The sequence below is a fragment of the Dromiciops gliroides genome, chromosome 3 (genome assembly GCF_019393635.1).
Source record: "Dromiciops gliroides isolate mDroGli1 chromosome 3, mDroGli1.pri, whole genome shotgun sequence".
Classification (NCBI taxonomy): Eukaryota; Metazoa; Chordata; class Mammalia; order Microbiotheria; family Microbiotheriidae; genus Dromiciops; species Dromiciops gliroides.
The window spans coordinates 320,115,219-320,259,397 of NC_057863.1; the positions used below are offsets into that span (position 1 = coordinate 320,115,219).

The window sequence follows — 144,179 nt, forward strand, 5'->3', positions numbered from 1 at the left end:
GTCTGTATTACATGTAATTAGGATTTTTGTAAATAAAACTTTGTGCTCTCTCCCTAAAAAGTATGTTTATGGGTCAGTCAATCAATAAACAATTATTAATCACTTACTAAATGCCAGGTACTGTGCTAAGCCACAGCCACAAATAAAAAGAAAGACATTCCCTACCTTCAAGTAGTTTACAATCCATTGGGGGTAAAGCAATGCAAAAAAGGAAGCTGAAAGGGTAGGGTGGGGTGGGGCAAGAAAGTACCTGTCAAGAAAGCATTATAGGGGCGGCTAGGTGGCGCAGTGGATTAGGAGTTCCTGAGTTCAAGTCTGGCCTCAGACACTTGACACTTACTGGCTGTGTGACCCTGGGCAAGTCACTTAACCCCATTGCCCTGTAAAAAAAAAAAAAGCATTATAAAGAAGTCCAAGAAATCCTAAAGCAGTGTAGCTGGTGGGAAATGAGGAGCTGATAGTCCTGGCTCCCCTCCTTAAATGGAGGTTAGGAAGCTCATGGCTCTGATCTCCAGAGGTGCATAGGGTACAGATGAGGTATCAGTGCCAAGGCTGATGAAATTCCCCAATGGTGAGGTTCCTGAGCATGATGACATGATGAAGTCTAAAAGCAGTGTAGCATTTAGGAAATGAATAACACGAATAGATAGATAGATGGATAGATAGATAGATGGATAGATAGATGGATGGATAGATAGATAGATGGATGGATGGATAGATAGATAGATAGATAGATAGATAGATAGATAGATAGATAGATAGATAGATAGATAGATAGATAGATAGATAGATAGATAGATAGATAGATAGATAGATAGATAGTTATGGTAGGTAGATGCTGCTTTGAAAGTTCTATGACTGGATTCCTTGTCTGTTTTTTTATATATTTTGACCACTTATTAGTATGGTCAACTGTTTGGCTTTCTTTTTCATATCTCAAAATACTCCTGTCAGTTTTCTAATTATTGTTGAGTATGAAAATTAAGGGAAAATGTGGAATTTTTTTCAAATTCCAATCCAAATCCTTGCTCTGTCCTAGATATTGACTGAAATCCATCAAAATTTTGATCAATATCTTCTTTTAGGTTAATGAAAGCAAGCCTTTACTTTTCCCAGACCCTTAAGAAAAATGTTTCTTTTCACCATTAAGCTATTTCATCTCAAAGTTGATTAATTTGTGTTTCTCATGACCATACAAAAAAGAGATTTCCATTTTTCCATGTACTTTGGGTAGTTTATTTCCACCCCCACCTTTAATAGAAACCATGTAAAGAATATGTTATTCAGAATTTAGATGAACTCCAAAGGCAGAGTTCCCTCACAAATTGTGATGGGAAAGAGTTCATGCCAAGTTGTGGTTTCATCGATCAGGAGTTTCTGAGTCAGAATCTTGAATAATCCTTTCCATTTTACATGTGGGTAAATTTAATCTTTGTAGCCCCAATAACTAGTTCAATGGCTGATACATGGTAGATACTAAAAAACTACTTGTTGGTTGACTGAAGTTACCAGAAATATAGGTTGGTCAAGAAAAGCAGGTTCTGTAGAGGATGATGACTGAGAATCCAAGAAACAACCATTGAAAGGAAATTGCCAAGATGAGTGGGAGAGAAACGCATGTAATTACACATCCCACCCATGATGGTAGCTCTCTGAGAATTGGGATGCCTTCATACCAGTGATCTAAACCACAGAAACTCAGAGTTGGAATGAACCCCTAAGACTGAGCTTTTGTAATTCTGTGATTTATATTACTGGAACCTAAATCAGGATCTAAATACTCCTTTCTACATGGTAGCTACTATTCATGGTAGTGAATCTAGCATGGCTGATATATGGAGATGATAGCTGTTGAGTCATGAATGAATGCAATGCAAAGTATAGTTGATACTGATGTATCTCCCTTGGAACCTACCAACTAAAATCTAGGTCTAGGGAAGAATCATAATCTCTGTGTTCCTGAGAGAAAACATCCTACTATGTAGGGACTCTGTTAGTCTAATTGTGAGTAATGGGAAGAAATCACATAATTGTCCAGAGGCAGTTAGGTGATACTGTGAATAGAGTTCTGGGCAAGGAAGAGCTGAATTCACAACCAGTTTCAGATAGTACTAACTATGAACCTAAGCAAGTCATTTAACCGTTGTTTGCCTCAGTTTCCCCAACTGTAAAATAAGGATAATTATGGCACCTAACTATATTTTTAAATGCAGCACAGCACCTGGCAGAGTAAGCATGTAATAAATGCTTGTTTCCTTCCTTCTCTTCTACTCTCTCTTCCTTCCTGTATCAGTCAGTCACATTAATATTGGAAACTGACTCCTGATTGCCTCAAGTGGATCCGTGTCTGACAGACTTACAATCTTCATTCCTCAAGTACAACCCAGGGAAGAAAACTGCCCTCAGCAAACCCCGGATTCAAATTAAGTTTAGTTATTTTAACATGCATTTTTTTTTTCATTTTTAAAGGGGGACAGTGATGTGAATCACTTTGCTGAAACTGCTATACCCTACCTTTTCCTGTACTGTACAGTTGAAAAAGCACTTACTCTGCAGAGTGGGATTTAAATCACACCCCTGCACGCTATGTGACTTTGGTTAAATCTTTTCATATCCCTGGGCCTCAGTTTCCTCACCTGCAATATGAAGGGGTTAGACTAGATGGTCTCTCTGGTCCCTTCCAGCTCTCTATCTAGAAGCCTATTAAAACATTGGGCTGCAGCTCAAGAGTGTCCCCTAGTGATCGCATACTTAAATTGCTGGGTCAGATTGTTAGGTTTTGATTTTGTTTTCGGGGCAAATAAATCCCTCAAAAGCAGCCGTGATCTCTGGAAAGAGATTTGGAACCACAAGAGCTGGGTCAGAAGCTCATCTCAGCCATTTAACATTTTTAATCACTGGTAAAATATAGACGATGATTCCTAAAACACGTTACCCATGGGGTGGTTGGGAAGGTCAAATGAATCATACCTTTAAAACATTTCATAAGCGAGGCAGCTAGGTGGCGCAGTGGATAAAGCACCGGCCCTGGATTCAGGAGGACCCGAGTTCAAAGCCGACCTCAGACATTTGACACTTACTAGCTGTGTGACCCTGGGCAAGTCACTTAACCCTCATTGCCCCGCCAAAAAAAAAAAAAAAAACATTTCATAAGCTATAAAGCTATGTAAATGTGGGTTGTCCAGTAATTTACAAAGTTGAAATTAGCAAATGTCAAGCAGATGGTTCTCATAAAGCCCTAAGTGTCTGAATATAGAATGGTCTGGCTGTGGATAGAGCAAAGGTATGGGATCCCCTTAAGGGGAATGGAAGTACCTCTGTTGACCTCTTCCCTGATCCATCCCTCCATTGCTAGACATACGATTAGAGACTCAGAGCACATTCCAGCACAGGAGCCTGTGGACTTAAGTTGAAATTCACTCTCCTCAGTAAGTGCTACTTCACATAAACACACTAGGCCAGGACCCACTTCTGAATCACTTCAGCCTAGCACAGATATACATAGACAAGTAAACTGCAGCTGCAGAAGGGCTCATCTATTCTGTGGAAATGGAGCATATGGCACATCTTCCCTGGAGCAGAATCCAAGGTGCTGATCTAGAAGGAAGCACAGACTTACAACACAAGGAAAAAGTGGCCCAAGAACTAGATGCTGAATAGTAAAAATGGATCCAAACACGTTTCCCTTATACTTTATCTCTTGAAGACAGAGTTCTGAAATAACTCTCTTGTCCTCCAGAAATGAACCAGATTTGTTCTAAGCTACACAAAGGAATACCTTATGCTGATTCTCATATTTGCACTCTACAAGTTGTGAATAAGTTATGGTATATTAATGTGATGGAATATTATTGACTGTGAGAAATGAAGAAGCAGATTATTTCAGAGACATCATCATGATAGCTAATATTTACACAGCACCAGCTATGTTTCATGTACTGTGCTAAGTGCTTTATAATTATTATCTCATTTGATTGCTACAACAACCCTGCTATTATTATCCCCATTTTTTAACACAAAGTTTTAAAAATCAATGTGAAAATTTCTTAATACATGTAAATTGGGGGAAATTCTAAATAAAGAATTTGGCATTTGCAAAAACAAATTTAAAATGTTTTTAAATAAAATTAAGAAAATATTATCCCCATTTTACAGAAACAAGGGCAAACAGAGGTTAAGTGACTTGCCTAGGGTTCGAACAGCTAATGTAAGTGTCTGACTCCAAGTCTGGTGCGCCATCCACTGCATCACCCAAATGCTTCTAGAAAAACTTGTATGAACTTATGCCAAGTAAAGTGAACAGAACCAGAAAATATACCATATACAATAGCATCAATATTATTAAAATAATTGTGAAGACATAAAATAATAAAGATAAGCTGTTAGAACTATGATTAGTATGGTGACCATCCATAATTCCAGGAAATCAATGATAAACATACCATCCCCCTCCTGATAGGCAGGTGATAGATTTAGGGCTCAGAATGAGACGTCTATTTTTGTATACAGCCAATGAGAAAATTTGTTTTGCTTCACTGTGCATATTTGCCATAAGGAACAAGTTTTTTCTTTTTTCCTTATGGGGTGGAGGGAAGAAAAATGGATTATTTTAATTTTAAAAATTAAAAAAGAGATGTCCATGGAGCTACAGATATAGAATGTTCTGTGTACTTCAAATGAGGTCACAGTATTGTTAGTTTGGCTTGATTGTCTTACTTTGTTATAAGAAACCTTTCATTGCACAAGGTGATCTGAAAATGTGATTTAAATGAATAAAACATTTTTTTCAAAGGAAAGCAGCTTCATTGTTGCACAGACACAATTGTGGACATGGCCCCTGTGTATAACACAAGTCCCACAATCACAGAAAGGCTATCCAAATCCAGCTAATCCAACCACTTCATTTTAGAACTGAGGAAAGTGAGACCCCAAAGAGTTAACTGATTTACAAAAAATATACTTTTAGGCAGTGGCAGCTTAGGGACTCAAACTCAGATCTTCAAACTCTACACGTAGTGCCCTAGCTAATACATTGAATGGCCTAAGTTCTATAATTACTCCTGGTCACAAGAATATTTTCAGCAGTTTTGTGAATATTGCCCAAAGATTTAATAGCCCCAACTCTCTATCAGGTGATGATAACCCTACATTCTTACTTTAATTCAAAACTCATAGGGATGTTACAGATCTTTTGTAGAGTAACCCAAAGCCCTGGACCAGAACTTGTTTTCCAATTTTACATGAAATCATGAAAATAATTTAGTCAAACTGCTCAGAGTAAAACACATTTTCAAAAGGGATATATTTTAAGGGGAGAAAGTGTTGCCCTTGTAAAAACATCTGGTGTTTTTTAAAAAATCTTTGCAATAAAGTTAAAATACATTAACACAAGCAAATATAGTTTCTCTTTTCACTCAATCAATAAACATTTATTAATTTTCTACTATTTATCACTGGCGATAGCAGGTGGCTCAGTGGATAGAACACTGAACCTAGAGTCAGAAAGAACTGAATTCAAATCCAGCCTGACACTTTCTAGCTATGTGAACTTGGGTAAGTCACTTAACCATGTTTGCCTCAGTTTTCTCATCTGTAAAATGAGCTGCAGAAGGAAATGGCCAACCACTCCAATATCTGCCAAGAAAACCCCAAATGGGTTCATGAAGAGTTGGACGTGACTAAAACAATTGAACAACAGCAAGTTCCTTCTCTCTGGTTGTCTCTATGCCCAAGTAAATGACAGGGAGACCCCTTATGGAGTGCTTGATCCCTGGATCCAAATGGAATGAGTACCCTTTTTTCTGTTCTAGTCAACACTTTTATCAATGACCTGGTTGAAAAAAAATAGCATGTTTATCAAATTTATCACAACAAAGCTTGGAAAGAGAGCTTTAAAAAAATTTAAATATTCAGGAGCCAAATAGAATTCAACAGGCCAAATCCAATAAGATGAAATTTAATAGAAGGTAAGTGTAATATCTTAATCCCAAATTTTAAAAAAATGTACTGTCTAAACACAAGATAGGGGATGAATGGGCAAATAATAGTTCATCTAGGAATTTCAGTGGATTAGGAGTTCAATGTGAAGCAGTAGCATAACTTGATAACTGAAAAAAGTTAATTTGATCTCAGTCTGTGCTAACAGAATCATACTGTATAGGACTAGGGAGGTGATAGTACCACTGTACTCTGCCCTGGTTATACCATATTTGTAATATCACATTCAATTCTGTGCACCATATTTTGGGAATGACATTGGCAAACTGGGGAGTATCCAGAGAAGGGTAACAAGGCTGATGAAGGACCTTGAAGTCATGCTATACAATAAGCTGTTAAAAGAAGTAAGGGTGTTCATTTAGGAGAGAAAACTGAAGCAGTATATGAGAGTGTCTTGAAGCTCTTAAAGGACTATTTTTGTGGGGAAAGGATTAGATACATTTTACTTAGCTCCAGAGGGAAGTCCTAGAAGTAGATAGAGAGAATTGTCAAAAGTGGAATAGGCTGTGATGAAAAGTGGTCACTAGAGATCTTTTAAATAAAGCCTTGGGGCAGCTAGGTGGCACAGTGGATAGAGCACTGGCCCTGGAGTCAGGAGTACCTGAGTTCAAATCTGGCCTCAGACACTTAACACTTACTAGCTATGTGACCCTGGGCAAGTAACTTAACCCTCATTGACCCAGCCAAAAAAAAAGAAAGAAAAAGAAAAGGAAAAAAAAAGAAAGCTTTAATGATCGCTTATTAGGGATATTCAAGAAGAGATTTCTGTTCAGGTAGAAGCCTTGATGGCCTTAACAATTTCTATATGGTTCAGCCCTGAGGTTTCTTCCAGTTCTGAGATACTGGAGTTTTTAATCATATTATCATGGTCAGTTTTGTAAAGCTGATAAATGTAGTATGTACAAATTTCTTCATAGCAGATGTCTGAGATCAGGCAGCACATGTGATATTTTCTGAAACTGGAAAGTAATAATACTACTCTGCTTCTTTTTTTTTTTTTAATTTGAGGCAGAGTTAAGTGACTTACCCAGGGTCACACAGTAGTGTCTGAGGTCTGATTTGAACTCAAATACTTCTGACTGTAGGATCAGTGCTCTATCCACTGCACCACCTCTCTGCCCCTCTCTGCTTCATTTAAGCTGAAGAAATCATAGGATTCAGAACTGGAAAAAACCCTCAGAGATCACCTAATTCAAAGCAATTAGAGGCAGTGTATTACAATGGAAAGAGTACTAGATTTGGAGTCCAGACACCTGGATTCAAATCCAAACTCTGCCACTTAACAGTCGTGTGACCTCTGGTAAGTCACTTAGCCTCTGTGGACCTCAGTTTCCTCATCTGTAAAATGAGTGGGTTATACTAATAGGTGATCTATCTCTAAAGCCCCTTATGGCTCTAAGTTTATGACCATAGCATTGTACAGATGAGGAAACTGAGCCCCAGAGTAGGGAAATGACTTACCCAAGTGAAGTAAGTAATGAGTAGCAGAGCATAGAACCATGCAAAGTAAAGAGTGTTGTATTTGGGGACAAAGGACCTGGGTTTGGATCCCTACTATACCACTTACTTCTGTGTGACTTGGGGTAAGTCACTTCACCTTCATGGGCCTCAGTTTCCTCATCTGTAAAATGAGGTGAATGTACTAAATCAGTGCTTCTTAAACTTTTTCCACTTGTGACCCCTTTTCTTCTCTGGAGAAAGTTTTACACGAACCCGGGTCTATAGGTATATAAAATAGGTATACATAACCTTTTACTGTTGCCAAATTTTTCATGACTCCCACATTTAGCCCATATCAAGTCGTTGTTGTTGTTGTTGATTTGTTTGTTTTGGTGAGGCAATTGGGGTTAAGTGACTTGCCCAGGGTCACACAGCTAGTAAGTGTTAAGTGTCTGAGGTCAGATTTGAATTCAGATCCTCCTGACTCCAGGGCGGGTGCTTTATCCACTGTGCTACCTAGCTGCTCCCAAGAGACCCACAGTTTAAGGAGCTAGGTACTAGGTGATTGACAAGTTCCCTTACAGATATATATCTAGGGTCATATGAATCTGTCACTCCAAATCTAGATGTTTTCCCCCATCCCAAGTTGATCCATAGAGATGAGTAGGATTTTCAAAGGTCTTTGAAGAAAGTAAAAGTAGCAAATGTATTGAAATGGTAGGCAAGGACATTCTGTATCTATGGGAATGTACCAAGCAAAGAGTTCCCATTTCTCAGAAGATCTGAGGCATCAGAGAGGGGAAAAGTGCCCAGATAGGTCATTGTGAAGCTAGGTAGTTCAGTGGATAGAGTGCCAGAGTGGAGTCAGGAAGATTCATCTTCATGAGCTCAAATCTGGCCTCAGACACTTACTAGCTATGTGATCCTGGGCAAGTTACTTTTAACCCTGTTTGCCTCAGTTTCTTCATCTGTAAAATGAGCTGGAGAAGGAAATGGCAAACCACTCCAGAATCCTTGCCAAGAAAACCCCAAATCGGGTCACAAAGAGTTGAACACAATTGAAAAAACGGCTGAACAACAAAAATAGGTCATTGAATGGAATTTATTCTGCAATTGTAGTGTGCCTATCATACCAGAAGGTGGCCTACTGACATCTTAAATCAGGCCTTTCTCAAGCTACAGTTGAACAGAATCTTTTTTTTCTCCCTAGGATTTTAATTTTCTGTTGTTTGGAACTTGACCATATTAAAAAAATACAAATAGTTCCATATGCAAAAAGAAGAGAAAGAGAAGATTACATTTGAAATTTTTAATCTCTAATACATACATCTTGTGGTTATTGCCATATTAAGTATAAAAGGAATCCAACACAGTTTCAAAGCTGTCATACTTATCTCTTTTTCCCCTTTGTTCTCTTTGGTACATTAAAAAAAAATGTTTCATCGATACTCTTCATTTTGTCTCCTTTTCTTTTTCCTTCTCTTTCTACATTTTTCTTCTTCCTCCTCCTCTATCACTAGCCCCTCTCTCCTTGTCACAAACTCTTCCTAGTAAAAGACAGCCCTCCCTTGAAAGAAATATGTATGGGGGCAGCTAGGTGGAGCAGTGGTTAAAAACCGGCCCTGGATTTAGGAGGACCTGAGTTCAAATCTGACCTCAGACACTTGACACTTACTGGCTGTGTGACCCTGGGCAAGTCACTTAACCCTGATTGTCCCGCAAAAAGAAAGAAAGAGAGAAACAAAGTAAGAAATATGTATAGTGAAGCCAAATAAATTCACACATTGGCCATGTCTAGAAGTCTATATCTCATTATTCATCTCTAGTCTTCCACCTCTGTGTCAAGAGGTGGGGACCATTCTTCATCAATGGTGCTCTGGAGTTGTGGTTGGTCATTGCATTGGTCAGAGTTCTTATGTCCTTCAAAGTTGTTTTTCTTTTTTTTTTCTTTTTTTTTTTCTTTTTTTTTTTTTTGCAGGGCAATGAGGGTTAAGTGACTTGCCCAGGGTCACACAGCTAGTAAGTGTCAAGTGTCTGAGGCCGGACCTGAACTCAGGTACTCCTGAATCCAGGGCCGGTGCTTTACCACTGAGCCACCTAGCTGCCCCCAGTTGTTTTTCTTTTTGATGTTGTAGTCATTGTATACATTGTCCTTCTGGTTCCAAAGCAATTGAATCATCAGTTGCAATGAAAAATTTGAGAATAACATGAAAAAATGCAAGCAAATTGAACTATTATCACGCAAAAAATAAATTTCACGTTCAAATGAATACATGGATGAATATAAGTAAGCACTTGTGAGCTCTATTCAGTACAAAAAAAAAAAACTAACTATAAAAATTATCAAAAAAATAATCCTGTCCAGGAAACAAATTTCAATGTGTACCCTAGCTAGCTTGTGCTCTACCAATATACAATCCCAGATCACTGATAACCAATACTTTTTTCCCCTGGGCCAATGAGGATTAAGTGACTTGCCCAGGGGCACACAGGTATTAAGTGTCAAGTGTTTGAGGCCAGATTTGAACTCAGGTCCTCCTGAATCCAGGGCTGGTGCTTTTTCCACTTTACCACATAGCTGCCCCTAACCCATACTTTTTTAATACCCTAGTATATTTTCACTTTTTTTGGGGGGGGGTATTTCAAAGATATATAGATATAGACATAGACAATAGACTTAGACAATACACATGCATGCATACACATACATGTAAGTGTGTACATACATATGCATGTGTATATGTATACACAGACATGTATATGTACATGTGTGTATACATGCAGACATACCACAGAACTGCATATTCTTTTTTAAATGGAAGAGAAGTATCACCAAATCAAGCAAATGATAGACATTTATAAAAGGACAACTCTAAATACTTTCTCTTAGAGAGGGAGCCAAGCTGTTTACTCTGCTTCTCATTAATTCATTTTGAATGATGGTGAGAATACACATCCATTTGCCCCATATTGGAACTGACAATTGTGCTCATTGTCTCCTTTACTATTATAGGTCACTTAACCTTCTTGGGCCTTTCTTTCCTTATCTATAAAATGCCAGAATTGGAATAAATGACTTCTAAGTTCTCTTCTGGGTCTAGATCTATGATTCCTTACTCCTGTGACCAAGTGTGAAAAAGAGTGACTTCTTGCTCAACTACCTATGTGGTCCATTGGGGTCTTAATTTACATTTATTAAAATCCTTCCTCACAGACTTGGTCTCTAATATGGCTTTTATATCCTTTCTTCAAGGGGGCAGGCAGGTGGTGCAATGGATAAAGTATTGGCCCTGGATTCAGGAGGACCTGAGTTCAAATCCGGCCTCAGACACTTGACACTTATTAGCTGTGTGACCTTGGGCAAATCGCTTAACCCTCATTGCCCCACGAAATAGATGAGAGAGAGAGAGAGAAATGAGTAAGTAAATAAATGAATGAATGAATGAATGAATGAATGAATGAATGAATGGATAAATGAATAATGAATGAAATATACTTTCTTGAAACAGCCATTAGAAAAGCTATCAGATGTGGCTCCTCAACTATTGTATGGATTAAGTGATTTGTAATGAGTTTCTAAATTTTAGACTCCCTAGAATGTTTCCTCTGATGAAGTGATTCAGTATCATTAATTCTATTTTACAGAAAGTCAATGACCAGCTTGTGTAGCAGCTTCTGTCAAAGCACGGCTTACAAGAATAAAAATGAAAACACTGGTTAGCATCTAGGCCTTGCTTCAAAAATGGCAGTCCATAGCATGTCAATTGTTAATGGTCAATACTGGATGGTCTATAGAAAGAAAGATACACTATTGGCAGGTTGTGAATTGTTCCGATAATTCTGAAAAAGCTGTTTTAAATTATGCTGACTGAATATTTGTGCCCTTTCACCTACAGATCCCCCTACAGGGTATATAATCCAAGAAGGCCAAAGACAAAAGAAAAGGTCCCACTTACACCAAAATATTCACAGTAACACATTTTGTGACAGCAAAGAACTGGAAACAAGGTAGGTACCCATAGACCAGGGAATGACTAAATAAATTGTGGTGCATGAATGTACTGGAATATTACTGAACCATAAGACAGCATGAATATGAAGAATTCAGAGTCTCATATGAAGTTGTATAAGAACTGACACAGGGTAAAGCAAGCAGTACTAGGAAAGCAATATCCATAATGAGAACAATATTAAACAAAAAGAACAATAAAATAAAACTGACATGAGACTGAATACTGTGGACTCACGATGATCGGATGGCTTGGCTCTAGAAAAGAATTGAGAAAATGAGCCTTTCTCCCTTCATTGAAGAGGTGGGAGACTATGGGTGTGGAATATTGCATATACTCTCAAATATCATTTCTATGTTAGTTGGCTTTGCTAAACTACTTATTTTATTCTCTGTCTTTGCAAATCATTACAAGCAATATTTCACTGGCAAGAAGACAAAAGAGATACATATTCAGAAATGTATTGATATTCTAAAAAGGCACCAAAAATCAAAGTAAAAAGTAAAATAGCAATCTTATTAATGTCTCCTTGTTTCCAGACTATATATCACAATATACTATCTTTAAAAATCTATTGTGACTTACAATGTTATTTTTGTGCTTGAAAATTTACCCATCATTTCCCACTGAAGGTCTATGCAGTTATGTGGCATTCTTTTAATATTCTGGTTTTAAGTACATCATCTATGGAAAAAACAAAAAGCCCTCTATGCATTTAGATGAAAGGGACTATGTAAGAAGTGATCATTCCAGATGCTGGTCCAGACACAAGGTCCACAAGGAAAAGTAAATTTTAATTTTCATCCACAATATACCAGAATTTTTCTCTCCTATTGAGAAATATTCAATATGGACAAAAAGGGCAGATTCTGCATTTCAATTTGTGTGAACATAATTTAAGATCATAATAACATACTGGGCCAGCCCAATGCTTCTCTCAGTCTAACAGCTGTTTCTAAAGTCCAAAGGGATGTTTTGTGAGAGAGAGCAATTGTCCTTGACAGTGTTTACCTCAGAAGGTCATCAGACAAGGGCTAATCTGGAGGAAAAATGAACTCAGCTTGTCCACACTACAATGCTATATGTTTCTCTTCTATTTAACCACTTCTTGCCATGGACTTGTCAATGCAACTCATTTTTTAACAGACATTTATTTATTAAGTGCTTCCAGTTTGCTAGTTAGGATTGGGGAGAGATTGAAAGTCAAAGAAGCCCATCCCTGTTGTCATTACTTAGAATCTATTGGGAGGAGGGACAAGGAAACAAGTATGGAGTAAACATTTACTCTATATGCTAAATATGGTGCCAAGTGTGGGGAATACAAAACAGGAAAGAAAAAAAAAAAGAACAGTTTCTATCCTTTGGGACAGACAAAAAGGAGCTGAAAGATCAGGGACAGGGGAAACATTAGCCATGTAGGGGCATGTTGTCAAAGTTGGGAAAGTCAGAAGCAGAGCTATGAGGGGATGAAGCATGCCTTCCTTGTGAAGGCCCATGGCAGGAGAACACTAATGGGAGAAGGAGACCAACTTGACAAAAGTATGTATCAGGGTGCAACAGCTCCAGGTTCTCAGAGATGGTTCAGGGTGAAAGATGGCCCTGAGAGCATGAGAGCAAAGCCTGGCAAGTCAAAAGCAGGGCCTAGAGAAGAATGAAGAGGAATAAGACAAATGAATAGGCTACAAGACAGAATGAGACAAAAAGGTCTGGCCCTTTCACAGTAATCTAGCATTCGCAAAGTGCTATAAATTGTCTCCTGGATTTGTAAAATCCAGAGATAAACCTCAAATTCCACATTCACAAATAATTTCAAACTTCTTCTCTACCAATATTTGATCAAAATTGCTGACAAGTTCAAAGCAACCAACCCTAAATCATATATAGCCCCTTTCTGTACCTACAGTTGCAGGAAAGGGAGCAGTAGGTGTTAAGTATCAAACAGTTCTTAGACTCTAAAGGAATTGTAACAGTCTGTTCTCTTCAATGGGTAATCTTTGTCCAACAGCCAATAAGTTGACACACCACTGGACAAGTGGAAATTTTCCTAACATGCTGCCAGATGGGGACAGTGCCATGTGGTTCCCATTTGGAAGCCAGGAAAACTGGTTTGCAAATCTTTCTCACTTATAACAATGATAGCTGACATTTACAAAGCACTCTTGCAAAGTTTTGTTTGTTTTTTGTGTTTTTTTAGTGAGGCAATTGGGGTTAAGTGACTTGCCCAGGGTCACACAGCTAGTAAGTGTTAAGTGTCTGAGGTTGGATTTGAACTCAGGTACTCCTGACTCCAGGGCTGGTGCTCTATCCACTGCACCACCTAGCTGCCCCACAAAGTTTTACATAAGGTAAACCACTGTGATACAGTAACTCTCTGAGAGAGATATTGTTATTATTTTCACTTTGCAAATCAGGAAACTGCTCCTCAGGGAAGTTAAGTGGGTCATGTAGCTAGTTTCTGAGATGGAATATGAGCACTGATCAGCCCCAACTCTAAATATAATACTGTATCCTACACTGAGCTGCCTGACCTACTGAAGCATCTCAGTATAGCCAACTTGCCAAATGCCTGTTTCTCATTTTCTTCCCCAATAAAATGAGGGGATTGAACTAGATCATTTCCCAGATCCCATCTAATTAATCCTAATGTTTTATGCTATTTTTTGAAGAGAAAAGAAAAATAGGCCTCTTTTCCCTATCACAAGAAGACCCATGACAACAGGAAAGATAGTTATCCCCTGAATGATTAAGAAGAGAATTTAAATGCAATCTGCTATCTGATAGTGCCATTGTTAAGGGAATTCGTGGAAACATTGGCTCCTCCATTTTTTTTTCTTTTAGATAGATCTAAGATTGGGAATAGGAAGAAAGGAAAATATTACATCTGCAGAGGCTTATATCTACCTCAGCCTGAGGACTTCAGCTTGAGTTTATAAACAGCAATGTGCTTGAGCCTATAAATTCTGTTCTTTTCTTCAAAGACTTTCTCAGAAAAAGGAGAAAACAAGAGGGAATAAATAAGATTCACAGAAGTGAATATTTAACTGCAGAATTTAAACTGCAACACAAGGTGGTTTTACCCTTTAAGAAACTTTCATGCTCTATAAGATTTGAAGATTTATTGAATAAAACATGGAAAAGTTTGACTTCTTAGGAAACCAAGAAAGGATACATTTCAAAGGCCAATCCTATAAGAATTTTCCTCTTTGAGTGATTTTTTTTCCTCTAGGGGCAAGAATGTATGTGTTGGAGCCAATTCATATAGGCTCATGAGATTTGATGGTTAAATTTTCAGTGTAAATATTCACACATCAGAAATTAGCAAGTGCTACAAATTAGGGCTTGATTTATTGTTCTGTTGATTATCTAGACTTAAGAAAGTGATAGAGAAAATATTAACAATGCAGATTAAATTTTAAATCATGACAAAGATCCATGTATTAAACATTAATACCACCCTGCTGTTTAGAGGGAGAAAAAATAACATTTTTCTAACTCATATATTAAGGTGTGTATACCTAAGAACAATAATCCAAGGACAGCTATCCAAAGAGGGCTGCCCTCTTATCGAAATAGTAAACCTCTGTTTCCACAAGGATGAATGTCATTTAGAATTCAATTACCTTATCTGACCTTTTTACATTTTACCTTCATTCTTCTTGCCAACAAGGCCATAACCCTGAGGATATAGGGCAAGGTTAAATAGTACTCTGTGCCATATTTTAGGATCATGGATTGAGAGTTGTAAGGAACCTTCAAGATCACCTAGTCCAACCACTTCAGGTTATAATTCAGGAAGCTGGGAACAAAAAAATTTTTTACCCAGGGTCATGGTGGTAGTCAGTAGGAGAATCAAAATTTGAACACGAGAAGTCCTTTGACTACAGAGCCAGTGTTCTTTTCCCCTTAACTTTTTTTTTAAATAAGTGAAATAGGTAAAAATGAACTGTTTAAAACAAATGATTAAGGTTGGATATGAAGGATAAAAGAAGGGGAGGTGTCACAAAAGAGCAAAATATAGCCAAAAAATGGGGGGGAGGGGTGCCTTGGGGGAGTAGGAATGAGGAGCACTGTTACCTAGCAGCCAGCATTACCTTGGTGATGGGATGGGTTATGTGCTAATTATTTGTCTATGAGCACCTCATTTCTTTTGTTTTGAAGTGTCAACTGGTGGTGTCACCTCCTCCACCCAACTGCTGCTCCCTGAGTCACTGAAAAGCTCCAGCTTACTGATTCTAGAAGCATTGGTCTGGAGGTTGTGAATGGCATTGTCAGGACTCTACTTTTTTGAGACTTACCAATGAGCAAGTGAATTCAAAAGTGACATTTCTATAGAAGCACCATGCTTATTCTTGATGAAAAGAGATACTTTTATTGAACAGAGAACATTGAATAAGGAAACCTAACTTTTGTGGCTGGGGAGGTCTGGAGTTTGTGTTAGATTCCAAGCTGAGCTGTCCTCTATGTCAAAGCTTCTTAAACTGTGGGTAGCGACTTCTTGTGTAACTGAATGTGAGGTTCGGGAAAATTTTGACAACAGTAAAAGGTTATATATACCTATTTTATATACCTATATACCTGGGGTCAGGTAAAACTTTCTCCAGAGAAAAGGGATCATGAGTGGGAAAAGTTTAAGAAGCCCTGATCTATGTTAAGATTAGTCCCAGGGGCCACTCATCTGTGTGACTTTAGGCAAGCCCTCTCTGGGCCTCAGTTTCCAAATCTGTAAAATGAGGGGTTTGGACTAGTTTATCTCTAAATCCCTTTCTAGCTCTAAATTCTATTATTTTACTGTATAATCCTTGGACTTCCATTTCACCTGCAAAATGGATGTGTAATAATACTTTATTCTACATACCCCACAGAATTGTTGTGAAGTTCCTTGGTCTAGAGCTACACAGGACCTTAGAAGTCATGTACTTCGATCTCTTAATTTTTCAGATGGGTAAACTAAAGCGTTTAATGTTTTGCCCAAGGTCACACCGGTAATACTATTATTAATGGCAGACCTGGGACATTCGAATTCATCTAGCAAATTCAGGTTCAGCACTCCAAATTGAGTGTTCTTTCCACTGTAAACACACAAATGAGGTAATGTGCTTGAAATCACTCTTGACATCTGTAAAGCTCGATACCTATGTAAAGAATTGTTATTTCCCTCGTCGGTAAAATAGAGACAAAATCATTCAACCTCTGCTCCGTACTGTGATTGCGAACCTTAATTTGTCAACAGGTTGCAGAATTCCAAACCATCCTTACTGTCGGTACTAATATCCAGGGAAACGTGACTCTCGTAACCCCCTTCCCCAGTTCGCGTAAAATACCAGATTCACTTCCGTGTATGATCTCTCTTTGCTGTGAAAGCAGCGCGGTAATGTGTAAAATACTCAGATACTGAAATACTCCTGAGCATATTGAGCATTTAACTGCTGACAGCACGTAACACCAAGAGGAAGAAGCTTTGGGTATGAAATAGCAAGTAAACAGCCTCTTAGTTTGGCTTTTTGCAGCAACTGCTGTTCTGCGGAGAGGGAAAAGCAAGGGGAGTGAGGGAGGAGCCAGCAACTGAAGTGACAGACAGCCCTGGAGGAAGCCAGCCAATCGCAGCTCCCTTTGGCATGGACCAATCGCTGTCTGACTTGCCATGCAAATCTGCCCTGCAGTGAAGCAGGCAGAAAATGGGGCTGGGCGTAGTAGGGGAGGGGCTTCTGGGGAATTGGTTTGCAGTCTATGACACTCCTGGATGCCTTTCAGGAAGCTGCAGCACCAGGGGGGATTCTTCACTGAGTAGCTGTGGGAATGATTTGCGTGCAGGGAGAGCAGATGTAGTAACCATCTAGTGGCACATTAACAAGTATAGATTAGCCTGCATATGGTGCCCGCACACCCGGGTATACAGATTATGCGTATGCTGCCTGTGCACCTGTCCTGTGCGTGTCTCTGGGCGAAGGTGCTTCTTGGGCATTTATTTGCTCAGGCCTACCTTCCCCTGCTCCTGAGGGCATGTAAGAAGTTTAACCAAGCTGGCAGAGCTGAGGAGATTAAGTGCCTGGAGCGGCTGGGCTAGACTAGAAAGGACAGGGGATTTCCGGGCTAGAGTGCTGAAAGCACAGATTCCCACCTCCCTAGTTCTATAGAGCCAGAAGGGCATTTTTTGGAAGGCTGGGATGACAAAGAAGAGTGACCCTGACATGACTACAAAGCTTGGGGCGATGCTCACTGAGTGAGTGACTGAGGGGTGAGAACGGACGGTTTGTTGATGACAGGAATGCTAGCATTTAGGAAAGCGAGGAAGAAACTCAGGATGGGGACCATATGCTCCCCCAACTCAGGAGGGACAAAGACCGTGGACGTCTGCAATGCCGACTGGATGGGCTCACTCCCCCCTCGTCTCAGCACATTGCCCCTTTCCAATCTGGCTATCCCAGGTATTCTTCTGTTTTCCTACTTATTCCTAGGATGTATTTGTGCCTTCACAGTATTAGGGGTTTTGGTTATTTTTTTTTCTATCATGTAAGGAAAAAAAACACAATTTAATTGCCTGAAATTAACCATGTTTTTTAAAGCCCAAAATTAACAGTGGAATAGTTCTTTTTGGAGAGAGATTTGTGATTACATTGCAGAAGAGACAGATGGGGGGGGGGGACAACTTGTTTTCTGTTGGTTTGACACTATACTTTTAAGACTCATTTATCCTTGTGCAATTGGAGGTGATAGTTGAGAGGGGGAAGGGGTCTGCTTACCTGTCTCTTTAAAAGAAAAAGGGTGTCTGTTGAGCATCTCATTTGAAAACTCCAGAACTATGTTAAGTCTGGTACTGAGAAATGTTTCCTTTTTAATTGGTTGTCTGACCTTGTTTCTTTGACAAGCAAAAAATAAATAGCTCAGCATCTGAGAACAGATGCAGAGTTGAGAACTTATATAGAGCACATCTGTTTCGCTTGTTGGGAAAGACAGAAATAGAGAATGTAAGCACTCATCACAAGCAGACACAAGCAGTCATCAGGTGTGATGAGCTAGTCTTATTTCAGGCACTGTCTCTAACCCGGAATTCTGGGGAATCTTGAACTGGGCCCTTCAAGATTTTTGTTCTAGCCACTGTCACTGTGCTGAGAGACCTTGTACTTTGACTTCAGTCTCATCCAGAGTGTTCATAAAAGGGGCCTCCTATTTTTCTTACCCACAAACCAGTGAGGGTATTCATTCTGGAGTGGGGCTACTTAGAATCGGATGAACTTACACAAAATAGAGCTGGGCAAATTCCCATGATGCCCTTCCACTGAACATTGTTTCTAAGGTTGGGGACTAGGGCCCCACTATTCTTTTTTTAAAATTTGAAAAAATAAAAACAACTACTATAGGCTACACACACACACACACACACACACACACACACACACACACATATGCCATCATGTAAATGTCCAACTGTCCTTGGGGTAGGCTGACCTCCTTACCAACTAAACTGAGGGTCCTTAGTCAATATCTTTGAATACCTTCCTTTGCTCTTCAAGGGTAAGGAATAGAGCTACCTTCATCTCCTCCCCTGCCTCTCCTGTCACAGGATTTACTTTAAAATGAGGCCACCACCTCTCCTACTCTTGGATGAGATGAGTAATGTTGTATTGTCTGGTTAGACAATTTTTTTATAGTTATGTGTTCTTATAATTTACAAGCTATTGGCTTTGAATACTTGGAAAATGCCTGATGATCATACTTAAGAATTGTTTTAAAATGTTGGCCTGAAAAGAGTGGGGAATTTGATTTAAAGAAAACCTAGGTCTGATCCTTGCTATAACACTAATTAGCCCATGTGTGATCATGGGCTTTACTTGTCTGAGCCTCAGATTCCTCATCTGTATAATGGCCTAGTAATGGTACCTATCACATAGGCTTCCAGTATAGAACCCTAGACTCAGAATAAAGAAGACCTGAGTTCAAATCCTACCTCAGACATTTAATATCTGTGTGACCTTGTGCAAATCCCTTAACTTCTTTCAGCCTCAGTTTCCTCATCTGCAAAATGGGGAAATAATAGCAACAACCTCAGAGGATTGCTGTGAGGATCAAATGAAATAATATATGTAAAGCACTTTCTAAACCTTAAAGTGATGTATAAATGCTAGTTCTTATTCTTATAATGTATTGGCAGTGCTTTCTAGAGCTTAAAGTGCTTTATATGAATGTTGGTTATTATTACAATTGTTATTATATTTAATTACAATTTACAGAGTCAACACAAGATTATCTCTGTCACATCCAGCATTAGTCATTACCCCAGAAAGCTTTAATGTAGTAGAGTTGCTACATGGTTTGGTATGGCTAGCAGATGATTGTCATTTAGAAAGGAATCTTAGGCAGGGCCTGTATAGCTCTACCATTCAAGGTATGTAAACAGGTTGTTGTTTCTTCCTGTCTTATTATATTTTGATCTGAGATCAGCACCCTAACTGTTGGTATGGCCCCACGGCTCAGTAGCCAAAGCAGTCTGGCCAAGCTACATTAGAGGGCATTCAAGCATTTGCAATGAATCTTTCTGGGTAATTTCATTTTTGCCCTTTACTAGAAAGGAAGGAGAGTGACTTGCTGCCACTGGTAATTCTGTCTCACGTCCTTTGCATCACAGACATTTACCCATCTTGTCTTGTGGAGATAAGGAAATCCTGTAAAGAAGTCAGGCAATGGGTAACCCCATTTCTAAGATCTTGTTCATCACAGCCTCTGTATGGTCATAAATGAAGTCACTGACCTGCGAGATTATTTTCCTAATGATGAACCAATAAAAGGGATTCAAGTTGATCGATCATCCCAGAGAGGCAAGAGGGCTCCTAGGAGAGCTTGTTATTTTCTTTCTATTCCTCCAAAATACCCAGAGAATACAGTGCCCCCTAGAAAGGGCTAGGTAGTAATGTCCCTGTTCTATTAAAATTCTTTCAGAAATTTCAGCTTAGTAGCTAATTTCTGAAACAAAGACCTCCAGAGGACATAGAGTAAAGGAACCTTGAAAGAGTTAGCACTGTCCCAGGGAAATGGCATGGAGGCAGTGAGAAGAATCTCTACCTGAAACCTCTTATCATAAATTTTATTATCTAAGTGAGAGAGATTTTTTATGAAGGGGAAGGGAGAAAGGAAATAAAGGAAGGGAAGGGATGGGGGAGGAAAGGAAGGGAATGAATAAAAATAAAGGAGAGAGAAGAAGAAAAGAAATAGAGAGGAGGGAAAATTAGTCTGTAATTTTAACCTAAGTGATTGGATCTCATGTTTTTTCCATGCTAATCTGTCAGTCAGAATTGGGCTGGCATCTGCAGAGAAGGATCAGATCTGTCAGGCCAAGGGAAGCAAGGGAGGAGGATTCAAGGGGTTCAGACCGTCACAGTTAGGTTGAGATGGACTATATCTAGTTTGAAGTTTGGGTGCACCTGCTATATCTGCCTAAGACCATGATGTGTGTGGACACATGTGCATGTATCCTCTTCACATAGCCTAGTCATGTTATGCCACTTCTGCAACTGTTGAAAACACCTGTTAATGACGAGTATCACTATAAGGCATGGAAATGCTTAACAAAAACATCTCTTTGGTATTATACAACTGCACAGAATCCTATTGTGAGGCCTTAAGCTGAAAAGAATCATAGGTAACAAAAATTAGATTTTTTTAAATTAAGACACACAAAAAGTGCTTTTAAAACTTTTAGGAATTATTTTAGCTAACAAGAGAGAAAAATGTGATGGGTTTTTTGTTCCACCACAGGTTTGTGAAAGGGCTTTTTTAATATAACATATAATGCTTTTCACCTGCCCCTTCAATAGTGAATTCTTTTTTTAAAAAAACAGTGTGTTCTTTAGTGTCTCCCTTCTTTGCTAATTTGCTAAACTGTGCTTTCTTCTTTCATTAGAAGGTAAAATCTGACAGTGGACTAAGTCAGACCCCTTAGTTTTTAATCCTAGCTCTGCCTCCAATTAACTACCATGACTATGAATTTCACTTCACCCTGAGTATTAGTTTCCTCATTTTGAGTCAAAAATTTAATGCAAAAAATTTTGTTTTCCTATGACTATGGTGTGCAAGGTGTTGTTCAGTCATTTTTTTTCAGTTGTGTCCAATTTTTTGTAATCCCATTTGGGATTTTCTTGACAAAGATACTGGAATGGTTTACCATTTCCTTCTACAGTGGTGAGCAAAGATGCCAAGCAACAATAAGAACAAACAAAAAAAAAGTCCCTGACCTCAAGGGACTTGCACTCTAACATTCTACTGGTAGGAAATAACAGACATATAAGTCAATGCAAGATAATTTGAGGAGAAGAAGGATACTAGCAGCTGGAAGGAGTTGGAAAAACCTCTCATAGGAGGTGGCATCTTAGCTGAGTCTCTAAGGAAGTTAAGGATTCTAACAGAAGGCAATGAAGAGGGAGTGCATGTCAGGTATGGGGAGTGAGTCTGTGCAAAGTGAGAGAGAACAAGTATTCTGAGTTCAGGGAAGAACAAGAAAGACCAATTTGGCCAGACCACAGAGTGCACAAAGAGACAGGATAGCATAAGCAGTAGATCACTAAATCTGGAGTCAGGATGAACTGGGTTTGAATCCCTCCTAAGACAATAGAGCACATCACTTACTCTCTCTCATCCTCAGCTTCCTTACCTGCAAATATGATAGCACCTCCTTCCCAAGGTTTGTGGGGAAAGTCTATTGAAAAAAAATTGTGTAAAGTGTTCTGAAAACCCTAAAGCATAAAATCTATGTTGTGGTGGTGATGATGATGGCAATGTGAAATTAATTTAAAAAGGTAAATTTGAAGCAGATTATGATGGGCTTTAAGTACCAAGTTGGGCAGTATGTATTTTATTCTAGAGGCAATAGAGGGTCACTGACATTTTTTAAGCAGAGGGGTGATGGTTATTGGAAGATTATTTTGTCAGCTGTTTGGACTATGGATTAGAAAGGAGAGAGAATGAAAACAGGTGGACTAACTAGGAGATAAACACACTATCCCAGGCAAGAGGGATAAACTGAATAAGGATTATATGCTGAGAGAAATTTCTATTTTACTATTATATTAATAACCAATTGTTAAAGTGGTATCCAAGCTTTTCTCCTCTGCTTCTTCAATGAGACCCAGCTCCTGTGGAAGATCATCTTCTGAAGGACATGATTGATTGAGATAACCCCTACCTTTCAGGGAACATGTTATTTGATCTTGAACTGGACCCTACCCACTAGGAGACCTGATTTCTATTCAAAATGTAAAGGGAATCCAGGCTAGTCAAGTTCTTTCCCCTAAGAAAAAGGGCCTATCAAAAAAAAAAAATTTTAATAATTAAAAAAAAAAGAGGGTGGCTAGGTGGTGCAGTGGATAAAGCACCAGCCCTGGATTTAGGAGTACCTGGGTTCAAATCCAGTCTCAGACACTTGACACTTACTAGCTGTGTGACCCTGGGCAAGTCACTTAGCCCCCATTGCCCCACCAAAAAAAAAAAAAGAAAAAAAAAAGAAAAAGGGCCCCTGTCCTTGTACCCCTCCATTAGAGTTTAGGTTGACCCATCTCCGAAGGAGAAAACTAATCAGGGTGGTCTAGATAGAGATGAATTTCCATGTACAGATTGCTGGAGGTGGTTGAGTCTCATGATCAAGTCACATTCTCCTTAGGAGGAGCTGAAGAGTCCTAACCTACCTCTTCATTAAATGTCCACCCATCAGGGGCAGCTAGGTGGCACAGTGGATAAAGCACCAGCCCTGGATTCAGGAGGACCTGAGTTCAAATCCAATCTCAGACACTTGACACTTACCAGAAGCATGACCCTGGGCAAGTCAGTTAACCCTCATTGCCACCCCCCTAAAAAATGTTCACCCATCAAAGTTGATTTTCACTTGTCAAGGGAATTGCCTTTCAAGCATTATTTAAAGCTTTTAGGTTCTCCATGTCTTTTGGTTTTGGTTGACAAGAGTAACAACTGATCATCAATTTATTGGTTCTTTGCTTGTCTAATTAATAAATTGATTACTCAGAAACTCTGTCTATTAGAGTTTTTCATTCATCACAGTGCATAGTAGAGAAAACAGAAGAAATACAAGAGATGCTATAGAAAAGATATACCTGTGATGATGTGGTGGCAAAGACAATATGGTACAGTGGAAAGATCTATTGATTTGGAATCAGAGAAGCCAACTTCAAATTCTAGCTCTGCTATTTTCTACCTACATGACGGTGGGCAAGTCACTGATCTCTCTAGACCTAATTCTTTTCATCTCTAAAATGAAGGGATTTGACTAGATGGTCTCTGAATTCTTTTCTTACCTTAAATCTATGATGCTATGATTGGATATGAAGTATGAGGGAGAGTAAAGAATGAGGATGACTCCCGGGTTGTGAACTTGGAACCATTTTTAAAATGAACTAGATAAGCTTGATGGCCCCTGCCAGATCTAATATTCATTATATAACCTGCATTTAAAATGTTTTTAGGGGTGAGGATGGAAGGATGAATCAGACGAGAGATGTGCTGGTAAATATTTAACAATCAGCTTTTGGTTAAGGAGGAAATGTACACATAACACAACTTTAAATTTAATCTGCATTATTAAGATTTTTCTAGTACTTTATTGAGTCTAAGCAATCAATTAGAAAATAACAAACACTGATTTGTAGCTTTTTGTAAATAAATGCTCGCACTGACAATTTAACAATGGACTTTCATGAGGCAGGACAAGCGAGCTCTAGCATAATCTTGAATAGTATTATTTTCTGACTTTAAGTAATTTCTTAATTTTCTCTTGCAAATAAGAAATTTTGTAAGAGGAAGTACAATGCAATGGGAAAAAAATGCTGCATTTGTAACCTGAGCTTTAATAATGGACTTTAATACTGACTTTGCCACTTGTGTCACTTGGGTGACCATGGGAAAGTCATTTAATATCTCTGTACCTGTTTCCTCACCTGTGAAATGAAAGGTATGGACTAGATGCTAGATAATAATAATAATAGCTAGCATTTGTATAATGCTTTAAGGTTTTCAAAGAACTCTATGACTCTTACCTCATTTGATCCTTGTGATCATTCTTGGTGCTATTTAAAGATGAGGAAACCAAGGCAGGCAGGAATCAAGTGACTTGCCCAGGGTAATATAGCTAGTAAATGTCTGAGGTCAACTTTGAATTCAGTAGGTGTTCCAGCCTCCAAGTCTCCTCTTCTATCTATTGTTCCACGGAGTAGCCAGATCTAAATCTTCTTCACTGTTTCACTAATTATAACCAGAGACCAGAAATAGAGTCATATTCCTATATGAACTGAGGTTTTTAAGGTCACCCACGTGATTCATTTATCCTGTAACCAATCAATTTGCCTATAGTCATCATTGTCTACTATAACAAGATCTTTGTTGTTGTTGTTGTTGAGTCATGTCCAACTCTTCCTGACCCCATTTGGGGTTTTCTTGACAAAGACACTGGAGTGGTTTGCCATTCCCTTCTCTACCTAGCTCATTTTATAGATGCAGAAACTAAGGAAAATAGGGTTAAGTGACCTGCTCAGTGTCACACAGCTAGAAAGTGTCTAAGGCCTTATTTGAAGATGATGAGTCTTCCTGACTCCAAGCCCAGCACTCTATCCACTCTGCCACCTAGCTGCCCAAACAGAGGTATGCTCAGTAAATATATCATTCCTTTCTTCTCTCTTCACTCACTGCATACAACTACAAGTTTTAGTCAAGCCAACGAATGTTTATGTTCCTTATTTATTCAACACATACTAGTACCTCCATCATTATGTTAGACTTATCATACTAGCCATTGGATCGATGAGGACACTGAGTCACCAAGTATCACAATATCAAAAATAAACTGGTGTTTACTAGACATGTATAAGAGACAGAAATAACCAGGACTGCTAGTGCCACTTTCTTTTTTAACACTAATCCCTTTTCAAATCTGGCTCCATCCTTCACTCCTCACATTTGAATTTCTCATCTTCCCTGTCAGGTTACTGTCTTACCCAGCTCTCCTTTCATCTTACCCTTGCCTCATCCACTGCCTTTGCTAGTAATCTAACCCATCCCTTTACACAACTGCCTTTCCTCCCAGGCCCTTCCACAAAGCCTTCTCAATCTCACAGCATTTTATTTTATCCTTTGGCAGGAGGTGACTCCATTTTGTTCATTCCTATCTTTCTGATATCTTTGTCTTTCTCTATGAAACACTTTCTTATTACCAAAGGAATTAAAAAAAACAGTGACAACCACAACTATAAACAACACAACAGCAATAATAATAACAACAGCTTATATTGACATAGCCCTTTACCATTTTCAAAGTCTTTTCATATATATTATTCATCTTATCTACAGTCTCATGTAGCAGATAAAGAAATGGTGGCTCAGAGATAGCAATAAATAGTAGTAACAATAGATAGTAACAAATTTGTCCAAGTTAACAAAGTAAGTTAATGACCACAATAAAATTAGAATCCAGCTTCCCTGACACCTTATCTGATATCCTTCCCACTCTTATATCTTCCCTCTTCCCTCTGTATTCTGCTTCTCTTCTAACTTGTATGGCACAGACACAAAGTAAAAATGGCAGAAGGAGTAGAGGTCTATGGGAATGAAGCCCTGACAGAATTCTACTTAGATGTAGAGCTGGAAGGGACCTTAGAAGTTGTATAGTCAGGGGCAGCTAGGTGGCGCAGTGGATAAAGCACAGGCCCTGGATTCAGGAGGACCTGAGTTCAAATCTGGCCTCAGACACTTTGACACTTACCAGCTGTGTGACCCTGGGCAAGTCACTTAACCCCCATTGCCCCACAAAAAAACCCCAACAAAACAAAAGCAAGAAAAAGAAGTTGTATAGTCAAAATCCTTCATTTTACTACTGAGGAAACCAAGGCCTAGAGTGATTTGCCCAGGCTCACACAGCGAGTTAGTGAGCAATGAAGGATTCAATTCCAGGTCTCACAGATTCCAAGTCCAGAGTTCTGTACACTACACTACAGCTGACTCTTGAGCCAACTGAGGTAGAAAGTATTGGTTCTAGTTTGGTTCTATCCCAAAACACTGTGTTAAGGGTTAAAATTCTAGCTAAACTGTCTAAAATATTTAATGAGTGGTCGCCAATAAATTATAAGCTTTAGCAAGAGTTAGACTTTTAAGCATTTATTAAGGAGAATAAGAATTTGGTAAAGAGAGAGAGAAAGGCCTAGATTCCTATCTATTAAAGGGAGAGCACATTTCTAGCTCCCCTCTCCACTAGCGTCCTCCAGAAAGAGCCCGAGACTGAGCGCCAGTCTCTTCCTTCCTCCTCCCACTACTCCGCGTCACTTCCTCCCGCCAAAGAAAAGACTCCTGGTCTTGCCCTCAAAGACCTTCGCTTCATGGGCAGAACTCTTCTACAGTAAGTATCCAGCAGGTGGCGTCATTCCAATCGTTACAACTGTATGGTCTCTGGACTAAACTGACAACAACAGTAATTCCATTAAGTCTTCCTTTAGAATACAAATGCTTGTTTTTAGAACTGAATTACTGAGTAATGCTAAAAACTGGTACAATACCTTGACTATTATTGACTTGGTCATACTCACACATTGAACACATTAAATTCCAGAAATGAGGTTTGATAAAGAAATATTCAAGGAGGGCCCTAAAATAACAAGACCTGTCAGGGACCTCAAAACTGTCAAAGTGATCTTCCTAAAACACAAATCTGACCATGTCACCCTAATATCCAATCAATTCTGGTAGTTCCCTATCACCCTCAGGATCAAATACAAAACCTTCGGTTTTGCATTCAAAGTCCTTCATAATCTACCCCTATACCTTTCTAGTTGTTTTATACCTTCCCACTGCCCAGACCCCCATATACACAGTGTCCCTGAGCTCCTTGCTGTTCCACAAACAGGACACTCCATCTCTCAGCTCCAGACATTTTCCCTAGATGTCCCCCATACCTAGAATAGTCTTCAGCCTCATCGCCACCTCCTGATTTCCCAAGATTCCTTTAAGTCCCAACTAAAATCAGTCTTTCTACAGGAAGTCTTTCTCACTCCTGAATTCTAGTACCTTCCCTTCCATGGACAATTTCCGATTTATCTTAGTTGTTTGTGTGAGATCTCCCCATTAGATTGTGAGCTCTTTAAGGCCAGGGACTAATTTTTGCCTTTCTTTGTATCTTTAGCACTCATCACAGTTCCTGGCACACTAGTAAGTGCTTAATAAATGCTTATAGATTTATTTGCCCAAGGTTGCACATATAAGTGCCAGATGAATGATGGTTCTCTGAGTCTAAATACAACTTTTTTCCTATGGTATCATGCTGCTTCTCTCAAGGTCAGTAGGGTGGGTGAACTGTTCCTCAACACATTAGCTCAATTATCAACAGAAAAGGAATGAGTAGAATTAGAAGCTCAAATGGTTGCAGGGAGAAATAAGCAGAGAAGCTTTCAGCTGCAATGCTGGAGAAAGGAGATAAGAAATACGTAACAATTTTTTCCCTTACCTCAGTGTGTGCTGTGAGGAGAGAATAGGGGAAGATAGAAGACTGGACATGAATCCAGGAAGGTTAGCTAGACTTTGTCTGAGCTTATAAAATGTCTGACAGCCTTACCACTCACTGTTTCACAGGCAAAGAATATATTTTAAATTTATTTTATTTGTAATTTATGGAATAAAACAAGCATTTCCATAGCATAGTCCAATAAAAAAGATGATTGCACATGCAATGGCAAATCTACTCTACACAACTTGCTATTCCTTTCAAATATACAACACAATTATAGTGTAAATTTATTTTCTTTCCTTTTTTCTCTCCCTTCCCCCTCTACCTGAGCTCAATGATCTTAGAAAAACATGGGAAGACTTGCAAAGAGAATTTTTAAAGCTTTTGGTTTCAGCTTTTGTTCTTGTTAGATATTAAGTCCATGCATGTCTAAGCATGCAGACAAACGTGTATGCCAGCCTTCTGTTTAAGTCTACATAGCCAGTAGTGTTAGGCATTAATTTGGACTGAAAAGTACTGTTTCTCTATGAAGCTGCCAAGTATAAAACACTGTGAGGGAAAACTCTTTTCCAGATTCTGACTAGGCATGGGGGGAGACAAAGAGGAATAAAGGCTAGAGTTGAAACCTTAAGTAAGAAAAGTTTCAAAAATACAGAATTTTTAAATGGTAATCCCAAATTCTTTGAAGTTGGCAATTAAACTTAATAAAACCATATCTTATAAAGCTTTAGCTGACATTTCCCTCCAGCCAGCATAGGGCAATAAATGTTAAGTACAAAAGCAATTGTGAAGGGCCTCATGAATTTGGTATAGCTGTGTCTGTACATAAGAATAAGTTGGTCTAGATGAAGAGCTTTTCCCTGCACAGTGAAGCCAAGGCCATCAGAATTATGATTTCAGTTGAAAGGATAACTTGGTAAAAGTCACTGCAGTCATCATTTTAAAAACTCTGGATTTGGTGCGAGTTATAAGAGAATGGAAAAAAAGATTTGCCAACTATTAATGACTACAAGAAAACATGCATCTAACCAGTAATAAGAGGAATGACATAGGGGCAGCTAGGTGGCACAGTGGATAGAGAACTGGCCCTGGATTCAGGAGGACCTGACTTCAAATCCAGTCTTAGACACTTAACACTTACTAGCTGTGTGACTCTGGGCAAGTCACTTAACCCCAATTGCCTCACAAAAAAAAAAAAAAAAAGAAGAAGAATGAAATAGATGATATAATACAGTAATAGTGAATGTTGGTGGGGCTGAGGGAAGGTGAATTTGTCCAACTATTATAGAAAATAGTTTGGAATTGTGTGAAAATATTATGTCCAGAAATGAATCTAATGTAAAAATAAAAGGCATCAGCACCTTATTTAAAAAAAATAATTATGGGGGGCAGCTAGATGGCACAGTGGATAAAGCACCGGCCCTGGATTCAGGAGGATCTGAGTTCAAATCCGGCCTCAGACACTTGACACTTACTAGCTGTGTGACCCTGGGCAAGTCACTTAACCTTCATTGCCCCAAAAACAACAACAACAACAAAAACCAAAAACCAAATAATTATATTGGAATAGAAACTAGGTTTTCATATGATTCTAATTAGAGCTATTTCATAATTGCTTGGGAATTCAGATTTATATTTGCATATATTCACTCACATATTGAATGGATTATCATTGATAGGAATTGGAGTCACATCTGTTTAAGGACAGCATACTTTAAATTTCATGTTCTTCTCCATGGTGGGTTACTGAATGCATCTACCATGGACTGCAAAATTGCAAAATAATGACATTTCGTGTGAATGATTTGCATAATAATCATGCTTTTTATTATCGGGTGCTTTAAGGCTTACAAAACATTATGCATATATATTTATATATATACACACATACCCATGTGTGCATAAATGTATGTATATATAAATATATACATAAATATATTTTTATATAAATACAAGTATAGGTATATATGTATATGTGTATATGTATGTGTATATGTATGTGTATATGTATATATATATACACACACACATATGTATATATATATATATATATATATATATAATTTGACCCTCATAACATCCCAGTGAGGTAGGTGCTAGTATTATTCCTATTTCACAGATGAGGAAAAAGGCTGAGAGAAAATTTGCCTAGGATCAGATACCTAGTAAGAGTCTGAGATAGAATTCAAATTCAGATCTTCCTCACTCCAGGTCCAGTGTTCTTTCCACTATGTCCTACTTCATCCAGACTACAATAAAACTGCAGATGGGATATATTTATTCTGAGCCAGATCATATAGAAGAGTGCAACTATACTTTTCAATCTTTCTGTTTGGGTTGTAGGACCTCACTTAAATTCTTGTTTTGGTGCCTGCTAGCTGTGTGACCACAGGAAAGTCATTTTGCCTGCCTAGGTTCTTACTTTTCTGTAAATTGTTCATAATATAGCCTATAGTGTTTATTGCTCAGAGTTCTCATATATACATATGTGTGTGTGTGTGTGTGTGTATATATATATATATATGTATGTATATATATGTATATATGTGTGTGTGTATATATACACATATACACACATATATGTGTATATATATAAATGAAATCTATATACATGTATGTATAGCTTTCATTTATAGAATACTTTAAGATTTATATAATTCTTTTTAATATACATGTAAAGTTGCATTTTAGTTCTTCAAGTATAGGGATTGTTTATAATTGTAAATCCAGTGTCTAGCACAGTCCCTGGCATGTAGTAGGTGCTTAATAAATGTTTTTTGATGTATAATAGTTGCCTTATCAATGGGTGGGTGAGGGGCTGGAGGTGGGAGAGAATTTGGAACTCAAAATTTTTGAAAAGGAATGTTAAATATAATTTAATTTAAAAACAAATAAATGCTTGGTGATGAATTGGTTTGCAACCCTGTGAAGTAGACAATTCAAGTATTATTGTTCCCATTTCACAAACGAGGAAACTGAGTCTCTGAGAGGTTAGTTTACATAGTAAATACCTGCAGTAGGATTTGAACTTGGGTCTTAACTCCAAATCCATTTCCTGGCACTACACTGCCTTTCTCCTGCCCCCCCCCCAACCAAAGTGTTTTATAAAAGTGTTTTGTAAACACTTTGTAAAATGTTTTCTATATTGACACATTATTTCAAGAACAGCTTTTGTAATTATTCTAATTTTTCTTTCTCTTGCTTGAATGACTGTATCTGTAATTTGTATTGTGTTGAAAGTCACATGTTAAGATAAGGCTAGGGGATCTTCCAGCTGTCTGAGTGAATGGAACATTTGAGCAGTCATAAGCCAAGGGTGCCACGAGGTCCTAGTATGGTAGGCATAGAAACTTTCACTCACCCCCTGCTGCAATTTCTTCATCAAGGAGAACCACTCCTGCTACCTCCTGGCAAGTTGACTAGGGTTTTCCATGGCCCAGTGTCCACCACTGAAGGCCTTAAACAATTTTGTTCTCAAAAAATCAGCATTCCTTCTCTCATCTCTGGAAATCATTGTCTGCAAACGCACCCCTTTTAGGATCCTTAGCTTGCTTTGAGGCTCCACTCAGGTGCCACATCCTATGGGGAGCCTTCCCTGATCTCCCTTGTTTCCTCCCTCCTCAAATTAGTTTGTATCTTTGTCCATGTTATATCCACTCCATTCCCACCCCCCACCAATAGACTGTAAGTTCTTTCCTCAAAGGTAGAGAATATTGTCCTTTCTAATGTTGGATCCCCAGCCCCAAGCAGGGTTGCCTGGATATAACAGATGTTTAACCAATGTTTGGTGAATTGAATCCAATTTATTTTTCTCCATGGGTGGCATGGAAGATTACCTCCAATCAGAGCACATTAGTCACATGTTCTGTGGATGTCACAACTCCTATTTAAAAGAAGGAGGCTTCCTTCAAAGGTGGAAGAGGTTAATGAAATAATGCTTTAATTGTCTATTATTGGTCCCCGTCTGCATGGCATGATGGGTACCCTCCCTCCTGGGACAGTCTTTCAGTTGAACAGTTAAGCTTCTTATGGGTATTCAGCCCAATCATGTCTAAATGATGAGGAAACAGGTAAGAAAGGCATGGAGGGAGTGAAGATGTTGTTTCTTTGAACATGTTTTTTAAAACTAGATTTTACGGGGCAGCTAGATGGCGCAGTGGATAGAGCACCGGCCCTGGAGTCAGGAGTACCTGAGTTCGAATCCGGCCTCAGACACTTAACACTTACTAGCTGTGTGGCCCTGGGCAAGTCACTTAACCCCAATTGCCTCACTAAAAAAAAAAAAAAGAAAGAAAGAAAACTAGATTTTACGAGTGTAGGGAACTACTAGAGAAAAATCTCCTCTACCACCAATGCAGAGTAACATTTTTTCCTTGCAACTTTGTCTCAGAGAGTTGCCTAAAGCATTGAAGAGTGACTTGCTCAGTCATGTTAAGGGCTAAAATTCTAGCTAGTCTGTCTAAAATATCTAATGAGTGGTCGCCAATAAATTATAAGCTTTAGCAAGAGTTAGACTTTTAAGCATTTATTAAGGAGAATAAGAATTTGGTAAAGAGAGAGAAAGGCCTAGATTCCTATCTATTAAAGGGAGAGCACATTTCTAGCTCCCTTCTCTGCCAGCGTCCCCAGGAAAGAGCGCCGAGACTGAGCGCCAGTCTCTTCCTTCCTCCTCCCACTAGTCCGCGTCACTTCCTGACTCCTGAAGAAAAGACTCCTGGTCTTGCCCTCAAAGACCTTCCCTTCATGGGCAGAACTCTTCTACAGTAAGTATCCAGCAGGTGGCGTTATTCCAATCGTTACAGTCACATGGCCATAACGTGTCAGAAGCAGGACTTGAGTCCAGGTTTTCTTGCTTGCACAACTAGCATTCTATCCATGGTTATTTATTGTTGTTCAGTCACGTCCAACTCTGTAACCCCATTTGGGGTTTTCTTAGCAAAAATACTAGAGTGGTTTGCCATTTCCTTCTCCAGCTCACTTTACAGATGAGGAAACTGAGGCAAAGAAGGTTAAGTGACTTGCCCAGAGTCACACAGCTGGTATCTGAGGCCAGATTTAAACTCAGTCTTCCTGACTCCAAGCTCAACACTCTATCCACTGCATCACCTGGCTGCCCATCTTCTATGTTATACTGCCTCTCGATCATTCAGACAATATCTTTGCCTACTTCCTCAAATGAGAATGAGAACTAGAACTTGGTGGCATCCCTTTGGAGATCCCTGCTTTCTCCAGGGAGTGATCTAACATTAGGACTGAATGTCTCAGACAATAGACCAAGACACTTTAAATTATGGTATGTTGCTACACAAAGAATGTGGAACTACTACCCCCATCTGGGTAATGTATACAGAGTATGAGTAGGTGTGGCCCAGGGAATGGGTCATCAACTGGAGAAAAGTCATTAACCCCCAGAATAGTCCAGGCCTGCCTCAGGCTGCTCTGGAAGTTTAGCTTCAAGATTGGAATTAAAGGAGACATTCAAAGAAAATCTAACAGTTAACAAAAAGGAGGTTGACGGGGGCCAGCTAGGTAGCACAGTGGATAAAGCACTGGCCCTGGATTCAGGAAGACCTGAGTTCAAATCCTGCCTCAGACACTTGACACTTACTAGCTGTGTGACCCTGGGCAAGTCACTTAACCCCCATTGCCCTGCAAAAAAAGAAAAAAAAGGAGGTTGACTTAGTCTTATAAGGGAAAAGATACTTAACAAAGATGTAACATTGATTCACTTGAATGTAGCTTCTCTCCTGCATTGTCTATACTGGTTAGAAGTCCAAGGAAGGAATTGCTCACTCTTCTTACACAAGCTTTTGAACTTAGACCACCAGGAAATTATGTCAATGGCCTGAGCCTTACTTAGTCCACGGAGCCAATTATGTCTCAATTACAGTTTCAACATCTTTCAAAGGAAAAACTAGCCTAGCCTAAGGCCTGAGTTCAAATCCTATCTCAGATACTAACTATATGTGTGACCCTAGATAAATCACTTACCTTTCATTTGCCTCAGTTTCTTCATCTGTAAATTAAAACAATAGGAGCCAGGATTGTTCTGAGGATAAAATGAGATGATATTTGTATCTTCAAACCTTAAAGAGCTATATAAATGCTAGCTATAGATATTGCTCCTATCACAACCCAAGTGATAGGGAAGAGATGAATTATGCAAGATGTAGGAGATATTCACGTTTGAGTGGCAGGAAAGAAATTCTTCTATATAACTCCCCACATGGCAAGCAGATCATAGGGATGTTGGGGAAAAAACACTTGAGATTTTCTGAAACAACCTAGAAAATTAGCAGGACATTTGGGTAGCAAATCTACAATTCTCTACTCTGGTTCATTGATGAGGTTATGGTCTGTCTTTTGAACTATGAAAACAGCTTTCAGGTAAAAGTTCCAATTTGGCACTTGACTTGACAAAGGCTCACACTTAAGATTAAGAAAACTGAATTGTGAAAGCTAGAAGGAAATACAACCAGGGATAAGGGAAGAATCCTCTAAGCATTTGAGAATTGGGAAACTGAGAATGTCATTTGGAATGGAGCCAGGCCACAGAATATTCAGGCAGCCTGGCTAGCTGAGGCCCTCATGGTTACCTCAGCAAGGGTGGCCTCTTATGCCACAGGGTGAACTAAGCAAGATGGAGAATATAATAAGCACCTGATAACAATATAGCTCACATTTATAACAGCATTTTACATTTTGCAGAAAGCTTTGCATATGTTTTTTTTTTTATTCTCACAACAGTCTTGTGAAGTAGATGCTCTTCCTATGCCCATCTTATAAAATGAGGAAACCAGGTCTGAAGGATGTTAAGTGACTTGTCCAAGGTAACATAACAAGTAAATGTCTAAATCAGGTTTCAAACTACCTACCTAGCTTCCTACTGGGCTAAGGAGTTAGCAAAGCAGCTCCTACAAGGATTGGGGGCAGTGCCACATCATCCAGGTGAATATCCTGGAGTTTTTCTGAGCATTAGACAAAGATCTGATGTTCTGTGAGTTGTTCTCCTTCCTCCTCTAAGATGTGGAGGAAACCTAGTATTAAACATGATTTAATGGTCACCCTAATGCTAGATGCTAGGACCTGTCTTTAGTCCAGGAAAGGAAGAGGCACCAGTTGCCATAGTGTTGGGAGCAAGAAGAAGTGACCATCAATTGCACCTGTATAGATAGTCCAGAGGAAGAAAGACTCATCTTAGATTCAGTTCAGACTCTACCTCTGACATGACCTCTGTGACCTTGGGCTTCCTTAAGCCTCATTTCCTTTTTTTTTTTTTTTTGGCAATTGGGGTTGTGACTTGCCCGGGGTCATAACGCTAGTACGTATTAAGTGTCTGAGGCTGGATTTGAACTCAGGTCCTCCTGAATCCACTGCACCACCTAGCTGCCCCCTCATTTCCTTTTCTATAAAATAAGGGGGTTTGACAAGATGTCCCCTGGTATCCCTTCCCATTCTTCATCTGTGTTCCTATGCTACCTGGGGGAAAGGTTCTCATGATGGTAGCTGAGTCCCAGTGTCCATGGGTATTCCTCCAATGGCACCAATAGATGGGTGTAGCCTAAAAAAGGAACAAGACCAGGTATAAGAGAAAGCTTCTCCAAGCACATCTATGTTTCAGATATGAGTCTGGCTGGCCTTTCTGTCGCCACTGCTCTCTCTATCATCACATCATTAAAGGCTAATACATGCCTTATACCTCCTATGAAGAACTGTTTTAGGCCTTTAGGACAACAAGAATCTACGTGGTCAGTTGTGTAGCACTAATCAAGGGTTCCTAACCTGGGGTCCATAAACTTGTTTTTAAAAATATGTTGATAACTGAATTTCAACATAACTGGTTTCCTTTGTAATCTGTAAAATACTTTATTTTATTCATTAAAAAAACATTATTCTGAGGAGTTTGTAGGCTTCATCAGGGATCCATAGCACCAAAAAAAAAAAAGAAAGAAAGAAAGAAAGAAAAGGTTCAGAACCCTTGCTATCTAGGAAATAAAGGCAATGACATGGCTTAAGGGGGCTAAGAACAAACTCAGAATGCCTAAGATTTGTATCAGGGACATATTTCCAGGCTACCTCTACCTGCCAGTTATCTGGGGCAACATAGTCAGCCTCTAGCCATGCAGAGGATCTGGCTAACATGAACCACATAGGTCCCAAGGCCTTGCTTTTCACAAATTGCCTGTTTTAAAGACTCAACACACTCCCATTCATAGGCCTCCATCTGGACAATTCCTGGAATCGCTTCTTTCTTGGGCTTGCCTCCAATATCTGGCAGAGATAAGACCCCTCACCCTTAGGCAAATGGTGTTTGATGCAATGCCCTGCCCAGCCATAGGGACCAGAGGCTATCATTTTGCACCCTGGCTAGTTCGTAGAGAGCATGACTGCAAGGAGCCTTCTCTTGTTTGAGAGAGAGCATTGGATAATTCTAAAGTGCTTGCCTGTGAATGAGATAATGAGATAATATTTGTAATGAGCTTAGTGAAGTGCTTGACACATAACAAGCTCTTAGTAAATGTTTGTTACCTCGAACTTATTGAAGCACTCTGTCATGCTTTCTTCAGAACTAAACCAAGCTGATTGGGTCAGTACTCTTTTGCTGTCTCTCCTGTGCCATCTCTCAAACAAGAGCAAGCTCTTGCAAACATGCCAGCCAGGGTACAGAATTATAACCCATGAGGCCCATGGCTGGATAGTCTAGGATCAGGGGTGGAGGATCCGAGACATTATACTTGGAATACTTGCTGTTGTTGTTCAGCTATGTCCTACTCTTCGTAACTTCATTTGGGTTTTTCTTGGCAGAGATACTAGTGTGTTTTGATATTTCCTTCTCCAGCTCATTTTACAGATGAGGAAATTGAGGCAGACAGCAGTTAAATGACTTGCCCAGGATCAAACAGCTAGTAAGTATCTGAGTACAGATTTGAATTCAGGTCTTTCTGAACCCAGTATTATAACTACTGTGGTAAGACTTAGATGTTGTTGTTGTTGTTGTTATTAATAGTTAACTAAATCTCATATTCTTATTCCCAATAAATTAGGGTGACCAGAACTTTGACTTTTCCAGACATCCTGAGGCTTTGGAAAACACGTTTTCTCTGGGATTGCAATTATTGTCTCTTGGTTGCCTCTTGAACTTCTCTGTGTTTAGTCTCATTGCTCCTTCATCTCCATCATTTAACCTTCTATCCCTGCTACTCAGGGCCTACCTCAGAGGCTTGAGGAAATAAAAGATGTCTCCACTGAAACAAATCTTTACTACATTTTAAAAGTGCCCCGCCCCACCCCCAGCACCAGAGGTAGCTCCACATACTTAGCCTATACTAATAACCACACCATGGACAAACCCATGTCTAATGCCACAGGAAATACACCCCTGATCAATTATTTCAGGTTTCAGGATTTTTGAAGGTCACATTTGTAGTTCACTAGTGCTTTTCTCATATTACCTTGTGAAGTGAGTAGTAATAATACCATTATTTCCATTTACAGTTGGTCAAACTAAATGTTGAGGAGGTCAAGTAGGTTCACGCAATGACTAAATAGAAGAATTGGGTTTTCTAAGTACCAGGCCACTGTTCTTTATCCTATGCCCTGCTGCTTTCTCACGAGAGGGTTACGTTTATTTTATATGTTATTTATGTTGATTTTTTAAAAAAATCATCTCTTAAATATTTCTTTTCTTTTCTTTTCTTTTTTTTTGCAGGGCAATGAGGGTTAAGTGACTTGCCCAGGGTCACACAGCTAGTTAAGTGTCAAGTGTCTGAGGCTGGACTTGAACTCAGGTCCTCCTGAATCCAAGGCCAGTGCTCCATCCACTGCGCCACCTAGCTGCCCCCTCTGAACTATTTCTTTCAAAGCTCCCATTGTCGTGGGGCCTTGCAGAGTGGAGGAATGGATTTTCAACATATACCCAGACCTGGCTTATACTGAGTTATGGATGGCCATCTTCAAGTCTGGCCTGTTCCATTATAATAAACCTGTCAGTGTCAGAGGTCAGACATATTAACAGTGACATTCGTGAAATACCTGAAGTGATTGTACTTTTGCTCTTCTGGAAAAAAAACCTCATGACTTTTTGTAGATGCTGACTAAAGCCTTAAACCAGGCCTGCAGAGGAGGGAGTATTTTTACCTAGTTTAATAAATAAGTGGGGGGGCAACTAGGTGGCACAGTAGATAGATCACTGCCCCTGGATTCAGGAGGACCTGAGTTCAAATTCGGCTTCAGACACTTGACACTTACTAGCTGTGTGACCCTGGGCAAGTCACTTAACCCCAATTGCCTCACCAAAAAAAAAAGTGGGTGTGTATGAAAAGTATCTGTGTCAATAATAAGTTAAATTTAGATTGAGGAAAGCTATGACAAAAATGGTTTGAATATTTGCATGCTTAATTGGGCAGGCAAGCTTCTGTTTGCCAATTTGGAAGGTGCAATACCTATGGGAATTTACTATAGACATTTGCTGAAGATCCATAGAGACTGAGTACCACCTGGGACTCCATTAGAAAACCTCTCAATGACAATGTGAGGAAAGAGTTTTGTGTTACTGAGACCTGCAGCACTGATCTATCTAAAGTTGTAGAGTTTCTTTTCTTTCTTTTTTTTCTTTTTTTTTCTTTTGCGGGGCAATGAGGGTTAAGTGACTTGCCCAGGGTCACACAGCTAGTGTCAAGTGTCTGAGGTCATATTTGAACTCAGGTCCTCCTGAATCCAGAGCTGGTGCTTTATCCACTGCGCCACCTAGCTGCCCAACTATTATAATTTTCGAGGGAAAACAAAAGGCATTTGTTTATCCCCTTTTTAGTTTAGAATGAATGCCTGCATAGCATTCATTCGCCTTGCCTTCTCCCCCATCTTCCCACCCAATATTCTGTTAGTTCTAAAGTATACAGATTAAGGATTATTCTTTGAAGAGATTTGATGGGTTGGAGGCAGGGAAGGAGGCAAAGCGCTCGGTACACACCACAGTGAAGTTTAGAATAGCAAACCTCTCCCAGCTTCCATTACACAGAAGGGAATATGTTGAGATTTTATCATATGCAATATGAGAGTTTATACAGAGACTGATAATAATTTAAATCACTAACCAGTGATGATGAGCAAGACAAGTAGAACAGTCTTCTGGAGCCTGGGAAACGAACTGCCCTCTTCAGGAAACTCACTTCGCCCTCCTTTTGGGAGGGGGTGGAGCTTGCCTAACAACTCAGTCCTCTTGGGAGGCTTTGCTTTGCTTTAGGTGTTCTGCCTTCTAGGGGAAACATAGCTTTCTACCTCACTCTTATGCTTGCTTTGGGCTGTACTGCTAGCATTTAGTAGGAGGGTTTTTTTTTTTCTAGAGATTGGGGGGCTGGTGGACAGAGAGTCAGAGACAGAGACACAAAGATACATGGAGGAAGAAAGAGAGACAGAGAGAAAAAGAGAGACGGGGAGAGAGAGATACACAGAGAGAAAGAGACAGAGAACAAATTAGAGATATTCAGAGAGAGAGAGAGATATCCAGAGAGATCTAGAGAGATCTAGAGAGATCTAGATCCCTTTTCAGGGCATTCATTAGAACAACTTAATTTCTGTTTTCTCCCCTCGGAGAGATAAAACCCCTTAGCCAGGGTCAACACAGGTCAGTAAGTATAGGGCAGGATTTAAATCCAGGGGCTCCTGGCTCTGAGTCCTGCATTCTATCCACTATCCCACAGTGCCCTCATGATGTATTTAGCACTTCCAGTATACCTAATGCAATCTCTCTTCTTTTATCCCTCCCCTCTCTCCAAATGCCTTCCCTTAGGATGTCAGCAAAACAGTCCTGATAATTATCTCTATTGAATATGTGGTTCTCCAACTTCTAGTTCAAGTTAGTTCAAATCACTAGTACTCTGGCTTTTCTGCCCCCAGGTCGAGTACAAGGGCACTAGAGTTTAGGAAGTACTAGAAAAAAAGTTCTCTGGCAGCAGGAAGATGCTAGACTCCTCCCCATAGCACTCTATGGACAATTCTTTGTGGATGGAACCCCAAAAGAAAACTACAGCAGTATTTTAAAGGTGCATATTAAAAAAAAAAAAACTGAATCGATCTGGGAGAGGACAGTTCTCTTCTCCTTCATGCCTGGCCTTGTATTCTAGTGAAGCCTATCTGGAATCTCATAGACATCATAAACAACACAGTGTCAGGGTATTGAGCTGGACATAGAAATAAATTCTTAGTTCATTACTTTTGCTTCTTTTTGGTTTTTGAGTATGTATAAAGAAAGAATATTGGCTTTCCCAGGAACATGGAATTAAGCCATGATGAAAAGAAGCTCTTGGGCAGTTAGATGGTGCAGTGGATAGAGCACCAGTCCTGGAGTCAGGAGTATCTGAGTTCAAATCCAGCCTCAGACACTTAATACTTAACTAGCTGTGTGACCCTGGGCAAGTCACTTAACCCCAATTGCCTCACTAAAAAAAAAAAAGAATTTAAAAAAAAAGAAAAGAAGCTCTCATTTAACTTAATAAGACTTTGTATTTTTCGGGGGGGGGGCAATGAGGGTTAAGTGACTTGCCTAGGGTCACACAGCTAGTAAGTGTCAAGTGTCTGAGGTCAGATTTGAACTCAGGTCCTCCTGAATCCAGGGCTGGTGCTTTATCCACTGCTCCACCTAGCTTCCCCTCAAAACTTTGTACTTAAACAGGATAGAGACAGGTCTCAGGAAGTACGTGAATGAGGTAAGGAACAGAGAAATAAAAGAGGGATGTTGGAGAATGGGATCAAAACCAAGAAAAAGGAAAGAAAGCTACATTCAGAGATCTTTATGAACAGCGACCTTTCTTACCTCCTACTGTATCCCTCCCAATGACTGGATCCTGCCTATGCCAGTTGAAAAGGGTAGTATGGAGGAATCAATTTAATCCTTTATTTTTATGGGGAAGAGAAAAGTTCATTTATTTAAGACAGAGACTCTGGGTTCAAATCCTGATTTTGCCACTTCCTATCTGTTTGATGTCAGGCGATTCATTTCCCCACTTTGGACCTCAGTTTTCCATCTGTAAAATGTTTAGACTAGAGAGCCTCACATGTCCCTTCTAGATCTAAATCTATAATCTTGTCACTATATCCCCAAGGGTAGTCACTTTGTATCTCAAGGATCAGTTTCTTCATCTGTGTATTTAGATGGTAAAATTGACAAATCAGGGGCACTTATGATTTTGATTCTCTAGAGTTAAAAAAGTGATGGAAAAATATTAATAATGTAGCTCAAGGGGGCAGCTAGATGGCACAATGGATAGAGTACCAACCCTGGATTCAGGAGGACCTGAGTTCAAATTGGGCCTCAGACACTTGACACTTACTAGCTGTGTGACCCTGGGCAAGTCACTTAATCCTCAGTGCCCCGCCCCCCCCCCAAAAAACCAGTTCAAACTTAAACATGTATCATTCATGCATCCCCTTCCACCTCTCTTCACCCCACCCCCACCCCCAAGAGCTGCTTGTTAAACACTTAGCAGCATATCCCGGTTACATTCCCAACTCTGCACCTATGATCCAAGATCTAAGAAACTGTAGAAATAAATCCACAGACCCCTACTGTAAGAGAAGTTTGGAATATACATGTATCTTGGGTTCAGCCACATAATGTCATGTAGTACCAGAAACCAAATGTCAAAAGAAGATTCTAAGTCATTGCTCATTACCACCCTTGATTAATCTTTGTCAAGAGATTTCCTATTCATATAGCTTCAAATTAAAGTGTTTGATCTAGTGGTAGAATATTTCTCAGACTGCTTTCTCTCCTACCCTAGAAAATTGTTCACCTAATCTCTACAGCACATCATTTGAGTACTATTTCATGTGTACTGAAGCATAAATGTGCTCAGTGGGTAGCAAGTGGCTGACTCATAGTGAATGTGGTAAAAGAATAGAGGAACTCAGGAAACACCATGCAGAGCAAACTTCTCCTTGCTTCTTTTCCCCCTCCCCCTTCCCCATCCCTTCAGTTAAATGGTGCAGTGGAGAGAGAACCAGGCCTGTAGTCAGGAAGATCTGAGTTCAAAGCCGGCCCTAGACTCTTATTAGTTGTGTGACCCTGGCAAGTCACTTAAACCTGTTTACCTCGGTTTCCTCATTTTTTTTAATGAGCTGGAGAAGGAAATGGCAAATTACTCCATTATCTTTGCCAAGAAAACCCCAAATGGGGTCACAAAGACTTGGACATGACAAAAATGACTGAGCAATAATGACTAGGCTTACAATACTGGGTTTATATTTTATTGGGGATAGGGGAATGAATGCAGGTTCACTTATAACACTCTCTCATCCTTTCTTCTTCCATTTATGACATAGGGTTGGTTTAAAACTCAGTGGGTGCTAGCATAGTGGCTGAACAGCTCATTGCTTTCCCTACTGATTTAGTCCCAGGTGGTGGCCCCAATTTGAGCACTGAGGATGAAAATTTGTAAAGAGTTTAGTACAATTTCTGGAATATTGTTGCTCTTGTTCAGGATGTTTTCAGTTGTATCTGACTTCATGACCCCTTTTTTGGGTTTTCTTGGCAAAGGTGCCCTTGAAGGGGCCAAGGAGGAAGCCTACAATGTACTCTCATTCTCCTTCTCTGCCTCACTCAGGTGAGTGAGTGAGCACATAGTAAATGCTTTTAAAATCCTTCCTTCCTCCCTCCCTCCCTTCCTTCCTTCCTTCCTTCCTTCCTTCCTTCCTTCCTTCCTTCCTTCCTTCCTTCCTTCCTTCCTTCCTTCCTTCCTTTCTTCCTATAGATACAGTCTTTGGGAAGGAAGAAATCAATTCACTCCTCTTAAAATCCATGCCACTCTCCCTTCTCAGATTTTTCCATGAGCCAGCCCTAATCACACACACACACACACACACACACACACACACACACCCTCTGAAGTTTTTCTTAAAAATATTCTTGCTGTGCTTTCTAGAACTGCTGTCTCTTAAATCAGGTTACAGGAATTAAATTTCACCTGAGGAAAAATTAGCATGATTGTCCTGGAGAAAAGAAACCTAAGGAATGACCTAATACACTTCAAGTATTCAAAAGAATTTTTTTGGGGTCTAGAATAGGGATTTTATTAGTGTGGAGACTTTCCCATTGTGGAAATTCCTGTTATCCATACAGATTAGCCACTTATCTATGGAAACTTAGTCTTATAGAGTTGTCTGAGGTGCTAGGAAGGTAAGTGATATGCCTACAATCATATAGCCAGTAATGTATCAAAAGTATAAGCTGAGGGGGCAGCTAGGCGGCACAGTGGATAAAGCACCAGCCCTGGATTCAGGACTTGAGCTCAAATCCAGCTTTAGACACTTGACACTTACTAGCTGTGTGACCCTGGGCAAGTCACTTAACCCTCATTGCCCAGCCCAAAAACAAAAACAAAACAAAAAAAAACAAGTATAAGCTGAATTCAGGTCTTCATAACTCCAAAGGGCTTTAATGTCTCTCATATGAGTGGTTAATATATAACAACAACAACAAAAAGACCATCTCCCCTTTCTCTCCTTTAACTGGATGTGAGGGAAAATCAATCCTCTTCTCAGTAATTCTCAGGAACTCAGCAGCGATGTGTCAAAGGCTCTTTATTTCCTTCTCGTGAGAAGGAGGCACCCTAGTGTGTGCCAAGAAAGGGGGCTCAAAGGCTCTGTTTTATACCCTAGTCCCTAATGCGAATGGACCCTCCCCTTTTTCATCATTGGTCCAATTACTCAATGGTTACCTTTGTCCTACAAACATGTCAGGGGAAGTATGACTGACTGTTATATCCACATTGAGAGGAGACAACTACCCATTTTCTCACACTGGAAAAAAAAAAAAAGCTTAATTTTTAGCCTGAGTTTAGATCATATATAGGAAAGAATATCATGATGGTGAGGATTGTTAGAAATTTATAAAATCCTGCTTGGTGGTGTGTTTTGGGGGTGGGAAATATTTAAAAATAAAATAGGCAGCCATATGTCTGGACTAACAGATCCCTTTCTGCCAAAATGCCAAGGGGTGGCCTTGAATTCCCTTGTGCCTATGAGAAGATAGAATCCTTGTCTATTCTTTTGGTCAACAGAAAAGAAACTCAAGACAATAAAGTGGATTTGGCCTCCAGAGCATTGCAGGGATGCTTTGCTGTATTGTGAATAATTAAGAACTGAATGGGTAACTGATTAAAAATGAACATGGTCATATGGCCCTGTGAGTGGCTGTAGTGACTTTGTGGGTAAGGGTTATTACTAATATTCTCCCCACCCCCAAGATGAGAGAAAATTAGATCTGATAAGTTTGTCCTTTTAGATTAGCAAAAAGATTTTTAAGATGTTAATCTTTTGACCAGGAAGTCTTGGATGCTGGTGACCCAGATCCTGAAGCCTTGGAGGGGTTCATCAAATATAGTTTCTTTATCCTCAGAACATCTTGGGACTTTCTAAATGAGCAGCATTAGGGCCTAGAGCAATAGTGCATTCATAAGGGTGTTTCCCCAAGGACTACATCCGATGAGGGAGCATTAAATAGAAAGGACACAAGCATATTTATGGTCCTGTCATTTAAATGTGATTCTCACATGCCTAGAAGGTATATAGTACAGGAGACTCCAGGCAATTTTCCATTTACACTTTTCAAATTAACATTTTATCACAGGTACTGCTTCAGTTTTGTCACTTCCTGCTTTTCTTATCTGTATTTTCTTACACGTTCATCTTCACTGACAGGACCCCAAATATGAGAAGTGTTTATCAGAGAGGAGGTATGCTCACAGAGCCAGAGCCAGGGTGGAAGCAAGCAGCAGCCGAGCTGATAGGATGTTTACTGGACAAGAGCCAGGCGTCTCCTTCCCACTTAGGGCCCAGTTCTCTGAGGAACTAGGAGATAATTATAAGGCCTTTGGGAAACAGAAATTAGTACAGATATAGAGGATAATGAGATTCTCCTCAGGGACTGTAGTTGTAATGAATTTCTGACAGAACTTCAGTTATTTTGATTAACCATAAGACCCCTTTCCACACAGTCAGCTTTGCAGATTTCTATGCACGAACTGGTCAGCCCACAGAAAATGTTTATGGCCCTATAACTTAATCAATGGTTTGCCCCAAACTTGATGTCATTTTAGCTGTGGAGCTAATGAAGGTGAACATCTGAAATGTGAAGCCAATGCTTCTCCATGCCCTTGAAATCTCTAATCGGAAGTGAATGCCTTTCGCTTAGTAAGCATTTAATACGGTTGTTGAATTGAATTAATTATGATGAGAGCAGCAGGGCCATTACAAGTTTGCTTCAATCTCTTGCCTTTATTTTATCTTAAGTGTGTTCTTGTTTGGGGAATGACTTGATTTTGTACCATGGAATACAGTGTAATACAGACAGCTCTGGATTTGTTCCCAGAAGGTGACTCGGACACAACTACAAATTACCTTACTTTTCTGAGCCTCAGTTTCCTCATTTGTAAAGTGAAGAGATTGGATTAGATAACCTCTAAGGTCCCTTCTAGTTCTAAAACTGTGATTGTAAAATCTTTCTTTCAAAAATTTTCTTTTTTATTCTGAACTTAACACTAATTAGAACCCAAATGGAAGTTGTTTTTTTCAGTTGTGTCCTACTCTTCATGACCCACTTTGGATTTTCTTGGCAGATACCGGAGTGGTTTGTCATGTCCTTTTTCAGCTGATTTTACAGATGAGGAAACCCAGGCAAACAAAGTTAAGTGACTTGCCTAGGGTCACACAGCTAGTAAGTGTCTGAAGCTAGATTTGAACTCATGAAGATGAGTCTTCCTGACTCCAGGTCTGATACTCACTGTGCCACCTAACTGCTCAAAAACCCAAATATCTCAATATTTTTAAAAGCCTTTTTTTCTTTTTATATTGAGAAAACCCAAATATCTCAATATAGAAAGAATAAAAGACTATTTACGAAATTATGACTATATTCAATATATCAAAATACTAACAAAACTGCCTGGTTGGTATCCCTTTCTCAACTTCTTTTTATTTTCATCTGTGTATTTTTAAATATTTTGTTGATGCTCTTTAAAAAAAAGAAATACATCTCTCTGGCTACTAATGTACCCAGCCTTCATTTGTATGAATTATATAATATTTCTACCAAAGTACTTTATGGACTTCAGGGATCCTTGTAATGCCTACCAGGGAATTATATAGTAAGGATGGTTATTCCCAGGGCACAAGAGGAGAAAGTAGGACACTAAGAGTGACTGGAGTTAGACCACAATAGTGTAGTTACCTTACAGAAAAAAGAAGACTAAAAGAGACAGCAGCTAAAGGCCAGAACAGATGGCAAGAAAGAATTATGTGGGTTTTTCCCACCCCACTACAATGTTAGAAGATATTCATAGACTCAAAGATTGCCCCAGGGTCTTAGATGCCCCTGGTTGTGTTTGCAGTAATGAGAGTAAGATTATTGATCTGGGTCTAGAGACTCTTTTCAGCAAATCCATTCACTGGATGTTGTTTCTGAAGACTGTAGCTACTCCAGAGAGCAGAGATGGCTGCTGACCTGCTTCAGCTGAACAATGCCTAGACAGCTAGAAGGCTTTTTATTGAGCCCAAGCCAAAATGGGTCTGTATGGAAATTACCCAGCATGACTCCAATATAGAATACATTTTTATGCCTATGTTTAGAAATATTAGCATGAGGCTTTTAGTAAGTACATCTAGCTTGTCAAAATACAAGTCTTCCTCTGTGTGTGTATGTTTTAAATCATTTTCCCCACTGTGTAAAATGTAAAATTGCCCTCAAGTCCCATCATTTTGAGCCATTTAGACCATTACTTCCTAGAGCTTGCTTTCCATCTTTTCTAAAGAGCACCTGGCTTACTCTTCTATTAAAAAATAAGAAAGAGAAGACTTTCTTGACTGAGATAAAAAGAAGTCATCAGGTTTACCAGTATGGTTGGCAAAATGACTCAGTGCTCTAAAAGATTCCAGTCAAGCAGAGTGAATATGGAGATGACCTCCCCCACTCATTGAAAACTTCTACAATCTAATCTTAATAAATCCCTACAAAACAACAAAATGGCACTTGGTATAGTATGGTTTTCTCTTAATCCTAATTTTTAAACAATTTAAAAAATTTTATTGATATTTTCTCATTCCAAATACATCACCCTGGATGTTTAAGGCAATTGGGGTTAAGTGAATTGCCCAGGGTCACACAGCTAGTGTCTGAGGTGAAATTTGAACTCAGGTCTTCCCAACTTCAGGCCCAGTGCTTGATCCACTGTACCACCTAGCTTCCCCTACTGACAGTTACTGACACCTAAAATAATATATATTTTATCTTATAGCATTTTAGAGTCTACATGTCCAAAATGGAACTCATGTTTTTCTAATGTTTATCCTTTCTTTTCCAAACTTCCCCATTTCTATTGAAAGCACTGCCAGCTTTCTGTTCATCCCATTTTACCACCATGGAATCATTCTTGTCATTTCATTTCCTTCAAACCCCATACCCAATCAGATGTGTCAATGCTACCTCTACAGCATCTCTGATATCTATCCCCCTTCTCCTCACTCAGACACCCTGTATCCTTTCTTCTTTCTCTTACCTATGTTGTCTGTCATCTTGACAATTCATCCTCTACACCACCACCAAATTAATGGTCCTAAAACACAGATTTGAGCAGGCCACCACCTTCTCCTGTCAAAAATCTTCAGTTGCCTTCTAATTTCCCTAGGATACAATAAAAAATCCACAACTGGGCATTGAAAGTCCCTAGTTTCTATGTATATTTCCAGTCATTTTATTCCCTTTCACATACTTTCTGTTCTAGTTAAACTGGTCTTCAGTTTTTTCAGGCATTTTTAAGTGGTTGTCCAACTCTGTAACCCCATTTGGGGTTTTCTTGGCAAAGATATTGGATCGATTTCCCAAAAGATCCTATGCATCCATTCTGGAAAGGCTTTTTTAAAAAACAAACAAACAAAACTTCCATGAGGTAAACTCCTATAACCTACAGACTTGTCTTAAATATGTTAAATTTTGGAGGGATATTTTGTATTTATATCCAATAATGGATAACACATTATTTAGCCTTTGTTAGCCACCCTAACAAAGATTGAGTCAGTTGTTATTGGAAAGAAGTTGTCTTTTGCTTTAAAAAAAATAATTTGCTTCTATGAATGTCTCTGTTGATAGTTGGTTAGAGCTCCCTCATGTATTTTTTTTTTTTAGTGAGGCAATTGGGGTTAAATGACTTGTGCAGGGTCACACAGCTAGTAAGTGTTAAGTGTCTGAGGCCGGATTTGAACTCAGGTACTCCTGACTCCAGGGCTGGTGCTCTATCTACTAGATAGAGCTGCCCCTCCCTCATGTATTTTAATATTATATTTTATATCATATATTTTATACAATACCACATATAACATCTGTCAAAATTTAATGTCACATTAGGACCTTTAAGACATTTGTAGAATCCCATAAATAAATACTTCTTTATACAATACATACTCTATGTTATACATATATATGTAATATATGTATATATGTATATGTGCATATATGTGTATGTATTCATATATAAGTATATATAAAACACATTCTTCAAGAGCTCCACATGAAGCTCTGAAGATCTTGAGGAATAGGACCATGTACTGATCATTCCCTGTTATCTAGGTACACAAGGACTTGGACCTAGAAAATATAATTAGAGAGGATAATAATAATATCCCTATGCAAGAGGCTACAGTGATAATCTGGAGGTTAATGATTAAGAAGCAGAGCCACAGGCTTTAAAAGGGTAACCAGAGGTCTGTTATTTGTTGTTGTTGTTCTTGGTGTTGTTTAATGAGAAGCTTTACATAAGCAAATGAATTCAAGTGTTTTAAAATTTCTGAAAGACTATATGATTGTCGTGAAATATATTCATCTTAACAATGGGAAAGCTCCATATACAGTATCACAACCAAATGAGTTGCATATATTATTAGTGCTAATAGTTTATCACTTCCTTGGTTCTGAGGTGCTCATATTGCAAAATAAAACAAACAAAATTCTCTACAACATGATAAAAAGGGGAAATTCAAACTTGATAGATGAATCTAAATATATAAAAATAAAACTATATAAATCTGTGTTGAATTGAATTTCACTTAATTGAATCTTCTGAAATGAAATCTATATAGTCAATATAAAAGTCTATCAGTCCTTGAAAGTGTGATGTTTGAAAAGTTCAAGAGATAATTTCTGGGTAATTCACCATTTTATTAATTATACTAACATATAATTAATAAAAGGGCTCAGTGACACTTTCAAATGCTAAAAACCCCTCATGGAACCCACTCAACAATTACTTGCCCTCAGAAGAGGGGGTGCTCCTGAAGGTGGCAATTGACTCTAAGAGAGAATGAATATTATAATGAGAGGTGGGGCTATTCTAATGAGGGGCTGGGGTGCTGACTCTGATCACTCAGTCTTGATCAAAGACACTTCTCTATATTGATATCATCCTTCTGACAAAAGGGAGAATCCACATTTTCCCAATCCTGTCTGAGTAAAATACAATGGCTTTCCCCACCTGGTTGAGATCTGAACAAGACTGAAGAAAAAGTTAATCCAATCTCATTATCAGCAATGTCTTTCAGATGCTGGCTTGGCCTAGTAGAGAATAAGATTTCCGAAATATTAACAGTTAGTTATTTAATAATAAATTCTCTCCAAAGCCTTAGTTTAATAGATCAAACACATTAAAATTAATAAAACACTAAACTAGGTCAGCAACGTTTAGTGCTTATAAATAAGCAGCCTTTGATTTAGAAAATCTGATGATAGCTATTTGTAAGGCAAAAAAACCAAAAAAAACCCAGATGGCCATTTTAAAGTTTTGCTTTTCATTTTCAGCAACTTCCTATTTTCTGAATTAAAAATTAAAGGTCACTGTGGAGACTATCAAAGCCATTTAAAATTCATTAAGCCCCTATTAAGCATGAAGCAGTTAGTTGGTAAAGTGTGTGTGTATACACATGCATACATGTATCTATGTCTATAGGCATACACACATGTATATGTGCGTGTACACACATATACTCACATGCCCATCCAGATACACATACATTCACATACATATACACACATGCACACACATGCACGTGCACATGCACATACACATACACATACATCTGGGCCTAGAGTCAGGAAGACCTGAATTAAAATATGGCCTCAGACACTTACTAGTTGTGTGACCCCTTGGCAAGTCACTTATTCTCTGCTTACCTCACTTGCCTCAATTGTAAAATCGGGATGATAATAAGCACTTTCCTTGCAGGGTTTCTGGGGAGATCAAGAAAGATAATATTTATGAAACACAGTGCCTAGAGCATAATAGGTGCTATATAATGCTTATTCCCTCCTCCTCTTCCCTATTCTGTGCATTACACTGTGGTAGATGAAATAGTTTAGAAAAGACAAGATTCCTGATCTCAAGAAGTTTGTAGATGAGTAGTAGATGATTAGGTAGGGGTATAAGCCACAAGCAGGTGATTATAAACAGGTATGATATGGTAATTGTAATAATGATAATAAGTAACATTTCCATAGTACTTACCATGTGCCAGGCACTATTCTAAGCAATTTATAATTGTGATCTCATTTGATCCTTACAAAAACCCTGGAAGGTAGTTATTATTATTCCCATTTTACAGATGAAGACTCTGTGGCACAGGAATGAAGTGACTTGCCTAGGGTGACACAGGTAGTAAACATCTGAGGCTGGATTTTAACTCAGATCTTCTTGATTCCAGGTCCAGCATCACCTAGATGCTTTAGAGATGGAAAAAAAGGAAAGAAGGAAGGAAGGGAGGAAGGAAGGGAGGAAGGGAGGGAAGAAGGAAGGAAGGAAGGAAGGAAGGAAGGAAGGAAGGAAGGAAGGAAGGAAGGAAGGAAGGAAGGAAGGAAGGAAGGAAGGAAGGAAGGAAGGAAGGAAGGAAGGAAGGAAGGAAGGAAGGAAGGAAGGAAGGAAGGAAGGAAGGAAGTGTTAAGGGCTAAAATTCTAGCTAAACTGTCTAAAATATCTAATGAGTGGTCGCCAATCAATTATAAGCTTTAGCAAGAGTTAGACTTTTAAGCATTTATTAAGGAGAATAAGAATTTGGTAAAGAGAGAAAGGCCTAGATTCCTATCTATTAAAGGGAGAGCACATTTCTAGCTCCCTTCTCCACCAGAGTCCAGAGGAAAAGAGCGCGAGACTGAGCGCCAGTCTCTTCCTTCCTCCTCCCACTAGCCCGCATCACTTCCTGACTCCTGGTCTTGCCCTCAAAGACCTTCGCTTCATGGGCAGAACTCTTCTACAGTAAGTATCCAGCAGGTGGCGTCATTCCAATCGTTACAGTCCCCCCTGTTGTTCCTCAAGAAACAAAATGTTTCCTTGACGGAACAGTAAAAACAATATAATAACTATTGCTAACTAATAATATGTGAACAGCAATATAGAAAAGGAAGAGAGGAAAGTTTTGTCCAGAGGAGCGATTTTTTGTCCTCATGAACCGACGCTTTGACATTAGTCTTGCAAAGGGAGGGCCTCTGCAGAGAATACATGTTACAGATGGTGTATATTATAACAGAAAGAGAAAAAAAAACAACAAAAACAACAAATCAAAACTGTTCATTTAAAGTCTCTGAAAGTCTTTTCTCAGATGTCCTCTAGGTGTAGTCGTGGAATGGAAGTCTTTTCAGGGGTTGATGAGTGGATAGTGGTAATCAGCCAGGAAATTTCCTACAAAATTGAGCTTAACACAACTTTAAAATAGCTTTGTCAATAATCAAATCAAACAATGAAAGTTCTCAAAAACATGTCTAAGGGAATTCAGAATCTTAGTTGTTACACATGAAACATATAATAAAACAAAAATTGAACCATTCTTTAAAATTATAATATTACTATAGTCCCCCCTTATGGAGGGTAATTGAGAAGACAATTGCTGCAATATTAATTAATAAAAATAATTTTTATCTTTGTTTCATCACTTTTTGCATCATCTGCCTAATTATCCTCATGCCATTATGAGAAATTAGAAAATCTAATATAATTGGTAACAGGTGTCAAGGCCAAATTCAACACTGTTATTTATCATGACACCTGAGATAATTATGGGGGTTACCATAAAAGAACAGAGAAATGATGGGATATGAGCATTCCCACACTTGAGCAATATGTACTGTCCATGCAGTATGCCAGGCTTAAAATAGGTGGATGGAATATATGTCCATGCCACCGAACATATTGGAGGAAACTGAGTCAGACTTAATCAGATGCATGGGATTGAGATGTCCATGGCATCAGGCATATAGGAGGGAGCATAGAAGCCAGGTGTAGAAGTGAGATGGGTGGGATCAATACTTCCAGCCATCTGTACAATATTGTGGGGAAAAATAAAATAAAATATTAAACCAAGAGAATCCAACCTCAACATTAGTCAAAAGCCGTTCCCTCGGCCATACCTTGACTTCATGCATGTCTCCCCTCATGTGACAATTCAGTGTCTGCTCTTGCATGTATTCCTCTTGTGATTGGATGGCATCTTGGCTAACTGGCATCTGATAACTCAGAATAAAGGCAATTAATGTCTTAAATGATAAATTCCCATAATCCAAGTCTCATATGGATTTAAAAATTGAGGATAATGATTGCAAAAAATGTGAATACATCTTGACTCAGAACACAATATATAATTATGCAACAATTTCAAATAATACCTTTTTTTTTTACTTAGTATACAATTTCTTTTTTGAAAAATCATAACATTTAAATATAAGTTAAATCACAACACAATCTCAAAGAAAACTTTTACAAATGTTCCCCTCTTTTTTTTTTTTTGGAATATGCTTATCAAAAATAATCCTTCTTTACACTTGCCATGGCAACCAATTCGCCAGGGAAATGCTTTAAAGAGTTCGATCAAATAATCAGTTGAGAAAAAAAAATAACAAAAACAAACTCAGAATATGGGAGCACAATACTCCTAGAATTAACATTGTATTATGAAATCAAAACCATCTTGCAATGTTTCAAAATTAGAGATGAATAAATAGAAAAAAATACACATGGAACAATAAAAGACAATGAAATTCAAACTAGGGAAATCTAAATGAATATGAACTTAATATTAAGAGTATTATAAAATATAAACTTGATCACATGACTATAAAAAGCTTTTACAAATATTCTCCTTGTTTTAAAAACTAAGTATAAGACACAATCTCAAAAGCATGAAAATCTCTATGAAAATAAACCCATACCATTAATTTCAAAATGCATATGTAATAGCATAGAAATCCTATGTAACCTCTGAACTGATACTATTACTCTGAGTGAATTCAGAACACTTTTGATTCCGATATCTAAAATCCCCAATACTCATATCAATACCTTGCTGTTTACTTCTACATTTCTGTAAAATATATATACTTCCATGGCAAAAGAAGCGGAGTCTTGAACTATGGTGATGATTGTCATTCTTATTCAGCTTAAGTTTTTCTTCTTTAACCCCTCTATATTGTCTGTCAGTCTTTTCACCATACAAATGCTTTATAAGATTACTAATTAAAGACAAAAGCAGGTTAGCAAAATTATGAACAAAACGAGTATATCTGGAATTTAAAGGGTTTTCTAAGGTTGTCTCAGAAGCACAGCCAGGCTGGGGAAGGGCTGAGCCTGAAGCTGCAAATGTAGTTAGAGAAAGTTGAGCATGCGCATTAGATCTTTGGACTTCCCGGGCAGGGGAAGCAATGGGCTTGGCCATGGGGGGAGTAGAGGGTGGGGTCTGGAGAGGAGGGGAGGGACCAGCACAATTTGAATCAGACTTGATTTTGAACTCAGGCCTGGATTCCTCTTCCCCCACTTTGCCTCCAGGTGCTAGGGGATTAAAAACTTCTAGAGGGTGGGTCATTGCCTCCAGGCATGCAAAATTAGAGCAACAATTAGTGTTAGAACTGGGAAAAGCTGCAGGAATCTCTTCAGGTTTCTCTGAAAAAGCATGGTTGGGAGAGTGGGAGATATTTCCTTGTGTGAGTATGTTGCTGGCTCTTCTAATAAAAATAAAAAGAAAAATAGAAAATCCAGAAAAACAAAGCATTAACATGATCTTATCTCCCATTTGTCTGGTTAAACAGACTAAAATCAAAAATAGGGTAATTAGGGAGTTTAAAAGGTCCATTTGAAAAAATTTAAAGGGAAAACACAGCCAGTATGCCAGTACTTAGCAGTTAAAGGGAGAGGGTAGAGAAAATGCCTTACCCAACCAGAAGATCAGAAGACTGAGGTTTAACTTTCCTCTTCGTGGTCAGCCATCTGTTAAGGGTTAAAATTCTAGCTAAACTGTCTAAAATATCTAATGAGTGGTCGCCAATCAATTATAAGCTTTAGCAAGAGTTAGACTTTTAAGCATTTATTAAGGAGAATAAGAATTTGGTAAAGAGAGAGAAAGGCCTAGATTCCTATCTATTAAAGGGAGAGCACATTTCTAGCTCCCTTCTCCACCAGAGTCCAGAGGAAAAGAGCGCGAGACTGAGCGCCAGTCTCTTCCTTCCTCCTCCCACTAGCCCGCGTCACTTCCTGACTCCTGGTCTTGCCCTCAAAGACCTTCGCTTCATGGGCAGAACTCTTCTACAGTAAATATCCAGCAGGTGGCGTCATTCCAATCGGAAGGAAGGAAGGAAGGAAGGAAGGAAGGAAGGAAGGAAGGAAGGAAGGAAGGAAGGAAGGAAATATGATGTCAACGGAAGAACAGACCTTACCAACTAGGGGGATCAGGGAAGTTTTAGCATTCCTCCATACGCGGATGAGGAGCATTTGAGTTGAACTTAAAAGAATGAATAGAAATTCAAAGGACAAAGAAGGGGAAGAACAGAAATCCAACCATAGGGAACAGTGTGAGCAAAGACAGAGCATCATAATAGCACACTACAGTTTCAAGGCAGTTAGAAAGATATCTAATTTTGCTGAAGTGTCGAGTACCCGGAAGAAAATAACATGACATAAAACTACAGAGGGAGGGTTGTATCAAATTGTGGGGGGCTCTGGATGGCAGACAGAAGTTTAAACCATGTTTGATCGAAAATAGGGAGCTTCTAAAGATTTGTGAGCTAGAGAGTTCTAAAACCAGAACTGTGCTTAAGAAAAATTATTGTGGCAGTGGTATAGAGCAGAGGTGTCATACTTACAGCTAATGGAGCTGAACCAGATTAAAATGTAATTAGGAAATGTTTAACAAAACTAAAAATACAATGCTCTCTAAGTCAATGTGTGGCCCACAGATATCTGTTTCTATTCGAATTTGACACCACTGGTATAGAGGACAGATTGGAGAAAGGAGAGAATAGAAGTGGGAAAATTTGAAAATAAGTTATGGCAACAGTCCAGATAGATAGAAATAAGGCCCTGAGCCAGAATACTAATAGAGAGAATAGAAAGGAAAGAATGGATGAAAAATTTTATGATAGACATAGAATAAACAGTATTTGGCCATTGTGAGATGTGAGTAAGAGAGGAAAATCAAAAGATAGTATCAATATTTGAAACATGAGTGATGGTTTACCCATGAATTCAGGGGTAAGTTTTGAGAGAAGGATATTTGGTTGTGGATAGATTGATTTTGATGCACTAGCCAAGGGGAGATAACTAGTCTGGAGTTCAGGATCAGAGGTAGAGAGGGAGATTTGTGAGAAATCCACATAATAAAAACATTGGGAATACTTGACAGCCATTCTTTCCCCCATCCAAGTAGATACTGATAAATATTTAACAAGTGTCTCTCTGCAGGGGGTAAGGAGGAAATGTATGCCTGACACATTTTTTCAGTTTAATCTACATTATTAAGTCTAGACAAGCAGCAAAACAGTAAATCAAGGTTTGATTGGTAGTATTTGCCGATTTCCAAGATGCGAATGTTCACATTTAAAATTTAATAATTCTCCTTCCTTGAGCCTGCTTTGAGTTGGCTCCAGCACACCTTTGCATCCAATTCATCCTAGACCTTTGTCAAAGCAAAAAGTGGCCAGAGGGAAGATGGCCTGATGTAGAACCTTAAGGGTGGTACAGTGGAGAGGCCGCTGCTTTTAGAGTCAAAGAACCTGGGTTCATATGCCACTACTTCTATTGAGAATTATGACCTATGATGATCTTGGGCAAATCCCTTAACCCCATCTCTAAAGTGAGGATCCTGAACCTCTGAGGTCCTTTCCAGTAGTAGATCTATAAAAAGGAAAAGTAGCTAGTGAAGTTGTCAAAGAAACCCCTTTACAGAGGCATGTAAGATATAGGAGACTGGTGTCAAGGAAGAAAGCATGAGGAGGAAGGGAGAGGGGTTTACAAGTGCCAAATGTTTTGGAGAAGTCAAGAGAGAAAAGGCTATTGGATTTCGCCCTCAGAAGTCTGTTGTTGACCTCTTACAAAGCATTTCAGTAGATGGAATAGACAGAAGCCGTATTGTTAGGAGCTGAGGAGTAAATGGGTAGGGAGGAAGGGAAAGCACTAGATATTAATGACTCTTTCAAGAAGGTTTTTTGAAAAAGGAGAAATAGGATAATGATTTGAGGTGGGGTAAAAAAAAGTCAAGAGATTTGGGGGACCTAATCATGTTTATAGACAGGTGGGAAAGAACTAGTAAGTAGAAAGGGAAAGATTAAAATGAATGGGAAAGAAGGAGGGGATGATAAAGAACCAAAGCATGCTAAATGAAAGCTAGAGGAAAGGGGATCTAGGCAATAAATGGAGAGATTAGCCTGGGAAAAGAATAAAGAAACCCCTTCCTTGATTTAAGAATAAAGGACAAGTGAAGACACCACAAAGAATTGAGGGAATTTATATAGAAGAGCTTTGAACACTGGCAAAGGGAGATAGTCTATTGTATCAGAATTTGGGGGCAGAGATTAGGATTTTTGGACACAGTTTGTCACCTAAACTGAACAAATGCCTGAGGGGGGAGGGAAATGGCATGCATTAATCTCCGCTGGTCTTTTATGGATACTGAGAAATTCTTTAATTCTTCCTTCACTGACACACTCTCCTACTTCAATCAGCAGCTGTTGCATACTTCCTCTTCTCTCCTCAGGCCCTCCCTGCCACCCTGAGCTTTGCCCTCTCTCAGTAGATGCCATTACTTTCTACTTTACTGAAACAATAGAGGCCATAGTTCCCTTATCTATCTGCACCTCACAACTCTTCTTCACATTCACTCATCTTGTCTATCCTTTTATTTCAGTCCCCAAGGGGGGAAAAATGGTCTCTGTGGTCCTTCTCCATGCCAAGGCCCACTATTCTACTTTTTTTTTTCATATCTCAGTGTTTAATTTTTTGTTGCAAGCACTTATTTTCTTTCCAGTTCTTTTTAACCTTTTCCAATGAATAATTGAAAAAAGAAAAAGAAAAACTCATAATGAATATTCAGTCAAGCATAACAAATTCCCATATAAGTCATGTCTCAAAATATATGTCTCATTCAGTATTTTAAGTCTATCACCTCTCTGGCAGGAGGTAGTCAGCAAATTTAGATGGAATCTTGATTTGACATTTCTTTAAACAGAATCCAAACCAACTCTTTTGCTTTTTCCCTTGATCCTATCACCTACCGTTTAATCTGAGAGCTTTTCATAACTATTCCCTTTCTCTTTCATGTTCAGTTTTCCCCTAGCTACTATTTCCTTCCTCCACTCCAAATATCATGCTTATTTCTACCCCATCCTTAAATCTACCCCTAGAGGCAGGTAGGTGGCACATTGGATTGGAGCCCTGAGCCTAGAGTCAAAAAGACCTGAGTTCAAATTTGACCTCAGGCACTTGCTGCCTAGCCACAAGCTATATGAATGTGTGCAATGTCAGCTTGGGGGACAAACCTTGCTTAAATTATGGGTAAACATGCAGTCAGCCTGTAGGAGATGGCAACCCAGAAATATACTTATGTATCAGTACTTAGATACAAAAAAGGCTACACCAGCACAAAAGGTAGGGGACTAATTGGCATTTTTTTGTCCTTATATAAAAATTGTTTACTTCTGTCTATAAAAGCTGTAGGTGGTTTGAAATAGGGGCCTACTTCACACCATATGCTTGGTGCCTTGATGTGCATTTAATAAACTACCTTTGTCTTATTTCCTCAGTTTGCCCTATTGACCAGGGCAAGGCCTGAACCAGGATTTTCTCCAAACAAGCAACTCTAGGCAAGTCCCTTAACCTCTGTTTGCCACACATTCCTCAACTGTGAAAATTGGGATCATAATTCTACTTTCCCCTCCAAGATTGTCATAAGGATCAAATGATATAATATTTGTAAAGCAAATGCCTGTTTCCTTACTTCCTTAAAAAATTCTCACTTGAGCCTGACCATCCCTTTGGACTTCTGTAGTATCTCTTCTCCCTTTCAGTTTCAAAATCCTTGAAAAAATAAACTTCCTCATTGATTCCACTTTCTCATTACTCACTCACTTCTCAGACCCTTGTAATATGGCTTCAGTTCCACCTTAGAGTGGGGATTCCATCTAGGTTTAGGGTTCTCTTATTTTTTCTCTCTACATTCTTTATCATGATGATTTGATGTACTGAAATTAGTTAAAGTATCTTCTCCATGCAGATGATTCCCAAATCTATAAATACTACTCTAATCTCTTTCCTGAAATTCACAATGTCTACTGCCAGCTGGTCATTTCCTCCTGGGTGTCCTCTAGGCCAGGGCTTCTTAAACTTTTCCCACTTGCCACCCCTTTTCACCTGAGAATTTTTGAATTTTTATGTGACGCCTTGGTATATAAAATAGGTGTGTGTGTCTGTCTGTTGCCAAATTTTTGTGCCCCCCACATTCAGTTACAGTCATGACCCACAGTTTAAGTAAGAAGCTTTGTTCTGGACACCTCAAACTTACTAGGATCAATTAAAATACAAATGAAACCACTCTGAGATATCACGATATCACTTCATCCTCCATCAAATCAGTAAAAATGAAAAAAAGAGGGAAAAATGGAAAAAGTCAGCATTGTAAGGGCTATAGAAAACAAAGCATACTAATTCATTGCTGGTGGAGCTGAGAATTGGTCACATTGTTTTGGAAGTTAATATAGAATTATATAATAAAAGTTACAAACTTCTTCATACTTTTTTATTCAGTGACCCCATACTCTTGGGGGAAGGGGGAAAGGGTGAAGTTATTGCCAACCAGAAGAGCCCTCAAAATATCCATATTAGCATTATTTGTCATAGCAAAATTTGGAAACTATGTAATCAGTGACTAGGGAATGGCTGAACAAATTGTGGTATGTGACTATAATAGAATATCACTGAACAAGGAAGAATAAATAAGAAGAATTCAAAGAAACTTGGGAAAACATATATGAAGTGATGCAACGTAAAAAGTAAAGGAAGCAAAACTAAAATAATTATATACCACTGAATTCAGAAATACAAATCAAGAGGACATTAAATAGCAACACACTTCAGGCCAAATAGGTTGGAAAATATTGATACCATTACTCAGATGTTTATGGCAGAATACATCAAGTGAAATAAACTTGAAATTAAGAGGATCTGGGTTCATATCTGGGCTCTGATAATTATTAGCTATGTGACCATGAACAAGTCACTTCCCTCTGGTCTTCAGCTTTTTCATTTGTATGATGCGGATTATTATATCCAAAGTAGTTAAAAGAAGTCCTGAATATAATGTGCTTGCAAACTTTTAGAAATGCCACACAAATCGGTCATCGTTAAAGTGAAAAGGCATATGCTCTTTTAATAAACTATTTCATTAAGGGTAGTATCAGTCACAGATACTCTTTTATGCTCTTTTGCTTAAATAGTTTGTGGGAGAATGTGCTTTGCTGGAGGTTTCTGAGTGTACTGATGTTTGTCTGCTCTGTCAAAATTTTATCTGCAAAAACAACAAGGGGAACTGATCATTAAAACCCAGCCCACCACTGATCTTCTTTATTTCTCTTCAAGATCTCAGCCTTTTCCGAGTCTCCCACCTTCCTAACTTTAAATCAACTCGGGTCAAGTCAACATGCATTTTTCTCCTTTGTAATATGCTCTTTTACTTAATGTATTTAATATAATATATTTAATTTACAGTTTATAATGCGTTTAATATAATGTAGTTGAAAATGAATTGAGAAGGGCTCCACTGGCTTAATCAGACTACCAAAAGGGTTCCTACCACAAAAAAAGGGTAAGCTTGTGCATGATTTTAAAACTAAACATAATAATATCCAATAATAGTGCTTTCAGGTTTATAAAATACTTTACACATATTATCTCATTTAATCCTCAACAACCTTGTGATGTAGGTGCTATTATTACCCTCATTTTAGAGACAAGGAAATTTAGGCAGAAAGCAGTTGTCACATGGCTAATAAGTGCCTGAGGAAGGGGCTGCTAGGTGGCACAGTGGATAAAGCCCAGGCCCTGGACTCAGGAGGACCTGAGTTCAAATCCGGCCTCAGACACTTGACATTTACTAGCTGTGTGACCCTGAGCAAGTCACTTAATCCTCATTGTCCTGCCCCCCCAAAAATAAATAAAACAAAAAAGTAAAATAAAAATAAATCAAAACCCATTCTCCAATGATCTTTTGGCTTTTGTGTCCCTAACTAATTTTCAGTCACCTCTGTGCTTGTCACTTTGCACAGTTCCTGTCATATAGTGAGCAATTAATAAATTCTTGTTGGTTGATTGATTGATATTATGGAGAGGCATTTATAAAGATGTCATACTGTCATTTATGAGGTACATGAAGTATAAAATCCTAGTAACTCAGGTTATGTGTCTACATGTACAAATTTGAAATTCTTGTAAGCATGCAAATAATTCAAGTTTAAAACTATCAAAGTAATTTTTTTGCTTTATTTATTTGCATTTTTCAGGTGGAATCTAGAGATGTTATGGAATGGCTTTAGTGATAATAATACTCCTTTACCTTATTCTTTCTCTGGTTTCCTTCATTACTAGAGTGAGTAAAATCATATCAGGTTTCCTGACTCCTGTATCCTTCCTCCAATGGCTTGCCACTCTTGTAATGTTACCTTGAAAGGAGTTAGAGGCAGATCCATTTATTATTTATAGATGGCTAATAATAAAACTCATTTATGATTGTTGTAAAGGGAAGTGAGTTTGTTTCTGAGAAATACTTGTGAAAGTCTACTGTATTTTATAGCATTCTATATTCACATTTTTTATGGTTGTCGATTTCATGCCACCTTTCTGTAAGGCTCCCATTCATGACAATAGATTAAAACAATAATCCCCTAATGTTCTTCTGTGAAGTTGGAGAGTATTTTTAAACCCTTTTTTAAAAAACCCTTTTGCCATTCCTAGAGTTCATTCCATTTTCCAAGTCATAACTTAATTTATTACTTTGTTCTCCTTTAAAGGACTTCAGTATCCAGACTTGTAATTTTTGACAATGATGTATGTGACAATTAAAAATATGAGACATAGGTTTTGGGTAATTTAATCATTTTATTAATAGGTTGGCAGGTTATTAATAAAAGGATGGTCCATGGCTGTCTCTCTCAGACCAAAGACCCCTAATGGTGATGGGGTGACAGCTTATATGCCTTTCAAAGAGGAGGTGTTCCTGAGGGATGTTTAGTCACTTCTGATTGGTCAACTTAATTTGGAGGTAGGATATATCCAAATGAAGGGCTGATAGCAGACCCTCCTCCCCTCACCCCAACCTTGTGCTAATTATTCAAAATCTATGTATCCTCTTTCAAATAGGTGAATCTCCTTTCTAGATTAAAAAAAAAAAAATCTATCTTCTTAACAAGACACAATGGGAATCTTCACCCCAGACCAAATTTTTATTGACCTAACAAGAATTTAGAAGTGTCATTCTTATATTATCAAGATTACTAACGGTTTATAGCCATGACCAAAACCAAGGAGAGTATCTTTTCTTATTGGTTTATAGCCCTGACCAGAACCAAAGAGAGTTGACTTTATCTTATTAAGAAGGACTTTGAAATGGGGGAAGTCAGGGTTGAATCTCCAAGATATTGGTTACAAATAATTTCTCAAATGTACACATGTAAAAACTGAGGCTGCATCAAATGGTTTCAGAAAAGACCCCCTTTTGGTTAGTTGTAAAAGAAGTAGATCTTCATAAGAGAGGGGCCTTCCCACCACCAATTCTATGCCAGTGCAACAGTCATTTAATCAATATCCATTCCCACTGTTTCAGTGCCAGGCTATCATCACAAGTGGAAATAGACTTAGGGGTAAGGAACTGAAGGTGGGCACCTAGGTTGCAAAGAAGATAGAGTGCCAGTCCTGAAGTTAGGAAGACCTATCTTCCTGAGTTCAAATGTGGCCTCAGACACATACTAGCTATGTGATCCTGGGCAAGTCACTTAACCCTACTTGCCTCTGTTTCCTCATCTGTAAAATGAGCTGGAGAAGGAAATGGCAAACCATTTTAGTATCTTTGCCAAGAAAACCTCAAAAAAGGTCGTGAAGAGTCAGACAGGACTGAAAATGACTCAACAAGAAGAAGGAGTTGAAACTAGGAGAGCCAAAGCAAAACAAAGAAGACTAGATCAAGGTAGGCACAAAAATAGACAATGCCTAGATTAGGCCTAACAGTCAGTGAGTACAGACTGAAACTGGGAAAATCTTGAAAATAGAAAGCCAGAGTTACAGAAGGAGGATTAATTTGGTAGAAAAAAGGCTTGAAAAATCATGATAGGTATCTCAGGTTAAAATTAGGAATTGAGTCAGAAGTCCACAGACTTCAGAGATCAGGGATCCAAGACCAGAACACCAGCAATAAGAAAGAAACTTGATTATATAGTAAAGGCTCTTCTTTCTATACTTTCCTGTTAAGGAAGAAAATATACTCAAGAGTACAGGTGAATTTGAGGCATCATGTAAAAGGAATTGATTTAATCTGGACAAAGTGAGGATCATAGCCTTTTGTTTTTGAAGGCAATAAGGGTTAATTGACTTGCCCAAGGTCACACAGCTAGTAAATGTCCAGTGTCTGAGGCTGAATTTGAATTCAAGTCCTCCTGATATCAGGTGCTCTGTTCACTGTGCCACCTACCTGCCCTAGGATCATAAACTTTTGATAGGCTTGGAAGGGACATTTGAGATCTAGTCCCCCATTTTTAGATGGGGGAAAAGTGAGAACAAGATTTGTCCAGAGATGAATTGCCAGGGATTCTTAACCTGGGTTCTTAACAAAGCAAACTTGTTTTGTTTAAAATTTTAACATTGTTTTTTATCCTACACATTTCATTTTCTACATTTTAAAACATTATTGTGAGGCATACGTAGACTTTACCAGACTGCCAAAAGATTCTATGCTACAAAGAAGGGCCTAATCTAGGCCTGCCATTACAACCCCACCCTAACAACCCTAACTTCTCTAACATATATGTTTTACTGATATCTAAAATTCATTAATCTCTCTGACCAAAAAGAAAAAGTAACCAATGTTGGGCCAAAACAAGGATAACTCATTTTAGTTTCACCTGCATTTGAATTATTATTATTATTATTATTATTGTTATATGGTCTTTGATTTTTCCAAGACTTAAATGTCCATGTATGTACTTCAAATATCTTTAACAAAATCATTTGTTTGAGGTTCTAAATGTAATTTCATAATCCAGTTTAAGGAAAATTGTACTCCTTGAAATTTATTGTGTTCATTCTAAGAAGCCAGGAGTTTCTGGTTTTTTAGTTCACAAGAGTACCTAAAGTATATATAAATTGTCAAGAAAGAACCCACTATTTTCTGAGCAGAAGTTAAATTTTTTCTTTTGTTTTGTTTTTTCTTCTTCTTTTTTTAACTTGCCCAGGGTCACACAGCTAGTAAATGTCAAGTGTCTGAGGCAAGATTTGAACTCAGGTCCTCCTGAATCCAGGGCAGGTGCTTTATCCACTGTGCCACCTAGCTGCCTCAGAAGTTAAAAGTTTTTAATGAAAGAACAAAGTAAACAGAACCATTCTTTTCAGAGCTACTAAGGATTGGCTAAGAGACTTTTAGGAGCTGCCATTTTCTTACTTCCATATGTATTTTTCCAGCTCTATTTATACTTGGATGCACCCTCTTTTTTCTTTTTTCCCTCAGCACCTGAGAAAATGCTTGTCTTTTATCACCCACATTGGCTCCCCTCTTTATTGAGCCCACTGCTCCTTTTCCTTTTCCCTTCTACTTTTTCTTATTCCCTGAGAAAAACTCATTTGTGTGCTTTCTTTATTACTCCTCTTCCTTCTTCTTCCTTCTCGTCTTCCTTCTCTTTCCAACTTCATCTCTTTTCCTCTTCGTCCATCGTTTTCTTTCACCTTAATCAGACAAGAATTCACTTGAGTGCTCTTTCATTCCTTCTCTCTTCTCTTCTCCTCCTTCTTCCCCCTCTTTTTCTTCTGTTCTCCATATTTCTGTCTGTTTCTCCTTCCCCTTTCTTCTCCCTCTCCCTATTTGTTTCTCTCTCTCTCTCTCTCTCTCTCTCTCTCTCTCTCTCTCTCTCCCCCTCTTTCTCTCTCTGTTTCTCTCTCAACTCCTTTTTCTGGTTTCATGGCTTTTTTTGGTTTTGTTTTGTTTTTGTTTTTTAGTGAGGCAATTGGGGTTAATTCTGTCCTACTGCATTTAACATAGGTTTTACACATGACCTCACTAACTTGATTTCTATTGTTAACCAAAAACAATATCACAAGTCCATTAGACATTGCATTGCAACTAGATTTATTACAAAAGAAATGGACATGCATGTGGAACCCACAGCCAGAGCAAAGAGTTCACAATCAGTGGATAAAGCACCAGTCCTGAATTCAAGAGGACCTGAGTTCAAATACAACCTTAAACACTTGACACTTAGTAGATGTGTGACTCTGGGCAAGTCACTTAACTCTCATTGCCCCACCAAGAAAAAAAAAAAGAGCTCACAACCCATATAGAAGTTTGCATATATATGACAGTACAACAAATTGATGAGAATGTACCACAAATCTCCTAAAGAGGAGTGTCATGGGAGGGGGAAAGGTATAGTAAAGGTGGGAAAAGGACAAAACCCCTCCTGATAGGGAGGAACAAGGTGATGGCAAAAGCTACATTCTTTTCCCTCAAAAACTTAGACCATTAAGATAGGAGGGTCTGCTTATCTACAAAGGTCAGAGTTGCACAAGCAGTTTCTCAGTCTGGTGCAGACTGATTGGTGCCTGTCTTGATTCCCAAGTATACACAGGGAGTCCAGCTTTTGGTTGTAACTTATAAAAAGTTTGAAAGACATGGTTTCTGGATAACTAACAATTTTATTAATCATACTAGCCGATAATTATTAAAAGGAGGCAGGAGCACTCTTGAATGCCAAAGACACCTCATGGAACCCATTCAACACTTATATGCCCTTGAAAGAGTGGGTGTTCCTGAGGGTGTTTAACAATTAATGAGAAGAATGATAAATATAATGAGAGGTGGACCTCTTTTAATGAATGGCTGTGGGATGTGACTGATCACTCAGTCTTAGACAAAGAGAGTTATCTCTTATACAGACTATGCCTACCTAGGGCAATCTAGACAAAAGGGGATCTATCTCTGCTCAAACCTGACTGAGTAGAACAGGAATTCACCTTAGATTAAACTCTCTGTATGATTCTCTAGTTGCGTTGCATCTCCCACCAAGGATGGCAAGGAATGTACCCCAGGGATTTGGGCAATCTCTTCCATCAACAATGTCCTTCAGTTCAGTGTAATTAAATAATTGATTATTAATATAAGAGAGAAATAATCAGTTCTAAAGGTGAAATAATTTCTAAGGGTGAAAACAGCAAATGAAATCAGGGGGCAGGACTTCATCCTTGAAACATTTAGGACTTTCTGCATATTCTGGGTCCAGTGTTTCTGAAAACTATGACGACTCAAAAAGACAAGTCTAAGAGACCCTTTAACATTCCTTTAATACTGTCACTCTAGCTCTAAATGTTGTGTAATCTAACTATGCTTGTGACTTGTTTTAATTAACATTGGACCTCCACGAAAATCTAGCACTTCTGTATTTTAGCATCTTTAATAATCTGCAGTACTTGTCTGTTTAGATTTTTGGCTTTACATTTCAGATTCTGTTAGTTGCTATCATTAAAATGCTCACACTTTTTTTTTCTCAACCCAAGAATTAAAGAATTTAGAACAGGAAGAAACCTTTAATGTCATCAAGTCCAGACTCCTTATTTGATAGATCAGGAAATCCAGGCCCAGAAAGATAGCGCCTTCTAGGTCACATAACTAGTAATGTCAGAACTAGGATCAGAACCCATACCTGCCTACTCACAGTCTCAAGTTCATTCCATTACAGGACAGCTAGATAGCATAGTAGATAGAACCCTGGCCCTGAAGTCAAGAGGATCTGAGTTCAAATCTCACCTCTGGCACATATTAACTGTGTCATCCTGGGCAAATCACTTAAGCTCAATTGCCTTAAACATCTGGGGTCATCTCCAGTTGTCCTGATGTATATCTTGCCACTAGACCCAGATGAATCTGGAGGAGAGAGTGAGGTTGGTGATCTTGCACAGCCCTCCCTTGCTTAAATCCAATTCAGCGCAAATCATGGCATCACCCCGTTGTCATGGTCCTCTTCAACAATGAAAGACAAACAACAACATTCCACTATACCAGCAATTCTCAACGTGTGACCCAACAACTTCTGATGGATCTTGCAACCTTTTCAATGGGTCCACAAGGTCAAGATAATTTTCATAATAATACTCTCATATTTTCAATTCTTAGACAGTTGCTTGCCCTTTGTTCTCACAGAGGACCATGGCAGGATGATGAACTCCTTTATTTTTCAGGTAGCTTGTTGACTCTAGGCATATTTAATAAATTATTAGCAGTTTCTAATTTGCTAACAGGTTGTATTCCAAAATTCATATAGAAATGCAACTTGGAATACATTTGCCTACAGAAATACCATTACAGATGGTGATAAACTTCCTATCCCACAAAAAGTTTATTCAGTCCATAAAGTCCCTACATTATAATATTAACAGTAATATAAAACTTAGCCACCATGATTACAATGTTTCTCTCTATAGATCTTCTGTACTGACTTCATGCTTGGCACTCTATCTTCCTTGCCCCCTAGGTGCCCATCTTCAGTTCCTTACCCTTTAGCCTATTTCCTGTTTGTGATGATAGCCTGGCATTGAAACAGTGGAAATAGATTTGAACTGAAGTCAGTCCTCCTGTTCTCCTTAAGTCAGAAAATTCCAAATGAGGTCATGAAGAGTTGGAAACAACTGAAAAACACAAACTTTTTTTTACAGCATATATGATGTTGATTTTCTTTTCTTTCACTTGCTCCATCAAATCTAGCTACATTTGTGACTAAAAACTCAGAATAAGGGGCCATATGGGGCTATCTGAGGCCTGGATTACCTTCTGAGTTTTTACCATATTCCTCTTATTTCCAGCCCTTATCCAGAAACCTTGGGAAAACCTTTTATGGGACACACCAGATGGCTGGACCCGCTTTTCACTCACACATGTGGCTGGATTTGATGGAGCAAGTGAAAGAAAAGAAAATCAACATTGTATATGCTGTAAAAAAAAGTTTGTGTTTTCCAGTTGTGTCCAACTCTTCATGACCCCATTTGAGATTTTCTGACTTAATGAGTACAGGAGGACTGTTCATCTTCATTGTCCTGGAGACCATTTCTGTCTTAATGAAGCCTAAATTCCTGTTTGTATTTTTGGTCTGACAGGTCACATTGTTGACCCATATTAAGGCAGCAAATCATTGAAACTTCCACATCTACTTTACATGATCTGTACATCTTTACATCTAACTATGTGCCCTCCACCTTGCAATTGTGCAGTTACTCTGTAACAGAATTATTAAGCTTTATGTGTATCCCTCTTACATTTCATCTTGTTGGAATCGTCCCGCTGCTCTAGCTTATGATATTTTGGGATCTTTATTTTGCTAGAGAAAAAACAACACTTAAATATTCATAATTCTATAGATTTACTTTCTTTAAATGAAGTAACCCAAAGATGATCTTGGGACTTCCTCTCCTGCCTTCTCTATTTTTAAAGTATATCCTTTTTCTCTGAGTTCCTGTAATGTAATTGCAATACATTAGAAACCACTTTTAAATTTAGCTCAATTGGACAAATATTTGTTAAGGTTCTGTTTTGTTTAAGGCACTGTGTGGGATGCTGGGAAGACAAAGATAAAAGTCTGAAAGGCAGTAGATTACTTTAGGCTTATAGTGATCTGTGTTCCAGCTCCTTTTCTGGTATTAACGTCTACCTTGAGGAATCTCCTGGCTGCTTTCTTAGTAACCTGTGTGACCATGGGCAAACTGCTTAATATTTTTAGGACTCAGTTTTCTTATTTGTATGTAGAGATTAGTGTGCATATGTGCTTTACCCATATGTATTCATATGGGACTGTCACAGAGAGATATGAATAGATATCTCTAGTCTCCTCCACCTACCCTTCTCCAAGAGATACTTTGAGTTCTGCCAGAAGAAGGGGCAAAAGATTGACACCAGAGACTGGCCACCCTGTTCTTTTCAGAGAAAGGATGCTGAACTAGGATTATATATTTTTGTCCCTACCCCCCCAAATATTGTTAGTCTAGAGGAAATGATTTCTAAGTTCAAGCTGAGTTCCTGATTGCTCTCCTTAATGAAGGAGTGTCCCAAACTGTTTATTCAAAGCTTGACTCTCTTCCCATTCTACAAAGAACACAAACAGCAAATAGAAAACAAAATCACTTATCCAAAGAAATCAAAGAAGGTATACAGTTGAGAATATACTAGACAATGCATGGAATAAATGAGCTCCCTCATTGGGAGCAAGATATCTCAGCTCAACAGAGAGAGAGGAGAGGAGAGGAGAGGAGAGGAGGGGAGGGGAGGGGAGGGGAGGGGAGGGGAGGGGAGGGGAGGGGAGGGGAGGGGAGAGGGGAGGGGAGGGGAGGGGAGGGGAGGGGAGGGGAGGGGAGGGGAGGGGAGGGGAGGGGAGGGGAGGGGAGAGGGGAGGGGAGGGGAGGGGAGGGGAGGGGAGAGGGGAGGGGAGGGGAGGGGAGGGGAGGGGAGGGGAGGGGAGAGAGAGAGAGAGAGAGAGAGAGAGAGAGAGAAAGAAATTCCCTAAAGTTATCTAGAGTAGTAAATTGGAGATAAGAACACAATCGAGGTGATGGCTCCCATATATCTTGGCTTCCTCCCAGTCTTTCTCTCTCTTCCAGGATCTAAAAAGAGTCTGGAATCTTCTGCATCTTCTTTCTCAAATCTGAAAGCCAGAAGACCTGGCTCTCTCTTCTCCTAAACTCTTTTCTCATATAAGTGTGGAGTATTGAGTAATCAGTCTTTGTCAGTAAGGAGAATCTTATGCAACTGTGCTTTGAGCCCCAGGTCACATGTAAAATTAAGGTGTTAATTAGATCAGGGCTTCTTAAACTTTTTCTACTTGCAACCCCTTTGTGCCAGAGAAATTTTTATGTGACCTTGGGTATATAAAATAAGTATTCATAACCTTTTACTGATGCAAAATTTTTTGTGACCCCACGTTCATTTACATGACCTCATATGGGGGCAACCCATAGTTTAAGAAACTAGGAGCTAGATAATCTCTAAATTATAAATCCTCTGATTATGGATATTATGTTTACAGCATTTTCTTTTTCTATTTTCTTAATCCTGTTGGGAAAAAATGAAAAATGAGTCATATTTAGCATTACTTATTTTTAATGAGCTCATAATGATCCCTAATGATCCCTGAATTTCCTTTGCAGTGTATACAATCATCAATTTTTAACTTCTTCTAGAACATTTCTCCAGATGGACATCACAATTACTTGATGTTCAGTCACTTCTCATGCTTCATGACCTTGTATGGGGTTTTCTTGGCAAAGATACTGGAGTGGTTTGTCATTTCCTTGTCTAGTGAATCATGGCAAACTGAGGTCAATGACTTACCCAGGGACACATACCCAGTGTCTGAGGGCACATTTGAAATCTTGTCTCCCTGACTACATGCCCAGCACTCTATCCACTGAGTCACTTAACTGCCTCCATTAAGACTGACTAATCTTGATTAAGATTGATAAAAATTGACTATGACTAATATAGTAATGTTTTATATAATTGTACATGTATATCTGATTGCTTACAGCCTCAGGGAGGGGAGAGGGGAGAGAGGGAAGGAGGGATAGAATTTGGAACTCAAAACCTTAAATAGAAATATTATCATTTTAAAAAAGAGATTATTAGCCTAGAGTCTATAGAATCCACCTTTTAGAAAATGGTGATAATATTTGTCTATTTCTAGTTCTGTAACACCCCTATTAGAAATTCTCAGAGCTCCCTCAAAGGCATAGTCCGTCAATTATAATTTCAAATTATTTCAACATCCTAGACCATCAGTCTGAACCAAGGAATCTAAATTTATTTAAACATTCACTTTATCTTATTATCTCTCTTGGGTTTTAGTTTTTTCTCAACTAATGGGTAATCATTTTTTTTATTCTGTTATTTTTTTTCTTGATGAGGAGAATGAAATGGAAAGCAAAATGGATTTGAGTTCTTCCACTTTGTCTCCATTAACATCATCTGCCTTGAGCAGGTCCTATAAAACCCTTTCTGGATTATCACATAGCCCTGACATAGATGAAAACCACAATAACCACAAGCTTTTTTTTTTTTTCATTTTATTCCCCACATGCTTCCACTCATTATGCATTTTGGCATTTCTGACACTATTCTTTCAGTTCTTTGCCTCTTTCTTACAGTGTCCTTGATTTTATATGATCTAAATACAGTATGTCCCGAAAGTCTTAGGGCAGTTAAAAACCATAAAACTGCCCTAAGACTTTTGAAACACCTTGTATAAGATACCAATTCTCAAACTAGATTTTTCCAGTGGAAAATGTCTCAGTGGTTTGTTTGTTTGTTTGTTTTTTCCTTTAGAAACACTAATGATATTTTCATTAACAGAATAATTTTAATACTTCACTATTTGTCAGTATCCTGACCTTGAAAATGCTCTGGGATCCTGACCTTGGGACTGTTGAACACAGAAAAAACTTTGGAGTATTTGGGCTTCTTGGTTGGGGTGGAATGTAATGGGAGTAGTCTGAAGATAAATTTAAAAAAAAAACTAGATTTGCTCCCATTCTTCAGTATTGGCCCAGATGAGGGCAGAGTGTAGAAACTCACACAGCATAAGAAACATGGTAAATGTGATTCCTGATAGGGGTAGTAGGAAAAGTATAATAGAAAAGCATTGGATCTATAGTTAGCATAACTGGGTTTGAATTTCTGCTCTGCCATTTAATAGATGTAGGATGCTAAATAAGTCACTTAATCTCCTTGTACCTCAGTTTCCTTCTTTGTATATTTCAATATTTCAATAGATTTGAAATAGCATTGATATATACTCCCTCCATCCATGAAGGTGACATCCCATTCATACTGCTCTCATCCTGTAGTATTCTTGGCCATATCATTCCATAAATTCTCCATGGAGGATCTTCCTCATATGCTGAAGGCTTTCCTCCAGGTACTTTAACATCCTGGAATGGCCATAGAGCACTTATAATTGTCCATCCGTTATCTCTTCATTATACTGCTTGTCCACCTCCTTTTCCAATCATATATTTCCTGAAGGATACATTTCATGCATGCTTCTTCTTACATGCATTTCATCCTTGGCAACATGCAGTAGGATATTTACACTTAACCACCAAGCTTTCTATTGTTCTATGGATAACTTGCAACTTGATACTTTAGAGATTTTGGTGTTCCATGATTCATAGCTTTCTAGATGTAGTATCTATTGACTTGATGCGATTGGTATTAAAAACAGAATTTGTGTTTGAGGGAACAGCTTGGGGGTCATTGAAAAAGCACCATGATTTCTAAAATACCATCCAGTCCTATTCAATTCTGGGCCCAGCTCATTGTCCATCAAGAGTATTTGTGTAAGACAGGGGCACTGATGGACTGCTTCTATGGACTTCCTGGACAATTACATAATATTCTGTGGATTCTAAATTCATTTGACTTTTCTATATATTTCTATATATAGTCTTTCTATATTTGTATATAAATATTGTAAATGTATATATTATAAATATAAATCTATATATTATAATTATTACAAATTGTAAATATATATATATATATTTCTATGCCTACTAAGCAGATGCTTTTGGATGGGGTCATGAATCTTGTTGAGTAGACTTTGTTATTCTAGAGACAATACTCTCAGCAAAATATTTTCCATGAACAGGAACTGCCTTTTCTCCTCTGATACTGCAACCATCCTAGTGCAGGCTCTCATTACTTCATGCCTAGACTATTGAAATAGCCTGCTGGTTGTTCTCCCAGCTAAGTGGCACCATAGTGGATAGAGTGTTGATTCTAGAGTCAGGAAGACTCATCTTCTCGAGTTCAAATCTGGCCTCAGACACTTATTAGCTATGTGACCCTGGCAAGTCACTTAACCCTGTTTGTTCAGTTTCCTCATCTGTAAAATGAACTGGAGAAGGAAATGGCAAGCCATTCCAGTATCTTTAGCAAAATAAACAAACAAGCATGCAAAACAGCCCCCTCAAAACAAACCTAAATGAGGTCATGAAGAGTTAGACATGACTGAAAACAACTGAACAGCAGATGGTTTCCCTGATGTAAGTCTCTCCCCACTCTAGTCCATACTTTCTTCAGCAGCCAGAATCATTTTCCTAAAGTTCAAGTCTGACTATGTTGTCCCTGCCCCAACCACTCAATAAACTCCAGTGGCTTTCTCACACATCCAGGATCAAATATAAAATCCTCTTTGGCATTCAAAGCCTTTCATAATCTGTTGCCTCCTCACTTTTCCAGTCTTATTATGCCATACGATGAATGATACTGGTCTCCTTGCTCTTCTTTGGACAAAACATTTTATCTCCAGATTCCAGGTATTTTCAATGACTGTTCCCCATACTTAAAATTCTCTCTCTTTACCTCAACTTCCTCATTTCCATGGCTTCCTTCAAGTTCCAGCTAAAAGACCTAAAATGAGGGAAGTCTTTCCTCATTCCCCTTAATTCTAACATATCACTTCTATTGATTATCTCCTATATAGCTTATTTGTATAATTGTTTGTGTATAGTCTCCTATATTTGATTAAGAGGTCCTTGAGAACAGGGGCTATGTATGATTCTTTGTATTTCCAGCACTTATCATAGTGCCTGGTACACAGTTGCTGCTTAATAAATACTTATTGACTAAATGATTATTAAAAACATGTTAATGAACCTAGGGACCCTTGTCTGGCTCTCAAGTAATAAGAGAGTCATCTGTAATTGTGACAGGACCCATAAAAGCATTGACAATTGTTGGAGAGGATATGGGAAAATTGAGACACTGATACATTTTAAATTTTTTTCAATTTTAATAGTTTTTATTTCCTTTTCTAATTCCATGCAAATATAGTTTTCAACATTTGTTTTCATAAGATTTTTAGTTCCAAATTTTTTCTCCTTCCCTTCCTTTCCTCCCTCCTCCCCAAGACAGAAAGCAATCTGATATAGGTTATACATGTACAATTACATTAAACATATTTCTGCATTAGTCATGTTGGGAAAGGAGAAACAGAGCACAAGGGGAAAATCTCAAAAAAGAAAAAAAAAGAAAAAATAGTACAGTTCAATCTGAATTCAGATTCCACAACTTGGGGGTTTTTTGTTTTTGCTTTTGTTGTTTGGTTTTTGTTTATTTTTTAATTTGGATGTGGAGAATATTTTCCATCATGAGTTCTTTGGAATTGTCTTGGATCATTGTATGGCTGAGAAGAGCCAGGTCTATCACAGTTAATCATCGCACAATGGTGCTGTTACTGTGTGCAATGTTCTCCTGGTTCTGCTCACTTCACTCACCATCAGTCTGCTTAAGTCTTTCCAGGTGTTTTTGGAAACCTGTCTGCTCATCATTTCTTATAACACAATAGTATTCCATTACATTCATATATCATAACTTGTTCAGCCATTCCCCAACTGATGGGTATCCCCTTGATTTCCAATTCTTTGCCACCACAAAGAGAGTTGCTATAAATATTTTTGTACATGTGTCCTTTTCTCTTTTTTATGATCTCTTTTGGATACAGATCTAGTAGTAGTATTACTGGGTCAAAGGGTATGCACAGCCCCTTAGCCCTTTGGCATAACACATTAATACATTGTTGAAATTGTGAACTGATCCAACCATTTGGGAGAGCAATCTAGAATTATACCCAAAGAATTATTAATCTACCTATACCCTTTGACCCAGCAATACCACTACTTGGGCTATTTCCAAAGATGATTAGGCAAAAAGGGAAATAACCTATATGTTCCAAAATGTTTATAGCAGTTCTCTGTTGTGGCAAAGAACTGGAAATTTCAGGGATGCCCATCAACTGGGATATGGCTGACCAAAATGTAGTATACAATCATGATGAAATATTACTGTGGTATAAGAAATTATGAGCTCAATGATTTTATTAAAAAAAAAACATGGAAAGACATGCAAAATAATGAAGAGAAAAATGAGCAAAAGCAAGAGAACATTGTATATAGTAATAGTAATATTATTCTTTTTTATCATAAAAGTATTTTATTATCTTCCAGTCACATATAGAGATAGTTTTCAACATGTATTTTCATAAGATTTCTAGTTCCAAATTTTTCTTGCTCCCTCTCTCCCCTTGCCCCACCCCCAACACAGCAAGCAATCTGATATAGGTTATATATGTACAATAACATTAAACATATTTCTACATTAGTCAATAGCAATATTATTCTAAGAATGGTTTCAAGAGACTAAGTTTTATCTATTATAGATGCCCAAATTGACTATAAAGGACATATGAAGGAAGACATTATTTGCATCCATAGAAAGAACTGATAAATAGAAGTATGTATAGCATAATTTGATATACATATATACATATACACATACACACACATACGTACATACATACATATGCACACCTATTTGTGTCTAATGGTAGCCATCTCTATGTCAGGAGGAGAAGAGGGAAGGGGTAAAAAAGGAAAAAAAGAAATTTATATGATAATTTTGTGGTATATTTGAAAGGAATAGCAAGTTGTGCATAGTAGATTTGTAGTTTCATGTACAATCATTTTTTATCATATTATGTTATGGAAATGCTTGTTTTATTCCATAAATTAAAAATAAAATGAATTTTTAAAAAGAAGGGGGGAAAAAGGATATAGACAAGAAGTTATAGTGCCCTCTCCCACCCTCATCTTTATGGAGCTAGTTAATGGACTTTATCACTTCCTCTATCTCTTCCTTGCTTTTTTTTGTTCTCTGGTTGATGCTAGCCTATATTCTTCTTTCTTTCTCTCTTCCTTAATCTTGTTCTCTAAAATCTTTCTCCTTTTTAATCTTTGATTCTTAATATATTGTGAGTTTTATTATAAGATAGCCTTATTTCATTCCTTTTAATGTTTCGTCTCATATACTTTGCATACAAAATGATTTATTATGGTAGCCACTGGTCAAAAAACTGCTTATGTAAAATGAGTTGGTTTATGGACACCAGGTAAGTCAAGCAGAATTGATCTACCACATCATGTAAGAGCAAGGAGATAGGCTTGTCTTTGGAGAATAGGACAGAAAGGCTATCCTGAGGATTAAGTGGCTATGCATTGAAATGGAAAGTTAAAAAGCACAGCAAATTCAATAAATGAAATAGCTTATATTTCTATGACATTTTGTTATAAATTATTTCTATATATGTTATCTCACTGGATCCTCACAATAATGCTATGAGGTAACTTACACAAGTATTATTATCTCTGCTCACAGGTTAGGTAACAGGCTCAGTCATACATATTACCACGTATTTGCTATGTAACATTGAGTGGAAAACTGAACTCCCTGGACCTCATTGCCCTTCTTGATAAGATGAGGGAGTTGAGCTAGATCATCTCTAAGGTCTTGTCCAGCTCCAAAAATTTTAGAGCCAAATTGGCACATAAAAGATCAATCACACTGCCTTTAAGTGATGGATCAAGGACAAGAACCTATTTAAAGCCTTTCACAACCTGTCTGAAACCTACCTTTCCAAGCTTACAAATTATTCTTCTTCCTATACTCTATGATCTAGCCTAATTTGCTTTCTTGCTGTTCCTCACACATGACACTCAATCTCCCACCTCCAAGTCTGTGCACAGACAGCTTACCATGCCTGGAATGACTTTCCTCATGACTTACTTCTACTTCTTAGAATCCTTAGTTTCCTTCAAAGCTCAATTCTCATACCACTTCCTACTTCCCCTAATTACCCTGTGTTCATACTGTATCTCTTTACATGTATATTGTTCAGTCTTTTCAGTTGTGTCTGACTTCATGATCCCATTTGGGGCTTTCTTGTCAAAGATACTGAAGTGGCTTGCCATTTTCTTCTCCAGCTCATTTTACAGATGAGGAAACTGAGGCAAACAGGGTTAAATGGCTTGCCCAGGGTCATACAGCTAATAAGTGTCTGAGGCCAGAATTGAACTCAGGAAGGTGAATCTGTTCCACCTAGTTGCCCCTCTGTATATAAAGTTAGATAGACTATATACATATTGAATGTAAACTCTCCTGAGGTCAGGGACTGTTTCACTTTTGATTTTGTATCTTGAGCATCTAGAACATTTTCTGTCATAGAGTAGGGGATGGATAAATGTGTGCTGATTGATTGATTCTGACTGCTCATTGGTGGTCCTTAATTCATTAATTAGGAAATTCTGCAGAACTGTGAAATTCACTCATTAACTGTAGCTTTGATCACCTCACTCCAACCTCCCCTCTTAGGAACATAGAAATAAAATAATGGCATTTAGATCCTAGGTAAATGTAAAACTCCCCCTTGTCACCAGCTCACTGGTTATTATGACTCAAGTTGTTTTGTCATGCCAACAACATTGTTTCCCAAACTAATTTGATCATGGAATACTGTGAGGCTTGAAATTTATTTATTTTCTTAATGGACTATTTACTGCCTTAGGGAGGGAGGAGGGGAGGGGGAGAAGGAAGGATAGAATTTGAAACTCAAATCTTTAAATAAAAGTGTTTATTATTAAATAAATAAATTTTAAAAGGAAATTTGTTTTCTTTTTTAGTATATTTTTGTTTCATTAAATATTTCCCAATTACATGTAAAAATTTTTTGACATTCATTTAAAAAAAATGAGTTCAAGATTCTCTCCCTTCATCTTATCTTTCCCATATCTTGAGAAAGCAAGCAATTTGATTTCAATTATACATGTGAAGCCATGCAAAACACATCTCTATATTGAGACGAAACTTATTAACACAACCCAAACATATCTATTTGGATTATATAGGATTATGGAATACTGCCACTTTCCCCTGCTTCACCCCTCCCTGACTATAAAGGTGGTAAGGACAATTTTGGAGAAAAATAAAGTTATTTTCACGCTGAAAAGTAGCAAAGTATTTTTGATGCACATATAATTTCATATTTAATATTTGAAAGAAGCAAATGTTACTGGCATTGATTTTTTTTGCAAAGAAATCCACAGAGCTCCATGTAACATAGTTTAGAAGAAATTACTTGACAAGCTAAAACATATTTGCCAAAAGCAGTGCTCTCTGGTAGGATCTACACTGCATCACACAGTAGCAAGCAATGGCCTTGGTAACTTCTTTCTATCGAAATTCTCTTTCCTCAAATTCTTCTTGCTTTAAGCTTATTTAATAAATGCTTGTTGAATACCAGGCATTGTTACTGACTTCCAGGCTCTCTAGCCCAACCCAGCCCAGATACCAAAAACCTAAATTGACCTAAAGTCACCTTTATCTAAAGGGATAATAAAGAAAGCAAATCTATATCCAGAGAAAGAACTGATTAATGGAAATATGTATAGAATAATTTTATTTATATATACCTATTTGTGTCTAATGGTAGCCATGGGGAGGAAGGGGGAAAATTTACATAATAATTTTATTATATATTTAAAAGGAATAGCAAATAGTACATAATAGATTTGCAGTTTCATGTGAAATCATCCTTTTTTTATTATACTATGTTATGTAAATGCTTGTTTCATTCCATAAACTTAAAAATAAATAACTAAATGAAAGGGGGGTGGGAGAGAAAACAAGGCTTTCTAATTTGCCTTACTCATACTCACACTATGATAATTAAAAGACAGGGGGCATTTCTAGGACATTACTGTGCCTAGCACATAATAAATGTGTAAGAAATGTCTTTTTCATTCATTCATTCACAAAGGGGGATGGTAGAGAGGACTTTTACTTAAATATCACAGAGGCGCGCTTCTGACACATGCCAGATGGTTTCAAGATCAAACTCAAAATAATATAACTTTGAAGAGTCATTTTAGATAGTAATGACAGATAAAATAAAGGCCTGGACGGGACAAGGATATATCTTAAAGGAGGAAGGAATTTAGATAAAGCTAGGGTTTAAGAAAAATGAGCAAAATGTTGATTTGCTTCTTATATATATGAGTTTCCATATAGAGATTAAAACAAAAAACCCTCCAGATTCATAATCCTTATAATAGTGGGGGGAGAGGGAGAAATGGGGTTAAGGCAAGGTAAGAAATTTACCATTAACAGAAAGGGGGAATCACAGAAAATCTCATAGTTTTAAACTTCTTAAACTTAAAAGCTAAGACAAGGCAAGGCTATGGGGTTGTGGAATTGTGAGGAAGGGTAAGTGCCCCCAGGATGCTGGCTGGAGGTAACTTGAGAAGTCTCTGTTCATTCATGGGGAGTAACAAAGACTAATCTAGTGTTCAGTCTAAAATATTTCCTATATCTTTTCCCAGAGAATATTATGAATGGGGAAGGTGGGGAGGAATTTCATTGTTGTCTCCAAAATACAATGACATAGGAAGACCTCACATGGAATTTAGAGAACCAAAAGAAGATTTTCATGAACTTGTGAGAGTGAAATAAGCAGATCCAAAAGAATGTATATGTAATAACATACACACTCAATTGGGTATAGTAAGATATTTGCCCTGCAGGAAAGTGGTAGGGAAAGGGGCTACGGGGGGAAGGGGTGAAGGAAGGGCAGAAGCAAAGCACTTTTTAGGAGGGATAGGGTGAAAGAAGATAGGAAATAGAGTAAATATCAAGGGGAAGGAATAGGATGGAGGGTAATACAGTTAACAATAGTAACTGTGAAAAAAAATTTCGAAGCAAGTTTGCCTGATAAGTTTCAGTTCTCAAACATATAGAGAACTGAGTCAAATTTGTTAAAATGAGAGCAATTCCCCAATTGATAGATGATCAAAAGTCATGAAGTTTTCAGATGAAATAATCAAAGCCATCTATAACCATATGAAAAAAATGCTCACTATTGATTGGAGAGATTCAGGTAGAAATAATTATGGGTACTACCTCATACATATTGGATTGGATAATAGGACAGCAAAGGCAAATGACAAATTTGGGGAAAAATGAGACAATACACTCTTGGTAAAGTTGTAAGCTGATGCAAACATTCTGTAGAGCAATTTGGAACTATGGCCAAAGGGCTATAAAACCACACATAGTCTTCAACCTAGCAGTACCACTACTAGGTTGGTATCCTAAAAGAGATTAAAAAAGAAAGTTGAATTTGAAATTGGGGTGATGCCCATCAATTGGGGAAAGGCAGAACAAATTGTGGGATGAGATGAGGATGGAACACTATTGTGCTGTAAGAAATTGTTTTGTTTTATTTTTTTGTGGGGCAATGGGGGTTAAGTGACTTGCCCAGGGTCACACAGCTAGTAAGCGTCAAGTGTCTGAGGTCAGATTTGAACTCAGGTACTCCTGAATCGAGGGCCAGTGCTTTATCCACTGCGCCATCTAGCTGCCCCCTGTGCTGTAAGAAATGATGAGCAGGAGACTATCAGAAGGACATAAAAAATGCAGTCCATTTACAGAGAAAGAACTGATGGTATCTGAATACAGATTGAAGTATAATTTTTTTTGTTAGTTCCTCTTTCTAAAGTTTTTTGTCTGTTTTCTTTCACAACCTGACTAATGTGAAGATATTTTGAATTACTACACATTAATAACTTATATTGAATTGAATTGCTTGAGTTTTTAAGAGGGGGTGGGGAGGGAGGGAGGGAGGAAGAGAATTCAGAACACAAAGTTTTAAAAATCAATGTAGGGGAGGCGGCTAGGTGGCGCAGTGGATAAAGCACCAGCCTTGGATTTAGGAGTACCTGGGTTCAAATCCGGTCTCAGACACTTGACACTTACTAGCTGTGTGACCCTGGGCAAGTCACTTAACCCTCATTGCCCTGCAAAAACAAACAAACAAACAAAAAAATCAATGTAAAAATTTCTTTATACATGTAACTTAGGGAAAATTCTGAACAAAAAAACAGACAGATAAACTAATAAATATATGAATGAATAAACAAATAAATAAATGGATGAATAAATTTATAAATAAATAAAAAGAATGTACACAATAATGCCCATAATGCAAATGAAAAGAGCCCTAAAAGGAAGCTGAGCTCTAAGTAAAAGAAAAACAAATAATGTTTCAAGAGAATAATTACTAAATCCTACCTCCATCTTCTCAGCAGAGGAAAGTGAAGAGCTGAGATGACTAGATGTTTGAAGGGGTTAAGGTAAAGAAGACTGTGAGCTAGGTTCTAAAATGATTGAGGAGTGACTGATCCAGAGGTCCATAGGTGACAACAGCAAAAAAATTAGAAGGGAGCTCAGACAAGCGGGATAGCTTTGAAAGTAACATATAAAATTTCATATGAAATCTTCTGTGCTGTTGTATGTATGCATATTCTTTTTTGTATTTAAATTCAGAAGAATTTTTTCAAAATCTGTCAGAGAGGAAACAGAAAAGGGTCACCTGTTTGGTGAGAAGTTTGTGACCACTAACAATCAGGCTCTCTCTTTTTGTCCTAATTTTAGTCTGATGAAAAGGGATAAAGACTGTGGACAGAAACTAGGGTCTAGGAATCAAGGTGATTTAGACTGCAGGCAGTCTATAAAGCATTTATTAAGTGATTGTACTAGGCACTATGAGAAGTACTAGAGATTCAAAGAAAGGCAAAAATGGTTCCTGGTTTCAGGGAACTCACATTTAAACAAAGGAGATAACATGTAAATAACTATGACACCGAAGATATATGCAGTGTAGATGGTAGGTAATCTCAAAGGGAAGGCACTAGCAGGCCAGGAAACGTTTCTTGCAAAAGTATTTGAGCTAAGTCTTGAATGCAGGTACAAAAAAACAGGAGGTAGAAGGGAGGAAAAAGAGGATTCCAGGCATGGGTAATAGACAGTGAAAAGGCAAGGAATCAGGAGATAGAGGATTTTATGTGAGGAACAGCAGAGGCCAGTGTCACTGGATAGAAGAATATGTAGGAGGGAGTAAGGTATAAGAACAAAGGTAGGAAAGGGCCAGGTTATAAAGGGCTTTAAAAACCAAATAGAGAATTTTACATTTGCTCCTGGAAGTAATAAGGATCCAATGGAGTTTATTGAATAAGGGGGAGCATAGGGTCATGGTCTGAACAGCACTTTAGTGAGATCACTTTGGTAGCTGAGTGGACACTATATTAGAGGCGATAGAGACTTGAGATAGGAAGACCCAAAAGAAAGACTAACTGGGTGTGAGGTGATGAGGGCCTACACCAGGGTGGTAGTTGTGTATGTGGAGGGAAGGGGACATAAATGAGAAATGTTGTGAAGGTAGAAATGACAAGACTTAACAAATTGGATATGTGGGGTGAATAAGAGTGAGGGATCCAAGATGTATACCTGGTTTTGAGCCTAGGTAACTGAGATAGTAATAGCCTCGATGGTAACAGAAAAGTTCAGAAGAGGGTAGGGTGTGGGGATAAAAATAATGAGTTCTGGTTTAGACATGTGAGATGCCTATGGGACATCTAGTTTGAAATATCCAAGCGTCACTCAAGTAGAAAAGCTGAAATGAACAGTAAAAAACTGTATATGATCATCAAAGATAAGTCATAGGCAATTCTTGAAAAGGCAGAGTAGCACATGAGATGTGGTCAGGATGGTGGACCCCAGAAAGAAAGATTAATTAAAGGAGATTTGTGTGAATCAGAGGTCAGACAGTCCCCCTAGCAACTGGAACTCTGAAATGCAGTTCAAACTCAACTAGTTAATAGCTATAAAACCAAGACAGAAAGTATCTACCTAGCGTAGTCATGGTAAATGCTTAATTAGCACTTGCTGAGTTGAATTGGTGACCAGGAAAACTAAGAGTATTATCATTTCAACTAAAGATCAATACAAGAAAAGAATTTGGAAGTGAAATTGAATTGAAATGATTATAAAACTTTTGTCACTGTGTTAACATATTCCAGATTGAATTTGACAAATAGGACTTTGTACCTGTAATCTAACTCCTTATAAATAGTTTATGTCTTGGTATTTTAGGCAATCATAGAATCCTAGATGTGGAAGAGATTTTAGCTATCATCTGGTTCAACCCCCATCAGTCTTTAGGTGAGACAACTGAGACACAAAAAGATAAAGTTACTTTCCCTTTAAAAGTTCATATACTCAGTAAGTGGCCAAATTGGAACTAGAACCCAGATATCCTGATTTTCACTCTGGTAGTTTCCATTACAATATGTTTGAAGGCAGTGTAGTATAGCAGTAGGTATAGTGTCGTACCTGACATCATAAAAGACCAGAGTTCAAATTCCACCTAAGACACTTACTAGCACTGGGATATTATAAAAGTCATTTAGTCTCTCTGAGCTTCAGCTTCCCCATCTGTAAAACATGGACAAATATTACTTGTAGCACTTACTAGAAAATTAAATAAAATAATGTCTGTTGATATGCTTTACAAATCCTAAAACAAGAACTACATAAACATCAGTTATCATTATAACATTTCCCTCACTGTAGGGACTTTTTTGATACCATAGTGAGATGACTAAACTTGAGTTATGGTGGAATAAATATATGAGAGAAGTAAAGACTCGGGGTCTTAAGTTCAAGGATAGGGTTTTTGGAAAAGAAGCTTTGCAGTGATTAGATAGTGAAACTAGGAAGTCTCTTGAAGACAGACTATTGGGGTGATCATTTTGGGGAGGAGTAAGGTTTACTGGGAAGCTAGGTGTCACAGCGGATAGAGTGGATGGAGTGAGGGGCCTGGAGGGAGGAAGATTCATTTTCCTAAATTCATGTCTGGCCTCACACATTAGCTGTGTGACCCTGGACAAGTCACTTAACCCTGTTTGCCACCGTTCCTTATCTTTAAAAGGAAATAGCAAAACACTTCAGAGTCTTTGCAAAGAAAACTCCAAATGGGGTCACAAAGAGTTGGTCCTGATGAAAAAGAGACTGAACAACAACAAAGGCTGATTTCATTACACAATTGTCAGGTACTTTGCATCTTGCAAGATTGTCGCAAGAGCTACTTTTAAGGAAAACTGTATAGCTGGAAACATGTGGGCCTCCAGCCAAAAAGAAGTGGTTCCTTCCTGGAATAAAATAATGCATTAGTGTATTTGAGGAGAAAATGTGGGTTGAGGCTGGAGGGAAGGTTTTGTCCTCTCACATTTAGGAGAGAATGTTGCTTTCATGTTCCTGGATCAAATAAATTCAATACCCTCATAAAATATCTTTTAAAAGGAGAAAACCTTGGGAAAATGTTGGAACTGTTGATGTTAATACTAACTACTCAATGGATATTGATTATAAATTCTTAGGCTTACATATGTGTCTGTCTGCCCACATCTGTATGTGTATTTTATGGCTTGTGATTACCTAATGTGAGGGAAAACAATCCTCAATAATTCTTAGGAACTCAGCAGCGATGTGACAAAAGCTCTTTTATTTCCTTCTCGTGAGAAGGAGGCACCCTAGTGTGCAGCAAGTGGGTGCCAAGAAAGGGGTCTTGAAGGCCCTGTTTTATACCCTAGTCCCTAATGTGAATGAACCCTCCCCTTTTTTGTCATTGGTCTGATTACTCAAGGGTTACAATCTATGGGCAAAAACTAGTTAATCACAACACAGTAATCCCATCCCTAATCAGTTCTTCCTTATATGGACACAACTCAGGAGCAGACCTTATTGAGACCAGGGCTCCTTGAACCATGTGATTTTGTTAGCCAGAAGGGGAAGAGAGGATCTGAGACCTTTATCCTAAAGACAAGTCAGGAGGAGTATGATTGACTGTTATATCCCCATTGAGAGGAGACAACTACCCATTTTCTCACACCTAACATTATAGGGAATTCATTTTATACCTCAATTTACCCCGGAAGAAATGGTTGAAGATGCTAAACAAAGAATAATTTAAACATTTTCTCTTTTAGAACAAGGACAAGGTTTAGGCAGATCAATAAATAATGATTGATTTAAAGTACCAGAGGCTTAAAAAGCAAGCCACTTACAACCTATTTAATATTTGAAAACATGTGGCTGGATTGTCCAACCCATAAGTCAGGGATCACACTCCCTTAAGTCTACCTCTGGAGATTACTTCCTTGGTCTAGGGGTGGAGAGGGATGGGACGAGAAGGTCTCCTCCCCCCCCCCCCCCCCCCCCCCGTGCTTCTCTGTGAATCATTATACTCATCACCCTTCATCTCCTATATCCTGTTCATTTTACACAGAGTATCACGTGCCATCCCTGAGCATTCAGAACAGATCCCGAGAGTCTCGCTGTGTCACATTTTAGTGCATGACTCAGACAGACACTTAGAAAAAGTGTTGAAGGTCATCGACAGTTCTCTCTCTGGGGAGGGGTATGGGCACAGCTCCAAGAGAAAATACCTGAGGGGATTTCCTCTACTTTCTGTGCTGGGGCAAGGTGTGTTCCCTGATGCCTAGGGAAGGACTGCCTTCAATAATGAATGCTGGTTGAATTGAATTGTACAGAATATTGTATAACTGCACTATTAATAAAATCCATAAGGGAGAAGTGAGACCTGGTTGTTCATGAAAGCTTTAATGTATTAATAATGTATCTCTAGGTGAGGAAGTGTAACAATTTCCCATCATCCTGTTAACCTCACGCTCTTCTCTGTTGCAATCAAACCTGCCTGAGAGAGTGGCCTCCCCCATACCCACCCCTGTCATAACTGTGCTCTGGACCTCCGCTCTTTCCCTTCTGCAATTAAATAAACCATTCGCCTGGGATCTATGACGGATATTTCGTTTCAATTTTTTAATTAGAATTTTGAGGCTGATTTGTTCCTCCATCTCCTTCCTATTTCTTCTGCTCCCCCTCCCTGCTGCCTGGGTACTAAATCTCAACCTCTTGCTTCCCTAGCCCCTGTTATTAAGAATACTGCATATAATTCACTTTCATCTGTACTGTTATCCCCACCTTTCCTAATCTTTATCCTGCTCTGCTTCAGACCCTTCCACTGTGCCTCTGGGAAATTCTCTATTGTTACCAAACTTCCCTTCATCTTTGAATTCACCCAGCCTTGTGGTGAAGACGCTCTATCCTCACTACCATCGCCAATGCCAGCGGGATTTTCTTCTCATGGCCCCAAATTCGAAGCGTGAAGAACAGTCAGCAGGCTTCGCTGTGTATATTATTTCTCCTGCAAGAGGGTGTGCCCCTAAAGAGCAGTGACCATTTTATTTTTACAATATGGGGACACAGAGAAGATGACCTTAGGAGTTAGGAAGACCTGGGGTCAAACTCTGCTTCTGGCACATACTGGACATATCACTTAGCCTCTTGGTGGCCCAAGAACTCTAAGACTATAAATTACAGAGAAAATGCCAATCAGCATTAGCAACGGAAGTTCCTTGCTGTAATGCTTCCTACAAGAAGGAAATCACAGATTTTATTTTTTTAATCTCCGATGCCTAACACATAGTAAGTGCTTAATCAATATTTGTTGTGCATTGATTGGTAGCCACTTATAGAGGTTTGATATGCCTGTTCTATACCTATCAACAAACACACACACACACACACACACACATTCCAATTCTATACCTAATCAACACCTCCCTTTCTTCAAAGTTCTTAGCATCTGATTACATCATCCTGTCTAAATCTTGGTTGATGTCACAAGTTCCCCTTCCTCATTGACTACACCGTTTAGCTGATATTTAAATTGTATTTCTCTACCCTTGTCATTATAATCCATGGTATCTTGAATATTCACATACTAAATACTTTGGTCCCTTCTAATATCTTGGGCTTTCAGTTCAACAACCTCTTTAATTCCCATAGTTTCCATCTTTATTCTGCTTTAGCCACTTCAAACCTCAATACCATCCCAAATTGTTCCCCTTCCAATTTCTTGGAATCTGAAATTCCTCTTTGATCACAGCCTGCTATCCTTGCACTTCTCCCACTTCCTTTCTTCTCCCCAATTTGTTCCTTATCTTCATAATGACCTAAAGTTCCTTTTAAAATCAATAACATCTTCTTTACCTTCGCTTCCTAGTAACAATACATTGTGGACCTCTGAACCACTTGACTTCTTGTTTTTCTGTTGTTCACACCCTGCAGTCCTGGATTGCCCTCACCTAACATTTTTGTTTCTACTTCCAACTTCTAGAGGACTTTTGGGAAAATTCACTTATTCATTCTGAGTTATCCCACCTTAGGTGAGGCCTTATTGGCAAATGATGATTCTTTTCTTCATTTCTGATTTATTATCACAGATAGATTGCTTTGAACCTTCTGTCTCAGGTCCCCCAATTCTACCCTGGCAGCCTGGAACTTTACTAGGGACACTGAGATCATGTACACTGAATTCTATTATCTTTTCTATCCCACTATAGTCCTCCCTCCCTTCTCACCTTCATCTTTCCAGTTGCAAGAGGAGGTGACCCTTCTCCTTACCAAGGCTTACCCTTCCACTTCTATCCTTGATATACTTTCTCCAGGAGCTCCCTATTATATGCAAAATCAAATCTAAAAGCCCCCATTTGGCTTTTAAAGCACTTTGTAACCTGACCCCTCCTTACTTTTCCATTTTTTTTACACTTTAATGCCCTCAACATACTCTGTAATCCAAAGACACTGGCCTTTTCTGTTCCTTGCATGGCTATCCATTTCCAAACTCCTTGGATTTTCAGAGGCTGTTCCACATATCCAAAAACCTCTCACCACTCATCTTCATTGTCTCACTTCCATTAGGTCCCAACTAAGATCCTACTTTCTGCTAGAAGTCTTTCTCAATCCCTTTTACTTTTAGTGCCTTGCCTCTAAGGTTATTTCCAATTTTTCATGTATATATCTTGTTTGCTCATGGTCTTCCCCATTAGAATGAGTTCCTTGACATCAAGCACTATTGGATGCTTTTGTTTTTCCCCACTGCTTAGCATAGTGCCTAGAAAACTTAGCAAATGCTTATTTATTGACTGGCTGCCTGATTTTTATGAGATTTTGTTCTATCTTCAATATCTTCTTGACCGTTTGCTATTTCCCCTCTGTTTACAAATATATTAGTACCTCTCAGCCTAAGAGGAAGAACAACAACAACCAAAAAAACCACTACCACCTTCCTTTGACCAAACACCTCTCCCACTTCTAGCTGTTGTCTTATATCTCTTCTTCCTTTCACTGTCAAACTTATAGAAAAAATAGTTTATGCTTGCTGCCTTCATTAACTGCCTCATTAACTACTTCCTCTTTAAACTCCTATTGTCTGGATTCTGTAACTAGCATTCTACTCAAATTGCTCTCTCCAAGGTCACCAAATGCCTCTTAATTAACAAATCCAATACTTTTTTCTCACTCCTCATACTCCTTGACCTCTCTTCAATATTTAACACAGTTATTGATTTTTTTCTTCTTAATGCTCCCTTCCCTTAGCTTCTAAAACATTGCTATCCCTGGTTTTCTCTGTCCTTGATTGTTCTTACATCTGTTTCTTTTCTGATTCATTTCCTCCTCTTACTCCTGAAGGGCTAGTGTCACTCAAGGCTTTGTTCTCAGTCCTTTTGTCCTGTGTCTCTATCCTACTCTCCCTTGGTGATCTCATTTGCTTCCATAACTTTATGAAGATGGATTCCAAAATTATATCTCAAAATCAAAGCTCTTCCCTGAGCCCTCCTACATTTCTAGCTGCCTATTGCTATTAGATATTGCCATCTAAATATCCCAAAATCAATTCATGATCTTCCCTACAAAACTTGCCTCTCCCCCTCAATTTCCCTTTTCTCTTGAGGATGGCACCACTATCCCATTAATTATGCTAAGTTTGAAACTTCAGGATCATCTTTAACTCTTCCCTTTCCCATTATGGAGTAGTAGGAGTGGCTCAGGCCAGTCTGCTTGTTCTAGTTCTTAAGAGGAATGAAATAAGACACTCATAAATCATCTTTCAATTGATAAAAAGAGGTCTACTTAACCATAGAATAGAAAGACTATTCATCAAGGGGGCAACATTGATTCAGTTAAATATAACTGCCCTGCCTCTGTTTTAGAAATATTGTACAAGCCTGAGGACAGAGTTTCTTACTGTTTATGGCCTGACTTTTTCACTTAGGTACCAGGAAGCTATGACAATACTTTGAATCTTCATGCCCTTGACAAATGGTTTCAAAACTTTTTAAGGAAAAAACAGTTTTTGAGGTTTTTCCTTTTTGCTCTGATTCTTCTCTCATAACATGACTAATGCAGAAATATGTTTAGTGTTATTGTACATATATAACCTATATCAGATTTCTTGCTGTCTTGGGGAAGGGGGAGGGAGGGAAGGAAGAGAGAAAATTTTGAAACTAGAAATCTTATAAAAACAAATGTTGAAAACTATCTCTAAATGTAACTGGAAAATAATAAAATATTTATATGAAAAAAAAGAAAAAGAAAAACCAGCCTAGCCGGGTAGGTGTCAGATAGATGTCACTCCTCCTACAACACCTATAACATCTAGTCAATGGCCAATTCCTGAGAGCTCTACCTCCACAATACCTCTTCACTCTTAGTACCATCATTTTGAGTCAGCCTCTTGTCATCTCTCACCTGAACCATTGTAATAGCCTTTTTAAGATGTCTCTACTTCCAGTATCTCCTTTCTCTAGATCATCCATCACACAAACTATTAAAATAATCTTCCTAATTCACAAGTCTGACACTTTCATTCATCTGCCCCAAAACCTTCAATGGCTCCCTATCACCTATAGAATAAAATGTAAACTTATTACCTGGCATTTACTCCACAATTTACTTTCCACATGTACAATATTATTTCATAATACCATTCTTCACTGTCTACATTCAAGCTGAAGCGTACAACCAGATTTGCTTTATACTCTCTTGTCTCCCATATTTAGAACTTATCCAATTCTTATCTTTTCACATTGAAATCCTCTGTGCTCTTCAGACCTCTGGTACCGTCACCTTGCCTCCCTCAGTAACCTAAGGACCTACCACTGCACTGTTAAGATTTCCAGGGGTTTTCAATCTGTCCCTAAAGACACAGTTTCCTTCATGTGTTATCTCCCCCAATAAGAGTGGGAGCTCCTTGAGAGCAGGAACTATCCCAGAGGCAGCTGGTGATCCAGCAGATAGAGTGCTAGACCTGGAATCAGGAAGACCGGAATTCAAATCTGACCACAGGTGCTTCCTTAGGTGTGACACTGGGTGAGTCATTTCACCTCTCTTTGCCTTAGTTTCTTCAATTATACAATGAGGATAAGAATGGCATCTCCCTTGCAGGGTTGTTGTGAGAATCAAATGAAATAATATTTGTCAAAATGTACTTAGCACCTTTCCTAGCACATAGTAGGTATTACATAAAGGATTATTCCCTTCCTTTCCCCCATTGTTAGTACAATGTTTGGCACATAGTGTGCATTTAATAAATGTTTATTTATCCATTCATTCATTGTAGAAAGGGCACCATATTTGGTGTTAGAGGTTCTTTATCCCTATCTCAGATCTGCTCCTTATTGCCTGTGTGACTCTGAAATTCTTTCCAGCTATAGATCCTATGATTAGAGGTAGATGAAGGGATAAGAAAAGATTGCTTGTTGTTGCTGTTTCAATCATGTCCAACTCTTCATGACCCTGTTTGGTGTTTTCTTGGCAACAGTGCTAGAGTTGGCATTTCCTTCTCCAGCTCATTTTACAGAAGAGGAACTGAGGCAAATAGGGTTTAAGTAACTTGCCCAGGGTCACACAGCTAGTAAGTGTCTGAGGTCACATTTGAACTCAGAAAGATGTGTCCGCCTGACTTTAGGCCAAGCACTCTATCCACTGCACTACATAGATGCCTCTTAAAAAAAGATTAGTATGCTAGATAATGCCAGTGGCTTTTATTCCTCTGGTGGGGAAAAAAAAAGAAAATGACTAAGAGAAATACATCTTTGCTGCTTCCAGCATTTATCACCTGTTTTATTCTTTCTTCCTTTAGGGTCTCATGATTCTTTCAGCTACTGGGTAGATGAAAAGTCTCCTGTGGGACCAGACCAAACCCCAGCTGTCAAGCGTCTTGCCAGGATCTCCTTTGTAAAAAAGCTGATGAAGAAGTGGTCTGTGACACAGAACCTGACGTTCAGGGAGCAGCTAGAGGCAGGGATTCGCTACTTTGACCTGCGTGTGTCATCCAAGCCTGGCGATGCTGAGCGGGAGATCTACTTCATCCATGGTCTTTTTGGTATCAAAGTCTGGGTTGGGCTGATGGAAATCGACTCTTTCCTCACACAGCACCCCAGAGAAGTTGTCTTCCTGGACTTCAACCACTTCTATGCCATGGATGATGCCCACCACGAATACCTGATTCAAAGGATCCAGGAGGCATTTGGGACCAAGCTCTTCCCATCTGAGAGAGTGGAGAATGTGACCCTGAAAACCCTGTGGGAGAAAAAATGCCAGGTGGGTAGAAGACACTGAATGGTGTTTAGAAGGGTAGAGTAACTATCTTGGACCAAGCCTCCAGTCAAAATAAGACATTCCTATTGTTAGTCATAAGAATAAACACTAAGATCTAAAATAGTTTTAGAAAGAAATTTATTTTGTCATTTGTCAGAGGAGAGGGTCAGAGGTAGGGATAGCTCCCTGCTGAATCTTTGTGAGATTATTTATACGTATAGGGTTTAGACAAGGGCATGAGGACATTTGCCTGATTGGCCTCATGTAGATAGTAGGTAATGTCCCAAGAGGAATAGTTGGCAATGATATCAACAGTTGGGAACCCCCAACACAAGTTTTGAGTGGGTCACAAAACCTGAGCAGACCCCAAACAAGTACTCGATGGTCTCTAAGCATTCCTTACAGCCATCTGCTTTCCCTAGAACCTCTCTGATGTCAGTCTGACCTCTACAGTAAGCTTGTGGGTAAGACAGTTTTTAGCCATATAAAGCTAGGCTCAAACTATTAATAAATGATAAATAATAACGTATTTTCCCCATACTATCTCACACATTTCCAGACATTGTACAGTTAACCAGCTTCTAATGGTGTTCCAGCCCCTCATGGCTAGCCCATTGGAGGGTGAAAGAAAGGAATAAGCATTTATATAGCACCTACTATATGTGCCAAGCACTATACTAAACATTTTTACAAATATTATTTCATTTGATCTTCACAACAACCCTGCGAGATTATATTATATTCTTATCTCCATTTTACTGTTCAGGAAACTGAGGCAAACAGAGGTTAAGTGACTCACCAAGAGCAACACAGCTAGTAGATATCTGAGGTAAGATTTGAGTTCAGATTTTCTTGAGTCCAGGCCCAAGCACTCCATCCACTGAGCCACCAGCGGCTTCTCTATGCCAATTCATAGGCCAATCGAACACACGCCTGTTTATTCATAGGTTTGCACTTGTTTATTAGCATATTGGGTATAAGTGATACTCAATCTAGGGTAGACCTAGGTTGACATAAAGACATCAATAGAATGATGTGATGACATTGAAAATAGTGATATTCAGAAAGGGTTTAATTTTCTAGACTTTCCTTTTCCTTTTGAAATAGCGAACATATGCCAAGTGTTATCCTCGTTTTCACGGATAGTTTAATATAAACATCAAAGTAAATGGTCAAAGAATGGGAAAAGAGAAATTATAAATTATTCATAATTATTTGAAAAAATTGTTCCTCACTAATAACAACAATAAAAATAGAACCCAAAAAGATGTACATTAAAATAACTTTGAATTTCTACCTCATACCAATCAAATTGTTGAAAAAATATTAAAGATAATGAAACTCAATACTGGCAGAGTTGTGTCAGGTTCACTAATTCATTGCTAGAGGCATCACAAACAGAATTTTCTTTGGCAAGCAATCTAGCAATGCATAATAGAAGTTGCAAAAACAATCATACCCTTTGAACTAATAATTCTATTACTGGCAACATATCCTAATAATGTGATCAAAACCAAAAATACCTATCTGTATAAAGAGTTTCATACTAGCATTATTTGTAATTGAAAAAAAAATTTATAGGTCAGTACAATACAGACATTGGGCAGGTTGGTGGCACAGTGGTACTAAGCATGGCGTTAGTGAGACCCAAGTTCAACTCCAGTCTCAGACACTTACTAACTGTGTGACCTTGGGTGAGTCACTTAACCTTGTTTACCTCAGTTTCCTCATCTGTCAAATGAGCTGGAGAAAACCACTTCACTATCTTTGCCTAGAAAATCCCAAATGGGGTCACGAAGAGTTGGACACAATTAAAACAACAGAACAACAACAAAGTCATACAGAGGTGTTTTCCAAAAGACATGTTTAGGACATTGGGTATAACCAACATACACACTGGAGCAGCTTTAGGAATCTCCTTGTACTATAAATTATGAGAGAGACAAAGGTGAACAAGTCCCAGAATAGAATAGGCATTGCTAGCCTATTTGGCATTCTAAATAAAATTTGAGTAGTGTAGCCAGCAACAGCTATAGCTAGAGTTCATCTGTGGTGCCCTCTCACCTTTCCCCATTAGTATTCCTTGTCTCCCAATTTGTATGACTGATCATTCTCCTCATCACTGCCCCAACACCATATGTAGAAATTCAAGAGCCACCTTATGTCTCAATCTCCACGTCTTCTAGGTGTCACATAATCTTTATCAGGGTGCTGTTAATTATAGTATTAACTGATTAGGGCTGAATCTATCATCTATCTATTGTTTTTTTTAAATCCTCTTTATATACTCCTTAGCAGGAATGAAAATGTAGGTATGGTTGGGATGGGGGTGGAGTGGGGAGAAAGAGCAAAGAAGAAAAAACCCATTCTGCAGAAGCCCAAGACTAGAAGGACATAATAATATGTAACATTTATGTTGTTGCTGATGAGTCATTTGAGTTGTGTATGAGTCCTTTCATGACCCAATTTGGGGTTTCCTTACCAGAGGTACTGTAATGGTTTGCCATTTCCTTTTACAGTTCATTTTACAGATGAGGAAACTGAAGCAAACAGGGTTAAGTGACTTGCCCAGTAGTTTAATATATGTCTGAGGCTGGATTTGAACTCAGGTCTTCCTGGCTTCAGGCCTGATGCTCTATCCACTGTTCCACCTAGCTGCTCCATTTATGTAACATTTTTAACATTTGCGAACCTATCTGTATCTCTATCTTTATCTCTATCTATATATCTATATCTACATCTATATCTGTACCCATATCTAGAACTATATATGCACACATGTGTGTGCATATATACACACAAACACCTATACATACATACATACATACATACATACATACATACATACATACATATATACATACATACATACAATCTCATTTGATCTTCACAACAATTTATGAAATACTACAATGAGCCCCATCTTACAGACAGGGAAACTGGGCCTAAGAGAAGCTGAATGGCTTTCCCGGGGACATAGCTGTTGTCTAAGGGACATTCAAATTTGACTCTAATTCCAAGCACTACACGTTATCTACCCCGCCACCTAGTGGCTTCATTCAGAATGTCCCTGATTCCCCCAGCTAAGGGCTCAGCCCTTCCTCTTCATACCCAGAGGCTTTTCAGGATGCTGTACCCCTGTGGCAATTAAAAAAAAAAGTCACTGCCACCACCTTTTTACCCCTCTAGCTCCATTGTCAATAAAATAACAATGATTGGTATCAACACAACAATATAACTTTATGTTTGTTTAGTTCTTCTGACATACAAAGTGTTTTTAAAAACATCCATTATTTCATTTGCTCCTCACATACCTTTGAGATAATCAAAGCAGAAGGCATTATTCATACTCTTGAGAAATAAAACTGCTGAGATTCAGAGAGGTTAAGTGCTTTTTTTTTCAAAGTCAAAAAGGTAGTAAGTGACAGAATCAGGACTAGGTTCTTTTTAAAAATATTACCTCCTGAAAGTTTGCTTTTCCCTGATCTGCTGAAGTAGCAGGATCCATTCTGAGACTTCTCTTTGGTTTCAGGTAGGTTCAGTGGAACCCCTGTAGAGAAGGGATTTTTACCTGTATCTAAGAATGATCATCAGCAGAGAAAGCCCAGTCCACTGAGAAACCTGTTTAAATATGCTTCCTTGGGCAGGTCTGGATCTTTCAGTCTTCAGAAGGCTTTCCAAACTGGGCTGAGGAGGATACGCCTAAGGAAATTTTTCTTTGAGAGGTTGATATCAGGATATTAGGAAAGGAGACATTTGGACAGAGCCTAGTTTACCTAGCCTTTCCTTGTCTTTTTCAGATTACATATGCCATCCCTTGTTCATTTGTTCACAGACAGATTAACGTAAACATCTAAATAGATGGTCAAAGAATATAAGCAGTTAGTTTTCATGAGACAAAAGACAAATTGTCCCTAATCATTGAAAAAAATGTGCAATCTAATAGCAATAATAACAAATAGAGATATAAATAAGAATAACTTTGTGGTACTACTTCAGACCAATTAAGTTGATGAAAGAAGCTGGACAATGAAACCAGTCAGGGTTATGGAGAAACAGGGAGACATTCATTCCTACTGGTATTGCAGATTGTTTTTGGTTTTGTTTTGTTTTGCTGGGCAATGAGGGTTAAGTGACTTGCCCAGGGTCACACAGCTAGTAAGTGTTAAGTGTTTGAGGCTGGATTTGAACTCAGGTCCTCCTGAATCCAGAGCCAGTGCTTTATCCACATGCCACCTAGTTGCCCCTGGTATTGCAGATTAATAGGATTTAAAAAAAAAACAGCATGTCAATATACCATGAAAGAGACAAAAATTATCATGTCTTTTGACCCAATAATTCCATTATGGAGAATATGCCTTAAATGTGTCATTTTTAAAAAAGAGGGGGGTGCTATTTAGCCAAGATTTTTATAGCAGAATTGCTTATAATTGGGGGCAAAAACAAGCAGCTTAAATGTCCAATAATATGGTAAGAGTTAAATTGGCATATATTAATGTAATGGGATACTACAATGCAATTAAGACTGAGAAGTATGAATAATATAAAGGAATTTGGACATTTTAAAGAATAATGTAAAGTTTAAAAAATGAACTTCAAGAATAGTGTTTACTAACTCTGACCATATGTAAGACTATTATTGAGATATCATTTGTGCCATTAAAAAAGACATTTTTATTTATTAAAAATATTTATTGGGGCAGCTAGTTGATGCAGTGGATAGAGCACAGGCCCTGGATTCAGGAGAACCTGATTTCAAATCCAGCCTCAGACACTTGACACTTATTAGCTGTGTGACCCTGGGCAAGTCACTTGACCCCAATTACCTCACCAAAAACAAACAAATAAATAATTACATAAATAAATAAATAAGTGGATAAATGAATGAATGAACAAATAAACAGATAAATAAATGAACAAATAAATAAATAGAAGTAGTTATTGCCCAAGTATCTCATAGCCCATACACACATGATTATTATTCATTCTTTTCAACATGCATTTAATAAGTCCCAGGCTTTATAATGATACTAATGGCTAACATTCATGTAGCACTTTAAGATTTACAGAGTGCTTTAAGTACATTACCTTAGGTGATCCTCTTAATAGGCAGCTTAGTGGTCCACTGGAGAGAGCACTGAGCTTTGAGTCAGGAAGACTTGAGTTCAAATCTAGCTTGTGTGACCATAGGCAAGTTACTTAACCCTTTTTGCCTTAATCCACCAGAGCAGAAAATAGCAAACCACTCCAGTATCTTTGCCAAGAAAATCCCATATGGGGTCTCAAAAGAGTCAGACAACAACAATATAGCCTGTGAGATAAGTACTTATCTGTATTATACAGATGAGAAATTAAGGCTCAGAGAACTAAAGCTACTTGTCCATGGTCACAAAGCTAATAATCATGGCAGAGACACAACAGAAAAATGTCAGAGACAAACCTATTTATCTCCTCACCTCAGGGCCAGCAGTCTTCTTACTATACCAACACTGATAGTGATAGAAGCTGTGAGAATATACAAGATGATATCATTTGGAAATCTTGATTATTTCCACACATATGAAGTTCCATAGAGGTGGTCTTCATATTCCCCCATGCAGCTAGCTAGCATTCTAGGTTAGGATGTGTATTTCATTCTAAATTGGACTGAAATCAGGGTAAGAATGAAGAGTTCATGAATACCAGACTGTATGGACTGTGAGTACAGAGCAAGAGGGGGAAGCCTGCCCTCTGCAGGAACTTTAGAGCATAGCCTTTATCTTAAGAAAAAAGTCTCCTCCACACCCCTTTTCTTTTTTTTAAAGCAGTGTGGTTTGTATTGTTTACAGGGTGGTCACTGTTATTTTATTTCTTTCATGGTAAAAAGGAATCATTTTTAGATAGACCTGAACAGTTTGTTTTCATGCTTTCAATAACTGGTCACTTAGTGAACAGACAGCAGTAAATAGAAATACTAGAATAAATAAATAATATATAATAACACACACATATATAAAATAAGTAAATAATGAGGTTTTTGTTATTGTTTGTCCTTTGTTCTCGAAGAGGACCATGACTTCAAGGAGGTGATGTCATGGCTTGCAGTGAATTGGATTTAAGTGAGGCATAGTGCAAATTAATGAATAAAAATAAATAATATAGTAAATAATAACTGTAAAATACTTCTCCAGTTGTAAGAAAAGTAGATTATGGTAAATAGGGTCTAAGAAGAATAGAAAAAAATATTTGTTGATGATTGTCATCAATTTAAATTCTTATCCCTGCCCCCATTTTTTCCCTGAAAGACCTCTCCTTTTCTTCTTGTTTCTCCCTGATTACTTTTTTGTTGTTGTTTTTTTTTTGTTTTGTTTTGGTTTTGCTTTTTGTGAGGCAATGAGGGTTAAGTGACTTGCCCAGGGTCACACAGCTACTAAGTGTCAAGTGTCTGAGGTCAGATTTGAACTCAGGTCTTCCTGAATCTAGGGCTGGTGCTTTATCCACTGCGCCACCTAGCTGCTGCCCCTAATTATTTTTTTAAATTACAAAATCAGTACATTTTAGCAGAAGTGATTACTTCTATTTGCTGTCCCACCAAAAAATACAGTAGAGGCTGCTCGAGCAGAATTGTCCCTATATTGGTCAACAAAGTAAAAAATGTTACACCTAATGCATGGAACCTTGTATCTAAGAATTCCACATATTTATCCAGTATGATCTGGTAGCAAAGAATATTCCTCATTCAGTTATCTTTCATTCTTCCAACAAACAAGCCTTTGTTGGAGTAGTGTACACAGGAGGTACTTGAGTTGGGACAGTTAGAATTGAATTAGAAGACTCAATACTTGCCTCAAGAGTGTTTTTAGTCTAGTTGGAGAGGCACAAGAAACAACTAAAGAACTATTACAAGGCAATAGAGAAACAGTTTATAGAGATTGAAGATGGGCTTACTCATAAAAGAAAAAAATTTATTTGTTGGTGAGTGTTGTTTTAAATTCTAATCCCTGCCCCCACTTTTTCCCAGGAAGTCTTCTCCCCTTCTTGATTCTCCTCCATTGATTTCTTTGGAAAGTTTCTAGAGAATATTTCTTAGAATAAATTATTTTTAAGCTAGATCTAAAAGAAAATTATAGGTGAGAAAAGAATGTGTGCATAAGAAAAGACAAAGGAGCAAGAAAGATTTTTATTTTGTGTGTGTGTGTGTGTGTGTGTGTGTGTGAACAGTGAAGTAAAGGCAAAGACTCAATCAGTCAATAAACATTTATTATGCCTCTACACTGTGCCCAGCACTGTGCTAAGTGCAAAAAATATAAAGAAAAGTAAAAGATAGTTCCTTCTTTCAAAGATCTCACAGTTTAATAAGAGATACAACAGTCAAACAATTAGATACAAGCAAGATATAAACAGAGATATATAGCTATCTGTCTATATCTTGTTCGTACGTAGTTGATAGCCTCTTGCCTCTTTTATTAAACTGTGGTACAACTAGACACAAACAAGATAGATATTGATATAGATATCTATATATCTACCTAGATACTTATTCTAATATATAGATTAATTTATTAATATAAAATAATATATTGTGATATAGATTAATCTAATCTACATATTAGAGATATCTCTAGATAGATATAGATTATAGATATCTGTATCTATCGTGTTTGTACCTAGTCATACCACAGTTTAGATTATAAATTAATCTATACATTAGAGATAGATATCTAGACATCTATATCTACCTAGATACCTATTCTAATATATAGACTAATCTATTTATCTGCTATAATATATAATAATATATGTGATATAGATTAAGAGATATATCTAGATAGATATAGATTATGGATATCTATATCTATCTTGTTTGTGCCTAGTTGTTTGCATATATATGTATGTGTGTACATGCATATATATACACATACAATTATCATATATGATAACTGGATCGTGATAAATTGGAAATAAACAACAGAAGGGAAGCACTAAAGAAGCACTTACTAGCTGTGTGACCCTGGGCAAGTCACTTAACCCTCATTACCCACAAAAAACAAAAACAAAACAAAACAAAAAAAAACCAAAAAAAAAATAATGAGGGAGAAACAAGAAGAAAAGGAGAGGTCTTTCAGGGAAATAATGGGGGCAGGGATAAGAATTTAAATTGATGACAATCATCAACAAATATTTTTTTTTTTCTATTCTTCTTAGTGAAGGGAATTGAGGAAAGACTTTCCTGTAGAAGGTGAGATAGAGTTGAAGGGCATTGGAAATTATCTGGTCCCATCTCCTCATTTGTGGATGAAGAAATTAGAGATTAGAGAGGTTGTATGACCTGTCCAAAGTCACACCACTGGCAGGGTTACAGAACCAGGCCATTGCAGCATAGAATTTGAGAGTTGGAAAGAACCTCAGCAGTCACATAATCTAACTTTTAAGTTAATGGAATCCCCAATGGAATCCAACTCCTGCTTGAAGACCTGTGAGGGGGAAGGATTGATCCCTTGTCAAAGCCACCCATTGCACTTCTGGACTATTCTGATCATTGGGAAGTTTATCCTGATACCAAACCTAAATGGATCCTTTTCTGCTTCTACCTGTTGCTCCAATCCTGCCCTCTGGGGCCAAAGAGAACACCTTTGGCCCTTCATCCATATTCTAGCCCTTCAAATATTTAGATGAAAGCCTCCTCCTCTCCCAACCCTCCACCCGACTCCCCGACTCGCCACTCTTCCACCCAAGTCTTCTTTTCTCCTGGCTAAACAGACCCAGTTCCTCCAGCCAGTCCTCATGTGTTATGGATTCAAGGCCTTTCCCTGTCCTGATTCCCTATCCCGATCCTCTGGAAATCCTCCCACTTCCTAATGCATTTCTTAAACCTCAGCACCCAGAATGAAGCATAATTTTCCTGATGAGGTTTGATGAGAGCATCATAACACCCCCTTCTTGTACTTGCAAAGTTGATTTTTGTGAGCAAGTGGAAGACTTTATTTTTATCTCTATCGAATTTCATCTTGGTAGATTCAGTCCAATGCCCTCACTTGCTAAGATCCTTTTGGAACCTGACTCTGTCATCCAGTGTGTCAGCCCTCCCTCCCAGCTTCATGTTATGTGTAAACACGATGAGCATGCCATCTACGCCTTTGTCCAAGTCACTGATAAGACATGTTAAATACCACAGGGCCAGGCACAGATCCCTGGGGTTTTCCACTGGAAATAATCTGTCATATTGGTGTTGAACTGTTAACAATTACTGTTTGAGAATGGCCATCCAGCCAATTCTGAATCTATCTGCTAATTGTTTAGTTTATCGTCTTAGTGTCACTAGAGGAAGGACTGTTTTCTTTTTATCTTTCAGTCAGTCGGTTATTTATTGTTAAGGACCTACCATCTGCTAGGCTCTATGCCAAACTCCAGGGATATGGTAGTAGTAGTAGGCCTCCACCAGTAGCAGATGACCATGGATCAGCGCCTTGAAGAGCCACAGGCCACAGTATGGCTGTGCAGTCCGATACGGGAGCCACAGCTCCTGAGTGACTTATAACCAGTAACTGCCACATCCCAGGTTGTATCTACCCCATGAGGAGTAGCTGGAGTGTCCTCTCCAGGGCGCTGGCCTGGGTGGATCAATATGGAAAACAAGCTGTTGCCCATGCAGCAGGTTTTTCCTCTCTGTGACATTGGTGGATCCAAAGGAGAGGCAGAGCCAATACAGTTTGGGACCAGTGCCGCCGCAGGAGTTGCCAGAGGGATGTGATGTCCAACATCCAACTGCCTAAGGGACTCCAGCTCCTGATTTTTCCTTGGGGTTAACTCCTGAAGCCTTTCCCTTATATGGGTATAGTGGCAAGGCAGAGGAGGTTTAAAATCAGGGTTTCCTTCCCCTGGGCGGCTTGCCTGCCAAGGCTAAAGAGCCCCACCTGCCCAAAGCGACTGGTTTTAAGGCACTAGTGACTCGCCTTTGCCCCTTCTCCTGTTAGTGGAAACAGTTCCACCATAAGAAGGCCAGGAGTTGGGCTTCGGTTGTCAGAGGCTATTTGAGACACATGCCATTGGAGCATTTTATAGAGGGTGGGAGCTTATCCCTACTCCCACCCCAGCATGACAAACCTTTGAAACCAAATGACAATGACTGCCATCAAGGAGCTCACAATCTAATGGGAGAAAACAACACTTCAGGATAACCTGAGGGGCCAGCTAGGTGGCACAGTGGATAAAGCATTGGTCCTGGATTCAGGAGGACCTGAGTTCAAATCCAGTCTCAGACACTTGACACTTACTAGCTATGTGACCCTGTGAAGGTCACTTAACCCTCATTGCCCTGCCAAAAAAAAAAAAGGATAAACTGAAAGAGGGGAGAGGAAGAGGATGAAGTCAGGAGTGCAGGTGGTAGAAAATGAAATGCCTGCCCTAGTCACCCTCCTTAAATGGAGCATCTTGGGAGAGTTCTCCACTGCCTACCCTCCATTCTCTCCAACCAGAGGGAGAGAGAGACCTCAGGGCCAGGGGCTCCTGCGGAGGTGTGAGTTTCTGGATTGAAGTGAAGTCTGTTGTGAAATGTTTATATTCCCAGTGACGACTACACTATCTGTCACATAGTAGACAATCAATTTTAAATTGAATTTATTTGAATTTTATGTTGTAAAGTAGAGGCCTGCAACTCCTAAAACCCTTACCTAGTGAGCTGGACACCACCTCTAACCTTGTAGAGCAATTAGGATCAGACCTCTAGAACCATAAGGAACCTCAGAGGATATAGTCCAAAGTCTTTACTTTTTGTTGTTCATTCGTTTCAGTCTTGTCTGACTCTTTGTGACTCCATTTGGGGTTTTCTTGGCAAAGATACTAGAGTGGTTTGCCATTTCCTTCTCAAGCTTTTTTTTTTTTTTTTGTGAGGCAATGGGGGTTAAGTGACTTGCCCAGGGTCACACAGCTAGTAAGTGTTAAGTGTCTGAGGCTGGATTTGAACTCAGGTCCTCCTGAATCTAAGGCCAGTGCTCTATCCACTGTGCCACCTAGCTGCCCCTTCCAGCTTATTTTATAGATGAGGAAACTGAGACAAGCAGGGTTAAGTGACTTGCCCAGGTTCACACAGCTGGTAAGAATCTGAAGCTGAATTTGAACTTAGGAAGATGAATCTTCCTGATTCCAGGACTGGTGGTATATAACCACTGCTCCACTTAGCTCCTCTGTTTGTTTACAGATGAGGAAACTGAGGCTTAGATAGATTAAATGCATAGAGATCAAGATTTAAAAAGTGAATATTCTTACAAGGTCCATTCTAACTTTATGAGGAAAACATTTTGCAAACTTTAAAGCATTATGTAAATATTAGTTATTTTAAGAATCTAATCATTTAAATGAATTCAGCATACCTTTGTTAAGTACTTACCCTATGTAAGGTACAATTTGTGTATAGTCTTCTGATACTTTTTCCAATATTCTATTTAATAGATCATTCTCCCTTAAGAGATTATGCTAGGAGGCAGCTAGGTGGTGAAGTGGATAGAGCACTGGCCCTGGATTCAGAAGGACCTGAGTTCAAATCTGGTCTCAGAGACTTGAGACTTACTAGCTGTGTGACCCTGGGCAAGTCACTTAACCCCAATTGCCTCACCAAAAACAAACAAACAAACAAAAAAAAGAGATTATGCTAAAAGTATCTAAGCCTTGAACAAATACTATGACTATCTGGAGAAAGAAGACCTTCCCCAGGCTCCTGTGCAAAGTGCTGCTTATGATAATCATGTGGTTAATCTTATTAAAATGCATCTTTCCCACAGATATCATTACCAATCAATTATTCAAAAAGATTTTTGAAAAAGCATTTCCAGTCTAATTGACCTCCTGGTGTAATGAAGTATCCACTCTTCAAGGATCTTCTGTACTTTGCATTCAGAACAGGTTACTCAGGCACTTTAATCATTAGCTAAATGCCCATGACAGACAGTCAAAACAATCAGAACATTCCTCTTTCCACACCTGGAAGATTATTCTCTCAGCCAAGCTTGCTGAGATTTGGAGAGCAAGCCAGGTAAACAGATTTGCATTCCTTCCAGGAGAGGGCTCTGCTACTGTTATAAGCATACTAATAAGGCTCTTAGCATTTCTAATAGGTTTTTAGGGACAAACTCTTTCCTGAGAACATATTCGTTGTCCTCATCTACCCCAGCTCCCATTTTTCCATGAAGAGCAATCCTAGAAAAATATGACAAAACTCTGAATTGCTTTAGCCGAAACAAATCCCAGTCTAAACTGAACACAAGTATGAACGCTTAAGTGGGTCTGCTAGTAACTAAACTATGTGACTTTGAGCAAGTGACTTAATCTTTCTAGGCCTCAGTTTTGTTGTTGTTGTTGTTTTGTGTTTTTTTCTATCGATGTGTAACAATAGACCCATTGGCTAAAGGGCATAGGGAAGCCTTTCCCATCAAAGGGATCACACAAACAGGGATCAGTCTTGGGGAAACCTGGACCCAAAGAAGAGAGTCAACTTCTTTCTCATTGTCTCTGGTTCGTTACAACCTCAGCTTTGAGCAGATCTCTGAGAATAATCAATCAGCTTGGGCTTGTCTCATTTCTATGATCTTTCTTTCTTGAAGAGTTTATTTTAGAAAGGTTATCAATGTACAAAGTAGAGGTTGGCTATTTATTTCCTCTACCACAAAAGGAATTCTTAAAACACAAAAGACTCATAAATTCACATTGATAAAGACTTGAAACACTATTAAAACAGGAAATACTTTGTGATACTGCAGAACAGATATTCCACTTTCACGGACTGTTTTGGAAATGGTCATCTTCTTCTCTGAAAGGCATTGCCATAGGAAGCACCTAATGTAGGGCAGCCAGCATCAACTGAGAGACCCCAGCAACTACCAAATTCCCAAGGTAGCCTCCAGATTAATTAGTTTTTAGTAACCTATGTCCACAGAACGGCTAGGTGGTGCAGTGGATAGAGTTGCTGGGCCTAGAGTCAGGAAGAACTAAGTTCAAATCTGACCTCAGACATGTACTAGCTGTATGACCCTGGGCAAGTCATTTAACCCTGTTTGCCTCAGTTTCCTCATCTGTAAAATGAGCCAGGGAAGGAAATGGCAAACCGGTCCAGTATCTTTGTCAAGAAAGTCCAAATCAAGTCACAGAGTCAGACACAACTGACTGATAGCAACAAATATCCATAGAAAAAAATCATAAACAGGAGACGCAGTAGTAAATGACTTTAGTAATGTACTGTTTGATAAACCGAAAGACTCCAGTTTCTGGGATAGGAACTCAGTATTTGACAAAAACTGCTGGGAAAACTGGAAGAGAGTATGGCAGAAATTAGGCATAGACCAACATCTTACACCTTATACTAAAATAAGGTCAAAATGGGTGCATGATTTAGACCTAAAAGGTGATACCATCGGTAAATTAGGAGAGCAAGGAATAGTTTACCTCTCAGATCTTTGGAAAGGAGAACAGTTTATGACCAAACAAGAGATAGAGAATATTATGAAATGCAAAATGGATGATTTTGATTACACTAAATTAAAAAGGTTTTGTACAAACAGAAGCAATGCATCCAAAATTAGAAGGGAGACAGAAAACTGGGAAACTATTTTTATAGCTAGTACTTCTGATAAAGGCCTCATTTCTAAAATATATATGGAACTAAATCAAATTTATAAGAATCCAATTTATTCCCCAATTGAGAAATGGTCAAAGGATATGAACAGGCAGTTTTCTGATGAAGAAATCAAAGCTATCTATTGCCATATAAAAAAATGCTCTAAATCACTATTGATTAGAAAGATACAAATTAAAACAACTCTGAGGTACCACCTGACACCTATCAGATTGGCTAATATGACAAAAAAGGAAAATAATAAATGTTGGAGAGACTGTGGAGAAATTGGAACACTAATGCATTTTTGGTGGAGCTGTGAACTGATCCACCCATTCTGGAGAGCAGTTTGGAACTATGCCCAAGGGGCTATAAAGCTGTGCATACCCTTTGACCCAGAAATACCACTATTAGGTCTTTTTCCTAGGGAGATCATGGAAAAGGGAAAAGGACCCACATGTACAAAAATATTTATAGCTGCTATTTTTGTGGTGGAAAGAAATTTGAAATTGAGGGGTTGCCCATCAATTGGGGAATGGCTAAACAAGTTGTGGCATATGAATATAATGGAATACTATTGTGCTATAAGAAACGATGAGCAGGTGGATTTCAGAGAAACCTGGAAGGACTTGCATGAACTGATGATGAGTGAAATGAGCAGAACCAGGAGAACATTGTACACAGTATCAACAACATCGTGTGTTGATCAACTGTGATAGACTTGATTCTTATCAGCAGCAATACAATGGTCCAAGATGATGGCACAACATTTCTTAGCTAAAAGAGTTCTTAGAGACCATGAAGTCTTTAAGAACTTCATTTTTACATGTTGGGGAGAAGGGGAAAAGTAATTATGAAACAACTACTATGTGCCAGGCACTCATGATGGAAAATGCTCTCCAAATCCAGAAAAAAAAAAAATTTGTTGAATCTGGATGCAGATTGAACCATACTATTTCTATTGTTTTTGTTGTTGTTTTTATTTTTTAGGTTTTTCCTTTTTGCTCTGATTCTTCTCTCATAACATGACTAGTGCAGAAATATGTTTAATGTGATTGTACATATATAACCTATATCAGATTACCTTCTGTCTTGGGGAGGGGGGAGGAAGGGAGAAAATTTGAAAGTAGAAATCTTACAAAAACAAATGTTGAAAACTTTCTAAATGTAACTGGAAAATAATAAAAGACATATAAAAAATAAAAATAAATAAAAATTTAAAATACTATGCATTAAAAAAAGAATAATAAAACACAAAAGATAGTTAGGCTTTTGAAATCCAGGCACGGTCTCTCCTGGACCAGCACATGTTCTTGCAGAACTATTTGGACAATCACCATTGCTTCCCTGGAAAGAGAAGAAGGAGAAATTCTCTTTCCCCTCTTCTCAAAGGAAGTCCAAGGGAGAGCTTATAGAGTCCCAAGCCATAGTCAGAAAAGATGAGAAAAGAAAGCAAGACTGAAGTTGTCTCCTGAAGGGGCAGTGGCCCAGTGACCAAACCTCTTTGATGTAGCCTTCTCTTACTGGAGAAGACTGCAGGAAAGGACAGGGACATAGCTACCAACCAGATGTCTCTTGTTACACATGGTTGCCAGAAACACCCAGGGCACAGGATCACCACTGAGCATATTTCATAGCATTCTTTGCCCCTGCCCCCACCTCTGACCCCAGGCCCAACCCCAAAGACCTTCCAAGGAGGGAACTTCAATGCAACTCCACCTCCAGCAGCTAGATAGCTCAGTGGATTGAGCACCAGGCTTGGAGGCAGAAAGCCCTGGGTTCAAATTCCACACTCAAATCATCTGTGTGATCTTGGCTAAGAGATTCAACATCTGTAGGACTATGTACTCAACAATAAAATGGGGATGACATGAGTATTTACCTCCTAGTGCTGTGAGGATCAAGTGAGCTAACATTTGTGAAGTTCTTAGCACTGTGCCTGGCACATAGTAGTTGTTTCATAAATTGTTTTCCCCCTTCTCCCTCCCAACATGTAAAAATGAAGTTCTTAAAGACTTCATGGTCTCTAAGAACTCTTTTAGCTAAGAAATGTTGTGCCATCATCAAAGTATGACATAATTATGGATTTGAGTCAGATTAAACTCTGAGGATGGGGTCTGGAAGATACCCAACCCCGCCCCAGTATAGTTAGTTTAAAAGTTTATTGCTTGTCAAATTCTCACTGTTTCCTTTGAGTTCTATTGCCAATTAACAATATTTTTACTTCTGCTCAGTCTCCCCATTTGTCAGCTACATCTTAGTTTTATCTGGAATCCATCATGTGTCAGAACCCCAGTCCCTGTTGTGTGGGTCGGGGAGTTTGCCCACCAGTTCAATACTCGGGACTCAAGAAGAAAGGGCAGGCGATCACAGCTTGTCACGGGATGCGGCAATTAAGTTGAGACCAGATGTTAAGTGACATGTTTCTTTTTCTCAGAGCAGATTCCCCTTGACCCTAGGGTCCCAACAATGGATTATTCTTTTATTCTTTATTCTATTTCTTTGATTTCCCTACATAGCCAAAGATAAATTTTAACCCTGTCATCCTTCTAAAATTAACACGACTACAAAACAATGCTGAAACACCTGAGTGACTCTTCCTGTTATTCAAGTTGAATATCTTTAGAGATAGGAGCCGGGAAAGGGGAGGGGGGAGTCAGTGGGAACTGTGATTTCTCTCACTGTCACTCCCCCATTCCCTCTTCCTTCAGTTTGACCTTGTTCCCCCTCCCCTTTTCCCCCTTGTTCCTGGAACACATATGCATGTCTCCATACACTGATCATGAGCTAAGCATGCACCCTGGGTGAGACAGGATTGGATGTTAGATTAGGGCAGTGTGCGTGGGGACGTTCCCCACCCCCCCTACCCCAGCCCCACCAACATTACTATAAAAGTTCAAGGCATGTATTAGCTATTGCGACTCAATTATTGAGTTTGCCCATTCCTGCAGGAATGTAATAAATCTGTCTCTGCTTGACTTGGTGGTCTCCTCGAGTTATTTGGGTAAACTGAGGCAGTTTGCCCCAAACAATCTTAACTACACTTTCCCCCTCTCCCTATACACATAGTCCCTGAAACTAATTAACTCCACAGTTGAACAGGCCAATCTATTAGCTTATTAGCTACTTTTAAATAATTATAATTCCAATAATCTTTAAAGAAAAATAATTCTAAAAGTTATGCATGTGCTTGTAGTTGGCTTTGGGACTTATCCAGTGCTCTTTTTTCCCTATCAACTTCATTCTCAAACCAAAGTAATGACTTCAGTTTTCTTACTAGACAACAGCATTTATATAACAATAGCTGGCCTTTATATTGAGCCTTAAGGACAAAGGGCTTTACACTTATATTATCTCATTTTACACTCACAACAATCCTGGGAGAAGTGCTTGTGCTATTATTACCCCTGACAGATGAAGAAACTGAGGCAGGCAGCAGTTAAGTGACTTGTCCGGGGTTGCACATTAGAAAACTGTGTGAATCCAGATTTGAACTTGAGGATTAACTTTGAATCAACTCCATGCCCTATGCTCTATCGCACTGTGCCACCTAGTTGTCAATTCTCACAGTAATTTCTTACATTTTTCTTTCTCTTTTCTCTGTTTCTACATATTTCAGGTTCTTATTTTCTACCATTCTCCTCTCTCCATGCAATACCCTTTCCTGTGGCCAGGACACAGGATTCCAGCACCATGGGCCAACACAACATGCGTGAGGAAACTCATACTCTTCTTAGAAACAACTCTTGGTGAGAGAGCTCCCCATGGGGCTTTCCATGTCTCCCAAGCTATTCTCACACCCAGAGTGAAGACCATTGCCCGAGGCCTGGTGGGTGGCCTCAAGAACACACTAGTACACAGGTAAGGATTTGCTTTGGTTCCACAGGTTAAGCTTTTCAACCATCCTCTTTACTCCGGTTCTGTATCATATAAAGCAGCATGCCAACCATACAACTTTATGGAGTCCTTCTCTGTAAATCAAAATTTCTTATATCTGAGCCAAGGTCATCTTGCCTGAAGGAACTCCAAAACTTTACTAAAATGTGCGCACGGTGTGGAATCTTTGCAGATTCTTCTGAATGACACCTTAAGCAAATACTCTGTCCCATTTGATGAGTGGCCCAGTTACCATCTGACCACTGCCCCTGTGACCTATGACTGACCACACAACAAAAACATCTTTCTCCCTTCCATATTGACTGCAAGGCCTAAGGACTTAAGCTGTAACAATAACAGGGGCTCCCTCAGCAAGCTCCTGCCCATTCCCCAGAGATGTAGGGAATGCAAAGTTGTATGACTTTAAGGCCATCTGTTACAATAGAGAGATAACTGGCTCTTGAAACAGGAATCTTGTTCAAATCCTAGCTCTGATAACTTGTTACCTACAGCACTCCAGATAAACCACTTAAAACTCCCTAGGGTTGCTTCCTTATCTCTAAAATGAATGAGTTGGACTAGATTAATCAATTAACTATCACTTTTTAAAGTACCCACAATGTGCCCAGCACTGTGCCAATACAATCATTTTTTTTTTTTACAAATGAGACAACAAGGACATATATAAGTATACACAGTATAACGATGAAGAGAATTTGTTGTCATTCAGTGATTAAGTATGAGGTGATTTGGGAGAGAATTGACGTGAACAGGGAAGGCTTTGTGGAGAACTCCATACTTAAATTGCATCTTGAAGGAAGCAAGGGAGGTTATAAAAAAAAAAAAAAAGGTAAATTTTAAGCATGGGGGAGATCAAGTATATAGCCAGGGGAGTTGGGAGAGAGAATGGCATGTGCGAGGAATGGAGAAAAATCCAGTGTAGCTATGCTGAAGCCTTCAGAAGTAGAAAGGAGGATGATGCACGAGAATGATTCCATGATGAAAAGGCCAGACTTCTCGATCTCCCAGTCCCTTTATAGCTCTGAATTCTCAGTCTGAGTCATTCAAATGCTTTATAAATAACACAGAGTCATCCTGACTATGCCAAAGCGTAGGATACCCTTGTCCATGGGAGGGGCTACCCCAAAGAGGGACACCATAGGTCCTCATTCATTGACCACAGGGGCTTTTACACTGTAAGAATTATACTATTGACACAAAACAGGAAGCCTTGTAGAATACAAGTTAGAGGCCTCTAAGGAAGGATATGTAGTTCTGGCAAAAGAATTTATTCCAAATAGTTAAGTATAGTATGAAACTAACTTGTCCTCTGGGCATAGAGATTGGAAGCATTGACCTTCCAACAACCTTTCCCTTAAAGGCATAGCACAATCCCTCCTATCAGATAAGGAATACACTAATGCTATGAAACTGGAACTGGGCACTGTTTTCCTGACCAAATCCAACAGGGGAAAACTCTAAAGTGGGTTTGCTCAGTATTAAGTTGTTAACTTACAGAACCCTTAGATAAACACGGCCACTGGCCACACACTCTTTGGTCTGGGCAAAAACCACTAGAAATACAGTTTCTTTGGCTGAATTCCTAAGGTAATTTGTACCAGACTCCCAGGAGGTAGCACTTTCTTTTGGCACAGGCAAAATGAGACATTTGTGCACCCTAAACACATGCAAAATTGTGCCCTATTCCACCCCATTCTTTGGGAAATTTTACCTTGTTCTACCAGGCTTTGCTGATAGATAATGAATGGGACCTGACTCGCCATATACTCAAAGAATGGAATTCACAATATCTATGACTTAGTAGAAAAGTATTAGGGAGTTGACTGAGGCACTTAGACTTGCCCGGGGTTACACAGCTAAAAAATTTCAGAGGCTAGATTTGAATCCAAGGCTTCTTGATTGCAATACCAGTTCCCTATCCACAGTGTCTTTTTTGAACTTAGCACAAAAGAACTGCCTATGAGACATGGAGAAGTGAATTTTCTGGCATTGATAACAAAATAAGTATGTGTAATTTTTAAAAGTAATATTTAATACTCTGTATCATGTGCCATTCTCTCCTTCTAATCCACATTGTGCCCTAGACAACTTTCTTTCCCACCTGTTTTCTACTTCTGCTCTTTTGCTTGAAACTATTAGCAAAGCATTCTGGAAGCAACAGAAAGACCCTCCATTCCTGCAGCTCTCAGGATCATAAGCAAGTCTCCCCCTCCCTGCCTTATTGACTTTGAGTTGCCACTTATGTCTGATCTTATTTTTTTTTAATCAAAATTCATCCTTCTCTTACCTCAAGATCCTTGATCCTAATATTGGCAGCTTTTGTTTGTTTGTTTGTTTTTGGTGAGGGAAGAGAAAAGGAGCAAAAACACATCTGAGTTATTTCTTTGTTTCACCTTCCTTTCCTTCTCTGTAACCCAAGCTTAGGGGCGAAGCTGACACATGCAGCCTGAAACCTAAAACACAGTTCTTTGTCTCTGGCAACCATAAAGAAACAGAATACTTTTCTTCTCGTCGCTTGACCTCTCGAGATCCTAGCTCCAGGGACTGGGGATTTTGCTACTGATGGATGGTTTACTTGCATTGTCTTATGCTGAACAGGAAGGGGCGCTTGTGTTTCATTTTTTAAAGCCTGCCACTGTTTAGAAAGTGGACAGGGCTGTGAAATATCTCCTGATGCTCAGTGCTGCTGTCTCTTTTCGGTAGGTGGAGTTTCAATGCTCTCTTTTTCTACGAACCAGTAGAATTTACATTTCCCATCATCACTGCCTCCTCAGGCCTGCCAAAGTTAACCAGATCTTGGAGGTAGCTTTGTAAAGCAGTGAAAAGAGTATTAGAATTGAAGCCAGGAGACCCAAATTGTTGTCTGGGCTTTTTCATTAATTTACTGTGTGCCCTAAGGTTCTTTCTAGCACTAACATTCTATGGTTCTCTGAGATGAATAAGTATGTTTAGTTGGCCTTGGGATTGGCCAGGACTTTGGACCTGAGGGGTTCAGTGATAGCTCTCCCAACAGAAAGAGCCTGAAATCCAGCTTAGAGCTCTGTGTCAGAAAAGACTCTTTGTTAGCCTTGGGGATCACGGGCTGATGCTCACCATGAAACTACTACTGGTGTGTTCAATTCTGCCATTTATTCATTTCAAAGGCAATATGATATGGTGGACAAAAAGCCAGTCTGAGAGTCAGAAAAAATAGGTTGCAAACAGAGCCTCTAATACATACTGGTTGTGTGGCACTCTGGTTGCCCCAGACAATTGACTGTAAATCGAACAACAGATTATTGATCAATGGAATTTCCTCACCCATATAATTACAGGTCTAGTCCAAAAACAATTATTTGAATTAAAGTATTGGGTTTTGATATACCATAGGATGACAAGCTTCAAGCTGAAAGGGATCTTAGAGATAATCTGGTCCAAATTCTTCATTTTACAGATGAGGAAATTGAGGCCCAGGTAGTGTAAGTGATTTGCCCAAATTCTTGCAGTTAGTTTATCAGAGGTGAAATCTGAACCCAGCTCCTCTGACTTCAGTACCAGCGGCCAATGCCCTTTTGTACCACTGCCCTGGAAAGGTTATCACATCAAACTATTAATAGCTAATTGTAACTTGATTTCTAGGATTTCTTTTTCCACAAAGAACCAAGTGATTGTGGGGTCCCCTGGGAACATTCACAGAAGTATATCTGAATGCCAAGAAGGTAGAGGAAGGTTAGGTTTAGAAAATAGATTCAGACTTGTAGACCATGGCCTACTACAACAGTAGGAGATTGTGAATACCTATAGATAACCCAAAAGGCAGTGTAGTATTGGGATAGAGAGAATGAAAAGTGTTGACATCCCAATTTTGCCACTCTAAATTTTGCGAAGGGCTAGCCCTGTTTATGAGATCGCCCTATCACAAAACCTTAAATTAAGTGCAATCTGAGAACTTCTCAACAGTATTACTGATTCCATATGTCTTAAGGGAACTCATTTATATAAGAATACAACATGATAATAGCCCTTTGGTAATTATTATTGAATATGAGTCCTCTACATCCCAAATGGGAGACCTGGGCCCATCGATAAATTGAGGAATGTGTTTTTGATTTGGTTACCAATAGGTAAGCTTTTCACTTTTAGCCCATTAAATTCTCAAGCTCTCACATGGCATTTTTTGTCACTTGGGTCACCTCTCTCACAGTAAAGCTATTTGGCTAAACTCTGGAAGAACAATGAAGCATAAAAGCCATGGAAAGTATAATATGAATGCCAAGGAGGAGAATTCATGGAGTTCATGATAAGATGTGCTATCCTTTGTTGTTGTTATTATTATTCAGGTGTATCAGTCTTGTCCAATTCTTCTTAACCCCATTGGGGGTTTTCTTGGAAGAGATACTGGAGTTTGCCACTTTCTTCTCCAGTTCATTTTACAGATGAGGAAACTGAGGTAAACAGGGTTACGTGACTTGCCCAGGGTCACACAACTAGTAAGTATCTTAGCTAGGAAGTGTATGAGGTACCATCCTTAGATCTTCTTTATTAAGCTACCCTAATTTCTCCACTTCTTTTTATTTTTAGGAACCTTCCTATGATTCTGAATTGGGTGAAGACACAGAAACCTGGAGTCCTGGGTGTCAACATCATCACGTCTGACTTTGTTGACCTGGTGGACTTTGCCACAACTGTCATTGAGTTGAATAACCTCCTCCTACAAGGGGACAGAGCTCTGTCTAAATGCTGATTTCCTTTTTTTTAATTTAAGTCCATATTGAATTTATTGATTCAGGGCAGAGTTTTGACAGGTGTCCCTACCAATGGTAGTAGTTCCTGGGCAGATTTTTGGAAGAGAATAAGAGGAGGCCTTTTTTCTTTATTCATGGGGACCTGTTGAGTAATGTTGACAATACTATCGATTTCAGTTTTCCAGATGAAGCTTTTGACATACTGGAAAGTCCAAGGGGAAAAATCCCACTTTAGATAATTGATGTCAGAGTTTCTTTTCACTGAATCATAGGATATATTCATTGGTCAAAAACGTGGATAATAGGCCTCCTCAGGATATCTTGTGTCCATTGTCTGGTTTCTTTCTTTTCCATCTTTCAAGATGTGTTTGTGCCAGTAAGAGGCCTGACACTCAAGTGGACATCCCTGATCAGAGAAACATCCTTTCCCAAGTGTTGTCTGCCCTGTGGTAGCTAGAGCATTAACCTAGGACTCTGATGCCACCCCCCTCAGCAGTAAGAGAAAGACCTGGTATTAGGTAAGGGTTGGGCAATAAACAACCTACTTTTTCTAAGAGCCAGCCAGTAGGATTTTGCATGGTGGTATTAGTGAGGGGGTTGCTATTGTATTGCTTGCCCTGGTCACATGCCAACTGATTTGTCCCGAGAAATAGAGCCCAGAGATTTAGGTAATAGTTATATTTTACAGTCCCCAAACATTACTTCCTTTCCATCTGTCTTGGTTGCATATAAGAGAAAGAAAGGGGGAAGATACTTTTAAATTTGGGATTGAAAATGGTTAGATTTGCATGCTTTCTCATTTCTCTTTTTGTTTTGTTTCGGAATTATTTCCCAATGGACTTCCAGTTGAACTCTAAATCATTTTGGCAGAGGCCTCTTTGCAGCAGTGTCTTCAAGCCAGATACTGAGGTCACGGTCAACTCTGGAGTACATCTGGGACTGGTGTCTGTCTTTGTGACATCATGCCAAGAGAATGTACCACGTGGAGATGCCACAATAAACTGAGGCAAAATCATGATTGAAAAGTGCAGTGGCATTCCATGGGCATGTTCCAACTGGGTTTGGAGCCATTCTGTGATTCTTTGGAAACAAGACTACCTCGAGGACATTTAGGACGGTTTGTGTGTCATCCCCAAAACCCAAACAAAACAGTATAAGAAGAGTTTCAGGTTAATTTCTCAATGAGATCAGCCTCCTGCAGGATGTTTGGAGTTACGATGACCATCACTAGATGAAGGGCTTTGAAACTCAAAAGAAAACTTTTCTTGATTGACAAGAGGTGCTTACTATATTAAGAGAGCCCTTTTCTCATTTTATTCATGTATTTATTTACTTATTTATATACACTATATTGACAGTGCTTCCTAGATCAGAAGAACTTATGGAGGAGTTCCCAGAACTCCTTCCTGCCCAGGACAATAAGTTTGCTATTTTCCCTTAGGATGGCAGGACCACCTTTCTCAATAAAGCTGCATGTGATTCTTAGTCCATCATTGACCTTCACTCTATGCTACCTTTTCTCTCATGCTATCTAAGGACCTGGTGAACTTGGTAGACATTCCAGAACCATTCTTGCTGCACCAGTGCAATGACTGAGGAGGAAATAGATGATGAGAACCACTTTCCATCTCTTCTGTGGAGGAAGCCTCTCTAGAACAGGACTGAAAAGTGAATATCAGCAGGAGAATACAGGAAAAGGTAGCATGCATAGCTATCCATCTGGACCTGGTTGCTGAGCACCTTGGAGCAGCAGGGAATACTCTAGAAATGGCAGCTTCTGGACCCTGGTAGAGAAAAGGAAAAACCCAGATGCCAAATGTATGTGGGTTTTGGTGGGGAGGGGAGGGGAGAATACACATGAGCACACACACACACACACACACACACACACACACACTACAGTGTGTGCTGATTTTGCTGGACCTCTCCTTCAATTGCTGTCTGTTTTGTCCCTTTGTTGCTGGTAGCTGGAGTTTTGCATTTGTCCATTTGTCTGCAATGGGAGTATCCAGCCAGCTGCTAAGAAGATATCTCTTCATTCTCCAGTTGCTGTTTTTTCTCTAGTTTTGTTACAAATTCCATTTCTTCAGAAAAAGGGGATAGTCAGTCTATAGACCCTAAGTAGGTCACCTCAGTCCCTGTTGCAGGAATTTCTTTTTCCTTGTCTTGGACCTTTTCTTTAGAAGAAGTGGTATCTTGAAGTACTCTGTTAAGGGGAGAAAAAAAAAAGACAACAGAAAACAAAAAAGGCATTGTTACTTGAGGAGTGTGGGGGGGGGAGCACTGGTGTTCCTTTTCTAAATCCTGCTTCAATACAAACAAGAAAGGTGAAGTGGAGGAAGAGGAGGAGTCTAAGGCCCATCTCATTTGGAGAAGTTGCTAGGAGCTGGGCAATAAGCCTGCCAATTCACCCTCTTATGACATGGTACAATGACAGGGAGGCTAGGGAAGGACGGCTTGTTCTCCCGTTTTATTTGAGCCTCAGCCGTGTCAGTGCCACGGTGCTATGGGGACAGGTGTTCCTGGCATCGATAAAGAGAATGCCAGTGACACCCAAGACCTCCTTTACTGATCAAAGAAATGTTTACTTGATTTTCCCGTTTTATGTTTTGTTCTGTTTCACTTTAAACATGTCATTGAGTTTCATTTTAATAATTTCCTTCTGCATTGACCAAGTGGACTTCAGGTTTTGGATGAATAAGAGAAAAGTTTTCAAGCATGCTACCAAAGTACAGAAACCAGCAACTGCCCGCATGTGCATGGCAGGGTGCTGGACATCATTATTGTCGCTGTGGTCTGTCATCCTTGTTTACATTTGGGAAACTTTCTGTCTTGGAGTCAGCAGGATGGGGGAAGGGGTTGTGATTTATAATTCTGCTGTAAACACTGGACCCAGATTTGGCTGCCTCTCAGCCCCAGGAAAAGGTTAACACAGATGGTAAAGGATATTTGCATTCTGTTCCTTAACCCTGTTGCTAAGAAGCAGAGTTGGGGGAGAGGACAGGGGGGTGGGGTGGAGAGGGACTCTGGTTTGGCTTAGTGTCCCATCCTGTGTCCATAAGAAAAGTGGCCTGACCACATTACTGACTCTTCCAAGTTGTGTGGGATTTAAAAACTGAAAAAGTATTTATGCTTGTTCAGAACTGAATATTGTTGACTCCACAATCAGCTAAACTTTTGCTTCTGAGCCAAACAGGAACCCAATTTCCTAAGATCTGGGGCCATGTTTCTTTGGAGATGTAACCTGAGTATCCCCTGAGCTGCCCAATCCAACCTCTCATTGGGTGATAAGGGCAGTTGTCCTGGGTTGCCTATCATTGTTTACAAGATTGGACTTTTGATCCTACTGGGGTACCACAATGGTTCAGGAAGATGTCCCCAGGGTCAGGGAGAGAGATAGGGATAAGGTTAGGGTGAGAAGCATTACCATTTAAATTAAGACAGCTGTCAGAGACTCTTTGCAGAGAATATTTGAAAACTATTGCATAGGACTCTAGAGGCATCATTTGAGCCAATGTTTCTTTAGTTTTGTAGTCCCAAGCTATAAAAATTTTGGTAGCACAATGGCCATCTATACTAAACCCTGGAGTTTGAATTAAACTCCAAGAAAAGCACAAGAAATCTGATCCCCCAAAAGTCCATGCTCCTTAACTTCCTAGGGCTCCCTTCTAACTTCCCTCTGTTCAAACTCACATCTTTATATCTAAGAAATTCACATTTCTATAGGAGAAGGACTCAATTGTCCTTCTAGAACATTAGGCCAAGCAGTTAATACAGTATTCTGTGTTTGAAATAAAGTCAATGACGACCAGGCTAGTGTAGCATTGGAATGAAATGTGGTCCTAATGTAGTCTTTGTGTTTGCTTTGTTTGCATCCAACCATTACAAAGGATTGTATAAAAGGACATTAAAACCACATCCCTTGCGGGGCAGGAGGCGAGGATGGAGAGACATTAAGCATCTCTATTCAACATGAGGAGGTAGAAATTCCAATTCCAGCTGAAGCCCTCCTTTTCCATCATCTTTCGACTTCTTAGGAGGACTAGTGGAAGATACCATATAGATATACCTCCAAGTTCAAAGGGCTTGGGGAAGAGAACAAGGATGAGGTCTCCAATACTGCCTTTCCAGGTGTGTCAGTGCTGTCTCACTTCATTGTGCTTCCAGCTTGGTGAGAGGCTTCAGAACTTAACACACTCCTTAGCATATGGCAGGCACTTAATAAATGCTTCTTGACCTGGTTTTGGGTCAAAGCTTTGTCCCACAGCATTTCCTCTTCCTCACCAATTTATAATGAGGGATGCCTTTTGCCATTAGATAAGTTGAGTACTTGGAGTATCCTCAGATAGGAGGCAGTTAAGAAGAGGTTTCAGGAAAGCCATTAAGACTGGGTGGTTAATTAATACTGTTCTGTGTGTAAAATAAGTTTGTTAATCTAGGGGCTAAATATGTGAGTGAGGTAAAGGTTGTTCCTTAACAGTGTCCTGGGAGAACATCACCGAGTCAGTGTACTTCCCCTAAAATGTTTTAAATGTGTGACTGATGATAAAGCATATACAGGTGGTATATATCCACAAAGGTTACAAATATCCCCCAACCCCATCTCTCTGAGTTAGAGAATAGAGTTTACATGAATTCAGGTGGACAATCCATCATTTAAAAGTCTCTGGTCATACCCTTCAGTGTGGCCAGTGTTTTGAGTCCTGGTTTAAGGTTTCATTAATTTTAATTTCTTAGAGGGCCAGTTGAAAAACCCAGGATTGAATTTTATTTTCATAAAAATGTCAAAAGATGGCAGGAGAAAACTAACCATGGGGTAGGACTGGGTATCTTCTTAGCACCAAGATGTAAAAGCGAGCAGGCTGAGTGGATAAACCATTGGTGAAACTTTTAAAATGGTGAGCATCATTATTCTAAATTAAAAACATTAGAAGAATGGAAGAAAATGTAGAACTAGATGACAAGAAGTGAAAAAGGCTCCATGATGGCCCAACTTTGGCCAGTGTTGCTACATCTGACTAACACCACAATTCCAGATGTGCTTGGCCAGCCTTTGGTCCAATAGAAAGGTTTTCATCCTATTCCCACTGAGGAATTCTTGTTGTTGGCCTTCCCATCCTCAATCAGAGTGGCTATAATGAGCTCTGAAGAAAATCCATGCCGGTCAGTCTCTCCCTTTCCTTGCTGATCTCTCCCTGGCTGTTTGTCTACCTGATCCTCCCCAGCCTCCTTTGACCGGAACAGAAGGTTCTCTGTGACAGAGCCACCTGGCTGTGCGGGAGGCAGAGAAAGAGGGAGGGAGGGAATCCAGCAGTGCACCGTCAGCATGGGCACCAGCATCCATAATGGATGCAAAATCCAGGAATGAGCCGCAGAACATTCTGTGAAACACGGAGGGCAAAACAAGCTTGAAATAGAGAACACAGACTTGGTAACATGAAACACCTGATGGAGAACTAGGTTTCTTTCTAGGGTTTAAAATATATTTGTCCCTTTAAAAATTCTATTTATTTTCCAACAAGCTACTGTAGCTTTTTTCTTTCCTCCCTGGTACTTGTCATCAGGGACAAGTACGTTGGGCAACACAGGACATGTTGGAGTGGCATGAGAAAAATAGTTTAGGAGAGTTGAAAACCAGCTTGTTGCTCCACCCCCAAGCAAATTTGAACAATTCTTTTGCAGTCCCAGGAGACTTCTCTTCAATGGTAGCTCTCCCAGTTTCCCTCCAGAGAATGGCATCACTGCCCAGTGACCCTGTGATATTTCTAAGCTGACCCAGACCCAAAAGAATACAGTGTAGAACATCCCCACACACACACACATACACACTTTTCTATGCTGGAAAAAAGTCACACTCACACACACACACACACACACACACACCTACCTTTCTAACTCTCTGGAAATTAAATTTAAGATGACTCTGGCTGGCCCCATCCTATGGTATTTACTGTTGGACAATCTCTCCAAGAGAATTTGTTCACATGACTCCTTCAGCCTGTCTCCAGACCAAACTGGTTTCGATAAGGTTTTGCAGTTCTTATCTGCTGGAACCTAATCCCTCAGTCCCTTGATATAACTCCATCACTCTAAGAGTATTATCTCATCACTTTCCTACAACACTTTTTTCTGCTCTTTACTCTCATCTAACTTCCACTATCTGCCCAATGCTCTGGGTCACAGGAGGTCAGGAAGAACCTGTATTAACCAAAAGGAAGGGCATGGACAACCTAACTGATATGAGCACAATTTTCTTCTGATAGCAGTCATGTGACCCCCACTCTTATTCCTATTTAGCCCTTCTTTCCCCCTTCCCCTCCCCTCACCATCTCCATTCATTCTCCACACCTCCACCGCACCTGGCAACAATCCAGAACCTGGGGTGGGGGTGGGTGGAGGGAAGGGGGAAAGCAAAGGTTAATATCCACTTTAACCAACAGGGGCTAGTTTACAAGTCTAGATAATGGAAGAGCACTTTCAGATGTCAAATGCAAATTATGTAGCTTTGTACGTTTACAGTTTTCCATTACTAGAGCATTAATAAATGCTTCCCTCATAGAACTATAGTATTCATGTGATAGCTTGTAGGGACAAATTGTGTCACCAGTGGTTGCTGCTAATATCCTCCTTACTACCTTATACCCTAATATTAATATGCATTGAGTAAAGTGTTATCTATACACAATTTGTACAACATGTATGCCTATTTTCATCTCAGTTAACCTTGCTGACCAGATATGAGTTAGAACATAAACAAGCTATAATGGTAAAAATAAGTGTTGGTCATTTTTTTTAATTGTGAAATTAATTATGTACTGTATTAGCTGTTGTATTTTGTCCTATATTGGCTGTATCGAATTAAAGTGCATGAGACAAAAGGAATGATACCTGATCTAATAATTAAAGGAAAAGTTTGCATATCTGTGCACTTAAGTGTTAAAATGTATTTTGTGGCTTAACTATACTGTATGTCTATATTTCATTTGTTTCTGCTTTTCTTCAAGAAACAATTGTTCAGTTTATTCTCTATTCCTATGTCTTGACAGAATTTTATAATTTTACTCTGCATTGTTAAGCCAGAATACCTCATTTTAACTGTGAAGATTTTATTATTAAAGTTCTATCATGTAACTTTTTTTTGATTGGTTTGTTTTATGTTGTATTGTATTTGAATGACCCACAGAAGTTTTCAATTCTTGACAATAAACATCACATTTTGGCAAACAGCTCCTCCGTGTTGATGCACCTTTAGTAATTGAGCTATTGATTATCTTAAAACCGAATTCATTTTTGACTCAGCTCTCAGGAAAATACATACTGTGACTGTGCTCGGTTAATTTGAAGACCTCTCTCTTTAGCATCTGGCACTAGGATCAACTGAGTATGCCTAGGATCTCTAGCATGAGCACGAAGGGAAATATGTAGCCAACCTTTTCCAAGTCTCAGACTAAACCATATCAGAGCTTCTAATAGGGTAAGATAAGCAGCATTTTGCCCCCAGAGCAAAGAAATTGGTAGATTCTGGTTTGCCCCAGCATCCTCTGTCCTTAATCCTTCAGCAATTCCTCAAGTGAATCCAGACCAGGACACCTTCCATCCACCCTTCACCCTGCCATACTCCTTACGTGCCCCATTGATACTGATGGCTTTGAGCCCCATACATTCTTCTAAGCCTCATATGCTCTTCCAAACTTTTTCCTTTGTTAAGTTCTTGGCACTTTACAGACATATTTTGTTTTATTTTTGTTTTGCTTCGTTGTTTCACAGATATTGTGTCCTAAAGGATGGTTATAAGAATTAACTGTTCATTTTTTGCATTGACAGTAACTTGAACCTCCTAGTCTTTCCCATTCTGGGGATTAAATTGAAATTCTTACTATTAAGGGGCTTTCTTTTCTCCTGCTTATATAAAATTAAATTGTTTTGTTGCCAACAAACCAAAAAGCATTTAAATGGGCCTAAAAGATAAGCCCTTATCATCAAGATAAAGAGTACAATTTATTTCTTTTTTGTTTATTTATTTATTTTTAAAATAAAAGTATTTTATTATTTTCCAGTTACATGTAGAGATATTTTTCAACATTTGTTTAAGTAAGATTTCCAATTTTTCCCTCCCTCCCCTCCTCCCCTAGACAACAGGTAATCTGATATGTGTGTGTGTGTGTGTGTGTGTGTGTGTGTGTGTGTGTGTATAAAACATTAAACATACTTCTGCATTAGTCATGTTATAAGAGAAGAATTAGAGCAAAAAGGAAAAACCTAAAAAAAGAAAAACAACAGCACCAAAAACAAAATAAATACTGTGGTCCAATCAGCATTCATATTCCACAGTTTCTTTTTTTTTTTCTTCTGGATTTGGAGAGCCTTTTCCATCAAGAGTACAATTTTAAAAATTACCACCCCCCCCAAAAAAAAAGAGCAAGAAAAGTCAAAAAGAGTATTTTTTAAAAAGCTCCCAGTTGCAGTATTGTGTCCTGTTCTGAGCACCAAATTTTGAGATTTGTACATTAACAAATTAAAACACTCCCTGACCAGAATAGTGAAGGGTCAATCAGCCAGTTAATAAGTATTTATTAAAAGTTAACAATGTGCCAGGTACTGTCCTCAGTGCCGGAAATACAAAAAAAAAAAAAAACGGGGGGGGGGGAGGGCAAAATGACAGTCCCTGGCCTCAGATATCCTACATTCAGTAGTCATAACCACCTCATATATAGAGCAGTGAAAGGGACAATTGGCATGAAAGAGAGACTACATAAAGGGGATATGATAGTGGCCTTCAGATTTGATTTGTTCTGCTCCAAAGGCAGGAACTAACACTAATGGGTAGAAGTAACAAAAGGAAGTAGCTTTTGGCTCAACCATAAAAAAGAAATTCCAAGAAATTAGAGCGATTTAAGAAGGAAGAGACTCCTTTGTAGGATATTGAGCTCTCTATCAGTGGAACTATTTAAATAGAAACAAAATAACTACCATCCAGATGTCATAGAGGGGAATAAGATAGCAGATGAAATATTGAACGAACTGTTTTTCATAATTATATAAGTCAGTGACTCCACAAAGACAACAATGGCCCTTTCCAGTCTTATAAACTAAATATTACCTTGTTGACTAAATATTTTGTTATGAGGATTTTTTCTTCTTTTTTTCCCCAATGGGGGGGGGTGGAGTGTGAAAGAGAAAAAAGATAAATATTTGTTAATGGGGGGAGACCCCATTAAACCACACTTTGTTTTTTATCCAATGAACTTACATGCATTTGTTTTCTCTTTCTCCTACCTCACACAAGAACAAGAAGAAGAGGAAGGAAGGAAGGAAGGAAGGAAGGAAGGAAGGAAGGAAGGAAGGAAGGAAGGAAGGAAGGAAGGAAGGAAGGAAGGAAGGAAGGAAGGAAGGAAGGAAGGAAGGAAGGAAGGAAGGAAGGAGGGAGGGAGGGAGGGAGGGAGGGAGGGAAGGAAGGAAGGAAGGAAGGAAGGAAGGAAGGAAGGAAGGAAGGAAGGAAGGAAGGAAGGAAGGAAGGAAGGAAGGAAGGAAGGAAGGAAGGAAGGAAGGAAGGAAGGAAAGAAGGGAGAAAACAAAACCCTTGTACCAAATATTCATAGCCAAGCACATCAAATTCCCACATTAGTTCCAGAAATAAGAATCTCACCCCAAATCTTGATTCTACTGTATCAGGAGATGGTGGGAAGCATGCATTATCAATAATCCTTTGGAATCATGGTTAATCATTGTTCACGGTTTTTCATCATAATCCAGAACATTCTGCACAGTCTTTATAATTAGGAGATGGTGGATTAAGTCAAACTAAATGTTTTGTGTGGCTGGTTGATTGTGGGAAGGAGAGGAGAGGAAGTTAATCTACCTCTCCATATGGTAGCAGGTACCAGGAATCAGGCTTCATTCTCTGGAAGGTTCCTGTATTTACCAAGGGAAAGCAATTAAAATGTAAAGCTTCATTTTCTCCACATATACCCTGCCTCCTCCCAGCCCCATCTCAAAGAGTTTGGCTTTGTATCCTTGGTTCCTGCTCAAACACTGGCAGGGGCCAAAGGTAATCATTCCACTTCCAAAGAAGACGATAGACAAATAAAATGAAGAAAACACTTATCTGTTTGTTTGTCTGTTTGTTTGTGGGGGGAGTGGGGTAAGAACTAAGTCAAAGTTGAAAGGATTTATAGCTAGCAATTTGTGTACCCTGTCTTGGAGTTGGCAAACTTGGAGTATGAGAAGTAAAAATAATTTTTAAAAAAGCAACAACAACAGAAAAAAAAAACCCAACCCTTTAAATGGTTGGAGCTGAATTAATGTTGTTTACCCTAGCTTATCTTATGGGATAAAGCAAGTCAATCATTTATAGATGAGAGTTATTGCCTACCTTTTACATGTGACAAAAGAGCCTTTCATATGTCAAAGTTTCCCCTATTAAAGAAAGATGCCACATAAAGGGAAAAATAAAAGCAAAACAACACTTCTTTTTCCCTTGTTAAGAGGTATGGACTCAGAGAACTCAGTGTCACAGGGCCTGGGTTTAGCTCCTGAATTTGCTCATTACTAACTTTGTGACTGTGGACAAATCGCTAAACCTTTCTGGACCTGTTCACCTATCTGCAGAATAAGAGGGATGGATAAGGTGACCCTAAGAGCCATTAAGGGCAGTTGGGGTATAGAACATAGAGTGTTGGATGTGGAAAGCTGGAAAACATGGGTTCAAATTCTGACTCAGACACTGACTACCTATATGACCCCAGACATGTCATTTAACCTCTTCCTCAGCTGAAACTTTAGGGTGATAATAGTACCTACCTCTCAGGGTTGTTTTATGGATAGAATAAGATGAATTTATAAAACTCTTTGCAATCCTTAAAATGCTATATGAATGCTAGCTTTTATTATTCTGCTTTTCTTTTTCTTTTTTTTTGGCGGGGCAATGGGAGTTAAGTGACTTGCCCAGGGTCACACAGCTAGTAAGTGTCAAGTGTCTGAGGCCGGATTTGAACTCAGGTACTCCTGAATCCAGGACCGGTGCTTTATCCACTGCGCCACCTAGCTACCCCCTGCTTTTCATTTTTAATTGACAAAAATATTGTTCTCTCTTCCATCCATCCCAGTCTATTAGTCTATATACCCAAATGTCCACTGAACAGAAGAGAACACAGATGCTTCACAAGAGAAGCAAGGGTCTGACAGATACTAACTACTTGGATACATCTGTGACTCATGTTACAGGAATGTTGCCAGGAATTACCTAAAACTGATAGATCTCTTTAAAAAGATCAAGAGATTAAGTGTTAAAATGAAAAGGGATGTGTGAATACAAATGATACCTTTTTAAATTATGAGTGACAGATGAATCTGAAAAGATACAAAGGTCATCTATGGGCATTCAGATTCATTGCCCAGATTCATCCAAACCAAAGGGCATAGACAATTAATTTCATTTATAGATACTTTGTCCCCTCTAGGATCCTGTTAACAGGTCAGAGACTTACCCAGAAGGCTGTAGGCATGCACTGGCTCAGAACAATTTCTATCTGGGAGAGGTCCCAGGTCTCTGAAATGTCCCCATTAGCACAGGGTTGAGGCTAGCTACATCTGGTATATCCACTGAGCAACACAGCCTCTTTGAGGGAGGATAACTGTCTTGAGACAGTAAACATGCAGAGAAAATGGTATGCCCAAAATCTGTGAAGCAATTTCTTCATCTGACTCCTTCAGGAACAGGGGTTCCCATCTACAATGGGCTTTCCCTCTGACCACAGTGCTTTATTTAAATTTACCTGCAGAAGGATCATTCCAATCCCACACCTAAGCTTATCACTTCATATAACCTTGCAGAAAGTATATAACTTCCCTGGGCCTGTTGGCTTCTTTATAAAATGAAGGAGTTCCCCAAGAAAGCTCCTGAGTTCCCTTCTAGCTCTTGATTTCTGATTCTGCTGATGCTTCTCTCAGAGGTACAACACCTTTTCTGTTTCATGGACTTCTTTGGACCTGAAAGCCCATGGACCCATTCTCATAATAAGGTTCTAAATACATAAAATAAAGCATGTTAGGATTTCAAAGGAAGCCAATTATGTTGAAATGCAACTATCAAATTTTAAAAATAAGTTCACAACTCCAGGTTAAGTTGTTGTTCAGTTGTGTCTTAGTCTTCATGACCCCATTTGGGGTTTTCTTGGCAAAGATATTGAAGTGGTTTGTCATTTCCTTTTCCAGATAAGGAAACTGAGGCAAATTAGGTTAAGTGACTTGCCCAGGGTTGCACTGCTAATAAGTGCCTGAGGTGGGAATTGAACTCAGGAAGGTGAGTCTTCCTGACTCCAGGCTCAGCATTCTAGCCACCATGCCACCTAGCTCGCCTGCTAAATCTATGACTCTATGAATGGACCAAGTACAGAAGAACATAGGTTCCCTTTCTAAGTACTATGACACTGATTGCAGATCACAGGATGGGAGAGCTAGAGCAAGAGCAGACCTTAAAGAGGTCCAGGGAATTTAAATGGCTTAACCAAGATCCCAAAGGTACCAGGCAGCAAAGCTGGGATCCAAAACCAAGTCCTCCTAAATCTATTATTCTAAATCCATCTTTTATTCCAATTTGGGGATTTATCACCAAGAACTTGACTCTAGGAAGCAATTAAAGTAAAGTTTTGACAAAGGCAAGTTTTGACCTTAGAGGAAGAAATTCAATTGTAGATTTAAAGCTCTTTTTTTTCTTTTTCTCTAACTAGTTAATAATAACAGTGACTCACCTCTAACACCCCTACCTACCTTTACCTTGTATACCTTTTCCTTCTACCATCCAGCAGGCATTTCAGCTCCATCTTCCCCATGTCATATATGTTCAATCTGTACCTCTCCATTATTTTTTCCACTCTACCTCAAATACATGAAGATTTACAAAATGCCTTTTCCCATAACAATCCAGTAAGTTCCATGACATAAGAATTGTTACCCCAATTTAGATTAAGAAGTTGAGATTCATTGAGGTTAAGTGAACTGTGTATGGTCACTACATTAATAAGAACTATAGTCAGAACTCAAACCGTGTCTTCTAGCTCCATGCTACCTCTTACTTATAAAGTGCTTACCATGTACAAGGCTAGGCACAAATATTCAAATCCAGTGCGTAAGGAACTCATGTTCTAGTAATATCTAGTATATGCATCAACTGGTATATGCATCAAGTGGGCATAAGTCCATATTTTGAATTCTTACAGTAAAATAAAAACAAAAACAGAAAAAGGTTGTTTTCCTTTTGGTCATAAAATAAACAGCAAAGAGAACCCACTCCTTTTTCTACTTTCTCCATAGAGTTGCTTAAATTGTATGGCTGCCAAGAAGTACTTACCTTCCTTTTGATGCACTTAGCTATCCATTTTGAACTAGGCATTTCAAACATATCCAAACAAAACTCAATATCTTCTCCTCCCAAATCCTTTCTTCCCAACTTCCCTTTAACTGTCTAGGATACCACCATTGTTCCTCCCAGTCACTCAGGTTTACAATATTGATGTCATCATTGACTCTCTTCACTCTCATTCACAACAAATGTCCAATCAGTTCCCAAATCTTGTCATTTCTGCGTCCATGACATTTCTCCTCTATATTACATCTCTTTTTTGTCTCAGTTCCCACCATGGTGCAGGCCCTCAACATCTCTGGCCCCATCAATTGCAAGCTTTTGTTTAGTCTCAGTCCTTCACATCTCACCCCCTCCAAACTATCCTCCACACATCTGCTCAAAAGATTTTCTTGAAGTAAAGGTCTTAATAAATGTTTGTTGATTGATTGACTAATCCTGTTGTCTTTGATGTTTCTTATCAGAAAATAATAGGGCTTAAGAATCCTTTCATTACTGTCAAGATGGTTGTAGTTTGAGAACTCACTCAACAAGTATGTATTATGCATCTACTATATATCAAGCATTCTGCCAAACAGATGATTTTATATTTTATCCTAGAGGTAATAGGGAGTCACTGGAGTTCTTTGATAAGGAGTTATGGAAAACAGCAGAATATGGCTCAGTGAAGTGAACAACCCATTGTGAGGCAGGATGGTACAATGGAAGAAATTACTGCGTCTTGGTGCCAAATGGACTTGGGATCCAGTTTCAAAAACCTGTTACTCCCAGGGGCAGTTAGGTGGCCCAGTGGATAGAGCGCCGGTCCTGGATTCAGGAGTACCTGAGTTCAAATCCAGTCTCAGACACTTAACACTTACTAGCTGTGTGACCCTGGGCAAGTCACTTAACCCCAATTGCCTCACTAAAAAACAAACAAACAAACAAACAAAAAACCTGTTACTCCCTACTTGTGTGACCTTAGACAAGACATTAACTTTGCTGAAATTTTCTAATGTCCCTCCAACTCTAAATATATGATTTAGGAATTTTCTACTATCATACACTTCAAAAAGCGTATGGAATTGTTTGATATTCAGACTACAATATGGATAATGAAAAGTAGTTCATGGTTTAGGCTGGTGCTTCCTCATTCCGGCTAAGTAAGTACCTTTGTATTGTGGCCTTTACATTATTCTTTCCATTCATAGACTATTTAGTACTTTAGTCACTCTGCCATGATATGTTCCCCTTCATTGGCAGTATTCAGGTGTGTTGTAGTGGGAATTCCTTTGTAGGTAAGGGTTGGATTGCCCCTGAGATCTCTTCCAAATCTAAATTTTGTGAACAGTTCTCTGCTGTCACAGATTCCAATTTCTCCATGTCTCAGCAAAAGATTTCATGAGTGAATGTGACAAAAATAAACAAATAAATGAAAGTCCATGATGTATGAACCAATTTCACAGTGATGAGCATCTCCAAACTAAGATCATCTGGTCTCTGGATGACAGACATATAGCCCCTGGCCAGACCCATACTCAAAGCCTTTCTAGTTTGGTTAAGATCTTGTTCCTTAGATGTACACTTCGAGAACAATGGAAAGAGACTTGGCTCTGTAATTTGAACCTGGGTTCAAATCTTACCTGCTACTACCTAAGTGACCTTTGACAAGATATGTGGCAAGTGACCTTCACTTCTCTGCACCTCGATATCCTTTTCTGTAAAATGAAAAGGTTGGTTTGGATTGGCTGCTAAGGTCCCTTCTAGCTCTATACCTTATAATGAAACCCATGTTCACATGTTCTCCTCCAACACCATGACGGGACATCAGAGTAGGACTTTTGTCGAGGTCTTATCAGATAACTAAAGGAATGCTGAATATGGACTAAAAGTGAAACCAAGAAGAAACTCTGTGAAGAATAGAATGTAAGCTCCTTGAGGAGGGAAAAAAAAAATATATATATATATATATATATATATATTTATTTGCAGAGCAATTGGGGTTAAGTGACTTGCCCAGGGTCACACAGCTAGTAAGTTTCAAGTGTCTGAGGTGAGATTTGAACTCAGGGACTCCTAACTCCAGGGCCAGTGCTTTATCCACTGTGCTACCTAGCTGCCCTGAAAATATTTTTTTAATCTTTGCCTCCTCAGGATCATCTTACCTCCTACCTATGCCCCTATTTTTGTTTGTTTCTTTTTTTAGTGAGGCAATTGGGGTTAAGTGACTTGCCCAGGGTCATGCAGCTAGTAAGTGTTAAGTGTCTGAGGTCGGATTTGAACTCAGGTACTCCTGACTTCAGGACCGGTGCTCTATCCACTGTGCTACCTAGCTGCCCCCCTATGCCCCTATTTTAAGATCATGTTGGGCTTGATTCCTGCCCTGCCATTCTTGTCTATGGTATTTGCGTTGTGACACCCAGGGGAGACTTTGGAGTGGGTGATATGGGTGCTTCAGTTTTGAGGATTACATCATTCTGCAATCCAGCACAATTCAATTCAAATGAGACATATCTTTTCCCTGACATAGGCTGAGTGATTCTGGCAGCAGATGTAGGAACTATAAGTCAATCCTGTTTCATCCCTGAGGATACATGACTGATTTTAGACCTTTCCGGGGTTCCTGTTATACCTCACCCACAACATGAAGCCAACGGAAACTGGTCAGAGAATACTTTGATTTATGCAGGGAATTTCCTGGTTTATCTAGATGCCTGAAACTACTGCAAAATGGAGTGCCTTCCCTTCTGCCCCAACCAGTGGAGAAAAACCCTCTCAGTTCAGTCCTGACCAAAACACAGACTTTAGATGGAACCAAGCCAGCCTCAGGAATGTAGTGAATAGAGGAGCTGTATGAGCCATTGCATTCACAGCTAAATGTAGAGACCTAGGACCCATGTGAACCACCTCTGTTTCCTGCATCATAGAGTTAGAGTTACAAGAAACTGGAGAGGACAGTAAGTTCAACCCACTTTGTTTTACAGATGAGGAAACTGGAGCAAAGCCTAAGTGCCAAGGTCACACAACTAGTAATTGTCTAAGATGGGATTTGGGGGACAGCTAGGTGGCACAGTGGATAAAGCACTGGCCCTTGATTCAGGAGTACCTGAGTTCAAATCTGGCCTCAGACACTTGACACTTACTGGCTGTGTGACCCTGGGCAAGTCACTTAACCCCCATTGCCCTGGGGGGGGGGAGATGGGATTTGAACCCAAGTTTTCCTGTATCCAAGTACAATGCCCTAACCAATGTACTGAACCGTCTCTAAATCTTCAGGCTTTCATACAGAGTCAGAGCCTCATTTCATCTAGGACAGAGATTCTTAACATTTTAGGGTCATAGACAACTTTGACACTCTGGTGAAGCCAAGGAACTTTTCAGAATAAACTTTTCTTTCTTTTTTTAAAGTTTATTTGATTTTCCAAGGAACAAGGTATTAAAAAAAAATAAATCTGTCCTTCCTTTAACCTTCTCCCATTAAGAAAAAATTTAAAAATCCAAACCCACAAAATATAAGGAAATATAAAAGAAAGAAGGAAGGAAGGATGGAAGGGAAGGGAGAGAGGAAGGAAGGGAGAGAGGAAGGAAGGGAGGGAGGAAAGAAGAAAAGGAGGATGGAAGGAGGGAGGGACAGAGGGAAAGAGGAAAGAAACCTTGTATTACATAAACTCAAAGAAAATATTCACACATTGGTCCAAAAATGAACTTCTCATTCTTCATATTAGTCCATCTCCTCTTCTTCGTGAGGTAGGTGCCATTCCTCCTCATCAGTCCTCTATATTTATGGTTGATCATTTGACAACTCAGAATTCATAAGTCTTTCAAAATTGTTCACTTATATAATATTGATGTTATAGTACAAATTGTTCTTCCAATTCTTCTTACTTCCCTCTGCACCAGTTCATACACATCTTTTCATGTCTCTTTGAAATCATCTTTACCCCCCTCTTCTAACAGCAGATAGTATTTTATCACACTCATTTACCACAACTCAATTCGCCATTCTTTAGTTGATGAGACCACATATTAAAAGGTTTGGGATGACTCCAAAGTAGTCACATGACCAAAGTGCAAACATGGACTTTCTAAAGTCTTAAGTGCAGAAAATCCAGAAGCCAGTTCTGGTCTTGTCCAGGAACAGGCTGATGGTTCAGGCCTCCAGTGGGTTTTTTGTTTATTTGGTTTTTGGGGTTTTTTGTGGAGCAATGAGGGTTAAGTGACTTGCCCAGGGTCACACAGCTAGTAAATGTCAAGTGTCTGAGGCCGGATTTGAACTAGGGTCTTCCTGAATCCAGGACTGGTGCTTTATCCACTGCTCCATCTAGCTGCCCCTCCAGTGGGTTTTTATACCTTTAGCTGTGGATGGTACTAAGTTGTTCACCATAACATTTTATTTCTAGTTTACTAAATAAATTGCTGATAAAGTTATTTATAATATTTTTCACTGATGGTCTGACCTGTTGAAGGGTCCATATGTGTTTATCAGTTATTTAAGAATACACACATGTTACTTACTATATCAGAAGTAAGAAACAAAAGAGGCCAAACAATTGAAGATTATATAGAAGCCTCACACCTATAAGAAGAGAGATGCAAGGCATTGAACTTAGTGAATAATGTTATCAAAAAAATGAAATGTAGTCTATTCTAAGAGATGGGAAATGACTGGATGCCCATGTGTCATTTCTGAATCATCTATCTGTATGCATAAGACTTAGTAGAACAAAAATCAAAATCAGAAAGATAAAAATAAGGAAAATAAGATTCAATGGAGGTAAACCCAACCTGACCTTTCTAATCAAATTAATGACACAAACCCTGACAGAGTTTCCTAAAGAACCTAAACCAACATAAATTAATCACTACTAATTACAATGTAAATTAATTACTAATAAAGAAGCAAAAAAATACTTAATAAACACTTCAACAAGAAAGCCCCTGATCTTGCCAATCAAAGAGATTTGAAAGACGAGGAAAACACTGGGAGTAGTTTATATAAACACATTTGTAAAATATGACAGAAGAGGCATGGGGAGGGTGGAAGGTTGTGAGCAATAGTTCCTTATTAAAAAAGAGAAGCAGCAAAAAAAGAAAATGAGTTTACAGAAAGCTTAGCAAGGGACTCTAAACCAGGTCATAATAAAAGCATTTAAGAATGAAACTGGAAGAACTACAAACAAAAATTGGAAAAAATCTGTCAAGATTTTTATAACAAATTATTTTCTTCATCAATGATGATGAAGATATTTGGACTCTGCATCATAGTTGCTGATGTGCATGATGAAAATAAGATAGAACTAAAGAAAACAGATAAGGTAAGCACCTAGAGGTAACCAAGTATGCAGAGAGACCTATGGTTGGAGGTAAGATAATTTTAAGGGCATTGAAGGATTAATTCCTAAAATTTTTGAAAAAAAAAAGAGAGAATATCAAACACTAGAATAAAAAAATGGACTTTATCCCCCCAAAAGTAGCAACCAATAAAATATAACTCCCAACTCATGAGAAGAGTCTGATCATGCATTAAAGGAATTCTTGATGAAGATATAATGGAACAGGGAGACTTTCACATATAAATGTCTACAACAAAGCATAGTATTACAAACACATGTAGGGCCAAACAAATTCCATTACTTTACCACACACACAAACCTGATATTCTCCAAGGAACTCAATAAGCCTCTCCAAAGTAAGCCAATTTTTTCATATTTAATGACTTCAGTCAATCAACAACTATTTGTCAAATGCCTACTATGTGTACCTGGCTAGCTGGGGCAACTAGGTGGTACAGTGCATAGAGCACAGGTTCTGGAGTCAGGAAGATCTGAATTTAAATCCAACCTCAGACATTTACTAGCTGTGTGACCCTAGGCAAGTCACTTAACTCTCTTTGCCTCAGTTTCCTAATCTGTAAAATGAGCTGGAGAAAGGAAATGGCAAACCACTTCAGTATCTTTGCTAAGCAAGCCCCAAATGGGGTCACAAAGCATTAGACATGACTGAAACAATTGAACAAAACTATATGTCAGGAACTATTGTTGGCAATGGGAATACAAGTACACAATAATTATTTTTTCAAAAACTCCTTTGAAGTAGGTACTATTATTATTCCCATTTCACAGATGAGGAAACTGAGGCCAACGTTAAATGACTTGCCCAGTGTCACAAAACTTGTAAATGAATAAGACAGGATTTGAACCCAGAACTTTCTGATTCCAGGTCTAGTGCTCTATCCACTGTCATCTACCATAAAACCTTCAAATAGTATGGGACTAAAAGAGCTTTCCCTCAGGCCACTGACATATGGGCTGGATGTCAGTGTGTCCTTATACCTCAAAGGAACAGTGCCTATGGCAATTCCCTTGCCTTATAGTACTGGGATCTCTCTCTGTCTCTGTCTCTGTCTCTCTCTGTCTCCATCTCTCTCTGTCTCTCTGTCTCTGTGTCTCTGTCTCTGTCTCATTCTCTCACACACACATGTTTTCCTCACCTCTCAAAGAGCAGCTTTTCTTGAAGCCCCTGAGGAGGACAAAGATTAGATTTCCCTCTGTCCTAGGAAAGTCATACCCATACTTTAACTCTACTTGTTGCCTATATCTTCACTCTTACTTCCTGCTCAATAATCTTTTTTTTTTTTTTAGTGAGGCAGTTGGGGTTAAGTGACTTGCCCAGGGTCACACAGCTAGTAAGTGTTAAGTGTCTGAGGCTGGATTTGAACTCAGGTCCTCCTCACTCCAGGGCCAGTGCTCTATCCACTGTGCCACCTAGCTGCCCCCCTGCTCATTAATCTTATCCCCTTAAAAAGTCTCCATCTTGTTTCTTCATGAAGTCATCTTCTGATGCCGCATCACATCACATTATACCTGAATCTCAGAGTCTAAAGTGATCTCTGAACCCATCTAATCTAAACTTTATTGGACAAGAGGTTATGCATTTCAGGTACGTCTTCACTGACTCCAAGGAAGACTTATTTGACTTTAGTACAGTTATAATTTGGGGGAACTTTTTTTTCCCCTGATCTCAAGCCTAATCTTCCTCTATATAACTTCCACCCATTGCTCTCAAATCTGGCCTCTGAGGGCAAGCAGAAGTCTCATCACTCTTTCATGTGACAATCCTTCAAATTATTGAAGACAGTTATCATCCTGGATTTACCACTTAGTAGCTGGGTGTTCCCAACCAGGTCATCATACCTCTCTGAACCTCAGTGTTCAATCCCTAAAATAAAACAAAGGTGTATAGGAGAATACTGGGTTTGGAGTCAGGGCAGTTGGGTTCAAATCTCAGTTCTCTCACTTCCTAAGTATATGACCTTGGACAAATCATGCATACTCCCTCCCCCCCACACACTTGTGCAACTGTTTTTGCCCCAGGTGAAAACATTCCTAATTGCAGCTCTACCAAGCATTGCCATACCTGTGTGTCATTAATGCATTATTCACCAACAAGCAGGAAGTCATGGCCTTTGTGTTTCCTTGTATAAACAAACAGAGGCACACAGAGGTGAATACACTTGCTGAAGGTTATAGAACATTTCTCTGAGTCAGATTAAAGTGTGTGAACTGCTTGCATCTCTATATCTAGAGATATGTAAAAAAGGAGGATTGATTGGTAAAAAAAAAAAAAATATGGAAGAGCTTCAAGTTTCCTTTGGAATCTGAGAACAGACAGATTGTTCACCTCCTGTGCTGCCCTGCTATGATCGTTACTCACCCAGGTTGTTGCAAAATGAATACTTGTTTTCATGTTTCTTCTTGTCAATTATATGAAAGGCTATTTGTAAGGAAGAAGGGAGGGGATGAGTAAGGAAAGTAGGGCTTCCTCACAGTTCCCTTCAGAGTTCTTCCCTGAGGCACTGGAATGAAAGAGCTATTTTCTTTCCCCAAGGGACTTTTATTAGCTTTATTTTTCTTCTTTTATCCTGAAGGAATGAATGGGAATGAGAATGATTGACAAGATGAATGAGTTCTATTCCTAGATTTGATAGTAACTTTTTTGTCCTTAGAGGTCATTTCAATTTCCCTACAAAGAGAAAATGAAGAGTTGCCCATCCACAGCTTTACTCAGTAGAAAACAGTTTACCAGTAGTGTTAAGAGCTTGACTCCCAATTCCTGACAAAATTCTAGAATGTGGTCTATGTTGGGGACATGAATCTGTATCAGTGCCATCTGGTCATCAGTCTACCCAAAGAGTCATGGACTCCTGCACTGGGAACAGCCATCAGTCCGCCCCTTCCTCCATCTTGTTTATAGTGCTTCTAGTGGAAGTCATGGGCTGGCCCAATGGACCACAGAAACATAGGAAATAGGAAGAAAAGCAGGAAAAGGAGGTGAATGGAGTCCTTCAGAAACCTAAGACTCAGTATATGATGCTAAATGAATGACATACCCTTCCCGGGAACTAGGACAGAGGGGATATATGGAAGTGATCACCCTAACTTAGAGAGGAAGAGAGAGAGAGAGAGAGAGAGAGAGAGAGAGAGAGAGAGAGAGAGAGAGAGAGAGAGAGAGAGAGAGAGAGACTCAATAGAACTGGGATACTAGAGAAACATTCCTACCTCAAGAAACTATCTGTGTGGAGGATTAAGGAGACCCAGGTAAAAGGGCAGAAAGTATTTGAAGAGACAGAGATATTTCCCCTCCGAACCTGCCAGAAAGGGTGACAACTTTCCAAATAGATTAGAAACACATTGGCCCTGGCCTTTTTCTTTTTTTTTTTTTAAAGAAATATGACATCATCCTTATGGATGAAGCCCAGGGAGAAGCTTCATGGGTAGAATTTGAACCAAGGTCCTCTGACTTTTAAAGATACTGATGTACAATGATGATGACTCCTCTATTGCTTCTCGGCCTTTTGGCTAAGATCAAGTGTGATGATCACTCCTCTGTTCAAAATCTTCAATGCCTCTTTATTGCTGGCATTTAATGACCTCTACATTTTGGTCCTCCCTTTAGCTCCACCTTAAAGCTTTATTTCATACTTTTTCTGCTTGTACATTTCATGTTCTATACAAAATAGACTGTTGGCTTTTTCTGAATCTTGTTCCCATGCTCACTCATCTCCATGTGGTTATAAAGGACTGTGGGGGAGGGGCAATTGGAAGAGAATAAGCATTTAATATAGTGCCTGCTATGCACCAAGTGGGGAGGCTAGGTGGAGCAATGGCTAAAGCACATGGCCTGGAGTCAGGAAGACTCATCTTTCTGAGTTCAAATCTGACCTCAGACATTTATTAGCAGTGTGACCCTGGGCACTTAACTCTGCTTGCCTCAGTTTCTTCATGTTTAAAATGAACTAGAGAAGGAAATAGTAAACCGCTCCAATATCTTTGCCAAGAATACCTCAAATGGGGTCATGAAGAGTCTGACACAACTGAAAAACGACTGAAATGTGCCCAACACTGTGCTAAGCACTTCACAATTATTATGTCATTTGATCCTCACAACGACCCTGGGAAGTAGGTGCTATTATTATCCCCATTCTACAGTTGAGGAAACTGAGGCAAACCTAGGTTAAATGATTTGTCCAAGGTCACACAATTAATAAATGTCTGAGAGCCTTGAGATACATCCCCATCTTATATCTGCTTGTTGAAACCTTTACCTTCCTTCAAGGCCCAACTCAGGGGACAGCTTCTCCATGAAACCATGCTGGACTCCCTCAAACCTGAGCTTACAAAGACTTCTTACAAATCATTAACCAATCTTCGAAGGGGTGGGGTAGTTTTGAGCTACTACAGGAGAAGAAGTAACCACCTGGACCCAATCAATTGTGGATGCTTCAGAGTCTTGAGGAAGCAGATAGCTAGTCACTTGATTTAAAACAACAAGAAAAACAAAAATCCAATATAGCAATAATTTATAATCATGAAAATCAACTAAAATAATAATTAAAATAAAATAAATTCAAATAGCAATACTGTTATGGCCTAGGCATTCCTAATTCCTAGAGAGATCCTAGACTTAGAATAGCCTTTGAATAATTATTTCTTTTCTTTGTAGCAGTATTGATGATATTTAATTGACTTTCCTTTGGACTGTTTGGGGGTGGGGGAAGGGGAGGGAGTGTTTGTGTTTAGCATATCTCCCTCCATCCTTCCCATTCCCTTTTCCTGGTTTAAGATTTAACCCAGATATCTGGGATAGTTATGGGGCTTCCTGTAAAACCAAAGCATCTTTGATTAAAATGCTCTCTCTCCTGCCAATAAGGAATAGTTCTATTCAGGGCTTTATAAGCTCTTGAGCTGGAAGTTCCCTTCAAGGGCATCTAGTCCAATCCCCAATTTCTACAATTGAGGAAACTGATACCTGGCATGCAGGAAGGTTGGGATCCAGACCCGAGGCCTCTAACTAACCCATTGTTCCTGTGTTCCATGATGTGCCCTATCTTCTCTTTTAGCTGTTATCTTCTGTTTTTACAATGCCTTTATTTCCAGAAAATATCCCTTTCCTTACAAAGCACTATCCCCTCTAAGAAAGAATGAAAAAGAAAGATGGAAAAAAAAGCAATTCAGCAAAGCTAACCAACACAACTGAGACTGACAGCATACATGAAGGAGCAACTCCATAGTCCTTCACCTTTGTAAAGAAGGGAGAGAAGGGCATTTTCTCCTATCTCCTTCAGCGCCAAGCTTGGTCATTGTAATTAACAATATCCAATTTCATGTTGTTGGTTTTTTTCTTTCCATTTATATTGTTATAGTTGTCAACCTGAAACTTTAATGAAAACAATCAATACAACAAAATTGAGTTCTTTTAATCAAGAGTTGCAGAATGTGGTACTACACAGAAAACTTCCAAGTACCCAAAGAGGGGGGTTGGGAACAGAGTTTATACAGGGTACTAAGACAGAGAGAGTGATGAGATTGTCTGTGGGAGAACTAAGTATCTCATAGTTCCACCAGATAAGTTCTTTTGCATAACAAGATAAGTGCCATCTTGGGAATCTTGGGAGGGGAGAGTTTTACAAAATAATCAGAAGCCAGAATGATAAGGTTGGGTCAGCAGCCCTTTGGCCTGGGAACTGAAACTAGATGGAGATCAGTTAGTTCTCAGTCAATTGGGTTTGTCATAGTCATTGTACATATATTACTCTCCTGGTTCTGCTTTTACTTCAGTTTACATCAATCAGTGTAAATCTTCTTATGCTTCAATGTATCCTTCATATCCATCATTTCTTTTTTCTTTTCTTTTTTTTTTTTTTGGTGAGGCAATTGGGGTTAAGTGATTTGCCCAGGGTCACACAGCTAGTAGGTGTTAAGTGTCTGAGGTCGGATTTGAACTCAGGTCCTCCTAACTCCAGGGTCAGTGCTCTATCTACTGTGCCACCTAGCTGCCCCATATCCATCATTTCTTATGGCATAATAGTATTCCTTTACATTTGGTTATTTTTTCTGCCTACACTAAAGAGTTATTTGCCATGACAACCAATATTATTCTATTAAACATGTACCAGACCCTTTCTAACCTCTATTTTTCATGCTATCCTTGCAAACAAACCTGCTAAGTGTGGTGCAGCTAGGTGGTGCAGTGGATAGAGCACTGGCCCTGGAGTCAGAAGGACCTGAGTTCAAAATCCAGCCTCAGACACTTAACACTTACTAGCTGTGTGATCCTGGGCAAGTCACTTAACCCCAATTGCCTCACTAAAAAAAAAAAAAAAATTCTTGGGCAGCTAGGTGGCGCAGTGGATAAAGCACTGGCCCTGGATTCAGGAGGACCTGAGTTCAAATCTGGACTGAGACACTTGACACTTACTAGCTGTGTGACCCTGGGAAAGTCACTTAACCCCCATTGCCCTGCAAAAAAAACCCCAAAATACCCAAACCTGCTAAAAACAATATCATATATTTTAACATCTACATTTTTTTCAAGAACATCTGCTGAGCCTTTCACACCCTCTGCCAGCTCCTGTATCATGAATACAACTGCATCAGAAAAATATAAGATTTGTCATCCTAAACTGAGAAACCACTTACTGTAATCAAATTATATGTCACAGTCTGTTCAGTCATTCCCCAGTAGATTGGCTTCTACTTTGTTTCCAATTTTGTTTTGCTTTGTGTTGGGTGTTTGTTTTTTTTTTAATTGTTTTTGCTATTAGGAAAAGTCCTTCTTCAAATGCAGGGTGACCCAAAAGTCTTAGTGTGGGCCTAACATTTATGACTTTGGGAACACCATGTATTTTAGAGTATATGGTGCCCTGCCTTTTTTTAGGCTTGGAATCTAAATGCAGTCATCTTCCATTTTATGCCAAGGTCGGGAGGCCAAACATAATAATGAAAACGATTCAGTTCCTAATTCTTTTAGTGGCAAAGAAGGAAAATAGGGCAGGACCCAGAACTCCTTTAATCGCTTCCACTTTGGCCGCAAAAAGAAGTCATCAAGGGGCAGCTAGGTGGTGCAGTGGATAAAGCACTGGCCCTGGATTCAGGAGGACCTGAGTTCAAATCTGGCCTCAAACACTTGACACTTACTAGCTACGTGACCCTGGGCAAGTCACTTAACCCTCACTGCCCCGCAAAAAAAAAAAAAAAAAAAGAAGTCATCAAACAGTGACCCAAACTTGCTTGTGCCAGTCTTACCCAAGACTAAGAGGAGCAGAAGCTATGGGGTGCCCAGTTCTCCGCCCTTTTATCAGCTGGACTGTTCTGGGTGTGGTGGGGTTTGGCAGATGGAGGCCTTCCAGAAGACCCAGGGGCTGTTGCCTTCAATCCCACTAGTTTTCCCATCTGGCCTTCTGTGCTGGAAGGGAGGTAGCACTGCAAACAGAGAAGCCTTTGATACCACAAATATCCAGGGATGTGGAGTTGAGGGTTGCCAAGTGTCATGCTGTGACTTAATTGGCCCAGAAGCATCTCATTGTCAGGTATTCTAATTCATAAGAAAAATGCTTGCATTGCTCTGATGCTTAGAAGATAATGTAAGTGTGAGTTTTGGTGTGAAAGGCTGAATCATTAATCTTTTTTTTTTTTCAATAAGAAAAAAGCTTGTTTGGAAGATTCTGAGGGTGTAGTTACCGAGGGTCCAAATATATGCATTTAACTTCTAGAGTAGATAGTTAAGTTAATAACCGAGTTATAGAAACCCAGTTCTTGAGCTGGTAGGAACTACAAAGTCTTTGTTTTGTAGATGAGAAAATTGTGACCCAAGGAGATTAGGCAATTTGCCAAAGGTCAAATATAGATAATAGATGTGTTATAACGAGGGGGATTAGACCCCAGGTTTGGAGTCAATGTTCTTTCCATGGTACCATATTAGTAATAACTCACATTTAGATAGGCTCTGAGGTTTACAAAGTACTTTCTCCTTTGAGCATCACAACAACCTTGTGAAGTAGGTACATGTATAATCTGAATTTTATTGATGAGGAAAACTGATAGATTAGAAAGCCTAGAGACTTTCCCAAGGTCACAGAGCTATCCAAGACCAGATTTCAAACCGTCTCTCTCTGACTAAACATCTATCACCATCCACCATACCCCACTTACTGTTAAAAACACTGACCAAAATCTACACTTAGTAGCAGCCCCCTCCCCCGCAGACATCTACAGAATGAATATTTTTATCATCCTGAGAAACAGTGTAAGACAACAACCCTTGGTATGTAAAAAATGCTTTTGAAACATCTTGCTGAATCTCAGGGTGAGCTGACTATGCTGTGTTCCAAAAGTCTCTAAGCAATTCCCGGAAGTCTTTGATCTCCATCCCATGTTGTCCAGTTAAGGGTGGTCCCCCTTGAAATGGGGTGACTAATAAATAATAATAAACTAATAAATAAACAGGGAAGATTAATAAATCAAATTGTGATAAAGTGATTATTGAATCCAGTTGTCTGAGATTACTAAGGTTAAGATATGGTCTGCTCTGATCCACTTTTTTTCCCCTTGTTCAAACATGCTTTCGCACTGTGTCTGGCTTATGCCTGAACTCTGACTGCTCCCTGGATTTAAGTGAGCACCACCAATTCTCTTCCCATTGGACATAAAGTCATACATCTCTAAGAAGACTGTTTTTTCATATATACATCTTTCTGAGGAAATTTTGCAATTCCTTATAAAGCATAGAGCAAAACCAGATCAAGTTTTTGCTGCCATAGAAAAGATTCAGATTCTTGTCCCAGGATCTTGGGACCAGGACCTATTGTACTTTGGACCACAACTTCCCTTAAAGCTCTAGGGACCATGACAGCAACTAGATCCTCTGTGCGACTGGGAAGGAAAAAGGAGTAAGGGGTAGTTGGAGACACTCTGAGGCAGGAACCAGAGAGGAAATCATCAAGAGGTGGTAAAGGACAGTGGCAAGCCTCGTGAAAGTAAGGGGATGGTGGAGGGAAGCAGAACAGGAGGGGTTTGAGGAGGAATCACGGGACTGCCAGTGGCTACCCATGATTCCAGAGGACTGATGATGAAGGATGTTACCCCACTCCTGATAGGGCGATGATGGGCCCAAGATCAGAAGTAGATGCCTATGTGGGGATATGAACAATGTGAAAATGTGTTTTTCTTTACTATTCATGCTTGTTACTACGGTTTTGTGTTTTGTTTTTACAGTGAGGAGAATGAGGTGAAAAAGAGAGAAAATAAATGCTTGTCAGTTTAAATGTACATATGTGTGTGTATATATATATATATATATATGTATATATTTATATTTATTTAGAAGTATTTAATCGGGCAGCTAGATGGCACAGTGGATAGTGCAACGGCCCTGGAGTCGGGAGTACCTGAGTTCAAATCTGGCCTTAGACACTTAACATTTATTAGCTGTGTGACCCTGGGCAAGTCCCTTAACCCCAATTGCCTCACTAAAAAAACAAAAAAGAAAGAAAAGAAAATAGAAGTATTTAATCATTCCTACTACTATAACTCCCTCTCCTAAGTACAAATACAAACATTTGAGACTCAGAAGGGATGACCCCCAAATCTCAGTGACCAGCCACTGTACTCTGCCTGGGTTCCATAATCTCATCATGAGGGTAAGAGTAGGAGGTGGCTGGAATGGGAAATTGAAATCCAAAATGGGAGTGGGTGGCCCTTAGAAAGTCCAGAGTGGGAAGGGGTCTCAGAAAGTGTAAGATAGGCATCTGTTCATCCTGCCTCCCACGACTGCACCCCCTTTCAAGTCTTGCTGGTTAATTTAGATTAATTCAGAACTGAAAGAAAGACATTTTCTTTTGGAAATCTGGCCCAATTTCCCAGAGAGAGAAGAGTACTCTGGTAGCTGATAGGGGAGATGCCTGTGGTGATAGTGACCTTGGCAGTTGCTATCCCTGCACTGGTTCTAAGGATGAGTAGGAAAGGGTTTGCCAGGAAGCAGGCAGGGCCTGCTGACTCTTCCAGATCCTTAGCATTCCAAAGCCAGGAAGACAGAAGCAGGAAATCAGGCCCAGAAGTTAGAGGCCCTGTGGAATACAAAGCTTCTCTAAAGACTTGGAACTATATACATACACGCGCACACACACACACACATATACACATATGTGTGTGCATATATATATCTCTTCTGAGTCTCAAGCGTTTGTATTTATATTTAGGAGAGGGAGTGATAGCAGTAGGAATGATTAAATACTTCTAAATAAATATATATATACATATACAAATATATACACACACATATGTACATTTAAACTGACAAGCATATATATATATATGCACACACATGTGTATATGTGTGTGTGTATGTGTTTATATAGCTAAGGTGTAGCTAGCCCTCAATTATCTTCTGCAATCATGAATAAACTTTTTTTTTTTTGCACAGAGCACTGGTCAATATGTAGTTTAACTTGGTTCTATGTAAATTCTTTTAATTTAAAAGAAGGGAAGTTTATAACAGAAATTTAAGGACAACCTTTAATAAGTCATGTGATCTTTCTTGGAGAGATTTTCTTTCCTATAAAATGAGGGATTTGGACCAGATGATATTTGAGGTTCCTTCCAAATCTAAGTCTTATGGCTAAGACCTACTTCTATAATCCTCCTAAGGAAGGAATATGAATGAAAAGTCTCAGGACATAGTTCTCAATGCTCCCAAAACAAAACAAAACAAAACAAAAACAACCCAAAAAAACCTTGTAGGCAGGCTCTTCAATCACTGTACAAATGAAAATTTCACTCCATTTAAAAAAAAAAAAAGAAAAGTGGCCGGAAGGGCTAGCTAGCCATCATTATAGTTCCTTAGACTTTCTTGTGTGTGTGTGTGTGTGTGTGTGTGTGTGTGTGTGTGTGTATGTGTGTGTAGTGAGGCAATTGGGGTTAAGTGACTTGCCCAGGGTCATACAGCTAGTAAGTGTTAAGTGTCTGAGGCCAGATTTGAACTCAGGTCCTCCTGACTCCAGGGCCTGTGCTCTATCCACTGCGCCACCTAGCTGCCCCTCCTTAGACTTTCTTAAAAAGCCAAACCTTCCAAGGGCACAGACTTTTTACCTCTTGATCTCCTGACTCATAGGGGAAAAGATTTAGAGCTGGAAGGGACATTAGAGGCCATTGGCTCCAATCTCTTCATTTTAGAAGTCAGGAATCTGAAGTTCTAAAAAGTTCAATGACTCTTCCTGAATGTCTACCTATGGGTGTGTAGGATGGAATTTGAACCCAGGTCTTCCTAATTCCAAGTTCAATATTTTATCCACTACAATAATATGCCTTTCACAATAAACCAAGACTTAACCTACCAAGTAGAAAATATCAAATGTCCAGTCTACTTTTCCACTATGATTTCTTTTCAAAGCCTGAACATTCCATCGAGTTTGGAAAAGCAAGAGCTTTTAGGGAAAGTTTATCAGATTTTCCAAAGTGACTACTGGGCCCAGGCCTCTCTTTTAGACCCCACATGTCTATGTTGGTCACCATTACACCATGTTTACCATTTTGAGGATGTAATATGGTAGTTTAAAATGATAATCATAGTTTTACAAAGAACTTTTATCTTAGCCACTTTGTGAAGTGGGTCATGCAAATACTATCATAAAAGTAGATCTGGATCATAAAATTAGAACTGGGAAAAGACTTTAGTTCTTTCCACCTGGTCAAACCCCCTCTTTTTACAGCCGAGAAAGCTGAGGCCCAGGGAGGTCATATGTCTGGATCATCATTTCCTACTCAACTATTTTACTGGACTTCATAATCTCCAGAAATTTTTCATTTTACAAGATGAAATCAACTCAGAAACTTTCAACTCCTCAGTACCTCCTACCCCTGGAGCTACTCTCTACCTCTGATTGGAGAGAATGAAGGGTTGGCATTGGAGATCTTCCCCGTGATCCTCCACCATTTAAGAAAGGCTCTCTGAGAATCCTCTCATCATTTCCCATCCTGGACTTCATGATTTCCAGAAACTCAGACTTTGGGAAGATGAAATCAATTCTGAAACTCACCTCCTCAGATCATCCCCCCACCTGCAGAATCTTATCATGCCCCTGTGACAGTAATTTCTCTCCCTCAACCCCATCCATCCCCTCAAATCCATCTACCCTCTTCAGCTTCTTTCTATGTGTTGTCTTTCCCCATTTGATTGGAACCTCCTTGAAGGCAAGATCTACTTTTTGCCTTCCTTTGTATCTTCAATCCTAACTCAGTGCCTGGTGCATAGTACGTGATTAATAAATGTTTATTGACTTTGACTCTGCCAAGGCCACATGGATAGCTCATGACTGGGTTAGGATTTAAACCAAGGTCCTTAGATTCCAGATCCAGCATCCATTCTATTGAACCACTTTGCAGATAAAGAAACTGAGGCTTAGAGAGAGTCAATCAACTTGTCTACAGACACATGGCTAGTAAGTGTCAGGATTGGCACTTGAACTCAAAACCTCTAATTCTCAGCCCAGTCTGCCTCTTTATGACACAATCTTGTTGGAGTGCATTCTTTAAACACAAAAAGAAAAGACAGGCACTGAAGACAAAGCAAAGTTTGGTGTTAGTCTTCAATGCCTCTTACCTTTGGT

The 144,179-nt window shown here is 39.0% G+C and overlaps 1 protein-coding gene across 1 annotated transcript; it reads left to right on the top strand.

The window, feature by feature from the left end:
- The first annotated feature begins 17,158 nt into the window (after nt 1-17,158).
- PLCXD2 (phosphatidylinositol specific phospholipase C X domain containing 2) lies at nt 17,159-120,118 on the top strand. The gene is made up of 4 exons (XM_043994366.1): nt 17,159-17,872; nt 90,239-90,699; nt 107,898-108,139; nt 112,736-120,118. Exons 1-4 carry the CDS (start codon nt 17,704-17,706, stop codon nt 112,896-112,898), a joined length of 1,035 nt encoding a protein of 344 aa, XP_043850301.1. The 5' UTR covers nt 17,159-17,703; the 3' UTR covers nt 112,899-120,118.
- The last annotated feature ends 24,061 nt before the right edge of the window (nt 120,119-144,179 follow it).

Coding starts and splice junctions, on each gene's coding strand:
- PLCXD2 (XM_043994366.1), top strand. CDS start 17,704: ATGACAGGAATGCTAGCATTTAGGAAAGCGAGGAAGAAACTCAGGATG. Junction 17,873..90,238: donor TTCCAATCTGGCTATCCCAG/GTATTCTTCTGT, acceptor TTCTTCCTTTAG/GGTCTCATGATTCTTTCAGC. Junction 90,700..107,897: donor TGTGGGAGAAAAAATGCCAG/GTGGGTAGAAGA, acceptor TACATATTTCAG/GTTCTTATTTTCTACCATTC.